At 42.2% G+C, this 110,509-nt stretch overlaps 3 protein-coding genes across 9 annotated transcripts; 1 reads left to right on the forward strand and 2 right to left on the reverse strand.

Annotated features, from left to right (window-relative positions):
- Window positions 1–25,691: 25,691 nt before the first annotated feature.
- Window positions 25,692–40,592, forward strand: eno4 (enolase 4). 7 transcript variants are annotated; one of them, XR_007396770.1, is made up of 13 exons: window positions 25,692–25,963; window positions 26,495–26,623; window positions 30,062–30,228; window positions 32,603–32,739; window positions 33,177–33,346; window positions 33,966–34,097; window positions 34,280–34,348; window positions 34,820–34,984; window positions 35,162–35,287; window positions 37,852–38,047; window positions 39,327–39,388; window positions 39,791–39,977; window positions 40,454–40,479. XR_007396770.1 is itself a non-coding variant. In XM_049007050.1 (13 exons), the coding sequence occupies exons 1-13, from the start codon at window positions 25,778–25,780 to the stop codon at window positions 40,495–40,497; spliced, it is 1,701 nt and encodes a 566-aa protein (XP_048863007.1). In that variant the 5' UTR covers window positions 25,692–25,777; the 3' UTR covers window positions 40,498–40,592. The 7 variants fall into 7 exon arrangements, 6 of the variants coding, with proteins under 6 accessions (XP_048863007.1, XP_048863010.1, XP_048863004.1 ...); XM_049007050.1 differs by having other exon boundaries at window positions 39,860–39,977; window positions 40,454–40,592; XM_049007053.1 differs by lacking the exon at window positions 39,791–39,977 and having other exon boundaries at window positions 40,454–40,572.
- On the reverse strand, window positions 40,442–66,034 carry shtn1 (shootin 1). Its single transcript, XM_049007054.1, is given in 18 exon segments — window positions 40,442–42,387; window positions 48,566–48,689; window positions 48,774–48,824; window positions 49,154–49,269; window positions 50,232–50,317; window positions 50,439–50,479; window positions 50,481–50,569; window positions 50,668–50,818; window positions 51,733–51,879; window positions 52,067–52,161; window positions 52,791–52,872; window positions 53,432–53,529; window positions 53,774–53,936; window positions 56,989–57,083; window positions 59,943–60,003; window positions 64,054–64,106; window positions 65,297–65,408; window positions 65,552–66,034. Coding segments are annotated over 17 exon segments (1,551 nt in total). The 5' UTR covers window positions 65,328–65,408; window positions 65,552–66,034; the 3' UTR covers window positions 40,442–42,319.
- A 59-nt stretch (window positions 66,035–66,093) lies between these two features.
- Window positions 66,094–108,410, reverse strand: atp6v1ba (ATPase, H+ transporting, lysosomal, V1 subunit B, member a). The gene is made up of 14 exons (XM_049007055.1): window positions 108,211–108,410; window positions 79,910–79,965; window positions 79,048–79,146; window positions 78,273–78,366; window positions 77,171–77,248; window positions 73,709–73,848; window positions 72,792–72,893; window positions 72,140–72,237; window positions 70,763–70,886; window positions 69,108–69,258; window positions 68,635–68,717; window positions 68,392–68,496; window positions 68,047–68,176; window positions 66,094–67,177 (listed from the first exon to the last, which is right to left on the reverse strand). The coding sequence occupies exons 1-14, from the start codon at window positions 108,317–108,319 to the stop codon at window positions 67,035–67,037; spliced, it is 1,512 nt and encodes a 503-aa protein (XP_048863012.1). The 5' UTR covers window positions 108,320–108,410; the 3' UTR covers window positions 66,094–67,034.
- Window positions 108,411–110,509: the final 2,099 nt, after the last annotated feature.

The raw sequence follows: 110,509 nt of genomic DNA on the forward strand, positions 1-110,509 counted from the left end.
TCCCATAGAAAGTGAAAAACTCTTTAAAACTCAAACACAGTACTACTGTCACAGCGTATGTGGGACGTGGAGCAGCAGTCAGAAAATCGGGGAACACAGGATTTAATCACAAGGGATAGAGACAAGCAAGTAAAACACTCAATGACTGGACTGGGGAAACCAACTTAAACGCAGACGTAAATACACAAGACTAATAACAGCAACAGGAAACAGCTGGTAAACACAGGGAATCCACACGAGGTTAACGAGGGGACATAGCACACAGAAGGAGCAGATGATTGGGGCAGGACAGGACCCCAAAGGTGCGCCCAAGCGGAGCGAAAGATGAGACCGAGGACATGAAGAAACAAAAGAAACAATGTCAACGGACCAAAGGGAACAGTACTGACACACAGAACAAACACAATAAAACCAACTCAGACAACAACAAACAAACCACGAGGAATGCAGACAAACAGAGACACCAAAGATGGAAACACAGAACCCCGGAACACAAAAGGGGACAACGGAGGGACAATACCAGGAGACAGACTCACAGGAGGCACCTGTGGAGGAAACACAGGGGGCACAAAGGCACCAGAAAGGAACAAAGGCACAGAAGGACTGGAAGCAAACGCAGGGGGCAAAGAAGCCAATGGGTAGCTGGAGGGTCCCCTGGCGGGCGTGAGGCAGAAGCTGCAGGGGCAGCAGACAACCAAGAGGCCGGGGCAGAAGCTGAAGAGGACACTGAGAGTGGCAAGGAAGGCGAAGGGGCTGGAGGAGAAGGCGAAGAGGAAGGCGAAGGGAATATTGGCGGAGGGGAGGAGGGAACCGTAGCTGTGGCAGGCAGAGGTGCAGCCACAGCCAGCCTAGGCACAGGCGACCAACGAGTCACAGGCAAGAAACCCACAGGTGATCGATGAGGTGCCAGAGGCAAAGGTGTCGCTAGCCAACGAGGCGCCATGGACGAAGCTGAATGCGACCGCTGAGCCGAAGCCTGGGGAACAGCAGGCAACTCGATCTGTAGGGCCCGCAGGTGACCGTTGACTCGAAGCCTGGGGGAGTGAAAGCGAGCCAGGGAGTTGGATGGGTGGTGTCCTCTCCTTCTCCGGGAGACTGAAAGATGGGGACTGGGCTGGGATGCACCACAATGAGGTAGCGGTCGAAGTGACCCACTTGAGCTCCCCCTCCAGCTCCACTAAGGAGGGAGGAGCGGTGGTCAGGCCATCAGGGACTTCCTTGGGGACAGGGGCCATGGGAGCAGGGTCAGGAGCCTTATTATCCTCGCTCTCAGGGAGATGGGAACCGGAAGGTCAGGAACTGGGGGGACTGGAACAGGAAGGTCAGAAACTGGGGGGACTGGAACAGGAGGGTGAGGAGCCAGGGGAGCAGCGGCCGGAGGGTCAGGAGGCAGGGGGGCTGCGGCCGGAGGGTCAGGAAGCAGGGAAGGCGGGCTGGGACATCCACCACGAGAACCGCTGGGGCCGACACATCCACTGTGGGAACCGCTGGGGCCGACACATCCACTGTGGCAACCGCTGGGGCCTGGACATCTGCCACGGGAACTGGGACCTCGGGGAACTGGGACCTTGTGGGGCGGCTGTGGCCAGGGTTTGCACCTTCTCAGTATCTCCTCCGCCTTCTCCAGCTGCTGGGGTGGGGACGCTGGAGTGACAGCCGAAAACTCCCTCCTCAACTGTTCCAGGAGCAGGACGGCCCCTGGGGAGGCTCGCACCGTGGGCTCCCACGTTACCCGCCAGGAAAGGCCCTGGAGGTTTAAAAACCATCTGGTCAGGGTCTCAGGTGCATCTGATGCCAAAGCTTCAGGCAGACAAGCCCCAGGAGCAGACAAAGCAGCAGGCAGATGAGCCTCGGGTGCTGGAACCACAGGGAGCGGTGAATCCACCGCCAACATGGGAACCACGTGGCCTGGAGCTGGGGTTGGTGCCTCCTTAGCAGGCACTGCCCCTTTAAGGACCTTGGGGACCCGTGGGATGGCATCCCCAAGTGCCCTGGCACCTTTCTGTGCCAAGCGCGTACCTTGAAAGGCGACTGTGGCATCAGGCTTCCGTTTGGGCGAAGCGGCGGGTGGCTGAATTAAAGCGGCGGTGGTGACGTCAGAAGCGAACACCGCCAGATTGAGGATCGGGAGGGGCTCCTCTCGACATGCAGCAGGGCAGGTAGCGGAGACCGAGACAGCCCCTAGGAAGAGCTCCAGTGTCTCCCGTCTTCGGTTCTTCCGATTTGTCTTTTTCCCTGCTGTCTGGAGCATATCGCAGCCATCGAGTGTCGATCGCCAGTCGGCGTCCTCCTAGGCGAGGATTACAGAACACGTAGTTCTCTGGGATAATCCTCGGGACACAGGCAGGCTCATCGTCCTGCAGGCATGTTGGCGGATTGCCAGGTTTTCCTTTCACAAGTCCGGTCATTCTGTCACGGCGGGATGCGGAGCGGAGACAGAGGAGCAGCAGGCAGGAAATCGGGGAACATGGGGTTTAATCACAAGGGATAGAGACAAGCAAGTAAAACACGCAATGACTTTACAATATCCGGACTGGGGAAACAAACTTAAACACAGACCTAAGTACACCAAACTAATAGCAGCAACAGGAAACAGCCGGTAAACACAGGGAATCCACACGAGGTTAATGAGGAGGCGTGTCACACGGAAGGAGCGGGCGATTGGGGCAGGACAATTATAATACAGGGCCCTAATGGAACATGAAAGGATTATTTTTTCATTTTCAGTTTCTGGTACACCCCTGAAACCCAACATGAAAAAATAATTATGTAATGTCCCTTTAGAGCAGTGGTTCTCAAACTCGGTCCTCGGGACCCACTGCCCTGCTTGTTTTCCTGCTATCCCTGCCTGCCACACAAGTAATGTATTCGTAAGATGATTAATATAACAGATGTAATTAAAGTTACCTAAATCAGGTATACTTATGGTTCATCAGAAAACGAACATTGAAACAACGTGGCTGAAATATTTAATATATTTAACATGGCAAACCTCTAATATGTCACATAAATAAATAAATACATACATACAAGCTTCAGATAACATATTCAGGTGTTTTTGCTTGAAAATGGCAGTGTACTATATTGTGTATGAGTTAGATCACTTTATTCACTCCGGGGGGGATGCAGCGTTGGTGAACAGAGACCTCAGGTCCCAGGTTTAACTTTCATATACAGTAACAACCACCATTGCTGAATTTACCCAGAATGCTTAGCTTTAGAAAAAAATCCCCTCCTAAAAAAGAGTCAAGTAGGACTTGAAAAATAAGTATAATCTCTCCTACTGGAGAAATGGAAGCACAAATACTGTCATGCACACAGGGAAAAGATGACCCACAATGCAGTGTTTTGCAGGGAAAACCCCACGTAGGGAATTTTATTCATGAAGAGAGCACAAGCACAGAAGCACGAATAAGCAACAATGAGCAGACTAGCGAGTGCAGCAGCGAAGCTTGGGGCTGCTATTGGAGTTGGAGATTTGGTCATAAGTAATTGTCTCAAGAAGATGCTTATCCATCATGCAATACCATCAAGGTGGTGTCTGGTGCCAAATTCATTCTGCAGCATGATAACAACTCCAAATATACAGTCAAAATCATAAAAAGTTACAGTATGTTCAAGGAGAAGGACAAGTGGTCCTGGAAGAGATGGAATAGCCCCCATAGAGCCAGTCTAGGATTACATACTGTAAAGAGACAACAACTGAGAACCCTAAATCCACAGAACTGTGGTTAGTTTCCTTAGACCTTTGTAACTACCTACCTGCTGAGTGCCTTAAAAAACTGTGTGCAAGGGTACCTAGGAGTACTGATGCTGTTTTGCAACCGAAGGATGGTCAGACTAAATATTGATTTTATTTACGTTTTTTCTGTTTAATATTTCAAGTATTGCTAACTGATAAATAAAATCTATTTGTAGCATGATTTTTGAAATTATCCACATTTTACAGCATTTTTTTTCACAAGTGCCAAAATCTTTTGCATAGTACTGTGCATCAGCTACACGATCTTCTGATGAGAATGAATGTCAGATTTTATTGATATATGTAGCTGTGAGTGGCCATATCGTGAGTTTAATAAAACCCCATTGTGGCAGTAAACTGACACAACATCCCTGTTGTTTTAATACACTAAGATTATAAATCCATGTGATATAAGAACATAAGAAAGTTATATCAAGAGGAGCCCATCAAGCTCACTTTAAGGGAATTAAACTAATAATTTAAAGTTGGCAGGATCTGGTCAAGTTCAGTTTTGAAGGAGTCTAGGGTTTTAGCTTGCACTGCCCCTTCAGGCAGCCTATTCCATACTCTAATTACACACTGTAAGAAGAAGTTCCTTTGCAGATCCAAACTAAAGCGTTCCCTCCACTAATTTCCAACTGTGGCCATTGGTACTTATTTTTAAGTAACACTTCAGATGAACAGCATGTAGACCTGTTAGAATCATGTATACCTGGATTATGTTACCACTAGGGATGAGCAAGTACAGCATTATCTGTATCTGTTAACCATATGAATTATCTGTATCTGTACTCGGACTGGGCGGGGCCTAACCCGGAAGTGGGCGGGGTTTAACCTGGAAATGGGTCGGGTTGTCTTGAAATGGGTGGGGTTTTAACCGGTATGTTATTTTAAGCATGCAATTGATATGGGTTGATCAGAAATTGTTATATTTATTGCTGATTTGAAAACTATATACATGACAGTATCAGCATTGAGCTTCATATCAGTGGTTTTGATCACGATAACAAACGAACTATATACAGAACAAGTCTTGCAACAATGAATACAACACATGCGGTTGCAATTATGAAGTAAAATGTAATGAACAAGAGTTTTCATCTCAACATAACTTTCTTTTTTATTTTTATTTTTTTTATGAAATACAGCAAGAAAGTGTCAGACACTCAGTGCGTGAAGTAAAAAAAACTGGTTAGAGCCAGCTGACGGTTTAAAAAAGAAAAAAAAATCTCCGACAGGCAGAGACGCGAGTCGCATTCTACCAAGCACCACGTCTGAACAAACCCCACGTTTACCAAAACTCTACTGGTTAATAAGTAAGTACTACAAACCAAAGTAAAAAACAAACCTGAAGCTGAAGACACCCTAAACGTTAACGGAAAAAACACGCGAACCTTAGTGACTGAGGGAGAGACAGAGAGAGAGAGCGTGCTATTCTCTTCTCAGTGTTCTGTGTGTGAGTGAGCAGAGCCACAGCAACGCAATAAATCTGTATGTGTGTAAGGGAGGGGCGCTGTGACTAGTGTATCACAGAACGCAGACACAGTCAGCTACCCAATGAGAATTTTTATTCAATCCGAGCACAGATATTGACTCGTATTAGTCGTATGATACTCGTATTCGTCAAAAGTGCTTTATCCGTACCGAATACTCGTTTCAGCCGAGTATCCGACTCAACTTTAGTTACCACTTAATCTCCTTTGCTTGAAGCTAAACAAATTCAGCTCTGCCAACCTCTGCTTGTAAGACACCCCCCTAAGGCCAGAAATCATTTTTGCAACCCTGCGCTGGACCACTTCTAAAGCAGCAATGTCCTATTTCAGGTAAGGTGACCAAACCTGGACACAATATTCAAGGAGAGGTCTTACAAGGTAATTAAATAGCATTACCTCCCTTGATTTAAATTCAACACATCTGAAAATGTAGCCCAGCATCCTATTTGCCTTTTTAACTGTTTCCCCACAATGGTGAGAATGAGACATGGAAGTATCAACATACACACTGAGGTCTTTCTCATAATCAGCTACATTTATTTCAGTGGAACCCATAAAATATGTATACTTTATATTTCTGCCCCCTGCGTGAATTACTTTACATTTGTCTCCATCAAATTTATCAGCCCAGTCTTTAATTAGATCCAGGCCCTGCTGTAACATCTCTGTTGCTAACCCATAATCTACTACATTTCCTAACTTGGCGTAGTCAGCAAATTGTCAGCACTTTTCTGTATGTCTTAGTGTCAATATCATTTATGTAAATTAGGAATAATAATGGTCCTAAAAATGAACCCTGACTTACCCCACTATGAACACATGCACATTGTGGCATTGTGCCTCTAATAACTACCCGCTGTTTTCTGTCGGTTAACCAATTTTCGATCAGTACCTAATATACCTGCTGCAGGAGTTGTCTGTGTGGGACTACATGGAAGGCCTTCTGGAAAACTAAATAAATCACATCATAGGCCATGTTTCAGTCAATTTCCCTTGGGGCCTCAAAAAGCACAGAGTCAGGCAGGATCTGCCTGTCTAAAACCATGTTGGTTATCCCTCAGAATGTTATTAGTGTCTAGGTATTCAATATTTTTTCCCTGGATTATTGCCTCCATCAATTTTCCAGTTTCACAATTCAAGCTAATTGGTCTATAGTTTGAGGGATCACTTTAATCTTCCTCTTTTAAAATGGACATTATATTAGCAAGCCTGCACTCTGAGGGTACCACACCTGCAGAAAGAGGTTTTTGAAATAGGCAAGGTAAAGGTCTACAGATGATATCCCTCATCTCCTGTAAAACTACAGGTAAGATGCCACAAGAGCCATAACATTTATAAATTCTGAGTTTAGTCAGGCCTTGTAACACATCCTCTAATGAAACAAAAAAACAATGTCCAAATTATTACAGGGAGAAGTTGTGCAAGTAATTTCTGTAAAAGTCATGTGATGCACCCGGTATCCTTTCAAACACAATGGTAACACTCCAATGGTGATAACTATCTTGATGCAGCAGGTTTTGACACTTAATTTGGTGGAATATTTATGGTAAATGGCAGTACAAAGATATTGCAATTAGGGTGGTATCATTAACATTATTATGATTATAAGGTTAACAAGCACTTGAATAGAAGAGTTTTTTTTTAAAAAAAAAAAAAAAAAAGCTATGTGCAAGGTGAAGAGAAAATATACTGTGGAAAAAGGTGCAGGTGCCAAAACATTTCTGTGTTTACCTTGTCTTTTAGACCCAACAAATGTGCACTTAGGTCAAAATATCTGTCTTAGCAATAAAAGCTCTTGGAAGCAAAGGAGCAAGAACTTCACTACACAGAAATCTGACGACTGTCTGCCAAGCACTTCAAATAGATGTAATTTGTTTATCAATATAAACATAATCAGCATTGTCTCCCTCAGTATTGTAGGGAGAAACCAATGGATTGCAACCAGGGCTAATTGTTGTCTTAGCCTACTAATGACTTGTCTCTATCTATGAAGTAAATTATTTAGAAATTAGTTTTATCAAAGCATACAAAAGCGAGGATATTAAAAGCGAGACACCTAAGCCAGAAAGGAAGTCAGAGAAGTGTTTCCTCATCACACAGGTTTTGCTGGTTGAAATTTTAAAAAATTTAAAGGTGCCTTTATATACTGGGGAAAAGGGCTTTGGAATCAGCCTGCCGGTGAGCTACTACAAAGAACTGCTATCCTGATTTGTGTACCTGCTTTTTTAAACTAATCATAATTCCATGTTTCCACAGCAGTGCATTGTGTGGGGCTTGGGAAAGTGGCCCCAAACACCAGTGTAATCATCTTTTTAGATAAAAAAGAAGAAAAAAAGCAGCCATTAATGATGCATACCCTGGAATAAACACACTGATGGTACTTAAGAGCTTTAAAACGTCTATATTTGTTGTGAGGACAAGAGCCCTTCTCTCCTTTCAAACTAGGAATAAAAAGCTGGATGAATCAGACTCATTTTGAAGTAGTTTGATTCATTTTCCCCACTAATGATGTTACCAGCCTAGTTTCTTCAGGCAATCTTGTAACACTACTATTATCAATTTTTATTAGCTAAATAGAAAAAAATATTTTAAAATCCCAAAAAGCACTGGGCAAGTCCAGCCAGGAAACACTAAAAGTGCTGCTAATTACACAGAGGTGGAAACAGGCATGCATGGCTGTGGTCACCTCTGATTTTACAGCCAGCTAGCCCCTTTAATTTAAAGTCTTTTTATGGACATTTCAGAACCATTTTTACTTTCTAATTGAATTGATACATTAACCAATCATGATACTTCCACTATGATTTCAAAACCTGAAACTGACTGCTATATGACCTTCCAAGATTTCAGTTGGCCTCTCTATTTACTTAGGCACTATTTGTATGTTCAGGGATAAGTTGATATGATGCATAGCAGAAGGCTGGAATTTAAAGTCAGATAAAATCAAGAGAAAATCACTGCCTCCAAATATAGCATGAAGCTTCACATTTGATTTTTATTGTTATTAAACCAAAAAACTTTAATATTCGAGAACTTCTAGTGATTCGATAGAAATCAATTATGCCCCTAATACCCGCTGCAGAAAAATTAAATTGGCGGGATCATTGGCATTGTTTAGTTGCACCTGAATCCCATTCTGCTTAAAATGCATGCTCTGTGGTTTATTGTCTTTTAAACACAGTGGAACCACTGCGGTTAAGCCAGAGCCGCTGAGAGAGAGAGAGAGTTGTGATACTGTTTGATCTCAGTTCCATGCAATCACGTGATTCATGTAGCCTTCAATAGTTCCAAACAAACCCCGCACTGTCAATTTCTCCTGTGCGCAGTTAGCAGCAAATACATTATTAAACGGCAAGTATTAAACTCTCTGTGTATTTTAAACTGCCTTTACATGTATTGCGTATAGGTTAATGTCAATTTAGTTTGTGGTAGAGGTAAAGGGCGCGTGCTGATCACAGCGTGTTGCCACACCCACCACACAACGAACCACCTCAGGGATTAGTACAGCTGTGCAGTGGGTGATACCTCAGCACCACATTAGCCAGAATGGACCAGCGTGAATTTTTCCCTGGAGCTGGAGTGCCAATCCTGCCACAAACCCCAAAATTTCCATGTAAGTTGTAGGACCTCCTTACCGGGCTGGATATAGATTAACGTCATACCCAGGACGAATTAAGCAATTGCAGGTTAAGGGCCTTGCTCAAGGGCCCAATAGAGCAGGGTCCCTCCTAGCGTTCACAGCACTCTAACCAGCAACCTTTGGAGTGCTGGCACAAATCCCTAGCCTCAGGGCCACCACCCTACCCACCATGCTACTTAGTGTGTGGAGTAACTTAATGAGTTTATCAGTTTTTTTCCAGGGGGAAAGAGTTCCTTCGTAATAGCATACATTACATAAGATCCTGGAGTAATCGGATTTGATTTTTTTTTTTAGTGTAAATCAACTTCCCTTCACTTTCTTGAGAATTTTTAATATTAAATCTTGTGTATTTTTTTTTAAGATCAAGCCACAAATAACCGTAACTGTGCAACAGTCTATTACATACCTCTTCCCCATATACTTAGAACAGTTTCTAGACAAATGTAACTTTTTCCATCTCAAGCACCGGTCCTCCAGCAAGCCAGAAGTTGCTATTTCCATATGTAGCACGCTGAAACTTAATTCCTTAATTTTTAAGGAGAAAAATAGTTTGAAATATCAACATTATAGAAATGTTAAACTATATAGCCTATAACCATTTTCCAATTGAAATAACATACAAATACAATATTATATAGTATTTTATAAAGGCTGCCAGGCAAAATATGCCTTCCTGTTTATTTTTTATGTAGAAAGCACCCATCTCAAAAAAAAGGTTCAGTGATCAAAATCTATTATCATTCTTTATCCACAAAATAAGCTAAATTGGGCAAACATTGCAAAAACTACCACTATGTAATGTCCCATTCACACCTCGCACTTTAGGGACAAAAAGAGTGGGAGTGGGGATAATAAGAGTAAAAATATAAGTCAATATGGACAAACAGAAGTTTTTCATTTATTTCAGTTATATTCTAAGTAATTCAAACTGAGACATGAAATAGCATGGAAAAAACACTTTGTTCAAACGCTGTTTACAAATGCAACACTGAAATCGCGCATGTAAAAATACACACTTTACTGCAAGCCGGTATCTGTTTTGGCAAATAAATTACCATAAAATAATTTTTATCTATTTTGCCATAAATTTGGTGGTATTCACAAGGAACCATGTAACGATGCAAAATAGCTGCAAACTGATATTTTAATAAGGTGAATTAACATTAACAGTGCAGCCAACTTTAATCATGAACCTGCTGATAACCAAAACAGCTAAATATGTAGTTACCTTGCATCAGTAGTAATTAATTTATTGACAAACTTATTTGTGAAAAGGGAATGTTAGCTTGGATAGCTGACTAAACTACCTTAAGTCATAACTATTAATTATGATAATCATTAACAGTTATCACTGAGCACATATATAAACCAAACAACAGTATTTAATATATTAATTACAGCTAATGCATTAAATGTTATAAAAATCTGTTATCTTATCAACATACAACTTAAAGTGCGTGGTAAGCAACGGAAATGAACGTGATTCTATGCCACGTGATTCTATGCATAAATGTCAACGTCTGGAACTATTCACTGTCCCCACGAGCCGAAAGTTGGATTAAAATTCCTCTGCCATTTTTTACAATGGGCCCCTATGGGAGTGTCGCACGGTGTTTTTTAATTCCGCTCTGGGTCAAGCTATCCGCACTTTGAAAATACACAGTGAAATCATTGGCACTTAAAATGTGTGGTGCACGCATAGACTTAATATTACAGTATCATATCGTGCAAGGAACATATTAAACTCGTTACTCGCACAGATAAATAGTTCAAGATGTATCATATGTACAAGATGTAATAAAATAAAATATAATTCGTTTTTTCCCATAATGCATAAACAAGTTTTATTCCTTCTGCAATACAAGGTCTAAGGCTATTTCCAGACAAAACCTGATCAACTTTTTACGGTACCATTTTCAAGTAAATGCACTTTGAAATCCATGTTTATGTTAAATATGAGTCACGTTTGACGGTGTCATGCCCGGCTCGTACGATCCTCGTGTGTGCCACGCCCTGATTATCCACGTGTGCTTCCCTGATCGTACCCAGTTGTGTCTTGTTATTTTGATTGATCCTGTCTTGCCTGTGTCCGTTGTCTGTCATTGATGTTCCCTACTCTTTCCATTAATAAATCCCCGTCATCCCCGTTTTTCGCCGTGCTTGCCTGCTTCTTGCCCGCTTGCCTGCCGTGCGCTTACCCGGTTTCCCGCACGGATCGTGACAGAATGACAGACCTCAAAAAGAAGACACCTCACCAGACCGAGATGGAACTCCTCGCTCTTAGGGAAGAGGTAAAGTACTGGCTCGGTCAGCCAGAGGTGAGGGGTGATCCCTTGCTGCGAGCGATCGCCCTTCGCATAGAGAAGAGGCTAGAGCGGAGAGCCCTGCCCGAGGACACGCACCTTGCGGCGAAGGTCCGTGAGGACATATGGCGGCTGAGAAGTGGAGTAGCGGAGAGTAACGAGAGGCAAGTAGCGGAGGACTGCGGCTGGTCCGAACTCCCTGATGTGCCCCGGACTCCGCCCCGGACCTTTCCGGAAACTCCCAGGCCCCATCGAGAACCGTGACCCGAGGACAGAGGAGGAGGAGACCAGCGATCGCCCTGGGGGCGTGCACCCTCGTCTCTGTGTGGATTGCATCCCGATCGCCATGGCAGTCACCCCCGCTGCTAAGCTGCTTCACCGGGCAGCTTCTCCCGTCCGGAGAACACGCCGGGCCGCTGCGCAGCTTGAGCAGCCGCCTCCGCTGCTCGCTGCAGCCGCCTGCGCAGCCCGAGCAGCCGCCTGCGCAGCGTGAGCTGCTCCCTCTGCCTGCAGCTCCCGCGCCCACACCCGAGGCGCTCCCTCCGCCTCTTTTGACTGTAACCCCAGTGACTCCTGTTCCTTGCCCCATTCCTGTCCCTCCTGCCCTGGTCCCCGAGGAGGTCCCGGACAGCTCAACCACCGCTCCTCCCTCCTTGGAGGTAGAGGAGCTGGAATGGGACCCCTCGGGGACCCTCTTGGTGACCCCTCTGCCCTCGCCATGGCGAGCTCGACCCCAGCCTGGGGCCCTAATGTCTGTGTCCCGTAAGGGGAGAGGACACAGGCGCAGGGCTGGGGTCCCACCCACCCTGCCCCCTGGCTCGCCCTCCCTCGCCTGTGCTGGGGCTCGGTCGGCACCTGCAGGTCCTGGCCCTCCAGGTCGGCTGTCGCCTGCGGGTCCCCCTCCACGGCCTCGTCGCCCTGCCTCACTCCCCACTCCGGTGCCTGGTCGGTCGCCTGCGGGCTCCCCAACTGCGGTTCCTCCGTCGCCTGCGGTTCCCCCCACTCCTGCGCGTCGGAGGACGTCGCCGCCTGCTGCGGCTCGCCCCCTCTCCTTGTCCTCGCCAGGGTCCCCTCCAGCTCCCTTGTCCCCTTCCTTGGTGCTCCATCCTGCTCCCTCCTCGGCCCCTCCGTCTGTCCCTCGTCCTGCCTCCTCTGCCCCTCCGAGGTCCCCTCCTGCTCCGGCCTCCCGGCCGCCTGCGGCCCCTCCGGCTGCCTCCCGTCACCCGCTGGGGCTCCTTCGGACTCCCCTTAGTTCCCCCTCCTTCTCTCCCTACTTTCCTGTCCCTGTTCCTCCAGTGTTACCTCCGCCTCCAGGCTTTGTCCCTCAGTCTTTTGCTCCTCGTCCCCCGGTGTTCCCTCCAAGCACTCCTGGTCCTGCCCGGCTCGTATGATCCTCGTGTGTGCCACGCCCCCCTGATTATCCACGTGTGCTTCCCCGATCGTACCCAGCTGTGTCTTGTTATTTTGATCCTGTCTTTTTAAGTCTAAGTCTTGTCCGTTGTCTGTCATTGATGTTCGTTGGCGTCAGTTGATGTTCCCTGCTCTTTCCATTAATAAATCCCCGTTCTTCGCCGTGCTTGCTTGCTTCTTGCTCGCTTGCCTGCCGTGCGCTTACCCGTTTTCCCGCACGGATCGTGACAGACGGGATATTTCAGAATTTTCCCATAATGCATAAAAAGTCTTACACCACGTGAAGGGCAAAGCCCTAGGCTATTTCTAGACAAAATTTGGTCAACGTTTACTGTACCATTTCAAGCAAATGTACTTGAAATGCATAAGCAAGTCACACATGTATTATGAAACCACCTACAGTAAGACCTTGCCTTTCAGAGGGTATAATACTTGTTTATGCATTATGAGTAATGGCCTATCAAACTTGATTCATATGACAGAAAAACATGGATTTCAAAGTACATTTTCTTGAAATGGTACAGTAAAAGTTGACCAAATTTTGTGTGGAAATAGTCTAGGGCTTTGCCCTTGAGATGGTATAAGACTTTTCATGCATTATGGGAAAATTCTAAGATGTCCTGTAAAACATGACTCATCCTTTGAAAAACATAGATTTCAAAGTGCATTTCTTTGAAAATGATACAGTAAAATTTTGTTTTTTTTCTAGAGATAGCCTAGTACTTTACCTTTCAGTATGGTGTAAGACTTGTTTATACATTATGGGAAAATGCTGAGAAATGGCCTGCCAAACTCATAAAACAAAGCAAGACATTGATTTCAAAGTACATTTACTTGAAATTGATGCAGTAAAATTTGACCAAATTTTGTCAGTTAATAACCGAGGAGCTTGCCTTTTAGAAGGTATAAGACTTGTTTATGCATTATAGGAAAGTAAGACTTTCATTGTGTTTTAGTACATCTTGTACTTCATACATAAAAGGATAGGCCTACATCTTGAAGCATTTTCATATGCGTGATCTGATACCGTAGATTCTGTGCGACCTATTTTTGTGATGATTTGACCATTTAACGGCAAAGCGCAGATAATTTGATCGCAGTCAGTGAACCGCAACCTCATTTTCCACAAGCAAGAAAAAATCCACGTTTCAAATTGATCTTATAGTCTGCCACACGTTTTGCAATATTTGCTTGTTTATTTTTGTTGTTTTCTTTTATCCCAGATCTTGGGTTTCTGGTCATGTATGCATTGCGTTTGACCACACGTTTGTTTGTAACGGAATCCTTTACAAATATATCAGTTAAAAGAGCATGCACACCAGTCAGCGAGTATACCGTTTATATTTGATTTTCCAATACAATAACATATGCGGGTCTTCCGAAATGCAAATTCGGAAATATATATGAAAGGAAATATACTGAATACAGTAGACAAAATGACGAACTTGACATGGTAATATCAATTTGACTGGCAACCTAAATGCATTTTTGCATCGTTTATGCATGATGATGGTCAATAACGAATATAAATTTAATTCAATTACATTTACGAAGAAATAGCAAACTAAAAGTCTTACAGACTCCACCAACTAACCAGTATATGCGATTAGAAGGACGTATACACTCCTTGATTTTTTTTTTTTGCCGCATTCCTTCCCCCCAGCACGACTTCGGATCGCACCTTTAAATCCATCCACGATCAGTTCAGCTCTTGACCACTAGAGGTCCTCTTGACCAGTGCTTTACAATAGCTGAAGGTGGCAATACTACACGGGGTTTCACCCATCCATCCTCTACAGCTCATCTGGGTTAGAATCCCATTATCTGATGTGAAGCAATATGGTAGAACTATTAGGAAATAGAATAGGAAAGGCTACCCTGTATCAATTGCCAAGCTGTCCATTCACGGTTGTATCTTCATTGTTTTTAGTTTCAAAGATACACAAGACCTTATAAACCAATTAACCAATAAACCAACCAATCAATTATGCTGGAAAGGTGTATTTACATACATAGTAACGGCACTGCATTCTAGTGAGTTTTCCGTCATACCTATTAATTATCAGAGAAAGAGAAATATTCAGCCTATGAAAGGTTTAAGAGGCAGACTGTCTTTTTTTAAGGGAGGAATACAACACAGACAGGTCTTTGCCACACATCTTTTCAGTCTGGTTTCAGTCAGCAGATTCCCAAAGCTAGCCTTCTGAGAAACAAGCCATATGGTCACTAGCAGACGCCTCCTTCTCACCTCCCAGGCAGGTGGTGGTAGCTTCTCTCTGCCTCCTTTGTGACCACTAAATGTGTAGCTGAATGGGATTTCTCAAGATAGCAGGAATATCATACATTATGCTTAACCTGACATGTGCCAAGTGTCCAGAGACTGACACGTCTTTATTTACACTTATGCTACAGGTCATAATCATAATCTATTGACATGTAATGGACATTACTCCAAATTAATAGGATTCAGAAAAGTAAAGCTACACTAAAAATGAAGAGAGCATGCAGGAGGAAGGAACTATATCTGCGAGCAGAAGGATTCATTGTCCTTAGTGCCTTAGTGCTACAGCCTTAAAATACCCATAAGAAATGAAGTGTATTAATAGGACATTTGATATGAGCAGACCATGGTCTCACATGGTTACATTACACACATGGGGTATTTGTAAAACTTGTGGTTCATGAAGTGAAATCTGCTTTATTATTCAGACCATTCAAGAATGGTGACAGTAAAATCTGGAATCTGTATAAACAAATTTCAGAATGTGATAAATGAAGGTTTTTTTGAAGACAATGGTGAATGCTTGTTTGTGTATTGCACCACACTGAGTAATCAAAATTCTATCTGAGTTAATGTCAAGCTTTCAAGAAAACCTTTGAAACATACGTTGTTAGCTTTAGCAAATACACATTTATAATTATGACTTTGGAGTTTTAGTGTGCTCTTCTAAAATACACTAAAAATTCAAATTATAATATCTATTTACAATTGATTATGGTTGATATAAAACATTTTATGTACATATAATGTCTTTAGATTGGTGGTTTGCTGTTTTTTCATATAACCTATTATGTTATCAGGTCCTGGTGGCATGAAATGGTATAAACGGTCTAATAACATTCAAATGGATGTAAATGAGTGATAAACAAAATGAGAGATAAATAGTAAATACAGACTATTAAAATCCTAGCAGTACTGGCAAAAATAAGGTCTGATGCTACTGTTTCCCATAATACATAACAGGACCATAGTGATAGCATTACTGTAGTGAAAATAAGAATTCACATTTATAACTAATAATGTTTTGTTTTCACTTACACATATGACATGCTTATTATGCCAATATTAATTTTCCTTAAAAAGAGAAACATGCCACCAGAACACAAAGCCCTCATTCAACACTTGTTGATTTTTAAGCTTTTATTTTCAGTTTCAACACCATTAAGTTAAGTATAAATAATGTGACATTTGTCTCCTTTAGCTGGTTTAAGTCAATGACAAACGCCAAGGTCATTTTTATAGAATCTAAGTTATTTGGTTTCATTCTGAATTGCTGCAATTCATTATAAAACATGCAATGTGGTACTTCATTTATTATATACAGCACTACTCCGTAGGGAGTCATCCCCTTTCCAGCTTTGTGCTAGAAAAAATATATTCATAAGAATATGTATTTCCTGGATTGATTTGTTAAATAGTACAAACAACATGATAAAAGGATGTATCTGAAATTAATGTAAATTTCATATAATAATAATAATACGTTTTGCACTACTATATATTTTTAAGAAGCTCATAGTGGGCCCGCTAACACCTCAGTCTTGATAAGTCTATGTACAGGAAACCGCTGTGTGGAACGAGTGTGCATTAAAATTAATCTGTTATTCAGTGGACCTATTTAATGTGCACTACGTACAGCGTATACGCCTCTTCTACAGCCGTAGCACATTTATTTGAATGTCGCAAAAATTACCTAAAACACCATAACTGCATCGAGTCCTGCATTACATTCGGCAAAAATAACCTTTAAAACCTTCACCACATATATATTCGGGTACTCCTAGTCAAATACCAATAATAGGTGACAGAATTTACACAGTTGAGGCTGCTTTAATTGGAATAAACCGATCTGCGTTCGCTTCCTTCAGGAATTTGACGTTCGAATGAACGACGGAGTGATACAGCTCTGTGGGGGGAAAAAAGATTGCAATAAACAAGCTCTAGTTTTCCCGGAGGATCTGTCAATTTACTTAAACTTTGAGCTTATATATTTCGCCCTGAAAAAAAACATTACAAATTAACTAAGCCGATATCAGCCTTATGTGAAAGAAATTATAAACTAAAAACACTATATCGAAATATGTGCGTTACATAACTATCTAAATTATAATAAATAAATCATAGGCATCAGACAAGATATATAAAGCATATACAATGCAAAACAAGTGAACCAATAAGCAAGTTTAATATGTTTATAGTGTAATAATGAATAATTTAAGGTGGTAGACAATCTAACAAAAAATATAAAGATGTTAATTTGATCGTTTTGCTGTTAGCTGTGCATTGGTAAATAATAAAATTACAATTATAATTACATATGTTTCTTATTTTAAGCTATGTGTAAAATTATATATAGTGTTATTTGATAATATACTCTCCTGTGTTCACAATGAACTCATATCAACATACAAGAGACACAAAATATAAATAAAATGCATACCAGAATTTGTACTAAAAATAATTTATCTGATTTCTTGCAGTGAGCCACGGAGCCAAAAGGTAAAGAATGCGCAGTATTTTGAAATTCACATAATTATACGTTCGTTTAACGTTGCCTTTATATAAATATAAAGCTAATTATAAATAAAACCAGGACTTTTCAAGTTAATGCTGAAAAATACGTAACGTTGAATATCTTAAAATCTGAATCATTCTAAAGCTGAAATTCTATTTAGTATGCAGTCACATATGAATAATGAATAAATCTTAAAGTGTGTATTAAAATTATAGTACTTAACAAACTGGGTTTCTTCTTGTCGCTATATTGCATGTAAAACACATCAATGATACGCCAAAACACTATAGCGAGTACTGATGTATTGAGGTAGAACTTAAAAACCAAATGGAAAGTTAGATTTGCTGCTGTTAATTGACAAACGTGCATTTTTGGCTACGCGTTGCAGTGTAGTCATACCTGCTGCACATTGTGACAATTATTCTAACTCTATTGCGTAACTCACTCATGTGCACAGTGGAGCCAACAGAGCTGGATATAGTTACAACACACGTACCAAAAAGATAATTAATAGAACAAAAAAAAAATTATGTACGCGCTTTGGCAACTTTTTCGCTCAGTACTAAGCAGGCGTTATAAATTATTTTGCACAATTATAAAAAGAGAAATTCGAGATTTTTTTTAAACTAACTGGAAAAACTTGGCTATATGTCCAGGAGCTCTTGCTTAAATCACTTTATTAAGCCATTGAGAGAGTTCAGGGCAGGTCGAGCATTTATTTAGGTTGTGAAAGGGACGTGCAAAACCGGTCATTTACCAAGATAACTCCGAGATTTATATTGAACTGGAATCCATTCTTTCCTCGTGCACCAACATCTTTATTCAATATGTATGAATATCTGCTGACCTTCTGGAGCTTCTGGAGCGCATTTTAACGCAGGAATGCCGAATAAAATACCGCACGCTCGCAACTAGAACTTAGACGTCCATTTCGGGGAGAATGAAGAGGGCAATGGCAACCCGAGAGGCATGAAGGACCTTCAAATGCAAATTAATAAACAAAAGGTCCTTGAACAGGTAATACCACCCACCGGTTCAAAGAAAGGGGATGCTTACCTAGGGCTACACTCAAATAATGAGCGTATTACTAAGAAATTACTTCAAAAAGATAAAGCTTGTAGGACTGAAATGTGTAAATTGAGACCAATATATTGTGTCCATCATTTTAAATGCTTTCTGTGCTTTGGTGAAACGCATTGTCGCTTATGCACAATCTTGGATATAAAACTGATCTATACGTACAATTGGTCTTAAGGCCAAAGTAATGCTTGTTATTCATATCTTCTGCAGATACCAAACGAGTGTTCTCTGAACTGACGGTATCGCGGCTAGGACCGAAAAGCTGCGTGAAACACGCGCTTATGCGTTTTGTAGGAGCACAACCACGCAGCACAGTTTTCACCAGTGTTGAAACATTCCCTGAAAGCATAAAGCGATGCCTTATTGGAAACGCACTGAAGTGGGTGACATAAAAAGGACCAAGGCTGTGTTCGTATTTTACGGACATCTCAGGGAATATACCGGGAAACCTATTTTGAGGAAGGATATAATGCACAGGTTTCAAAATACTTCCCTTTAGGGTATTCCCATTCGGTATTAGAGTATATTTCCCCCCCATTATATTAGGCAAACTATCACACTAACAACTGAAAGTGTGGTAAAATACAGGCCCATTACAAAATAGACCCTACATGTATTGCGGCATGGGTCAATCTATATTCTTTTAAAAAAAACAACCACACATTGTTATGAACCGTTTATTATCAAAAATAAATAAATAAAAACCTTGGCTATTTATTGCATCTGTCTTAAGCTTTTAAATACCATGGAATTAACTGGCCTCTGCAACGGTAAATATATTAATTTACAAGAGAGTATTAGAATAATATTCGAAATCTGCAATGACCCATTCAAATAACACCTGGCCAAGTTTGAAAACATGGCTGGTTTGGCATTCCGGTCGAAGGCAATTAAACATGACAGCCTCCAGCTCGTCCGGGTCTGCATCTGGCAGCTTGTCGTTTGGAAAAGAAGCGCTAATTAGGTAGAAATGGCACTCCTCCATGTGACCTACCGAGACCCTTGGCAAGCTGTTTAACATCATTAGTTAAACTATTAAGACGTGTGAATGTAAATGAACGACCCGTAGATCTTAAGTAAGGCCTGACAGACACACAGAAACCTATTATCTTGGCGTATTTGTTATGATCTCCTTGACGCAACGCGGTAACCATGGCTAAGATTTACAACAGTAACAACCGTAAAGAATATGCGGACTAGTGCAATACCAGCACACTTGCCATTGCCAGCGTGTTGGGTTTATAATAAAACCCTGTTTTTTCACAGCACCAAATATGCCTGAGGAGTCATCATCTTTCATACAAACTGGTTATTCTTAATGTAGAGACAATAATTGTTTTAAACTCGCGCAATAGTTCCGACAGATATACAGCGTTGTTATGTATTTATACCAGAGAATGAGGAACATGGAAACTTGGAGAAAGAGGCCTTCACGCACCTCCTCCCTCGCCTGAATTCCCTTGCGCCGAAACCGAATAGTTGCAACTTGTCAGAAGAGGAAAAGCATGTACAACTCTAAAACTTAATGGGAGGCGGCTGCTCTGACCTTTGCCAGTCACATGTCTTGCACGGTACGGTTGTTTGGTATTAGGCCTACGTCTATTTCCAGCTGGTCTGAGTATTGAAAAGCTTGGACTCCCCGTCAAGCCTTAGCACGTTTTTTTTTTTTTTTTTGAAAATGGTGTTCCTAGTCCACAATGAATATGAGGGAGGTGAAGCCTATTAACGGCATCTAGGCAAAGAGAACAATTGTTTTTACTATAGAGTAGCCATGTACCGGTCTGCATATCTACTTAATGAGATGAGTCTTTTCTTTTCGAAGCTTTAACTTGATCGCTGCTTTGCTCAATGCACATGCCTTGCAGATCATGTTATAATTACATGTAAAGATGCAGAGCAAAGATTAAGCATCATGAACCGCTCGAAAATGTCACTGCAATTGAAAAGCACTTACAGATTTTATTATTATTATTACTATTATTATTATTATTATTACTATTTCATAAGGAAGCTGCTAAAGGATGTACTCTTTCTAATACGTACGTGCATTTAAAGCATTTCTAATGTTACAAATATCATTTCAAAATGTACATTTGGTTATTTATTCATTCATATTTTTACATATTTGGTTTGATTAGTATATTTGTTTAAAAGATTTCTTGATAACTTCACGAACACATTGTACAATGTTTAACGATTTATATGTATGTAGGCGTATATATAAATTTATCTTGGAAGTGTATATATATATATATATATATATATATATATATATATATATATACACACACACACACACACACACACAGACAGACAGCACAATCAAATATGGCTTTTTCGTAACTAATGAAGACTCGTGAATTAAACTTTAAGATTGTACGCAGAGCGTCCAGATGGTGGCAGTCTTAACATGTAATCAAATGAAACGCTTGAACTTTCAGACCCCGCAGCGTTGGTTGTAGACCGACTTTATTGTATTAATAACTGTTTGTTTCAATACAAACGTGCGCCGTGACAATTTTGGCTTTTTTTCGACTAAAAAAATAATTTCATAAATAGTTGTGATAAAATGTAGGTCAGGAAGGTCATTGCCTATTGCTTTATCCCGTTGAGAAGAAAACGATAATTAAATAGATGCTGTTCACGGCAAATTTAGATCATTGTGCTGTCAAAAGCTTTCGCCCATAATAGTACTATCCGCCGCAGAGAAATCAGTTTCCTGTATTTCTGTGCCAATGCAGAGTCAGTTTTGGAAATATGTTTATTCTTCATATTAAATCACAACATGTTTAGGTAATGTTATAGTGACTTTCAGTGGCCAGATGTTGTTGTCAGATATAATTTGTTACTAGCGTCTAGACAGCAGTCACAACCTGGAAAAAGGCCAATGGATCCTGTGGATTCCGTGACGTGTCGGATGCTAGTGCCCTCTCGGTGACTTCGTGTCCTGGAGCAAGCCGCCCTTTGAGTGAACTCTGCTTAAAAGCTTGAGCTGATGCACAAATCCCATGGCCCTTTTTCATCGAGCGATACAATCTTAGTCTAACTTGGTTTAAACTACAGTACTGATTTTCGAAAAGGAGCAGTAACCAGACTCATTTTAACGTAAGCCATGGTTTTTGCAAGTTTCAACCAGTAGCCTAGTCGTTGCCGATCAATAGCTTTGTTCTGGATTCAAGTGGTCCCTTCGATGATTATAAATAAATGCCAATAGACTATTACACACATAAATAAAGTATTATACAAGGTAAGTGTAGATATGAAAATGACCTGAAAAACTATACTTAAAGCTATTGTCCGGTTATTATCGATACAAAATATTTTTCTGGAATTACATATTAAATACATATTTATTTTAAATGTTTTAAATAGCCTATACCTTATATCAATGTAAAATATTCACACGAGGCAAGGAGCATTATCTTCCCGATTTCCCCAACAGATCCCGCGCTTTCCGTCATCCATAACATAATACGTGTAACTACAAATAAAACTGTACATGATTTACCTATGGGGATGGAATGCCAGTCCTCTCTGCGCTTTAATCCAATCTGGTTCATGGGATCTGTGCCATATTATTGAAAAGAAAAACATTGCTCTGCGTTTCACTATACAACACCTTACACAGAGTAACTACAATTAGGCAACACACATTGAAACGGCCTCCATTAAAATGAAAGAAAAAAAAACAGAACACTTAACTTTTAAAGGCAAACAGTAGTATGCAATTTTCATGAAGAACCCTAATATAGAAAATGAAAGCAGATTACCTTGAGTTTAATTTCACCTCTGCCCCCCTGTTCGACCCTGCACAGAGACATTGAACTATGGCCGCCTGCCAAAACGATTGTAGTACTATTAAAAGCGGATGTTTCATATAAAATGTTCGTGTGTGTCGGTGAAGGGTCCGGTACAAAATATGTTACAGTGTTTACTAACAAAGAGTTCAAGCATTAAGATTCCAATTTTCATAAAAATGCGGTTATCTGAAGTCTTTTGACACTCTTGCTTACCCTCCCGAAACCAGCAAATCGAAATATTTTGCTTTTTCAAAAAATGCAACAGGTCAATGGCGTTTGTAATATAAATACAGAGGCGTATTATAGTTAGGCCTATATGCCAATAAAGATTGTCCATTATTATTGAACTTGATCTCTAATAGGCGATAAATAACTACATCCAAAAGCAATCAAGATTCGAATCCCCAGACAGTATTTGTAAAACTGGAAGGAAATTAACAGCAAGCCTTCGCCCATTGAATCTCAGGCTTATAAAAAGAGATTTTATGTAGCCTAGAGGTTAGACTACGGCATGCAAGGATTAACGATTATCCATTTCTGCGTAATCCGGACAATATCAGAACTGATAGGACTGATAAACGATCGAGCCTTCCTATAGTGAAGTTACCTGACGTGAGAAAAGAAACTCATTCAATTCTTTTTTTGTTTTCCCCCCAGTTCACCCTAGGTACACTTTATGTAACCTATATAAAACACACAATTTGTTTTGAGCAACCAATTACCCTTTACTTTTCAGCAATCGTACATCAAAGCTCCCAAAATGGATAAATAATATTTCTCTGTGTTTAGTTGCATCATCTTCTGCTAAATGAATCATAATTAAGTACAGAGAAATACAGATTTTTCTCTTGTTATTTTTCGGTGACGAGCATATGAACGATGGTTACTAGAAATTAGTCGGTACCACCAAAAAGAAAATCAGTGACTCAAAGACCGTAACATTATGTTTTTGTACTACTAAACTGAATTCATAATTCATTCATAAATTCTGGCTACGCAGAATATAAGCCATGCAGATAGCACAAGAATTCGGTAAAAGTAAAAGTTACTCTATATACACAATGAGAGAGTCAATATAAAAAATACATCAAAATCCGAAATTAAATCCATTACAAAACAATTTATAGGATAAATGTATGAATTTCCCGTATGCACGAGGGAGACATTATCCTTTAAATAACAATAAACTGAAAATTCATACGCACGGTTAATAAAACTGTATAGCTACGAGCAAAATGTACGTGTAGTCTGTATGTCTATATCTAAATGTCGCCGCTCAGATTAAGGGTGAAGATTATTTCAAAACAAGGTCAATATCATGTCGCAACAGTATATTGAGAGTAAATCAGTTTACCTCTTAGTGGAATTAAATTTAGACATTTAGACCTCATTTTACAGCATCGCTAAATACGTTCCAACCAAATAAAATGATTCTTATATTAAAATGAAACTTCGGATTGTTCTCAGTACTTTTAACGGGAATCATGTCTATGTATTCAGCATAATGAGGATTTCATAGTAGCTTCTGAACTCAAACTCATATCCAGTTCCCTTTCGCGCAACCTTTTGTTTCTTTTCCTAGTAAGCGTTCTGTCGCATTTTCATTATGTTTCGTGAAGTATTATAAATCAATAATAATGATTTTGCGAGGTGTGTTTTTGAGTAAATATTGACTATATATCGCGTTGCAACGCTTAGATGATCTCCTCAAAATAATTACCGTCAATTTTAAAATGATTACCCGGAAATGAAGAGAATATTCTCTGGCAATATTTTGCAACATATTGCGAAATATTGTGTATGTGTGTGTGTTTTATATAATACACAATAATTAGGCCTATAGCAAAAACAAATGCGGCCTGTAGACGTGTTGTTTAGGGAATGTTACGTCCTGAGATCGTGTAACATTTACTTGTTGCACTCCTGCGATAAGCTCTGTACAGATATGCAACTATATGTCTTAAATTCACTCCTGCCTAGTATCGATAGCCTATATTATTACTCTTAAACGTTATTTCGCGATAATCTTTTCTTGTGTATTCACAATCCTGTTCAGATTTGTAAAGGTTAACATAACTAATGTAATGTACAATAATGAAGTCATTCAAAAAATGTTCATTTAATTTAAGATTGTAATTTCTGTCTGAGGACAAGAACAATAATTTTGCTTTATATGACATAGTAAAATCTGAACGTTTTGCATGTTATTATATTCCATCTTGGTGGTTACACTAGCACCATTACCAGATAACATGCTTCACTCCGTATTAGCCTACATTAGGTAGGTACATATGTTGTCTAAGCAATGGAAGGTGACTAATCATGCAAGTACCACAAATACTTGGTCTAAAGTTTCTCACACCTTTTTATTGCTGTTGTGTCATGAATCCCATTGTCCTTTCCCACAATCAGATAAATTAGTATCAGCTTGTGTTAAAACCCACTTCCTACAAACCCAGGTTGGCAGCCCTGCCTCCTATCCAGTCCCAGACACCACAAATCCTTTCATGACTGTAGTTGCTGACAATTTCATAGGTTTCACCAAAAAATTTGTGTGGCCCAGCCAAGTTCCTTTGTGGCCAATTCCTTCAGTGCTTAGTGTTTTGACTGCACAAATAACAGCCCTTAATAGGACTGATGCTAAATCCTATCCACTGCCCTCTAGGAGATGAGAATAAGGCGGAGGCTTGTGAAAATTGCCCACATTTGCTGTTTCCCAGGCTTTCGAATATTAAGCGGGAAGATGAATGGATAACGTCAGCTCTGTTACAAAATTTATAGATTAATGTTTAATTCCACTAAAACATGAACCAGAACTGAAACAACATGGGTTCAAAAGCAGGTGAGTCCAGAAAACTGTGTAATCAAATCAATACTTAAAATTTCAATAAAATGCATCTAAATATTAAATGAGGGAGATGTATAATATAAAATGAGGGATGCTTTTTCTTCCCCAGTATGAGTAAGTTTTTCTGGACTTTTCTTAACTGTTATTGGTAATGTTTCCCAATATACTACCCATTATTCCTACAGCAAGAATGAAACAGAACAGCCACAAAGCGGTACATCTAAATATCATACCTCCCACTAAAATGACGTCAATTCCTGCTGAATAATTAAATGGATATTGTGCGTTTGTGTTTACATGAAATTACACCCGCTGGTTTAAAAATATATCAAAATAAAAAAACTATGTTGGTTAAGGTCTAATGAGTAAGAAAACTTCACATTGGCAATCGATTACAAATACGGAAATTATGCACTGTTGTGGATGAAAGCGCCACGCACTAAGCAGAATTAGGAGAAGAACCATCTACGACTGGAATAAAATGCATTCTAGCACTTTCAGATATGTACAGCCAACCATTGTAGGATTTATCATCTCGCGATATTACATAATGTGACTTGGTTACTAAGCAACCTCGACAGTCAATTTTGACCGAAACTGGGTAGCTTTACGCTTTGCGTACCTGTGAAGAAGTTCTAATGAAGTAGAAGAAATCGCTTTGCTCCATGACAAACATGTCTTATGGGCGATTCTTTGGTAAGACTACTCGAATTTCTAAAGAAGATCAAGAATTTTACGACCTGAAACACAGAGCGGCTGAGTATTATACGGTCAATGGAGTTCCGCAGAAGTTTGAAGCGGCACTGAACTGCATGTTTTTCGAACAACCGGATGATGTTTACGGTTATTTGGTATGAAATACATTTTCATATTTATTTGTTTGTCGGGAAACTAGAAGCTATTTAAAAAGTTGATAATCTTTGTTTCATTAGAAGATATGTATTTACTGTATTTTCTACCTAACGATTAATTTCTTACCGGCTAATATTTAAAATATGTAGGCTCTATTTGGGGAAATCCTTCTGTTTGTATTCTTATTTACAGACAAGGTATAATTAGAAAAGCAAGAAGCAGGAAGCACCTCTAGATGAGTCCAGTACTGTATTTCTGACATGCCGTTTGATTTTCTGTAACAGGGAGCCTTATTTTATGTTATTTTCGATAATAAAACATTTAGTTTCATTCATTCATTTATAGCAATATTTACTTTAATATTAAACTCTGCATAACTCCAAAGAAATATTAAAGCTGAAACATTCACCTCAGTTCTTTGATGCACAATAGTAATTGCTCATTTAAGCACTCATTTGCTCAAAGCTTTAAGTACACATCTTGTAAATGTGATTAGATTACTATTATATGAATTTCTCCATTTTCTCCAGGCAAACTATTTTTCAAGACTCTCAACACGGCCAGTGATAAGCAAACTAAAAGGAAGCAAAGTGTATGATGGAAAGGGTCAGCTAACAGTTCAAACAGAAGTCTTGTGCACTGTCAGAAATGAAGAAAAGGTAATAGCCACTCTTATGTTTGCAGTTTTATGTGCCGTGGATATTGAATAGGGGATCTCAATAAACTTTTACAAATGCTGGAAAATGGGGAAAATCCTGCACAAAACTGTGCAGGATTTCAGTTGTTTAGCTTAAGTATAAAAGCAAATGAGTCCATACACAAAAGGTCAAGCATTTATTTTCCAAATTGAAAGCCTTAATTATTATAATTGCAGTTTGTAAACATGAACTAAAAACAAGGACAGAAAACAAGAAGTGATAAAACAACTAAATTTCATTGTGTAGGACATGACACTACACTGAGCTGATGAGTCAAACAAGATTATATAATATGAGGGCACAGCTATAGCAAATGGGGAAAGAAAATGCCCACAGTGCAAACTCGGCTTTTGTGAAATATCCTGCTGCAAGGCCATGGCAGCAAGAAGGGATGAGAAAATGCGACAACACCTCGATAGAGGGGAAAATGCACACTGCCATTGGCCCACAAGCATGTCACAGTGAAGCCAAGATCAGCTCATATTGTTAATGCTATGCCAAATTCTGAGTGTCATCATTTCAGAGCCATGCCATTAGATGAACAGTGAGCCCAACTGGCACATCTGATGGTAATCTACGGTGACAGAGAACATATAGGCAAGCAAGAAATGTAACACGACTGGATATTAAGGGTCTTGCTCAAGGAGCCGCAGACGTGCTGAGGCTGAGTTCGAACCTGCGACCTGCTGATTACAAGGACACAGGCTTAGCCCACTGAGCTACACGCTGCCCCGTACCTACACTACACCGAAACTACACCGTAGTTTCACCACAAGTAAAGTAAAAAATAGGAAAATTTCATGGCTAGTTTAGCACTGTGTGTCAAATGTTTATGCCATGGTTAGTTAGTCCACTTATATCTGTCTGTTTCCTGTTCCAACAGAACACACCCAAGTGGAAATAAAAAATAGATGCCAAGAGCACACTTCCTTGAGATCAGTGCATAGTCCTGTACACTGATGAGCCAAAATATTATGACCAGCTTGTTATGAAGTGAATAGTGTTGACTATCTAGTAAAAATGATGCATGTCACGGTCTGGACCTGGGTTCTCCAGTTTTGGTCCTCGAGGGTCAGAATTCAACACAGCCTGCAGATTTTCAAACGCACCTACTAAACCTGTCACATATGGGTTAAATGCAGAGAACACATTTGGTTGTTGTACACTGTGTGCCGTGGTGTGTCAACAATGACAACTAATCACATTGTCTTCACTTCACTTGAATTAGCCGATTAAGATGTGTTTGACCAGGAAAATATGCAACCTGTGTTGGATTCTAGCCCTCCTGGACCAGAATTGGGGAATCCTGGTCTGGGTGATATAGACAGTAAGCTAACATTCTGTTCTTTGTAGTTGTCATGTTGAATACAGAATAAATGGGCAAGGATAAAAATATGAGTGACTGGGTGCTTTTCCAGTGCACTAAGTACTGTACTTTTGGTACTTGAAAAAGGTTTTGGTTTTCCACTGGTGTGAACTCTGGTACTACTGCAGAATGACATAACAACATGAGGTGGGATATTTTACACTGAATTTGAATAATGGCTTTTGTGTATTATAGGGTTGAACGATATTAATACCAACATCACATGTTATGCACAGTTCACACAATTCTCACATCACACATGACAGAATAGTTAACTGGGTTGAGATGATGTTTTTTCATACCTTTATACTGTCTGGACATTATAGTGTGCGGTTAAGAGTCACTAAGATTTGAGATACTTTGAGATACAAAACAAATCAAAACTGCAAGCTCTGCAGTTTTAATAATTGTTCCCTTTCATGATAATCTACTATATGTTTTTTAAAACTCTGTATGTGCTTTTCGAAACAATCAGTCATTTTCATCCTTGTTATTTAAATCACTACTAGACTGGCTTGTGAGAAATTAACTTTTTGCTTCATATATATACCAATATTTATTACAACAAAATCCATCCATCCATCCATTTTCCAAACCATTTATCCTACTGGGTCGTTGGGGGTCCAGAGCCTATCCCGGAAGCAATGGGCACGAGGCAGGGAACAACCCAGGATGGGGGGCCAGCCCATCGCAGGGCACACTCACACACCATTCACTCACACACACACACCTATGGGCAATTTAGCAAGTCCAATTAGCCTCAGCATGTTTTTGGACTGTGGGGGGAAACCGGAGCACCTGGAGGAAACCCCACGACGACATGGGGAGAACATGCAAACTCCACACACATGTGACTCGAACCTGGGTCCCAGAGGTGTCAGGTAACAGTGCTAACCACTGCACCACCATGCCGCCCCCTACAACCAAATCGCATTGCAATATTTGATTTTTTTCCAGTATCATGTAGCTGTAGTATATTATAGGAAATACTTTATTTATTGTCATGCCCTCCAGATTTTCTTCTGGTTCTTGTGATCAGATTGTAAATAAAGCTGGGGTCTTTAAATTTTTCCAAGCAGACATTAGTTTGTAACACTTTTCAATATGGCGATTGTATTGGTAGGCTATTTGCATAACCGATTTCCAAATCCCACCCTGAAGTACTGAAATACCAAAAAGTGTCCTGCTGCTTTGTTATTTTGGATACTGGAAGTTTTGGTACTGCTAACTGACCAGAAGTCAGTGGAAAAGGGAAAGTACCAAAAGTGCCGTACCAAAAGTACAGTACCTGATGCAGTGGAAAAGTACCCTTAGACCAAGGCTGAACCTTCATGACTAGATGACTTAGTCAGAGGATTTCCAAAATGGCCCAAAGACTTGTGTAGCGCTCACAGTCGGCTGTGGTGAGTACCTACACAGAGTGGTCCAATAAAAGAAAAACCACTATCTGTCAGCAGGGTGTTGTATGGCCAGGACTTGTTGATGTAGCATGTTAATGAAGGCTGTTCCGTGTGACGCGAACCAGCAGATGAGCTACTGTGGCATAAATGGCAGATAATTTTGATGATGGTCATGAGAGTAACGTGTCACGACACAAAGGGCATTCAGCCCTGTTGTGTATGGGTTACATAGCCGCAGGCTTGTCAGAGTGCCCACGCTGACCCCTGTTCACGATGAAATGCACATACAATACAAGTGTCAAAACTAGACTTAGACTTAACTGATCCAATTCATTTCATTCCTGTTGCATCATGTAGGCTGGGTATGTGTTGAGCATCTGTGGGATGTGTTTGACCGACAAGTCAGATCAATGGCTGCGTAGCCACATACACAGCTGGGCTCCATGAAACATGCTGACATGTTGACTGTCAGCTTATCGTTTAATATATCCCAGACCTTGACATGCACTTTTTTATGAGATGTTGGTGTTTTTCTTTCTCATCTGTATATACACTGTACAAAATAAAGATGCAGTCTTCATTGTTCTTTATGTCTCCAAAGTTGTAATATTTCACTTTATATTTCGACATCAGAGAGTTTGCTCTGCAGTTACCTCCAGCGAGTGCAACCTCACAATTAATGAAAGTGATAAGAGGGAGGATTGTGTGACGGCTGCACTCCACTGGATCGATGAAGCATTAAGCACAATGCTAAGGGGCTTTGATCCGGCTGACCAGACAGCAGTGGATAAACTACTCAGGTAATACATGCATTTAATATATTTGGTACTTTGGCTACTGGAGCTGTCGGTACTGGTCCTTGACCAGAAGTCAGTGAAAAAGGGAAAGTATCAAAGGTGCCGTACCAAACGTATGGTGCCTGCTGCAATGGAAAGGTGCCCTCAAGGCTGAACCATTATGACCAGGTGACTTAGTCAGAGGATCTCCAAAATGGTAAGGCTTGTGTATCTGCCAACAGGGTGCTGCATGGCTGGGGTGTGTGTGTGTGTCTGTCCAAATTGTAAGATTTAAGGTCTCTGGGCGCCCTGATCAGAGAGATGCGAGCCTCTTAGCGGGTTTCTGGCTTATGCTGCTCAGTCCCATTACAGGTAGTTACACAGCTATATTTACGTAAACAGTGCTGGATTTTTTGCCAGTCAATATGAGATCTGATTTATTACTTCCCTCTACAAGATACATAGTTATGAAATCACTGTGCCTACAAAGAGCAGTGGTCTCATCAACAGGTTTGCACGATTCTCAAAGTATCATGATTCGACTCATTTTCAATTCCTGGGCACAGGATTAAATTTAAAATCAATTCTCGATTCAATATATGCATAGATTTGATCCCAGATTGCTGTTTTGAGTTACTTCTCCCATTTAACTGTTGTAGACACTTTAATAAGTGAATGAAAAAAAAACACGTAATCAAACGTAGTTTACTACTACTCAATACCGACCTTGAGTAAGAGGTATTATTTTCCTACAATCCACTCATAGGAAAGGCAGCTCTGAAATAAATGGTAAAATGTATAATACATATATAAATACAAAAACAAAAACTTTTGCAAATATAAACTGCAAAGTGCAAAACTTCACGTAGCTTAAATTCAACCTTTAAATAAAAATACATAAAATCAAACAAGAGCTGCAAGATTTGGCTGTAATCAGATCAAACATTGCTGCTACGTTTGTATAGTGTCATATCAATGTCAAAACTGGAGAGTGATAAAACAATAAGTGAAAAATATAAATCTACAAGTTTTAACATTTCTCGTGCGCAAATATTCCACTCAGGAGCGCAAATGTGAAACTTCCGAGTAATGATTCATCAATGACCAAATCGTTATTTTCAGTGAATTGGTTGAACCGGTTTTCATATGTACAAAAATTTAACTTTTTGTTGATATTTGAAACATTAACATACAAAAACAGCCTATTAAATGCAGTTATATTTGCTCTTCATAGACTCAGTCATGTTGCCTTCAGTGCCCTTCCACATAATCCCATGTGTTTGTGCTCTTGCTGCCTTCAAGTCCTACTAGTAAGATCTTACTAGGGCATTTGTTTGCATTAATTGAACATAAAATGTGACGTCATACATTTGGCTTTAACCTAAGCAGTTAATAGTTTTTGGAAACATTGCAACTGCAGTCCAAGCAAAGTTTGTAGCGTTTCCCAAATACTTCACTTTCGCTTTTCAAAGCCTGCATATAATATGGATCTTATCGTGCCCTTTCTTCCCCTCGAGGTTATAAAATACAAAATGCGCTGAAACATTTGCCTTCAATGAAGATGGGGCAGGTTGAGTTATTTTTTTCCTTTCCGCTTCCCATTGCTTATGGACAGTAACTCCATTGCACACATTGCACTGTCTTCATGCTCATGCCAAGTAGGGCTATCTGGGCAGAAACCAACATGGCACCATCTATAGGATTGGCGAGCTAAACTCAATAGGAAAAAATGTAAACCAATGCCGTTATAAGACTGAAAAATATTAAGTGGTTTTTGGAATCTATAAATCGATTTTTAATCGGTTGATATAGAATTGCGATTCTAATGTGAATGTAATGTTGCCTACCCCTTCATATCAATATCCTACAAGGTCCTTGTATGTCCAGTGCCACCAAAACAGCAATTCTACATTTGCTATAGATGCAGCGTTTCTATCTTCCTTCAATCTACCAGAGAACGGGGGCTAAAGGAATCCCCAAGTAAAACTGTGGTCACCCCACCATGACATGTGCTCTTTTTTATGCCAGCTAGGTCTCCTACATGCACTTATCACAAACATTCATGCTGATGATTCCTAACATTCTTCCTTTCCAATCAGCCAGAACATTGTGGACATATTTTAGATCTCGTTCTAGTAAAGTTGTAATACAGAACTAGAAGACAAATAATTTGCAGTTCTCATAAATATGAACAAACATTTTTGATGTCTGAGAAATGGCTCAGCAGCTAACACTGTAGCCTCACACCTCCAGGGGTACAGGCTGCTATTCCTGCATGCTGCCTGTTCTCCCTGTGTTTAAACAGGTTTGAATAGGCAAATTTGTTGACTGATTTGGTATATGTTGTTTCTGACAGCTCTGGTGCTTTTTTCATAAAACGAAATATATGTTTTTACAGTGACTTTTTTAAGGAACACTTCCTTGAATATCAGGAGAGGCAGAGCAGAGAAACTGAGGAAAAGCAAGCTGCGGATCCGGTGTATGAACCAGCCCCTCCCCCAGTGACTCCAGGACACAGAAAGGCAGGACATAAAGGTAGATGCTGTGGTGTCCACATTACAACATTCCTTAGTGGTAATTTTATACCATACATGAATTAATTGTTGTTGACTGAAACTAGTAAGCTGGCACTGAAATGCATGTTCAGGTAGCCATACCAAAAAAGGTAGGTCATTTTGAGTTGGCTTTAGACCTGACGTCCAACATCTCTTGCAAAGCTCCAGGCAAGAATAACAATTACCAGATAAACTGGACCTGACAATTATTTTTAAAGCCTATTACTTTAAAAAACTTTAATCGTTGTTACTGAGACCAAAATGTAGAAACAATTTTGAAAGAACTGAAAAAACAGGCTGCTGTCATATCAGTGATCTCCTCTGGGAATATATTGGAAATATATTGTCTTCTGTATATAAGAAATTCTGTACCATTCGAGGGAAATATCATATGAAATAGGGTATGCCTGATAACAGGGAAAAAGAGTAACACTACAGAGAAGCCCCTCCCACCTGCAGAGCCCCAAGTACCCATCATCCCCGGCAGCATGGCTATTGGTTGTGTGTCCCTGGCAATAGCCAAGGCTGCAGCCCAGTTAAACAGTGTGCCACTCTATCAGCACATCAGATCACTGCATCCCCAACAGGTTTGTGCATCCTCATTTTATCAGTCTGAATGTGAATTCAAAGGCACATAATATCTCAGTGATTGCCATGAGCTATGAAGAATCTTTATCTAGGTCATTTGCAGACAATAACTGTACAAGAAAGAGTTTGTTGTACAAGTCTAATGTGAAAGTGAATGTTAAGGTATTTCATATCACAGTATAGTACTTGGGAATTGGATTACTTGATGCAACATTGCAATTCCATCCATCCATCCATCCATCCATCCATCCATCCATCCATCCATCCATCCATCCATCCATCCATCCATCCATCCATCCAGTACAAGATCATGGAGTATATTGCTATATGTAATATTGAAATATAACTAGGTTCTCTGAAGATTTAGCCATTCAGCAGTTTTCATTGTGGTCACACTTTTGTAACAATAGGCTGATGTAGTAGTCATTTAAAGAGTTATGGGGCCTTATCATACAAAAAGAGTACAATGTTATGGACACAAGGGTATTTTTAGTATCACAGCTAATAGTAAATACACATTTCTCTGCCATGCCTTACCTAAACTGAAATGATAGGTGAAACTATAGCAGTAAATGCACTGTTTTGATGCAACAGCTCAGTGTCTGTCTTCGTTTTCAGCAGGGTCTGGGAAATGTCGAGATGCCATTGCCCATGATAACCCTGCTCCACTGTGGCAAAGCATCTCCAGGGAAGCTGAACCTGATGGAGGAACTCATTGTTATCCCAACAGCAAAACGAAGTGTCAGACAAGTACAGTCACTTACCTTCAATTCACCTATATTTTGCATTCAGCTTTCAAACCTTAGAAATATTTCCCACAAATTCTGAGAACAATTATTCCATATTATTCATAAGAGCTGAAGAATGTATCCATATTCGACAGTGAAATAAATCATAAATTTCTCTAATGTGATACATGACCTGCTTAACAGATTGTTGCAATGGTCCTTGAGCTTCAAAAAGAGATTACAAAGATGCTGAATACAGCCTCAAAGACAGGGGTAAGAGGAATTGTGGAGACATTTACTTACATGTACATTTTTTGTGTATATGTCATATAAATAGTCTAGCAGAAGTACCTTTGGAGTCATTTTCTTTATTATAAACTGGATTTAAAATGTATAGACATTTTATCTTTATCTGTACCTTTCATTTTCTGCACACTGAAACATACTGTAGAAGTGAGAAATTTAAAATGCTTTTTAAAATAGTGTTCTGGTTTATTTAGTACAAATTCAGTTGAAAAATTCACACAATCCCTTCCTTGACTGTAATTTTACAACAGTGTTGGGTTAATCTCTGAGTATTGTTTTGGTCATTGTTCCAGTTCTTGTCCCAATGCAAAATAATCAATTACTGAATCTGCTGACAAAATATAATAGGCTAGTAGTCAACACTGTCCAGGAAAAAAGGGAACCTCCAAAATGAATGTATTCAAAGTGACAGCAGCTGCTCTTTCCTCTCATTTTCAGCCTGTGTTGAATACAGTGTCAGACATGGGAGCAATGGTGGTAGGATACGACCAGCCTGAACAGCCTTTAGACCTACTGACAGAAGCAGCCAACAACCTTGGCCTGACACCGGGAGACGACATACATTTCGCAATCAACTGCGCTGCTCATGAGTTAATGGACTATGTAAGTACAGATGGCATGAGCGTTTGCATGAATGTAGCAGTGTAAAAGAAGCAATATCTAATATATTTAATTCACTTTTCACTATGACACCAGGTTTACCTTTAGTTTTCATACATCATATTGATTTATTTGGCTTAATGTGGTATTATGTCGTTTTTTTCCCTAAAATAAATGCAGCAAAAAGGTAAATATGACGTTGTCAGCGGCAGTGCCAAGACTCCTGACGAGCTAGTGGACATGTACAAGCATCTGATGCACAGATACCCCGCACTTATTGCCCTGATAGATCCCTTGCGAAAGAAGGTAAAACAATGGTGACTGTAATTTACCTGCACGACGTGTGATGGATTATTCCCATTAGCCTTCTGTGAATGCCAAATTACACCGTATCAGAAACGCTGTTTTCAAGAGTTCTCATAGAAATGTAGCTGTTAATATCTTAGAAATCAACTTTATTTCTTACAGTAGGTTTGTCGAGTCAAGCAGATGATTTCAAATAAGCGATTAACCATTTAAAATTGAGTCTGATGATCGGTGGTGCAAAAGTCTGAAATGCTGTAATATGACATAAAAGCTGAGAGCTGATAAACCCTCATTACCGTATAAACACTAAAGGGAAACTGGAGATGCACATTATGTTGTTTTGATTATCTTGGAGGGGTGGCATGGTGGTGCAGTGGTTAGCACTGTTGCCTCACACCTCTGGGACCCGGGTTCAAGTCTCCGCCTGGGTCACATGCGTGTGGAGTCTGCATGTTCTCCCCATGTCATTGTGGGGTTTCCTCTGGGTTTGGACTGTGGTTCCCCCCCACAGTCCAAAGACATGCTGAGGCTAATTGGACTTGCTAAATTGCCCGTAGGAGCGCATGTGTGAGTGAATGGTTTGTGAATGTGCCCTGTGATGGGTGAATGTGACCCATCGTGGGTTGTTCCCTGCCTCATACTCATTGCTTCCAGGATAGGCGCCGGACCCCCCCCCCGCGTAGTAGAGGAATTTAAGTGTCTCGGGTTTTGCTCTTCAATGAGGGATAAAGGATGCAGGAGATTGACAGACGGATCGGTGCAGTGTTGGCAGTAATGTGGACGCTATACCATTCTTCTGTGGTGAAGAGAGAGCAGAGCCGGAGGGCAAAGCTTTCGATTTGCCGTCGATCTACATTCCTACCCTCACCTGTGGTCACGAGCTCTGGGTAGTGACTGAAAGAATGACATCATGCATACAAGCGGCAAAAATGAGTTTCCTCCACAAGGTGTCTGGGCTCAGCCTTAGAGACAGGGTGAGGAGCTAGGACATTCGGGAGGGGCTCAAAGTAGACATCAAAGGAGCCAGTTGAGGAGGTTAAGGCACCTGAACAGTTCCTTGGGGAGGTGTTTCAGGCATGTTCAATCAGGAGGGGGTCCCAGGACAGACCCAGGGCAAGCTGGAGTAATTGTATATCTTGTCTGGCCTGGTAACATCTTGGTATTCCCCTGGTGGAGCTGGTGTAGGTGGCTGATGAGAGGGTGGTCTGGGCATTCCTGCTTAGACTGCTGCCCCTGTGACCTGACCCCAGATAAGTGGCAGAAAATGGATGGATGGACGAAGCATGAAACAAAGCAAAATCCTAGATATTTCAATCATTTTCAGGTCCTAAAAAGGAGGATCTTTGGTCACCCTAGGATAACAAGAAAGTCTAATAAAGTCTAATGCTTCAAACATATAATTTGAACCCCTTCTTTTTAGTTTCGGAGATATGGCAAGATGCCTGAATAATGCGACTAATGCCATTCACCATAAGTCTGGGTATGTCTTGAGGCAACTGAGTTAACAAAGCCATAGTCAATCAGTTGTTAAGTAAAGTGTACGACTGCCAGAAGTGAAACGGCTGGCTGACTTGGAATGCAGAAGCGAGTGTGCATACAGTGGATTTTATTGGGTAATGCTAGTGCCCTACCCACCAATAAGCCTCTCCCCAGGTAAAAAAAATGCATTTTAATACAGTACACCTAACCTAACAAACATCATAGCCTAGCCAATTCCTAGCTTAACAACATGATTAGAACACTTATATTAGCCTACTGTTGGGAAACATCATATAACACAAAGCCTATTTAATAATAAAATGTTGAATATCTCATGTAATTTATTGAATAATATCCTGAAAGAGAAAAACATTTACCCATCGTAAAGGTGAAATATCGTAACACGTGGAGCATCTGTATTTAATTTGGCTCCATTTGCTTCCTGTAAGTAGACCTTTATATGCCTTTATATTATTAAAATGCCGTCACTTTATACCGTGGCATTATTTGTGGATGTTATGACATTAAAAATTACATTCCACCCAAGCCCAATGCTGGCTGAAGGTTGCAACAGTAAAATTTCTTATATGGTAGTTTTACTGCCTTTGAATAGCGGAACAACAGATTTCTAGGACATTGTAAACCATTCACAGGTGTCAGGGAGCTGTCTTCCCGAAACCTCTGGGAGAGGTGGGATGTCTGTAATGACCTTCTGGGTTGAGTAAGCAGGTCTGTGTAGTGGAACCTGGCTGGTATTTCTTCAGTGTCAGTGTTTTTTTTCCCATTATTAACTGTTGACACAGTGTTAACATTATGGTTTCTTAATGTTTCTACATTTTTAAATTAACTTAAAATAAATGTGTGCTTCCTGCACACCCTGCTAGTCTGTTGTCATGTTTTGTGTGTGATCTCGCGGATAAAAGGTCGAGCTATGCTGGAGACATGGACTGCGGAGCACAGACAGAGATTCTCAAGTACAAAAACAGATATTTTAAATAATTGCTTAAGAAAATGTGTTGATTGTTGTTTTTTAAGTTACCTAGTGGATCTTGTAATCTCTAATTTTCATTCACAATCTTCCCTAGGATCACGAACAATGGCAGTCACTGTGCAGAGCACTAAGACCCACATGCCACCTGCTCTGTGACACTACATTCAGTCCCACAACTGCCCTTTTAACAGAGGGCACACTGTCCACACCAGGGGCCAGAGGTTATATCCTGAAGCAGACTAATCAAACCACCGTCACTGACCTAATTCAGGTCACTCAGCAGCTAAAAGGTATGGGACTACTCGATGATTAAGGGGACCTAGTTCCAGTGTTTCTGGTTAATCTAATTATTGGGTGGTCGTCATTTTTAGTATGTACAGCACAATATGTTAGTGGTGTGGTACATACACTACTGGTCAAAGGTTTTTTGCACACACTGAGATTTACATTTGCATGTTACTCAATACTAAAATTTACTAAAAATATACTCTATTCTTTGCTAACAAATAAATGTACAGTATGTTCATTCGAGTACCTTTATTAGCAAGAAAATGTCCTATCTTTGATTCATCAAATTAAATTCCTCTAGTAGTTATAACAGCAAGGAAAATCTGAGGCATTCATTCTGCAAGGGACATTAAATACTGCTGTTTCATGGGACAAAACAGTTAGCTAGTGCAGCCTAGAATTTGACCATGCTATCACCACACAACCAGTTAATAGGATTTCAGACGCTCACTGTTTGTTCACTCAACTTTCCAATGTTTAAGAATAAAAATCGGCAGTTTATGAAATAAATGTAAAAGCGGTAAAAACCTGTGGTGTGCAAAAACGTTTGACTGGTAGTGTATGTGAGACAGGCGTGAAACTGACTTTTGTCCTTTGACCATTATGCCGGCTGCATCTCGATGACCTGCCTGCTGCAGATTGCATGCTTCTAGGGATTCACAAGGGTTATACTATGTAACAGATGTCCCCATGCATAGATGTAGTGGACTTTACTGTACAGCACAGCACACAAAGGAATGCATTCACTGGCTTCAGTCTGCTGTACCAATATTCTTACGTTCTTTGCCCTTTGAAAAAACGAAGAAAATGATCAAACTCACTGCGTATTTTTAGGGGTCAACGGATCAAAGTAAAAGGAAATTAAACAGTATAGCAGGAACATTTAGGACAGGTCATTTAGCATCACATCAGTCTAATCAGCACACATCACCTGATCCCTGAAGAAGTTTATGCAATTTAGGATAATAAAAAATACCCACATCCTGTATTGTTTTATACTACTGCTAAAAGTACTTCGATATTTAAATATTTTTTATATTTGACCTCTCAAAAACTGCTACACAAAACGTGCAATTTTGCTTATAGATGACGAATTAGATAACCACGTTATAAAATGTGTATGTGACAGAAGTTGTAGATGTGCTGCACATTGTTTTGGGTGTGGCGAATGCTTCTCAGTATGTGTAAATGATCTGGCATTGTTGTATGCACTCCACACTCATAATGACCGGGCGGTTGGACAGGTGACTGACTGAGGAATTCCTGGTTTCTATGTATTAGGTGTAGTAACCATACTTGGAACGACAAGTGGAGAACCATGCTGTGACACTTTGTCAGACCTGGTAAGAGCCCATAAAATGCCTTAGTAGGATATGAGTATATTTGGAATATCTATGGAGGGAACATATTACAGACCGTGCAGAACGACCAGCCTAGTCGACTGGACCAATCATTGAAAATCTTATAGACGGCTTGATGAAACCAAACCCTATCTTTACATTCATACAGGATACTTAAGAACCAGAAGTAAACTGATTGAAGGGTGTCTTAAAATTAGTTTAAACCAATAGTCTGTTTATTGTACATTTTTTCAGGATGTGATTCTCTAATCTGTGTCTAACAGAATAAAAAACATACTTTTACTCTGCTGCAGTATGTAAAGCTAAAGGGTTTGTAATACCACTGGAGTATAGCCTGTAAACATTTATAAAAACAGAAATGATGCTCCTTTTTTAATTTTACAGATGCATGATGGATAAACGCAGGTCCTTTGTGGCAGTAAAAGCCCCTGTATTGTGTGTCTGTCCCTTAAGGCTGTAGGACTGGGTGTTAATTTTGTCAAACTGGGAGGTCTGAGTCGTGGAGAGAGGCTGACTAAATACAACCGTCTGATTTCTATAGAGGAGGAATTGTCCCAGCAGGGAATACTGGGTATGGCTTTTTCTGTGTCTGTCCTTTCAGTTTGCAGAAAAGCGAGTGGACAAAGCGCAGGGTGCAGAGATAGGAATTGGCCAGTTGCTGAGAATGCATCTCTTTTAGTCTATGAAAAGAACTCTGTGTCAGGAATCATAAGGAAAGGATCTGTCTGGATGCGCCTTGGCTCTCTTAATTGGCCACCTAATTACACATAAAAGGGCGAGGACACTGCACAGGCCCTGAAAAGGAAGTTCATCTTTATATAAAATAAAGGATGAACCTCTGCACTACAGCAAAGGCAGACGCGAGGCCTGTACTGCCCTGGGAGGGGAGCATTTGCTAATTTGGGGTGTGTTCCACTATGATGGTCACTTGAGAGACTCTCAGCTTTCAAACATTACAGTCATAACACCCAACTGTATGACAGCACTTCACAAGGGTGCCGCTCCTAAGTCTTTTCAATGTAATGTTTTTTTTCTTTTTTCCAACAGGTTCAAGAGAGGTAACTGGTTTTCCCAATTCACTTGGAACATGAGAGCAGGACAATCTACCAAACACTCACAACAAATTTCTCATTGTTCATGTATGGTTTCACCATTTTATATATGCTTCATACAAGTACAAATAAAGTTACTGTTAGAAACAACCTAGTACTGTATTTTCAAAAAGTGGAACTTAATGGAAACAATACAATAGAGTAAAAACCAAATCAATAGCGGTACATTAAAAATGTATACTGTACAAAACAGCACATTCTAAAAACAAAAATGAGTCAATCACGCATAGCGTTATCTGTTTTACGTGGAGTAATATAAGACATTTGCTACATTTCAATATTTCCATCATATTGGCGAATCCAGTGTCTGCGGTGAGACCCGTGAGCAAATGGCATCGCGGCTGCTGCGGGATCTGCCTCATCGCTCTCGGCTTGGCCAGCCATTGTGTTTTTTCCCCCACCTTCCGTTACGTCTGTTTACTTGCTGTCCTTTTCCACGTGAACCATGTGCTGCAGCAGGTGTGAAGTGGTTCCTGCTGCTGGAAAAATGCGGTTTGATATGTAAAGGAAGGTTCCCATTTGGTTGTAATTCACAGCATAAACAGAATAACTCGGTTATTGGAATAATTATCCAATTAATACATATATTAGCGAACATTTACGTAAACGTTGCATATATAGCCGACGTGGTATTATAATACTTTTATTTGCTGTGAAAGTTTACGTTTATGACATAATTAATAATTCAATTTTCAGATAATTAATAAATGCTACTGTGCAATTACTGTCATGAAAACGACCATTACAGACCGGGTTAACAGCAGCTTTCTTGACTCTGTACGAAGGATAATGTGAAAACTAGGGAGGATAAAGGGTGTTATTTCTCAAAGGATTCTGCGATTTCCAGATGAATCTGTTTGCTCTGTACCCAAGGACGACAACTTTCTGCACTTTTAAACAACATGGTAAAAATAACGTTTCGGTGTCCTTGGCTTCAGTTTGCTAACTTAACAACTAAATTACAGAAAAGACAAAAACAGCTTTGAAAAATGAAGCAAAACAACTCTTTATACATATAAACATCGATGTATACAATTAACATACTTAAATATTAATGATTACTTAAAAAATAATTTATGAAACATGTGATAATCCTAGTGATTTTAAGTAAAATATGTTAACTTCAGGTTTATCTGATTTTTTGTTTAATATATTTTATTATATTGGTCACATAAGTGTCACATAACAGTTAAACAAGTATTTACATTCACCAAAAAACAGAGGGGTACATCCTGCAATGGGTGTGGTATGATGGTGAACCCTGCATGAAGATGAATCTATTCGTCACAAGAAGTCAACATTTTACATAAAGCAAAAAGCTGCAATTGTGTCACAGCTTATCAGCTACATAAATCTAAATTAATACCGAAAAAAAAATTCTCTTCTCGGTCAGACTGGTTACTATAATGTTTAATTTGTAATGTGATGCTTCACAGTGTGAGAGACTGGGGAAGTAAAAAAATAGGCCTTGATAATTAGACTATAGGAAATTAAAGCAGTTTTTCGTAGTTCTGTGAGTGTGGAGGACGCAGCACTGGCGGTCTGCACACTGTGCACTTTCGGGAGTGCAGTGTCTGCGGGGATGTTGCCATTTTACTGACCCAGCATTCAGCTCTCGCCAAAACAAGATTCCCCCTAATAACAGAAAGGATCATTTGTGGCATTGCATGTTACCACTGTGACACAAAGGTGTTATGTAAAACTAGAATATAACATTTATTTGAATTTGATAAAAAAAAAAAAAAACACACACAGAATTGATGAATGAAAGGGGAAAAACTACTTGGTGCGTCGTTATGAGTCATTGCCTTTTATAGAGCTTGTGTAAGCTCCCACACTGGAATTCTGGGGCCATGCATGTGATGCAGGCTAAAAAAGAAAGGAAAGAAAATTATTTTCACTGGTGTTTTGGTTGACTCTTATCTAATACCAATCTAACAGTGTCAAAATGACTTTATTTTGTAAAAAAAATATATATAAAAAAGCCCCTCGGTTCATGCCCAGCCAAAGCGGGAAGGCAGGTCACACATGAAAAAGGGGGAAGAGAGTGGCAGCATGGAAGCTGATCAGTGGTCTCATTGTGAGAAGCGTCTGGTTGCCGGCACAATCCCGCCGCCCTGTTGCTACTCACGCCGAATAATTTAAAGGAAGCAATTATTTAGCGCCTTTTAAAGTAACAAAACCACAACGGTCCAGAGTTACAGAATCCCAGCAGCCAGGCAGCATGTAGGAAAAGCCAGCATGCTGCCATCTGGAGGCACTCTCAGGAGGGACTGAAAGAGCGAGTGCTACCCCTTAGCTTTCTGACAGGAAAGGTGGGCCTTATTCGCACCTCCAAGGAAATTCTGAGTGTTTGACAGGCCCACCGAGTGAACGTTTCACAGATTTAAGCATTGGGGGGGGTGGCGGCTGTGCTGGCTTGAGTTACAGCCAGGGGACACCCAGCATTAAGCAGGCTAGATTAAGCAGCCACCCCAAAGTGCACCTTTGGCCTTTAGGCCCACCTGACTAAATACCATATAAACAAACAGTTTACCTAATCTGTTCATATGTATCATATATCTTTAACATGAAGCTTTTGTGTTTTTGTAATGCTACAATTGCATCACTGAGGATTTAACTAGTCAAACTACCACCTGATGGTTTAATATAAAAGGCTGACAGAATATGCTAAATTCTCCAAAACATATATCAACAAAAGCTATTAAAAATAATTACTAAATGCTATTTGAAATAAAGCAGTGAGCCAGTGCAAAACAGGACGGACTCATGCTCTGTGGTCACCCACGCGTGTTCCCCGCTTGTCCGTGAATCCTGGCTGAGGTAATGGTCCAGTCTGCGCTGAAAGCTCCAGGCTAACGCTCGTCAGCACCATTGCGGGCCGTCAGGTAGTCTGCCTGTGGGGAGCTCACTGATTGGGCTGCTGCCTGTCCCGTGATTGCATTACATACTGAGTGGCTCAGCAGGAGCCGCTCCAGTCTTATTGATTACAATAATTATTATTTCACCGTTGTGGCAACATAATTATGTCAGAATAAAGACGTGTTTGTGTATAAAACACAGACACATTTGGGGGTGGACAAAATAATGGAAACACCTAACAGTATATTAATGTCAAGGCAGTAATAAGGAGCAGGGTCATCGTTCAGCTTCAGAACAGCTTCAGTCCTACTTGGAGTGCTTTCAAATGGTCCTGACCTGCTTATGGTAGTATACCAGATCATTCTTCATAAAGACCTGTCTCCAGTTCCCTGAGGGATGAAGGAGGTGCAGATCTGCATTTTGGTTCAATGATGCTTAGATGTGCTGATTGAGGAGGCTGTTTGTTATGAAACTACTCCTGAATTTGTTTGGCAGTCTGCCAGGGAGCATTATGTGAATATGGAGCCACCACGAGGGGACAGGGTTTAAGCCATTGGGTGAAGCTGGTGCCGTAAAATGGCCTCATATTCTATTGCTATTACATGACCATGAAGTGTAATCATCAGACCTGTTGACTCCCATGAGATGGCTGTCCATAACGACAGAAGGATCGATGAAGGCATTTTTTTTGTTCTTCAAACAGAAACCCTTCTGGATTTAGGAAACAAGATGAAAGATGATTCTTACCACTATTCGGGAGTCCAGATCACGTGTGAGTGCACTGGTCTAGAATAAAGATCATTTATTTCTGAATGGCACACCTGCCACAAATGCCAGTTTTGTAAAGATCAGGATGTGCACTTTTTGTTGAAACTATGTTACGCAGCTGTCCTCACAGTTCTGTGAACATTTTTTAGGCTATGTTTTCATGCTGTTTAGCTACTATCTAATTATCTATCTACTTCTATTCCTAATAAAATAATCATTTTAGTAGCCCCAAATATCCTGAGATAGCACAACAGAAAAACCATGCACTAAGATGTATGTGATAACACTGACAAATCTAAATAAAGTGAATCTTAATGCAATTAACAACAATGACTCTACAGTAGTAAAAGGGTCTCATGGATAGTAAAGGCACTCAGCCCAGTTCTGTGCTGTGTGTCTTTGATTTTAGCTGGTTTAATCTGGTTTAAGATGACTGCCACACACTAGCACTGAGACGTTGTGGAAGTGTTGTCCTGTTTGCCGTTTAGCACGTTTAGCTTTCTAGCCCCCACAGGGAACTGTCAATTGCGTTGCAGACGCACTGTCTGAGGGGAGGATAAGTTTGGAATGCAGAAACCCCCAATCAGCAGGCTGGGGACCCTCCGCAGGCATGTTCTCGTCCCACTTCATTCCCACGCCTGACAGAAACGACTCCCCGCTAGGCAATTACTCTGTTCGGAAAATAAATGAAATTACCCACAAAAACCACTAAATTAAGTGTTTTCTGCTTAAAAAATGTTTCCTAATTGCTGATCTTCATACATGGCTCTACTAATGGTAATGGTGCTGCTCTTAAGCACAGGAGCGCTGGGCAGAGCATGTGGCAAAAAGGGCAAGAAAGATTGGTGCAGAGGAAGGGTGGCTGAGAGCCCATCGCCCTTGCCTGGACCAGCAGAATTACAACACTGGGTTAGTCAGCAGCCCCCACAGCCACAGAGGCGAGGATAGAGGAGAGGATGTCATTTAATCAGTGTCACTAGGGGTGTTAAAATATGTGACGAGCACAGAAAGCACTTTGCTGGACTCGTATATAACAAAATGTTTCTTCCATATGAAATGGTTGTTTAAAATTTCCAACATGTTCAGTTAGCACCGTCTCAAAAATATCCTCACAAAAACCATAAAAATTTAAAAGTGTTATGGTTTAGTTTGGAGGAAAATTTAGGCTTGATCTAATTAATTAGATGTGAGATGCTGTTTTAAATGTTACTAACCAGAGATCAAACTCAGTAAAAAAAACGTTCAGGTGCCACCCCTCATTATTAATAACGCAAAGCCATGCTCTATAAATTTGCAGGCTGGAAGTAGATCACATTATCGACTCCTTCTCTGTGACAATGGGTCCACCTGGAGGTCAGAGAGATGTGAGGTACAGCTGCCCTCTGCAAATATCTCCACGACTGACCCGTAACTTCTAAACAAATCACATGTATCCTCACAGTGGAGGAATATAAGACAGGGAAGTCACAGGGTTTGTGCTGAGTCTGACATCCATGCAAATCCCTCTCCTCTTTTACCATCCTTCATCTCCAAGACCATTGTTCAGGTCAAATTGGTTGTGAAATAAATCTATTTAGGAACAAAAGTCTGAACTTCAGTGGCTTTTCCTGATTCGTCCTCCTATTTCAGGGAAAGGTCTAATGAACATGCAGCTATTCAGAAACTACTTTGGCAAACACCGACAATGTTCCAAAAATGCTCTGTTGCCACCCCAAAACGTCCCCTTTAATCAGCACATCTGATTTCCAGCAGATGTCCACTCCAGAGCACCACTTACAAAACACCTCCATACGGCCGGTCAGGTGGGACGTGGCAAGAATTGAATTTCCTCTGCAATTTTCAGGGATTTAACCCCTTTGCCCTTAATGGTGCTCAGAGTGGAAATTGTGCCTTAACAACAAACTAAACTCAAAGCTTCAATTAGTGCCCGTCACAATTCCATCCCGAGCCCGGTCCCCATCCAGGCTTTCTGCTCACCCTCACCTGAAAACAATGAAGTTACCCTCCAATTTACAGGGCGGAAACTCTAAACCGAACAGCCAGCTCCCCAGGAGAGACACTGTGGCATTGTGTGGATGCAGACTGATCCTGAATCTAGTTCCTATGTAAGCTACTCCTGGATGGAGGGCTTAACCCCTGGGCTGGCAAGACAAGAGTGTAAAACCCAGTCATATAGCAGCACCACACCCAGCACTCATAGCAGGTCCCTAGCTCCATAGGCACCAGATGGGGATATTCCAGCAAGCCACCAGATCCTATCATCTGGCTGTTTTTTTGACCAGCCCTGAAAGACACATGGGTATCTGAAAGTCCAGTACACAAGCTGCCCCGGCCCCTTCACTTGGCACTGCCCCATTCCAAACCTATCTACATAGCCAGACGTGTGCAAAGAATAGGTTGGCAGTGCAAACAACAACAACAACAACAAAAGAGATCTGCAGCAGCTAAACGGCATAAGAGCCGCATTTTAGCTGGCATACCCTACTGCCACTTCAGCTGGTGCTGCTGTTGACCTGCTGCTGGATGTGGAGCGGGATAAGAGTACATCTCCACTGAGGTAAAAGCCTTTTAACATTCTTAAGAAAAGGCAGCAGGCTGTGCTTAGGGGTGTCACGTCACATCACACCACCTCCATACATCTCTGGTAGCAGGCTGGTGGCTTTTGAAGAGTCTATAGCGTTTAGTGGCTGGTGTACGTAACACCTAGGGGGGACTTCCGTAAGAAGGCATGTAAACACATAAACAACAAGCAGTAGGGAGGGGCAAACCCCACCAGAAAATGGCACAGCTTAGAGGGATGGATGGGATCCATTGTTGGTCCTCGGAACAGGGTACCAAGGCGGGTGCACAAGGAGGGTGAGTAGCGGCTCCAAAGTAGCTCAGTGCTGTAGGGGGCGGTACCTGCTTCAGCAGCTGGTAGAGGTCAAACACACATCAGCAGTCTTGCATGATCTATATTCATTGCAAGCAGCAGAACGGTCACACACAAGCATGATTTGGTCTCCCAAGAAGAAAAAGGGAACTACTTGTCTGTTGGGCACAACACCACAGCTGTCAGCTAAATGTTCTAAGGGTTGAACAACTGTCCCTCAACAAAAATATTATCAACCAGTCAAAGTCTTCTGGAACCTTCCACATCATTACGGATGAGGCCCTAGCTCACACAGGCTACCACCCCATCCAGTGTAACTAGCATCGCTGTCTGGCGATGCTGAGGTCCCAGGTTCGATTCCTCAATTTGCTATGTGTTGATTATATACATTCACAGAGTTTTTACTCAGAACTATCTAACACCAAACTTCCCACAATCCCCTGGCAAGGGGCTGAGGTAAACAGTGCAGGGAGAAACTGTTAAAAAACAACACATTTAGTGAAGCGAACCAAAACACAGAACAGCTTGTACAATCTGGTTCTAACTCAGAAAGTGTCATAAGTATAAATTAAAATAGTTTGCATGTTTATATATAGTCTGCATGATGCAATGGCCACACACCCACACAAACATTTTTACTGGAGCAGCTTCCTGATGAGAAGGTGAGTAAAAATGACCCTGTACACCTAGTCAAGCCCTGTCTTTGTGTTAGACCAACAAGCCAACAGAGGCAGCAAGACCTCAGATCACAGACAGACACATGATGTTAATTTGAACTAGTATGTTACTGCAAAGTTACATCATACAATCCGATGCACAGCTTTTCACTTCCACCATTGAGATTGCATGTGGTTGGCAGTGGTACAGCCAATCACAAAGCAGCTCTGCTGGCAATATTGCTGATGTTTACTTATACTTGTTTCATTATAAATATATTTTTCACATTTTATTTTAGGGTTTAATATGCAACAATTTACAGTAATGCAGCTTAGTGAGGCTTGTCCTCCATGTGAGGCTGCATCTCATGCAATCATCCAGAAACGTAGACAGACCCAACATTCCCACAGTTGATCAGTGTACATTAAAACTGTATGAGAAAAGGATGTCACCGATGAATGGCATTCCTTTGCTATTAGCTATTAAACTCTCTAAAATCAACTGTTCCAAGCAGTAGCCATAGGAGTTGCCTGGGCAATCCACTTCGCTCCTGCTGAGAGTTCAGTTACAGACTCACATCACTGGCCATGTCACTATGTTCCTTAAAGCAGAGAGAGGGCTGGAGTAAGGCAGGAGATGCAGCTCTGTTACAGTCTGGGTGACATGACTCACTGTCCAAACAGCTTCTGAAAGTCACTCAGCTGATAAGAAGCATTTGCTGAGTACGTACTGAAGCTGACTGCTGGTCTGATGCCTATAAAAACTGCACAATAAAAACAGCTTCCTTCCAGGCCCCCGGACAGGACACTCACTGGGGCTCCAAGCCTCTGCCTCTGCAGGAGGCTAGAGATGCCCCATGGCTTTATGAAGAAGTGGGGAGAGACTCACGGTTTTCCGGGGTGGAATCGACTGCCCGCCGGCGTCTCTGCAGCGCTGTCTCCAGTTCTGACTGTGTGGCCCCCACACGAACTCCAGCTGCACTCGGGACCAGGGATGCTCGCCGAAAGGAGTCCTACATGCACACCACAGGTTTTTATGTCTGTCCCATGTGGGTGACTGGTGTTTGAAAATTCCCTTAAACACATGCGGGATTTACCAGGATTCCTTTGAGTTCCCGAACTGCAGAGAGTGACGGCATATTATGTTCCTGAAAAAACAAATAAAATATACAGAACCCAGCTGCATTGTGATACATATGGCAGAATGAATAGCATCACAAACACACACTTTAAGGGAATTACAATATGTGTTGTAATACTGTAAACCTGCCTAGTGTTGTGTGATAGCTGGGTTCTTTTGGATGTGAGTCGTTACAAACTTTCATACTGAATCTGTGCGCACGACCTAAAGCCTCAGACACGCCCCACGCTCAGCACCCCTGTGGCCTGTGGTGACCCTCGCAAAAAAGAGGGATTATCCTCCGTCATTCCGCAGGGACGCCAGCCCACGTGCCCAGGATGGCCAGGTTGGGGGCACCTTAGGCTGTTTGCTGCTCCTGGAGCCCTGCTGCACCGGACGGAGCTGGATCCCCTTCTTGATACGCTGCATCATTTCCTCAACAGCCTGCTGCCGGATGTCTGGCTCCTTCTTCTCTGTTCGTGGATCAGATGCTATTATTGTCGAAGCGCGCGGAATCCGACCACCAGGATACACATCCTCAGCATGGTGCTTTGAAAACACATTTTCCCTCCATTGTACTGGACTGAGCTTTTCCCGAAGAATATAGGGCTACACATGGTGCTGCAGAGAGGAAAACGCTATTTAAGCACAGTGTCAATATCCAGTCAAGGACGCTGAGTTTTGGTATAACAAGCATTTACCTGCCATCGCCTTATAGAAATTAACTAATTAGGTCTCAGTTCCCAGATAACTGCTCTGGCTCTAGTGCGAAGGGCCAGATTTTCCTTTGAAATAAGTCTTAAAAAGCATACTTCATACTTCAAGTTGTGTTTGCATCTCAGCACTTGGCTCTCTTGCCCTCTTTCATCCAGTAGTGGTATTTTGTAATGTATGTGGCCAAAATAAAAAAAAAAATAAAAAAATAAATTTAAAAGGCTCCTAGCTATTAATATAAAGATATTCCAGCAACAGGTTTTTTCAAGGTCTACCTTTCATAATGGCGACAGGAAGAAGCCAGCCTGAGTTGAGCAGTGCTCAGAAAGGCTACCCCGTCTACAGGTTTGCTCCGTGTCCCGACCCACCTCGTGTGCTGCCTCGTGTGGGCTGCGCATTGTAGGCTTTAAGAAGGCTTAGACACAGTAACAGTGAATTGCTTTTTGCCACTGAATGAATTTAAAATGTCAATTGCTTGTCAATGTCAGCAAATTGCTATGCTTCCTATGGAAGTGACTTGAGATAACAGGAATCACAGTGAATGCTGCATGCACTGTACTCACATTAGATGTTGACAATTTAAAAAGAAACAACATATTATGGGGAATTGTTAATATAGATTAATTGTTTGTAACCAGAAGATGGATGGATGGAGGGACAGATGGATGGTCGTATGGATGGATGGTGCGGCTGGTTTGTTAGTTTCAGGCTGCGTTATTACCTGTTTCCATCTTTGCAGAGTCTTGAACAACAAGAGGAAATTCATCACTTGTCTGTTTCTTCTTACGCAGAAGAGATAGCAAAGAGCTTAAAAAAAACAAAACAAGATTGTTACCTATAGGAAAGATGCAAGCTGCAGAACTAACTGGCAACCAGCGACCCCAAAAGGAAGTAATGCAGATAACAGCAAAGAATGGGGAAGGCGTACCTGAGGGGGTTGGATGGGGTTGCATTTGGTGGAGGGGGGGGGTGGCGGCGGCGGTGGTGGAGGGGGAGGGGGTGGGGCCACAGTGGGAACAGGGTTAATTGCTGCCTGCAGCTTCTTTTGAAGCTCCTCCACTGCAAATTCAGCAAAACGAAGGTTAACTCTGAATGTCTACATCCGACACATTATGGGTGGAACTGCAGCACTTGGCTGCGCATCACCTCTCCATCACCTCGAAAGCGGAGGTCCTTGGCCTGCTCCTCTGCTTGCCGACTCCGCTGCTCCCACTCCGTCTTCTCCTCCTCCAGCAGCTGAAGTTGACGGCAAAGCGCCGAAGCCTCCTTCTGCTCCACACTGGAAGGTGCGTTCTGGACAACCTTCATCTGACACACACAGCCAATGAGCTCATCCATTCATCTTCATAAATGCATTAGCTGGGTAGGTAGTATGATGGCTCTGTTTCTCCCCACCTCATGAGATGGGCTTCAGGCCCCTCAGCCATAACGTTGGATTGGATAAAGGCATGGAAGTCGGATGGATGGTTGGATGGATGGGTGGATGGAAAATGACTAAATGTACTTTACCTTTATACAAGTAGCACAATATAATAGGATACGAGTTTGGTAAAAAAAAATCCCATATACTTACATTCAAAAAACAAGAAAAAAACAAGCTATTTTAATGAGTTAGCGTGCTCATTCAAGGGCCATGCGGGAGGAACACAAAGAGCCCACATGGTGATGATTGCCATGAAGTGGCTCTGGCTTGGTGCCAGGCTTTATCTTCTCAAATAATGTGTTAATTGTTCTTTAAACAGAAGCCAGGCCTCACCTCCTTCCCCATGCAGCAAAGATCAGTGATCCTACTTTCTTGCAATCATTAAAATCGACATGTAAAACAAACCCAAAGTATGTGAAAGTCACCGCGGCGACACAGCGGTCATTAGGCTTATTAACATCACACAGGGCCATCCAAAACATCATCGGCACGATTAGCATGAAGAGCACTCCGTGAAATGTAACTTAAATGAGCGACCAGTGGACTCCCACGGTTTTTGAGTTATTTATGCCACATAATGACGCCGGGAGGATCACATGACTATGAGTCAATAATTTAGTGGTGTATTTACAGACCATAATAATCCAAGTACAGTTTAAGATCAAAACCAAACAGCAACAGAACCAAAAGCCAATTGAAAATGAAGGAAGATACGATCATTTTCCTTTGACCTTGGTCCATACTTGATGTAGTCCGGCCAGTGTCTTCCAATATGGGCATACCAGGCAGGTTGCATTACCTGCTGTTGGTGCTCCATCCTCTCCTGCTCCAGGGCCTGAGTCAGCCTGGCCACCTCTAGCAGAGCTTCCTGCAGGGCCTCACTGGGAGCGGCGCTCTTCAATAGGATCTGACTTTGTCTGTTCAGCTTCTTCTGCTCCACCAGCATCTGCGACATACAATGATGAAGGGGACACCTTTATGGGGGTGTCTGCTACCAACATCACAGCCGCCATGCCTTTTAATAAAGCCAGCGCTGCTTCAATGGTGGCTATTAAAGGACAGAAGAAATTAATGAGCATTGGAACAAGGCCGAGGCAGATACGTGATCAAAGAGCTGGTCAGACACCACACACCTCCCGTGCAAAGCTCTCAGCCTCCTCCCTGAGGTCCTTCTCCAGCAGCAGGCTTCCCTGGAGAGCCTCGTACTCCTCTACTGCCAGCATGGACACTGTGGAGCACAAGGTGAGTTGCACCACATTCAGTAAATATTGGCCAAGTGGGGAGGGCAAGTATGCACAGGGAGGCCTCCTCTTAATGGTGAGGACAGAGGGCACCACCCGCACCAGTGAAGGTGATGCTATGTATGGTAACAGGGCAGGTAAACATGGGGTAAGATGCAGCGGGATCCCCCCCCCCCCATCAGGCCCCCCCACGCCTGCTCAGATTTAATACCTCCTCGCTGTCCACCAGCAGCCATTACAGCAGATACTCAGACCAGAGCGCAGAGCCTCAGCATAGGACCGTTCATTCAGCACTCCATCACTGCCACTGCAGCGTCCCTTCACATGCTCAGTTTTGTTTTTAAGTCCGTCACCTAGCTTCCCTAAAAAGGTCAGTAAAGCATCTGCATCCACTAGCGCGGAGGGGGGTGCTGCAGACGAGGCACAGCAAAGCTTCCAGCATACAATGGGGACGTGTCTGAGGTCAGCGATAGTTTCCAGTTCCGTCCTGCTCCATACCCCTCACAACTCATGCCGTCAGAAACATTCACGATTGCGAGGCAGAGACGGCTTCTGCGAGCCGCGCCGGCGAGCTGCGGTACGGCGTCCGTCTCCGGGATGGTGTTCACGGTTTTACCTCTGTTGTACTTGTTCAAGAGCTCCTTTTGTTGAAGTGTCTTGCCAATCAAAATGGCATTATGGCGTTTCTCCTTCAGCAGCTGAGGGGAGAGTGGAGGGTTTATTTTGTTTTTAAGCGCTTCATTACAAGGTGCCCGATGTGCCCCTTGTGCCCTTGACATATAGATAATGCCTCCTTCATTCTGTCCTAAAGCAGACCAATAAAGCATCTGGACAGATGCTCTAAGAACAAGTGGCCACAGTCTCACGGTCATAGTGCAATTCTCACGGTGTTGGACAATGACATTTGTAACATGGCGTGTAACACTCCAATGAAAAAACAAATGGCACATGGTTGAAGCTGTATTCAAATCCCAGTAGGCACACGACTGTTGGACCATCACAAAGAGCACCCAGTCTGAAATGCTTCTATAAATCATGTAATGAAAGACACAATAACAAGAAAACAGAATTAGAAATTAGAATGGGGTAAATCTGCGTGGTTCTCAAAATGGCAGCACTCTGTTTATGTATCAGCGGGATCCCCCCCCCCCCTATCAGGCCCCCCCACGCCTGCTCAGATTTAATACCTCCTCGCTGACCACCAGCAGCCATAGCCAGGTAGCCAGAGGCTACCCTCTGGACTTGTGGGTCACGCACCTCCTCCCTGGCCTCCTGTAGCGTGTCCCGCATCACCTCCAGTTGCACAGCAGTTTGTGTCTTCAATTCCAGGATACTCTGCAGTCTGTCCTGCAGCTCTGTGGACAGAGCAGGGGATGTGAACATGAGAACCAGGGATGTAAACACTAGAGCGAGGTCGATAACGGGGGATGTGTACATGAGAGCAGGGGAAACTGGCAACAATGGCAGCCAATAATGGATCCTGATTTTAAAATGGTCAGCTTGCATTAAAATACCTGCAGTACTGTATGATACACGAAATGGTTCCAGCGGTCCTAATGGCCTGCAGTGTGGTGCATTTTGGGTAAAGGCCACAGTCACCTTTGATGATCTTCTTGCAGTGACCAGAGGAGCATGGCCCTTCGTCTGCCTCCTTGTCATCATCCTCCTCATCCTCCAGGCTGATCTCAGTAATGACCTCTGGCCCGAGGTGGGCTAGGAGCTGCATGCTCTTCCTCTTTAAGGAGCGGTTCTGCCGATGCAGCTGAGGGACAGAGCAGGAACAGGAGGATTTGCTATGTGACCGGAGCCTTCCTCTCCTTTCAGTATGCCTTCGTGACAGGCTAGGGCCGAAATGCAGGCGGGGGCAGTAGAATATGGACATATTGATCAGGAGTCACGGTGGCATTTCTGATTTTTCACACAGCCCTGACCACAGCACAATACTAAAGGAGACAGATTAGCATGCGACATCCTGCGACAGAATGCAACCCAATCAGTCTGGGAGCGCTGATGAAACCACATCAGACATGTTTGAAAGCAAAAGCCTCCATTGAAGCCATGAAGCGTCCTCGAATCTCCCCATTAATCGGAACCTAATCGAAAATCCAGGGGTGTACACTGCATTTGGCCAAGGCTGTGTGTGCAGAGGGGGCTGCGTGTAAAATCAGGCTGTGGGGGGGTGGGGGGGGAATGGGGTGTCTGGAGGAAGAGAAAGACAGAGAAAGGAAAAGTGATGAATTTCCCAGCACTGGAAAAATGCAGGACAGCGCCGCGTGATGGGAGCCTGACTCACCTTGAGCGTCGGTCACACAACAAGGCAATCACAACAAGCTCGCCAGCGGCCGCCAAATTAAACTGCACCTTAATCCAATGTGCTCCAATCATGACGGTGCACCGCACTGGGGCCACTTCCTCAAAGAGGTGGCAGTGGGAGCCGTAATTAGATGTGAAAAAAAATTAAGTCTTCTTCTGGGGTACAAGGGAGAGAAAGGTCTGTGCAAATGTGCCTTTTCACATAATTACAGTACTTTAAGGAAACCTGTCTATTTTTAATACCATTTACAAAAGGCAATTTACATGTGTATATACCTGTATATTTCCCTCATTTTTTTTTTTAAACGCAAGATATGCAATTTGATCTGTTTGAAAGGCAAAATTGACTGCATCAAATCAATGAAATATGGCTTTCTTATTACCAATTTAAGATGGCCGTATATATTAATTAAGGACACCATTAAGTAGAGTCTAAGACAGGGTGTGAATTAAACATATTCTCTGATGTCACTTTCGCCATATAGGAATAAAATGTGTCTGGGGGGGAAAAAGCTTATAAAAGGAGCATTTATTAATGAAATCCAGGCTGATAAATTGCAGCTGCCCATTTTCTGATGAGACCTTCCAGAATGCATTTCATACGCAATCAACAATAAATAATACAAAGATAAAAACACTCTTTGATAATAATCTACTATTGATGAGACAAAATATACAAAATTACACACTCAGAAAAATCAGCAGCGAGCAGAAGACCAACTCTGCGAAGCAGAGGTCATTATGTCAAGGCCTTCATGCTCTTTTATCAAACATCAACACAAAATGTCATGTTTTGGATTACACTTTGATTTGACTTGTGCCAGCGAGGCCCCCTATTACCACTTTTTAATTCAAACGCAGTAGAGTTTAAAAAATTGATTACGATTTTCACTGGCCTTGATGCCAGCAGGGAAATTACCACTACTGAATTGGCAGTAGTAAATTAATAAGAGCTGAAGGTCATCTGTCCATCCTCCATCTGCTGCCGTGGCGCCTCGGGCTGATTTACATGTAAATGAGTCATAACCCTATACTATAATTTAGAAAACACTCCCTCTTCAGATGCGACAGAAGATGTTTGCTGAGATGTACATTTCCCTGTGTACCACCTGTTCCTCCGCCAAACAGGGTTTTAATTTTAAAAGTAAACAGGACGTCTCAGACACCCGAAATTCGGCAGCCCAGGGGAGACGCCTCCCGACGTGCCATGGTAACATCAGATCACCGCTAGTCATAAATGAAACACCAACACTATTCACGTTTATTCAGCGGACACTTTCAGCCAAAACGAGACACAAGCAAGCAACAGCATCATATCTGTGTATGACGCACCATGTTTGGAAAGAACACAAGGTAATATTTAGCTGTAAACATAATCATAATGAGTTCTGCCTATAGCGGGGTTCACTGCCCACCCCCCCCCCTCCCCACACACACACACACACACACACACACACACACACACCACACACACACACACACACACACCACACACACACACACACACACACACACACACACACACACACACACACACACACACACACCACACACACACACACACACACACACACACGTGACACTATAGGGTCTCACATTTTCCCAGCACCCCTGGTGCAGTGTTTGAGGAATAAGACCCTTGCTCAAGGGCCCACCAGTAATATGATTACTCTGACAGTCATGGGTTCTAAAACCAGTCATGTTCTAGTTGCCAGCGCTGCCACACTGTACCTATTTGTCATTTCAATAGCAAGCAAACAATATGGCTGCCACTGGAAACAGACAGGATGTGCTGCCAAGCGCCATGGCGACGGAGATCACTGTCAGTGATATGCATCAAGCATACACAGGCTGCTCCTTCCTGCTACTGTGCATCCAGCATGTGAGAGACGGCATGGGAACAACACAGCCAGTTGGTGCACTCAGGAAAGTATTACCTCACATTGTGTGTTTGTTTATCTGTGTCAATCTGAGGGAAGGTTACAAGCAGAGGCATCTTAAAGCAACACACAGTACAGAAAATTGTAAACAAATCATATTTATCTTTCTTCCCCAGATATTCTTTTGATTATTAATTCATAGGCACCAAGCTGAACTGGGCATTTCCCACTTGACACTGGGACCTCTTGTTGCTCTCTGGAGTTAGCTGACCTTCAGGCTTTGACCACTTCAAATTAATCTCACAAAGTGGTTTGGCTGAAAGGGGCACCGGGTCAAATGGCACACACACTTTCTAACATTCTGCAGATGTATTTGTACTTGCCCAGGTTCAATGGCAGTCAGGAAAATGGGCCTGGCTTGTCTTCTTGACCTTGGTGTTCACATGTGTCTGATGTATAATTTACAAGCACAGCTGCTGAATACCTATGCTTTATTTAGAATTAAATGCTCCCTCTAAACCATTAAAATGAGCTAGCGACACAGAAAGACAACTTTCCACAGGGACAGATCCTTCATTCCTTCCTCTGTGCAACCGCTTATCTTCCCAGAGTGGAGCTTACCTTGGAGGCCAGCACCTCGGCACTCTGCCGGCAGGACTTCTCAATCTCCAGGTTCTCCTGGATGGCACTGACCTCCTCAATCACCATGTGGGACACTGGAGGAAAAGCGAGCAGCGGCATGAGGGCACCAGCACCCCACAGCCCACCCCAAACTGTAAGGGTTAGGGAAGTTATGAAGCATAGTTATAGTACATAGGTAGCCTTTAGGAGAATGATAGCCAAAATGGTGGGGGTCTATGAATGCAAGTTCAAGATTAGCGTAAGGGAGACACTGTGAAGCAGGTATAAAGGGACTAGTCCCTGATTGGGTCAGCTGTGAGACATGTGTAATAGGGCCTTTCCCTGATTGGGTCAGCTGTGAGACATGTGTAATAGGGCCAGTCCCTGATTGGGTCAGCTGTGAGACATGTGTAATAGGGCCAGTCCCTGATTGGGTCAGCTGTGAGACATGTGTAATAGGGCCAGTCCCTGATTGGGTCAGCTGTGAGACATGTGTAATAGGGCCAGTCCCTGATTGGGTCAGCTGTGAGACATGTGTAATAGGGCCAGTCCCTGATTGGGTCAGCTGTGAGACATGTGTAATAGGGCCAGTCCCTGATTGGGTCAGCTGTGAGACATGTGTAAAAGGGCCAGTTCCTGATTGGGTCAGCTTGTTGACCCCAAACACCAGGTGAGGGAACTTCCCATTCAAACAAGCAGAATAAAATAAGTAAAACAAGAATGGCCTGTGACTGTTTAGAGTTCATTTTAAAAAACAATGCAAAAACAATGTATTTAATAGTTACAGACTGACTTCGGCATAAACCGCAGCCAGGCAGATTTGCCTCGTTGCCACTTAGCTAATTAGCCGCTCGCAGCGGATGTGGAAAAACAGGAATTAGTGGGGCCTGTCAGAGGCATCCCCTCGGACCGTGTGTAATTAAAAACCGTCGAACGGTCAATACTGAAAAGCTCCCTCGTCAGACGTTAAAGAGCACTTAGCTGCTGAAGTCAGCCCTGGCCAGCCTGAGCCGACGCGGCAGTGGCGTGACATGCTAATCACGCTAAACGGCGGGTGCGGTAAATAAACAGGGCCGGCCGTGAATTGTGTGCGGGCACAGGAAATCACGGCCTGCGCATCAGAGCTGGCAGCCTTAATTGTAAGTTTTGGCCTCCCCATATCTCCATCTAGAGATGAGTTTTTTCTACTTTATTTTATTTATTTAATTTTTTTCCCCCCTCACTGGGAAGACAGTGATTACCCCTGCGCCGTCGTGTCACATAATGCTATCGGCGCCTCCGACAGTGCGATGAATTAAATCGTATCTGCAGCGGCACCGAAGCCTTGATAAGGGGGCCTTTGCCTTTGTGGTGTTATCATTATAACACAATGGTCATGTTGTCATCAACCTTGCCATCGTCAATTGAAAAGACATGATTGTGTGTTGAGGCTTTTTTTCCCTCCCCCCGTCGTTCGCTGTGAATAGAAGCAATTTTCCAAGAGCTATGAAATCACGTAATAGGTCCTAATATGCAGCTGGCTGGCACGGAGCGGCGGCTCGCACTAAAGGAGGGGGGCAGCACAATGCGTGTTTATGGGTGAAGAACAAATGAAAGCTGAGCAAAGGCCAAGTTTATTCAGACACAAATCCTGCGTTCCACTTCATCAAATAATTGCCTTTTTAAAAGTGTATTTTGACTAAATCTGGGCATTGTTGAGCTTCAGAAATCCAGAAGTTTAAATATTCAGACGATAAGATAATGCAAGCCAGCCTGTGGGACAGCGAGTTGAGAGGTAAGCTTTCCAGGTCAGCACAGCCAGTTTTCGGGGAGGGTAGGTAAAGAGAGCCACGGAGAGCGGGCACAGTGCGAATGGGCATCTGTGCCCATTGTCAGACCCTTTGCAGAGGCAATGAAACAGCTTTGCAGGGTGAGCAGCAGCCTTGGCAGATAATCGTGCCGCACAGGAGTTTGAAGACGGTGTCATCATGGCAACACAATTACAACCGTAACTGCCGCTTTCACTCCTCAGGGGCGTGTACGTATCACAGGAACTGACATGCGCTCAGGTGCCTTCAGCCAGCCAATCGAAGGCCTCCACTGTGAAACAGAACCACTGACAGATTGTGTAGCCGACGCTGAAGTGCAGTGACACTAATGCGGAGGGCACCTGGCTGCATGAAGAACATCAGTTAGCATACAGTGTGATTAGAGGTCTCTGTCAAATCACAAGGAGGTAAAATGACTATGGCAGGAATCGATATATGTACCCAGCCGCAGTCGCCTCCATGCAGGTACAAACCAAGCAGCTTACCCACCCCTAAACGGACCAATTAACTGGGCAGAAATGAGTCGGGGAAAACAAAGAGACAAGCGGCCCAACAGGAAGTCACAGGAAACAAAGGCAAATGCGGCAACAAAGCCATTGAGAGGCGAGCGACAGTGAGTTAACGTTTGCAGCTTTTCGACACGCTGTCATTTGGTTTGCATGCCAGCTTCATTTAACACGCCTCGGAGCGCCACTTTCTTTCAGCCCCAGTGCAATCGCACTCAATAGATGTATGCGCATGTTATGTCAAAACATGGCCTCCAGCCCAGAGAGCATGACATGCAGCACATGAAGTGGGGACAGCCAAGTCGCTTTGACCCACAGGTGGAAAGGACTTCAGTTTGTATTTCCAGCAGGGCAGGTTTTGAGCTTTTTGAAGCTAAACATTTAATGACAGATTCAATTATGAGATTTTTAATACTCAAAAATATCACCCCATAGTAAAATAAACAGGCCATAACAGTTATCAATGTGCTGTTGTGACACTGACAGTGACCCTTGGCTGGACAAGGGGACGGCAGAGCAGGCAGACAAGGGATGTGAAACTTGTCTGAAGATTTCCCAAGCTGTCAGCTTAATTGGTTTGGACTTAATTTGTTTGACATTAAGTGGGGTGGAAATTATCACTTAAAACTCACATACTCACCACTCTGAAATTCTTTTAATTTCCTTATGGCCTCGTCACGCTCATCCTCCATTCTCTTACACTGAAATATAAAGAAGAAAGAACGATAATGATGAAAAATGGCTTTTTTATTCACGTGTTTCACACCAGCCTTTACTGGTAAAGGCAATATTGATCTCACCTCTGTTAGACTGAACTTCCATCCATCCATCCATCCATCCATCCATCCAATTACCATCCGCTTATCCGGGATTCCAGTTGCTGGGGGTAGCAACTTCAGGAGAGATACCCAGACCACCCTCTCTCCAGCTACCTCTACCAGCTCTTTGGGGGTGATGCCGAGGCGTTCCCAGGCCAACCAAGAGATATAATCCCTCCAGCGTGTCCTGGGTCTGCCCCTGGGCCTCCTCCCTGTTCGATATGCATGGAAAACCTCTCCGGGTAGCCGCCCAGGAAGCATCCACGCTAGATGTCCAAACCACCTCAACTGGCTCCTTTCGACGTGGAGAGGCAGCGGTTCTACTCAGACTGTCACAGATATCCGAACTTCTCATCCTATCTCTAAGGGAGTGCCCAAACACCCTGTGGAGAAACCTCATTTCGGCCACCTGTATCCACGATCTCATTCTTTGGGTTATGACCATAGGTGAGAGTAGGGACGAAGACGAACCAATAGATCAATAGCTCTGCTTTCCGGCTCAGTTCACTCGTGAACTAGTGCTAAACCTCATCCCCGTCGCTTCACACTCGGCTGCAAACCACCCTAGAGCACGCTGGAGGTCCCCAGCAGATGACCTCCAGCAGGACCAAGTCATCCGCAAAAAGCAGCGTCGCAATTGTGAGGCCACCAAACTGGACACCCTCAACACCCTGGCTGCACCTAGAAATCCTGTCCATAAATATTAGAAACAGGATCGTGACAAAGGGTAGCCCTGGTAGAGCCCAACACGCACTGGGAACACGTCCGACTCATTACCGGCAAAGCGGACTAATCTCCTGCTCCGTTCATACAGGGACCGAATCGCCCACAGTAGTGGGCCCTGAACCCCATACTCCCGAAGCACCCCCCACAGAGCACCTCGGGGAACCTTTTCCAAGTTCACAAAACACATGTAGACTGGATAGGCAAACTCTCAAGCTCCCTCCAGGACCGTCGCAAGGGTATAAAGCTGGTCCAGTGTTCCACGACCAGGACAAAAACTGCATTTTTCCTCTTGATTCTGAAATCCTACTATCGATCTCGCCCTCCTCTCCAGTATCCTGGAATAGACTTTCCCAGGAAGGCAGAGAAGTGTGATCCCCCTATAGTTGGAACACACCCTCCAGTCCCCTTTCTTAACCCTCTGGAGTCGACGGCGTATCTTTCTCTGGTATTTCAGTTCATAACTCGCTGAAATCTTATTGTAGAAACATGAAAAAACCGCTGACTAAATCCGTAATCTGTCTTCTTTTCAAAACGTAATTGTCGGAAGTATTAAAAGGGGGGGGGGATGTGGCCAGGTGTGAATGGCTCATGAATACACATGAAAGTTGCTACATATTCAATGAAAGGAGCCCAGAAATAGTGACATTCTCCTTGCGGGCGGTGAGCCTACCTGGGGAACGGTCCCGTGTACCTCTTTCGGGCTGGGCTCTTGGCCCCATGGGCCAAGGCCCAGCCACCAGGTGCTCACCAACGGGCCCCTCCCCTAGACCTGGCTCCAGAGTGGGGCCCCGGTGACCCTAGTCCGGGCGAGGGAAACAAGACCTTGCTATTATTCTTTCTCATCAGGGGATTTTTCGGATTGGTCTTTGTTTGGCCCCTCACCTTGAACCTTTCTGCCTTAGGAGACCCTACCAGGGGCTATTGCCCCCGCAACACAGCCCCCAGGGTCACTGAGGCACACCAACCCCTCCATCGTGATAAGGTGGCAATCCAAGGAGGGGTGGACTGAACTTGAAAGGCTTAAACAAAGAAGAGAAAGGCGACCTCATTTGAAAGGACCTCACAAATCACACCTCTGCCAGGTCCCCTGCCTTCACACCACCACTTCACCTTACAAATCACATAGAAAAGGCTGTATAATGCACACACACTCGTTACCAATCACAGTACCTACCATGGCCTATAAGGGGCAGCTTGGTTGGAACAATTCCAGCTGAGCTTAATGTTACGTTCCATTTACCTCTGAAGTCGGAACTGGAAATAACGTCACACCCAATTTACAACAAGTCGGAAAGCAATTTAGCAATACCAGTTCTAGCCAGGTTCTTAACAATACCAGTTGATAACGCATTACTTGATATTTGGCACCTAGAAACACCACAGTAACATGTCTACAGATAGCAGTTGGACAGTACTGCGTGTCTGACCAATTTAATAAGAAACAAATAATACATAAGTTGCTATGGAATTGTTCCCACCTTTGCAGTTATAACAGCTGTCACTATTCCAGGAAGGCTTTCCACAAGTTTATTGAGTGTGTCTGTGGGAATTTTTGCCTATTCGTCCAGAAAAGCATTTGTGAGGTCAGGGACTGATGTTAGATGAGAAGACCTGGTTCACAATCTCGGCTTCAAACTGTTCAAGCACAGAATTGTCCAAAATGTCTTGGTATGCTGAAGCATTAAAAGTTCCCTTCACTGGAACTAAGGGGTCTAGGCCAACACCTGAAAAACAACCCCATACCATTATCCCTCCTCCACCAAACTTTACAGCTGGCACAATGCAGTCAGGCAGATAACGTTCTCCTGGCATCTGCCAAACCCAGAATCATCCATCAGACTACCAGAGAGAGAGATATGTATTATTAAAGAGTACATCTGGTTCTTTCACCATACTGTTTGATGAAACACCAATATAAAGTAAAGAATAAACCATATAATTAAAAAAAGTTTATTATCAGAATTGCATGTACTGTAACTGAACGGACATTTGGTTGCTGAAGATGCATTTTAAATATAAGTCAGGTGGAACATTACAATGCACTGCCCATAAGGTCATGGTATTCTTTGTGGCATGTTATGCAATGTTGCATAACATTGCTATGTGTGATGGATGTCTGTTTGACCTAAATGAGGATTTTCTACTAATACCATGTCAGAAATTAGTACAGAGGTAGAACGTTATTATTTCTATTACTGACAGTAATGCTAACAGCAAAGCTCAGGCTTGCTTGGTGGGGTTCTGGCTGGTTAAATGTAAAGTGCTTTGTGACAATGACTGTTGTTAAAAGCGCTATATAAATAAAATTGAATTGAATTGAATTGAATTGAATAGTAGCTGCATTACGCTCTTTTTTCCATCTTCAGCACTAGTCTGTCTAGCAATAAATAAGGGCGTGTAAGTAAGGCTGGTCTGTCTTGACTTAAAGAAATTACTGCACAGGTATACCATTGTCTATACATTTAATTACCTTCTGGCATTTTATTATATATATATATATATATATATATATATATATATATATATAGAACTGAGCAGTTAATACTCTCAAACACAAAAACGTGAGAGAGAAAATTCCAGAAGATCACAGAGAAGAGAAAACAAAACTCCTGACATTGTTACAGCAGAGGACAAATAAATTATAGGGGTCCAGCAATCCCCCCACTTCATGCTAACATACATGCTAATGCACACTGAATAAATAAATATCAGAGGGCCAAGAATTCAGAAGTTAAAAATGATACATCAGTTCAGGATCAACCAGATTCACTCTGCACAGACGGCTACTGAAGGTATGTCATATTGCAGGTCTGAAGCAGTCCTTAGAATCACAGCCGTTGATAAGCCATCATGCGTTACATTCAGGCCTGTAATTTGTATCGACTCTACTGAAGAGACACACTGCACCTTTGACACAGATCGAAAGTCTATACTGCATTCCCATGCTGACAAGTTTCTGTTAATCTTACTATTAAAATATAACAATCAATTAGAGAGACTCACGGGGTCAAAAAAGCAGAAAAGTTAATTTATAATCCAGACAATCAGCCCTTTGACCCTGGCCCTGTTACACTTGACAGAGAGCATTTACTAAGATGCAGAATATCCCACAAAAAATCTAAAGATTCAAGTTTACAAAAAAAAAATCACCTCAAGAAAACTACATTATGTAATTCATCAGAGTGTAGTAAGTACAGCAGTACTGACCTCCATCTTGTGCCTCTCACGGTCTTCTTTGAGCTCCTCATACTTATGGACAGCTGTTGAAACACACAGAACTTGTCATTTTTACATTCATTTGTTCCTAAAAGGTAAAACTTATTTTTTACTTTGCGGTTGGTTGGCAGTGAGTTTCCACCATTTATTTCTTTATTTTTAAACCCCGGAGTCCAACTTTTGGAAACTCACTGTAAGTCAAAGGATTTGCAGCTAAAAGTATGGCTCATCAACTGAGTAAGGAGGCTCATGACAGTGTTTCATTGTGAGGCTAAAATAGCCTGACAATCAGACAAACTGCAAGTCAGCAACAGTGGTGTGTGTCTATGTGGAAGCCCATCCACAGTTCATTCTTGTGGGCTTGGTTATTACCGTCATAATTCTAATTAGGGGGTTCCTCATGTTAATGCACAGGCTATTATATTTTTGCCATTTAAGAAAAAAAAAGCCTACAGATGATTACGTGAAAGCTGGTGACAGGTAACTAACGATCAGTGTTCACTGTCACATCACAAATATCCCTTTAAAATGGTATAAGCAAGAAAGACACCTAACGAGACAAGCAGCACGGAACGTAAAAATCGTTTTCATGCATTATCAAACAAAACAAAAAAATTGATATCGAGTGTTGAAAAGCAAAATCTTAAACGTTAATTGGATCTGAAATTAGAAGTTCCCTAACGAAATGTGCAGTTACACTAGACTAAATACGAGACAGAAATTGATGCTTAGTCCCCAATGTTACCGGGGGCTGTCAGATTGCAGCCCGATGCTAAACTTCACTGCTCGACTTCCGGACGTTTCGCAGGCCGGCGAATCAAGGCCATGGACTTAACTTGAGAACTGAGATATGAGATTCGGCTGCAGAAAATGAAGTAAAAACCAGGCCAAACTTCTACGTTATAGGCAGTCAGTGTGTAGCACGCTCACCTCTCAGGGAGTATTTTAATTCCAAGATCTAAGCACAGTTTCGTACTGCCTTTACATGGGTAAGACCCTATAACAACATACATATAGTGGTTGGGAGGGGTTATCATTACTCAGTTCCACGACACTGTATTAAGTGAAAACTAGTGGGTCTAGGACGTCTGGGATGTAATCGGGGTTGTTTAAAGTGAACACGCGATCACGAAACTAAAGATACCTTATCCCGCAGACTGCAGAGTTAAACATTGCGAAGTCGCCCTTACCTGAAACTCCACAGAGCTCCAAAAGTGACCGATTATGTGCTTACCTCGACTGGACAGCTCTGTAATGACCTCCATTTCCAGGCTGTGCACGTATTGAGCAGCAATGTTATGAACAGGAAGTTCACCTGGGCGCCTGCCCACCTGAACGCTCTCAACCTGTACCGGCAATGCCAGGAGATACGCATTTATTGCCTTGTGGACGTTTATGCAATGCTTTAACCGAGGCAGCCAATTTACGTGAAATGGCTGGCGTGAGATTTGACAAGTCTATACACGTTTACACGTAAGAGTTGTGTTACCTTCTAAGTAGTCTGTAGGGTTTGAAAACAGCCCCGACGGTTTTGATGTAGATAATTTTGGGTGTACAGTTGAATGTGGACTAGCCGTAATATTTCTTGCTTGAGTATGTAAGCATTAGTCTCCTGCCAGATGCGTGAGAGTTGGCAGGCCTGCTTAACGTAGTTTCGTGTCCTTACTGCACACTTGGGAAACACTAAAAACCTATGTCGCCTTTTCTTTTGGATCTTCTGGCTCTCATTTTTTATTCAGTTTCTGTAACTGTAATCCCAAGGGATTGGCCTCTGTGTCCCAGGCAAGATGCCCGACTCATTATTCTCATGAAACTAAACAACGATCCTCTGTTTCCGTCTGGAACCACACAAGATTTATATAAAGCCTATCAGGCTAAACCGGACCGTATAACGCACACTTATAATTGAGAAGATAGTTGAATTAAATTATATTGCACTTATTCAGTGCAGTTTCACGACCTTCAGGAACAATGAATAGGTTGCATGTATTTTGCAAATCTAAAATAATGTTAAGTAAATAAAGGGCAGAATACATTAATATAATTTATTTGATTTGTGGACAAAAAAAATCTACAGATGGGCGGGAATGTTTAGTAATTTGATCACAACACATGCAACGTAATAGATTGTAAACAACTTACTGTAATTACACTCAACACAGAAAGGAAAACTAAAGCTTTTCAAAAATGATTCATTTAAATACAATTTCAGCGCAAGAGAGAGAACAGTAATCCTGCCAAAACAGAAATACCACAAATTTTGTCCAGCTGCGATATGGCTTCCAAATTACTTGTCTGGTGTGTCAGTTTGCTTTAAGTTGCACAAAGTAATTCGCTTGACAAATTATTAATATTTTAAGAAATCACGCCAAGAAGTGGCATGTTAAGCTTCCATGAAAATTTGATAGTTCAATATTCAATGGGATTGAAATAAATGCAATTGCTGATTTTTTGTAAAATATTAAGATCATATTCATGAAATATATATCAAATATGCAATTCTGTCCAAATGAATTTAAGGAACATAAAATGTTTGAAGCGTCATAATCACAGTTTGTATATGTGTACACTCTTATTTTTATTTATCAATTGCAAAGGTCCTTAGATGTGGCAAAAGAAAAACATAAGCGCGTTATGTAGGTAAGCAGTTGGAAGAGCTCATTAAATCAAAAGGACAGTAAACCACCACAGCAAACATGAGAGAAAATACGTACATTCCCTTTGAATCAATGTTTTTGTGTCAGGGGCGAGACATCTGCATTGCACTCAAACCTCTAAATACCCTCAGGGGCAAAACAAAAGAAAGACAAATATCAGGACTGTCCTTTGGGTCTGAAGTGAGGTTACAGTCCAAAAAAAGAAAAACACAAAAAGGTTTCTACCCACACAAGACAGCTAAGCACATGTTACTTAGGAAAAGGGCCAAGGTTATTGCTGTGTTCCCTGGAGTAGGGTGCAGGCAGCGCTTCATCTCAGTGGCGCGCCGTGGCCTCTCTCGGGTAAAATTCAGTCAGAGTGCTCTGTGGGATCCTCTTCAGCATCTCCTTGGGGAAGATTCGCAGAAGCTGCCAACCAATGTCTAGGGTCTCAAACACTGTCCTGTTGTCGTAGGCACCTGAAAAGCAGGCAAGTTTGTGTTGCAGCAATGACCAGGGTCTGCAGTCAATGACCAGGGTCTGCAGTCAGTGACTACAGGCCAGTGTAGCACTGATGCTCCTCTGTTCACATTCAGCCATGATTCACATGATACACAAACAGGTTTTCCTGATACCCAAACAATTAACACACTAATATCCATCTCATTTTGGCTGGTAATGTCATAAATGTGCAGTTTCCTCTGCAGCATTAACTGAAGCTCCTTTTGATGGTCACATGACTCTATATGTCATCCTAATATAGTGTCACACTGTTAAACATTCTGATGCAAACACATCACCCTCAGGACATGTCTGATTGTAAATAAATCAAACATCATCTGCAAAAGCCCCTCTTCTTAATTTCCATTTCCATTGACAAGTGGAAAGACACCAGGGTCTTTGGTGTGAAGCATTAATTAGCACCAAGGGGGGGGGATCTATTGAAAGCAACATAATATTTTCTCATTTACTTGATTGAGGACATTACCCGTGATAAGATTATGTTAACTCAATAATCCCATTAGGCTTTGAGCCGCATGAATGCAAGGTTGCATCTATCATGTGCACAACATTCAGATACTGTCAGCGCAACAGCCAGGCTGGTAATTCCATTGTTTCAAGGACAACTCCTGATTTAGTGGCTGCGAGCACCTGTATCTCTGACGTATCAAACTCAAAATGACATCACTTTGTGTAACTCCTCTGTTAAGCAGGCTGATCCTCCTCGAGCACTGACCGCAAAAGCCTCCCACCCTTCTGAAGGCCTTGGAACATGTGAAAGGCCCAAGCAATGATGAAGCCTCCAAAGGCATGTTAAAGACACCAGCAGCTGGTAAACGTGTCTCACCCTGAGCAATGAAGTTTTTCTCAAACTTCTGCAGGAACTCCAGGTACAGCAGGTCGTCAGAGGTCAAGGCCTCCTCTCCCACCACAGCCTTCATGGCCTGGACATCCTTTCCGATGGCGTAACAGGCGTACTGCGGACACACACAGCATATGGTGGGGGGGGGGGAGATAATGCAAGGTTTAGCCATGTATTAGAGGTGCTATAGTTTTACACTCTCTGTGGACTAAAGTATAAACAATATATTAGTTGAGAGAGTCTGAAAGTGAACAGCAGGTGTTTGTACACTATTGGAGCCTTCCAAGAAGGTGGCTGTACCGCTGTGTGATCAAGTGGTATAACATTTACCAGCTGGTTGGAAACATCGGCGTGGTCCTTGCGTGTCATTCCCTCTCCAATGGCAGACTTCATCAATCGAGAGAGAGATGGCAGCACGTTTATGGGTGGGTATATCTGCACAAGAAAAGCCATCAGATTGGCATTCTGGTTTTGGTTGAACCAAGTCATGACACTCATACCGCATGAGCGTTTTGGGTCAGGCCACTGCACCATCCTGAGACCCATGATCATTGCTCATGAGGTAGTCTGTACCTGTCTGTTGTGGAGCTGCCTGTCAACATAGACCTGGCCCTCAGTGATGTACCCTGTCAGGTCAGGGATGGGATGTGTGATATCTGTGGAACAATGTCACAAACACGGTCAGCTTCACCACAACAGGCGTGCTTGGGGGAAAAGCGATTGTGATGAGATGACAGGGCAAGGGGCAGTGAACAGCCATGGGGCAGTGAACAGCCATGGGGCACTGGCAATAATGCATAGAAGACCCAGGACAACATGATGAGGTGAAGATCTCTGCCCTGACCTCTCCTGAACTCTTACCATTTTGTGAAATATCTATTACTGGTGAAATTCCTCTCAGTCCAATTTAACACACTTGAAACTTAATGGACGTAGAAGTTTTACATACTGGCCCGTACAAAATTATATGACTTTCTTAGCATAAGAAGGATGCCCCCTCATTTGTGAGGGAGGTCCTGGATGCTCCGGTCCCAGGCTAACCTTACCGTCATTGGGCATGGTGAGGATGGGGATCTGTGTGATGGATCCATTCCTGCCCTCCACACGGCCAGCTCGCTCATAGATGGTGGCCAGATCTGTGTACATGTACCCTGGGAAACCTCGCCGGCCCGGCACCTCCTCCCTGGCTGCGGATACCTGTGTGAAGGCCAAGTGGTTATTCAAACCAGCCAGCTCCAAATGTGGACAGAAGCAAGAGTCTAATACTGATGAAATGTCACAGATCAGGGGTCACTTCACAAGCCCCTGAGAGAACTGACAGTCGGAGATGGTCATAATAAAGTCAGGAAAAGTGGGTAATTTTCCTGTGAAAGGAGCACATCTGTAACAGTCTTGAGACAGTCTTTAATAGTTTTTAACCTTCCTGATGCAAAATTTGTACCAAATGGAAGAACCCAGCAATGAGCATGCAAGACATTATAGCCGCATCCATGTTCAGGCACTGGATGACCCGGTACGGTACAATGACGCCACTCCTCTCCTCGTCATCTCTTCTCCCTTCCTGCCACCATGGGAACCGCCTCACTCATCTTGCCCCCTACCCATTCAAAGCATCATTTACTCCTGTGTCCACCAGGGACAAAGCTGATGCGGCAGGAAACGGTGCTGCTTCACAAACCACCAGTGACTGTCAAGAGGAAGTTCTTACACATCTGACGTTGTCCAAAAAGACGGAAGATACACATCTAAACAGCTGGGTGGGCAGGAGGGCCACCGCATTCAGCCCTCCCTGAAGCCCGGCATTACGACAATGCCCCTCCCTGGATGAGAAATCTTTGTGCACGCTAGATTACATTCAAAAGGCAACCTTCGAGCATGTGAAAAGAAGTTAAACGTTAATGTCCCGACCGCTCATTGTACGTGGTTAAATGCCAAAAAAGGGCTTTATAAATATGGCATGTGTGTACCAAGGTTAACGACACACAATGAGTGCAACAGCCATGCTTTCAGACACACATAACTAGCTGAAGCGTGTGCAGAAGGCACATTGAGACATCAAAACATGTTTGGGCCACAAAAGGATGACTGCCGGCATGGAGGTGGGGGCGACAAGGTCTGACTCGACGCCAACAAAATCAAAAAGGCGGCTTCATAAAAGGCTCTTCTTCTGAGCTGAACTTTGCAAAATGATGAACTTGAGGCTTCCCTAAAGGTGTGAAAGGCGCATATTATCCTCCCTTTCGGGGGGGACAAGAGCCATGTGAACGAGTCCACCTTTCAGCCTACACGATTTTTGGGAGGGCAGCGATTTTGCAGGTCTCCTTTATCTCTCTGTCTCTCACACTCACTCACTCTCTCTCTTCCCCTCCCTCCCTCCTTCCCATCACCCTCTTTAACCTTCTTCCTTCAGAGACATTCTCTTCTATCCTCTTCCTGCCCTTCCTTACCACCTTGTTCGTTTATGATTATTAAAAGACAGAAAATCAAGTCATCACTGGCTGCCTTTGTGACAAGGAGCGCCTAACAGCCCTACAGATCGGGAAGGTTAAGAGGCATTTTGAGATAACAGCTTCTCATTTCATTCTGTATCCGTTTAACATAACATTGAAATATAATAATATAATTCTATTTTAGCTGCATCACAGCTGTTGAACGCATAGTATGTTCACTTTCCACACACCCAGGTGCCATCAGCACCCACCTCTCTCAGGGCCTCTGCGTACGAGCTCATGTCCGTCAAGATGACCAGCACGTGCTTCTCACACTGGTAGGCCAGGTACTCGGCCGTGGTCAGTGCCAGGCGAGGGGTGATGATGCGTTCGATGCTGTTGAAGAACAGGAAATGATCAGTTCAAGGGGGTGAAACACAGCCAGTGCGGCCTGGGCAGGAGGTATGTCACAATCCTGGTGAGGAATCCAACTTTTAGCGTTCAGAAGAATGACAAACCAAAGTGCTATAAGATCATGTCTAGAGATGCACCAATCTGATATTTGGATCAGTATCAGCACCGACCCAGACCTATTTGACAGATCCAGTGTCGTCCATATGTGACAGATCCACGTCCAATACTTACTTAGTTTTTGGCAGGAGCTATTTCAATAATCAACCTCACAACAGCTCTTCCCCCATTTTAGATGTGGTTTTTGCAGAATTCTAGCTGAATGCTAATGCTGCCACTCAGTTTTTGTTTTTGCTACAGACTTCCGCCTGCTGTGACATCATGTGCATACCCTTTGCAGTATGAGGAGCGTAAGAACACCAGATAAAAAGGTGATGATCTGAGAGTATTTTACGCTTTTAACAGCAGCCAGGAGCACAGAAATTTGCAATCTTTGTACAAACAAAGTTTTGAGAGGTTTGAGTAGCATTTACTTCGTATGTCCTCTTCGTTCGTATGTCTGAAAGTTCGTAAATAGAGGAGCATCTGCATTTTTACTTTATATTTTGTATCAATCATTTTTCTATGAATATTTTTGGGTTGTGGAACGAATCATCTGAGTTTCCATTATCTCTAATGGGAAAATTTGCTTTGATATGTGTGTGCTTTGGATTACAAGCATGCTTCCTGAACAAATTATGTTCGCAATCTGAAGTTTTACTGTATAAATATATACATATTTATATTCGAAAAGTAAAAATAGCTCTTGTACCAGAATCTGTATCAGTATTGTCAGTTTCGGAATCGAATCGGAACTGAAAAATGTGGATCGGTCTATCCCTAGTCGCATCCATAAAGAGCTTCCAGAAAGACATACGAAATACAGACATGTACAATAGAGCTATAGAACTTGCATGCAACAGTACAATTGAACCTTTCCACGTTCAAGAAGAACCTGGGAAGCACTCGACCACACACGTCCATCTGAGTGTAACCGAAACACTGAATTATTACACCGATTAAACACTGAAACCCAATCAGCACGGACGGGCCAGGTTCTCAAGCTCTTTGTGCTTCAAGCTGCTACACGTGGCCAACATTTGCAGGCGTATCAATGCGGCTTATGAAAAAACTTACAGCCACAGTGTCACACAGTTCATGTCCCACCCCAGCACAAAAGGCAGTGCTCAGGTACTCACGTGGGGTCATTAGCTAGGTTTAGGAAGAGGCAGACGTTGTCCATGGAGCCATTCTCCTCAAAGTCAGACTTGAAGAAGCGGGCAGTCTCCATGTTCACCTGAGGGCAGGGGCCATGTTTTACAACCACATTCGGGGGAACATGGGAGCCCAGTGTGTGGGGAATTCATGGGGTCAGCCAACAGAAGCACATGTCACATATCTGCCATGACATCACAGTGCAACTGAAATACCACTGAAAGGGCAGAAAGTCAACTTCTTAAATGTCATCTGGACAGAAGGAAATCTGGTAGTTGGCCATGACAAACCACGCTTCTGCTTTCCATAAAATTTCTGTACACAGGTGGTGGTGGTTGGGGAGGGGGGGTGCTAGAGTGCTTATAATCCAGGTACAAAGCCCTGACCAAACTCTGAAGCGGCTCTCGGCCTCAGCTGTACAGGAGGGCAGCTTTCCACCTGCGATGAATATGGAAATAGGGCAGCTGCAGGTGGCTACAGGGATTAAAGTCTTATTCAGGCCAAGGACCCAGGATGAGATGGGAATTATGTTTAAAAAGGCCAATTAACACACATGAGCACACTAACACATGCACATTTGCACGCACGCACACATATGCATGTACACGTACACAGAGACGCGGACAGAGCACCTACCCCCATGGCTGCGAATACGATGGCAAAGTTGTCTGCACTATAGTCCTTCACATCCTTGGACTTCTGCACAAGCCCAGCTTGTCGACAGATCTGGGCAGCGATCTACAAAAAGAAACAAACTTCCATGCCTAAGCCTGAAAAAAAAGTTCAAACAGACTGTGGCCCAGTGTAAGGAGGACTGGCTTATTAGAACCTAGCGGGATCCTCACATAACACATTAAGCTTTCAACAGGTCACAGTGGGGAGCAGCAAAGCGTATCAGTTTAGGACAGTCATGAACAGACTGGGATGAACAAACTAAAAGGTTTGTTTAGTCTTGGTCCTGCAGAGGTGGATAAGTCTTTGTTTCAGGACAACCACTGCACTGAGACATGTGACAAACCATGTCATACTGCGTCACAAACAGGTGGGTCTGGAAAATCTAAGGAAACAGGAGACGACCGGCTGGGAGAGAGTCACCTGATGTGGGCATGAATCACTGGCCCTTATTCATTCATGCAAAGACACGCGCCACACGCAGGCAAAAAAGGAAGACGACTCATTCCTGCCCAGTATAGGAGGCTATGCATCTCCCACAAGCCTTAGGCAGTCAAAGTCAATGAAAACATTTAAAACTGTTTGTCGAGGTAGTAAGTATATATTTATATTTAACACTTTTATAAAATAAACAGCATCCAAGAGTCCCTTTAATAAACTCAATAACAGGTAAGTCATGTTGGGTTATTTTGTACTGATATGATGCCCCAGCGCTATGATAACTGCATAATACGGACTGTATTTGAAGAGCTGAATCTGCCTCCTTGACCAACTTCACCCAGCTCTTCCATGGCCCCCACCAGTCAGAAAAGCTGTAAAGTTTTTGAATCTTTGAACGGGAACACTGCCCCCTCACCCCACCCGGCGACCAGACTCTTCACCTCATTGTGTGGTAGGCCAGCGGCTGAGAAGATGGGGATCTTCTGTCCTCGAGCGATGCTGTTCATGCCATCAATGGCTGAGATGCCCGTTTGAATCATCTCCTCTGGGTAGATTCGACACTGCGGGTTGATGGGTTGACCTGGGGGAACAGGGGAGGAGGGAAGGTTCAGGGTGGTATCATATGGTGTCCCACTCAAGGCGAGAGCTAAATGCTGCTGGCGTTATTCCCAACAAAACTGTGCGAAACCCCACGTAGATCCGATTCCCTCCCTGCATCTCACCAGGAGAGGCACCCTACATGGACTGTGAGACTGCAGAGAATGAAGGACGTGCGGATTGGACAGAGACATTCCAGCCCGCCCCGGCATCCTCCTCCTCCGAGCTCCGTACTTTTCTTCTTTCCATACTCCACTGCAATTGTGTTTTCAAGTACACCTTGGCTGAGTCTGTGCATCTTTACAGACTCAGACTGTATCTTTAAAAAATGTAATCCATTAAGTCCAAAAGAGGGGCAAGTCCATTACTGGAGCTGTGAAGCCAAGTCCGAGTCCAAAAAACAAAAGTTAAATTCTTAGATCATGAATCTGTATTCAAAAACTATAAAATGAAGTCTAGATGAATATCTATTTTTTCACATTTAAATAAATTTTAAATGATCATCAACTAAGAAAAAATTATTTCAATTGAAAAAAAATGCTTTGCCAAACACAAAGGTAATACAAATCACCTCCACTGCCTTATTTAGTAAGTATTAATTATACTGTAACATGACTTGGTTCTGGAACCAAAAATATACATAAAATACAAAATGTCTTTCAAAGGATTTTATATTTAACAAAACTTTAAAATGTTCTTAAAAGGACAATGTAAATAAAGTGCATATACAATGTTCAGAAGTACTATGTAACACACTATGTACAATATCTTTGACAATTAGGACTCTCTCAAAAGAAAGATATCATTGTTGTAGTGTGGGAACAGTGCTGTGAGCATTTTATGGCTTAAATGTTCACGGGGGGTGGGCGGGTTACTACTGCATCTGAAAAATTGCCAGTTTGCTTCTCACTCCCAGGAGATCAATCACACCATTAGGCCCTTGAGTCAGACCTTTAAACATAACTACTCAAAAGGTGCTGAACGCTGACTGACCCTATGATCTAATCCCAAACTCTCATCTGTACCTCTCTAGGGGCCAAGGTGGGCCATGTGAAAATGATGGGAAGCAATAAAGTATTATAACAATTATTATAAGATACTGGTTAGTGAGCCAGACAGCGATCGTTAGATTACTATGGAGGATGAATTTTGACTAGACACTTGACTCTTGACAAACAGTGCGTACCTGTCAATATGTTTCCTTTCCAAATGGGAAATCGATAGAAATGGGAAGCCATGCCAGCCACCTCAACTACAGATGTTTTGCAAGACAGGTACTCCTTCCTTAATGAACGAGTTCCATTCCTATGGCTATGTCATTAAGCAAACTGGTCGATAAGTGAGGAGCTGCCCCTTACTGATATTTCAAGCATACTGCAGGCTGCTGGTAGTGGGATTGTTATAACAGTGCAAATGTGGAAATATTTTATGCACATTTGCACTGATATGACAATAAATTATTGTGCATTTTAACCTTCATATGCTACTTGTACTTCATTTGTGGTATAATGGTTTAAATGCAAGGTACTTTCTTGTCATAGCAGCACAAATGCACATAATATATATGCACATTTACGCTATTACAACAATCTATTAAATAAGATAAATATTGCTTTTAAAGGTGAATGTGCACTTGCATGCCAGTTATGTGCATCCCTGTTTATAAATGTTTACACAGTATTGCATCGTACAGTGAAATAAACAGAACAGAGGAAATCAGCTCTAATATACATTACTTAGGTTTGCGTACTGTAAATATGGGTAATCATTCTAATTTGCATAATTGCTTGACGGCGAGTTACCGCAATGATGTTTCCACGGCCAAAGTTCTCGTACAATGTACAATACCGGCTGACTGGAGAGCTGCTCGTAAGTCTGGGTGGTCCTTAAACATGTAGGTCGTTAAGTGAGGAGTATCTGGATTTACATTGTGCAGTACGGTTAATTTTACTGCATGTCTTTTATAGAAACTCCGACTGGGTTTTGTTTGCAGATGACTGTTAACTTGGCAGACAAAATGAGTTAAGACCTGCAAAACTTGGAAGCTTATATAAGAAATGGGGGGAAGGGCTACAGACATATGTTATGAACTAGATATTTGTAACTCCCCCACTATTACAGTCTTCAAATCTCACCTCAAAACCTTCTTGTTCTTCCAACCTTCCCACTTCTCTAAACACTGCTCTTTTCATTTTGATCCCTCCCTGCTCATCCTGTTTCAGCCATCTGCCACTCTATTCCTATTCCTTTCACTGTATAGCTCTGTAGCTATTTGTGTCTGTATATTATTCCCACGCTGTGTACTGTGTTATTGAATATTGCTAGCATCTTTGGGTTTTGAAAAGCACTTTATAAACTTAATATATCATTACTATTACAGTAGAACCTTGGAACTCAAATGCCACTTAGCTCGATCAACTCAAACGGGTCTGTTGAATATTTTCTGACTTGTACCTCAACCTAAATCCTGGAACTTGACCATTCCTGCTAAACCTTGTATGGGTCAAGATGTGTTCAACTCTACGAATTTAGGCCTTGAACGGGTCGGTTCAGAAAAATCTAACTGCAACTTAATCAAAAGCTTGGAACAGAACAAAACAGACCAGCTAAAACTTGTACAGATGGAGACACATCTCTGATGGGTCGACACAAAGGTAAACGGACTTACTGGGATGCTTGTGCCCATTAATTGCTCACAGTACCTCTCCACAGAGTTTGTCTGTCTCGCTCAGTGACTCATACCCCTCGATCCAGGTATGAGTAGCAAAGTCACCGGCTCCAGCTTATAAAGCCCATTTCCACATTGCTGGTGCAAAGTATTGTTGTCATATGTGCCTTGCTGAGCATCCGATTCACCTGGTCTTCTGTTCTACCCCGACGGAACATGTCCCACCGGAACCGGCCCCGACTGAACCTGCACTCCTCGTACCCATGCCACCTGTTCTGTTCCTGTCCTGCTCGCCTGCTTGTCCTACCCTGCGCTCCTGCCCCCACTCTTCTGTGTATGTAGGACTAATCTGTCTTCGACTCCTTCTGCACCATGACCCTCCACCCACTGAATTGGGTTTCAGGTTGCCTGGAACCCTCAATAAATCTCCAGTCTCCCGCACCAGGGTCTCCTGTCATCCTTACCTCCGAACATATTTGTACAAGTATAAAACAAAGGCACTGCTCATCTCACCCCACACAAACTATTTAACATGGCCAATAACGCCACTCCCCTCTTATATACTTACTTGCCTTCTAACAAAGATTTTGCAAAACCCTGTGGTTTAAATGGCGACTTGGTATTCCGTGCATCTTACCCATGATGTCCAGGTAGTCCTCGGCTAGCACAGTGGGCCCTCTGTCAATTGGCTTGCCAGACCCGTTGAAGACACGGCCTGAAAGGAAGATGATGGCACATAAATGCTAGGCTAACGCTAATGCAAGGTACATGTGGCAATCAGCAGCCTGGTGAGAACAGTCATGCCCACAGATGTTGCATTCCAATTCGCCTTCTGTTCTGTGGACAGGCCACAAACGTCACTATATCAGAGGGCATGTGGCCGTGTCTACCTGCTCAGCTGACCCCGCTAACCTTTGACCCCCAGTACATTCCAGAAAAGCAGGAATATGAACTTATAAATATAGCTGATATAATAGCGGAGGACCACACTCCAGTTTATATTAACACTACATGTATATGTTTGCCCCAATAACAAATGCGAATAAGTATGTCTAATGCCAAAATACACATCTTGTCTTTCTTTACTAATGAGATATGCTGTAAATGAATGACCATTCCTTTTCTGTAAGTTGTTACCTAAGCTAATTAGTAAAAAAAAAAAAACACTGGTTAAAATTCAAAACAGTTACTAACGTTCTAACATCCAGTCTAAAGCAAAATGCTTTTTCTGAACCTGGGGTTAATCATCCCCATGAGCTTAATGATTATTGGTTTACTTAGCAGCTCAGACACTCCACAGTCACCCCAAAATTCAGGTTTTACATAAGGTGAGTAAAATAAAATGGTGAGAAAAGGTGGAGGAAGAGCCTGAACACTTTCTCCTCTGACAGGCTCATTGCAACAATAGATTCCAGCAAATCCCGTGTTTCTGTGATTGATTTCTCACAGAAGCATGGACTCTGCATGGGGTTCATGACGCGTGTACCCCTACATCTCTATCCACCTTCATACATTTTAATTAAAGCTGTTACCTTACCCACTGTTAAGGAACCCTAGAAAGGTCACATCAGCGTAGAGATTTTATGGCGACCACAGAGAACAATTAGTGTCGGTCGGCCATGGCACCAATTCCCTACAAAGGGAACCATGGCACCATGCTACCAAGCCCCAGCACAGGAGCATCAGCCAGACCTTCTTAACCAGCCCCCGATTTCACCCGCCCTCCACACACATCTTACCCAGCATGTCCTCCGACACTGGGGTGCGTAGGATGTCCCCGGTAAACTCGCAGGCTGTCTTCTTGGCGTCGATGCCAGATGTGCCCTCGAATACCTGGGGGAATGGCAGAGTTACAGGACCGGGTCAGAATCACAGGGGCCACACCAGCGTGACAGAGCGTAACAGAACCAGCAACACATCACCACCAGTGGGGTAGCTCAGTTTCCGTTACTCTAAGGAGATTGACCATATTTCTGTTAAACCTCACACATTTGATGTCCGCGTCTGAAGTGTGTGTGTTCAAAGAATGATTTCTAGTGCGTGTAAGGATTCAGCAGTGTTCCCCATTTGTAAACCTAGGGCGCGTCCTCACAGGTAGAGCAAGTTAATGTACTTGTTCCAGAAACTAGTACACTAGTAAACTGACTGGAGGGATGCTGCTGCTGATGCAGGTAAGGTGCTTATGAGAGGCATGGATAGAAGTGGCATCAGCTTCATTATAGCTTCATTAAAAGGGTGTGCCACGAGAAGGGCTAACGTAACTACATAAAGATAAACGGCATTTAGGGAAGGGAAATGCCGACTCCTGCCAGTCACTGCGATGCTCTGCTGTGGAAGGGATGCAGGCTGGTGTTTTATTGTCAGGGCACTAAGGTCAGGCCTCCTGTGAGTTACAGCATGGGGAAGCCCTGATGCGAAGGCTGTCTGGCTCAGTGATCCTTGGCAATGGGATAAAACACCTTCCGTGTGGCGCTATCCTTGGCCCCCACGACCGGGCGTGCATCTTCTGCTCACCTGGACCACAGCTTTGCTGCCCATCACCTCCAACACCTGGCCACTGCGGCGGGTCCCATCTGGCAGGGTGAGGTGTACGATCTCTGCAAACCTGGGGAACTGGATCATCAACAGAACATAAATAAGCGATGGCATTGATGAAACTGCACGAAATGCACAGCCCATCAGTAGCGGATGTCTTCCTGACCCAACAGCAGCTGAAAGACAACCGTCCTCCCTTGTTCAGAGCCCATGGCACACAGAGAAACCTGTGGCAGCCGAACCAGCAGCTGCCACTGGGTCAGACACACACCCTTCAAGGTGTCTGGGTGCACAGCACTATACCGTGATGTTGAAGACCCTGTGTGCAGCCTGTGAAGGGTGACCGTTACGATTCAGCCGTCACAGCTTCTGCTTGTACTCCATACTCACAGGTACAAAGTGTTCAAATGTCATTCAGGTATGACTCTCCCACGCAAAAACAACTCAGGAAGCGAAAACCACCGCTTCAACGTTCATAGGGCCTCTGGGACAACCCCAGACAGGCCTGTTGAGGAAGGAAGGAGCTTCCTCCCTGTTGCGTTGAACTCCGTGGTCTCCAAGGGGCTTATTTAAAACTCACGGCCTGCATTAAAACCACTTCTTTAAGCAGATATTTCAAATCTTTGATTGTAGCTTATACAACCAGAGGCATAAATGTCTGTTCATTTATCTGCTTTCTAACAGTTAGTCTCTGACAGGTCACATGGTGACCAGAGACCTTCCAGATGCCACTGTGAATCTAATGACACAAAAGTGGCCCCCAGAAAAAGGGCAACGCATTTCAAACCCACACATAATTACTGCAGGCACCCACATCCACAAACGCCCTTTCCATACTTACCTTGACATTATCCAGGATAACCAGGGGTCCATTTACGCCTGACACCGTGGAGTATGCTGGGAGAAAGGGGGGGGGGGGGGGGGGGGGGGGGGAGAGAGAGAGAGAGAGAGAGAGAGTGTCACTCCTCAGGGACATATAGACTTCACCAGAGGCCACCCTAGGAAATCCTGGGTCACAAAGACTCCGTTGAGCAGAGGCAACAGGCTGGCTACAGGTCTCAAGAAATCCAAATGTCAGGGTTTGGTTCACAGAGACTAACACAACTCAACAGCACACCTTAACCTGGGGGGACTCAGATGTGAACCACTGTAAGCAGACATCTATCTGTTGAGAAGGAGAGCCCCAGCCTCAGACCCCCCCTGCATCCCTCAGCAGCAGTGCCCTCCTCCGGACTGCTAAGTAGGTGGCTTCTGTCTCGTCAGCAGGCCCCAACACTGCTACCAGCAGAGCAGTGACTGTTTGGCTGCCATTGAGAGGTGGCGTAGGGGGACAGGCAGCTGCATTGTCGTGCGCCAGACAGAACGTACTTCCGTGATCAATGATTGCCAGCTGTGATGTACTTTATTTCAGTCACTTAAAAATGGGGGGGGGGACACGAGAAGCAAGCACATCTGGTAGCCCATTTAAAGGAGGTGCAGAGAGGGGAGGAGGGGCCCAGCAGCCTGAAAGGCGTGAGGAGCATGGGTGTGGTCCTCAACTTTTGGGGTCTTTGGGAAAACATGAGCGCTGTTGACATGGGAGCCAATTTGAGGGTGTCTATCAGCAGCCGCTGGTCCGCCCCCCTCCCCACCCATGCACACATCTGTGCCACAGACGAGCCAGAAGGAGGCCATTGTTTGGTCCAGGCCTCCATCACTCCCTGCTTTTTCTTTTTTTTTTGTGCAAACCGTCAATCTCTTGGCCAATATCAAAGGCGCGAGGAAAATTAGAAGAGAGCGGCTTTAACGCGCAGCTCTAAAGCTTAGCGGGGTGCATCCACTATGCCACTAATTAGGGAGCAGCCAACAAATAAGCTGTCAGCGCACAATCGCCATTTCCCACACACACCTGCATTCGGGCCCCATTATTGAGGCAGAAACTGGCGGCCACTGGCCCAGCACTGGGCTTCTCCTTGCAGGGGGGTGGGGGACGGACCATTAGGCATGAATCAACAGACCAAAGTGGATCTCAGGCGCATCCGCAGCTAAGAGGCAAACATTAACACAGACGTGCATACAGTATATGCACATGTGTATTTACTAACACTGATTGCATTTACATGCCTGTCCCTGTCCCACAGGAGGCGCTCTTTAATACATGATGCCACTGCCCTCAAGTTAATAACTCTGTTGGCAGTCGACGTGGCACTTGCCAGACACAGAACCCTACAGGCACACCACCCTCTAAGGTATCCACTCCAGCTGAAGTCCAGGATCAGGAAGCCTTCCCACACATCCGCCAGGATCAGGAGCGTATCCCAGGAGCAACCATGCAGGTATGGGGAGGGGGGCGATCAGGTGACAAATAGCTGGCAGACAGATGCTATGCTTTAAACCCAGTCCCCCAATAATGCCGGGAGGAGGTCTTAAGGAAGTAATGTGTCCCATTTTCCCCTTTCCCCCCCATTTAGAGGTGCGTCTTCTCTTGGCTTTGTTTATAAATGGGCTTAATAGCCACACTTAGCCTGCAAACAGCCCACGTTTCTAAAGAGACATGCACAGCGATTGGCTGCGAGTGGCGGTAACAAGGCAGTAAATAGCAGCCATATAATTGCAGAGCAACCTTTAAAAACCAGCAAAATGCACACGGCGCTTTAATGGAAAATATTTGGAAATTGAAATCTTTATGGAGCTCTGCGTCAAGACACTGAAACAGCGAATGAGTCCACGGGGGCTTTCATCTGCAGAGGACTGTAGGCCAGAAATGTCCAGCTTCACCCTGAACACCACGGGGCGACTTGCCAGGACTGACTACATCCATCAGGGGACTAAACAAATTAGACGTTAAACACTGATTCAGGCAAAAATATTCAACAGCCTCAATATCTCCATTCAGATGGCAAGGAAAATGAGAATCAGCCGATAAGTCCCTCGGCACATTCCCGGCTGCAAATCACACGAAAAGAGAGTGGAAGAAAGAATAGCACCCCCCCGGACATCTTGAAAAGTACACTGGGGGGGGGGGGGGGGGGGGACAGAGAGAGAGGGGTTTCTCAAAATAAAATTAAGGGGAAAAAATGCTATACTTTCACATGGCATGAAGTAGCAACATTTTCTACTTGGGTTGAAAAAGCTTGCCCACCTCTTAGCTGAAGTAGGCAGCTCCCCGGGCTGGCCTGCCTCACAGAGCGGGTCACCGTCCGCCCCACTGGGCCCCCGCGGTCCTTTGTCCACAGAGATGTTAATTGGTCCTAATCCGACACTAGAAGCTGTTTTGGTAGCCTGACCTCGCACCCTGAAGGAGACCTTGGTGTGAAACACTGGAGAGGCTATTCAGACTGCAGTGAAAAGAGGCACTGAGCATTCCAACACATTTTAATTTCCCAACTGGAGGGGCAGGGGGCCAGGGGGGGCGCTGTCATTCTAACACTGAATGAAGTGCCACAAAGCGGCGACGAGGCACCAGGCACATTTACTCAGGGCCTCCGTGGGCTGCACAGGGCCCTCTCTCACCCGAGCTCAGGCCGGGAGTACTAATTGGCCAGCATCACTCTGGGGCCTGGCTGACCCTCACTCAACCTTGAGCGTTTTCCTGACCATCCTGAAAGCCATGCCGACTCGCTGTGTATCTTACTGTCTGCTCTTTAAGGGAACACTCCGCCCCCAATTTAGCAGCTTATACTTTAATCCTCCCGGAGCTGCAGGGCAGTACGAACAGCCCGGCAGGGTTCAGCCATGTGCTAGCCCGGAATCCGCGGGCCTCCCTGGTCATGTAACTCTCAGAAGGGGAGTGTCCTGGCCACGTCTGCAAGTGGCAAACCCAACAGAGACCGAGACAGGAATCTGTCACAGGGCCCAGCAGGATGACGTGCCATTACCCAAACCCTACCTCCAAACAGGGTGCACGAGGCCACAGTGAAACATCCTGACAAACTGCAGCGTAAAGCGCAACGAAATACAACAGGCCGATCAAAATGGCCTCCTATTTTGATAAAACACTAGAGGAGTACAAGCCTCGATTTTGTGTCCACGGTTTGACGCAATTTCGCTACAGTAGAGAAAACAGAATCTGTTTGGAATTATCTATTATTAGAACCACAAACTGCAAACAAGCATTCAGGTGATGTCTCAGATGAGGTGGAGGTGTTTCCAGCAACATATCCAAGTTCAGTATAGCAGAGTTGACAGTCAGCCTTGGTCTTATGAACTGTTTTCTCCGGTGTTGGTGTAATTTCTTGAGACACAAATGTTCCCAAGCCACCGATCATGACAGAATGTAACTAGCATTAGCTGTAGCCAACTGACAGCTACAATTAGCATAATGTTTTCCGTGTTGAACATCTACTTTTGAAGGATCTGCCTGTGTTAAATCCTTTGTTTCATTTTGTGTACTGAACCCAAAATGATGCAACTGAGTGAACCCAGTGAATACATGTACTGTTAGAGCCCAATAAAACACCACAAGAGAGAAATTACATTATTTATTCACTTGTTTTGTAGTTAGTTATAGCAAAGTTTCTATACATAAGCAAAGCTATTGACAAACTGATTTTCTTTTTTGCTCGTTTTTCATGTGAGATTGCAGACATGCATGAATCTGCATATGTGTATTTAGGCATCAGAGCAAGAAGCCCCAGAACGACCATGTGAGGGATATGGGGGGGACAGTCTGTATAGAGTGTCCAGTGATGCATTTTGCAAAACAGTCTCAGCAGCATGGCCACCGCTAACAAGGTACTAATTACTCTGAGGTATCGTACGTCAATGGAGGAAAATGTCAATTAGCCCTATGCTGGGTGCCACAACTGAGGATTTAACATATCTGGCAGGGAGCGCTTTACCACATCACCTGACAGAGCTCCAGGTGCCCACAGCTCCAGATTGGACCTCACAGGGTGGGAGTGAACACTCCACCAGCACTAACAGGGCCCTCCGTATCATCGGTTTGGCCCAGACAGTTAAGGTCAGTAAGAGCCCGTCCCAGCTGCCAGTGCCCTGAGATGCCCTTCACAACTTCACCTGAACTGGGCTTTTATCTTACCCCTAGCCACACTTCCACATGCAGACCCTATAATATCCATGGTTTGCACTATGGGTTCATTTACATGCAGAGACACAGTATATCACAAGAGGGTAAGGAACACTGCTGGCAGAACACGCAGAGACATAAAACACAAAGTCGCCAGATACACGTCCGAGGGGCACGAATGCTGATCGACAGTGAGGCCTTACTCCGAAAGACAAGCCATGCTCTGCCAGGGTCCATGCGGAGTAAGACCAGGCATGTCCCAAATGTATGCAGGGCAGGCCGGCCAAACCCATGCATGGCTCATTAGGGCACAGTGCAGCCACATCTGATCATAAGCAATATGGCACTTACTCCATGTAACTGGATGCAATTGTTGCAAGGCTTAGTTCATTTTTAATAAGGAAAATACTCACAGAAGGAATAAAAACAGAAGAAAAATACAAAGATACTAACAAGAAAGCTCCACAACGAAGAGGGAGACCTTGCCAAAACGAAGCAAGTAACCTTCAGTAAACCTGCATGGGATTTAGAACTAAGGTAGAATAAAAAGCCCCGAGACAGAGAAAACCAATTATGACGAGAGGCTCCTTCCCCAGGACAAGGCAGCAGCAGATTTAGTTTGTAAATATAGCACTGAATTAGAGGCTGACAATGGTCATTGTTTACATAGCAGGGCTCCATCTGCACCGTGCGGCAGAGACATATATAGTATAACGCTATTAGTGCTGATAGCGAATGCTTCCTCACCATGTGTAGGGGCACAGGTAACTATTCCACCGCAATCAAATCCATGACCCATCCGGACTGATGGGGGAGAAGGGCATAGCAGGCCAGTGGTGGTCAATGGGGGTGGGGTGGACAAAGAGGTGCAGCCTCACGCCCAGCAGCATGGAAAATAAGGGCAAAGACTTATTTCTTCCTCTGCTGATCCTGCAGGTGTACCCACTGCCTCCACCCCACCCACAGCACTTTTAATAGTCACTACGCCCCGAAGGGACACTGTCCGCCATGACCGAGATTCTCATAACGCCACAAGCGGACAGTCTCTGCACATTCTTAAGCGCCTCCCAGAAGCAGCCTGGCCCACTGATGCCCCCACGTGTCATGAGCCATATGGTCGACTGTGCTAACACAGGGCCACCGTAAGCGGCATCTGCTGAGCTGCAAGTCATCCACCCGTCCAACTCCTGCTCATACTTAAAGCGGGCTGTTCAGTATCAGCCCGGCTGATTAAGTGGCCTTTCCTAGGGGAAGTGTGTAGACATGACACAGGCAAGTCTGTCATCCATGAAGGGTAATCAGCAAGGGTAACAGAGCGGAGCGGGGACTCGACTGGCTGCCCCGATAAACATCCCAAAACAATAAAACACAACAGGCCCGTCCCTGAGTGGACAGACTTCACGGCTTGCTGCCCAGGACTCTCACAAGGCGGCCCAATTGTGGAAGGCCAACAAGTCCATGCTTAAGATTATACCCAGGCTTTGGTCTCTCACAGCTTAAGCTTTTATTTGGCAATAACAACAGCAACGTAAGACGATGAGAGAGCGTCCTCACAGGGTGGTAGGGAGACCGTCTGTCAGACCCAAATGGTGCCAACATTCCCGACCACCCAGCCCAAACTGCAATCAGGTCCACTTTTGGACTCACATTCTAAAGGCCACATGTTCAAGTCCCAAGACAGAGTCCTGCTCCAAGACCTAAAGACGTTTAAGTCGTATAATACTATGTAAATGGAGAAAATGATCATCGAAATAGAATAAAATTGTCACTAAGATGCCAAAAACTAACCTGCCAATTGGAGGTTCTCTGTATTTCCCTAAACCCTGGAAACATCCAAATTAACAGAAAAGAATTCCTTCCAAATCAAAGAAAAGCTACACTTAAGGAAAATTACACCAAGTTGAAAGAAGCTGTGTTCTATATTCTCCAGCTCTAGAACCCCATGTTTGAAACATGCTCCACACTGCAGGTGCCACAAACACTAAACCATCAGGGTTAGAACATACGGATCACTGGGAAAGCAACAAGTCTCTGTTTCCATTTAAAACCATCTGCATTTCAGAAAAAGCAAAATGTGCGTCTGCAGACAAGCAGGAGCACATGGGGGGTGGGGGGGCGGAGGGGGGGGGGCATTAGCATGAAACGGTTAACGAACTCCGTAAATGAGAAACTCATCAAATGCTTCCCACTGACATCCATGGGCTGTTTATTGCAGCAGCATCACCAGGATTCATTGTTTCCTCACAAAATGCGTTGCTTTGCTGAATATCCCCCCATCAAGTCCTAACATCTGGCCATGGGTAAAACAATGCAGCGCCATCAAGTGGGTTAATTGTCATTGTTGCATATGACATGAAAGAGACGAGGCTGGGGAGCAGAGCGAAAGGCTTGCATTGTGTTTACATCGCCGCGCTTCACTCGCTCCCCTCGGCACCCCACCTCACAGAAAAACTCTGTGCCGTTACCCAGCGCTTTGGGGGAGCAAGAACGACACGCTCCTGACGTGGGGCCCAATCATGTTTCCACGGCGGCCAGCCGAGGCCCTCTCCTTACTCCACAGCAGTAGCTTGACCCTGCCTTGGGCGTTACGGAGGTAACAGCCCAATGCGAGACTGACATGCCCTCTTTGGTCCTGTGAACCATACTAAGAAACCTAGAAAGAATGCTGTCAGAATAACAGCAATGCATCCCGGACAGCCCTGTGACTCTCTAACCCCTACTCTTCCCACTATCCCAACCGCTACAATTTCTACAATTACTAGATAGAAACATGAATGCTAATAAATGTGTTTTTACCTGCATGTTAACTGATACAAAAATGGTACAGATGGAGGCATGATATACTGAATTGTGCACACAATTTAGTTTAATGTGCCCACAAATTATTAAATCAAGCAAACAAAATCCCTAAAAGGCAAGCATTATATCAGTTAGCATTATTTTCAGGCTGTCAATTAGCTATTTTGAGATTTCAAATTAAATTTAATTTAACGACTTGGTTATTTGTGTTCTTGGCCATAGAAAATGTGTCCAGAAAACCAGAAGCTGGAGTGAAATGTGGAAATACAGGTATATATTTTACAGTAGTAAATTTAATCACTGAAATTTACCTTGCTTAGAGTACCTCAGTGGTGCCTTGCTGGTTGGGGATTCGAAGATTGCAGGTTCAAATCCCCGACCAGCAAGGCACCACTGAGGTACCCTGAGCAAGGTACCGCCCCTAAGCACTGCTCTCCAGGTGCTGAATTAGCTGCCCCCTGCAATGTCACATTGTCACATACGGGTTAAATGCAGAGAACACATTTCGTTGTTGTGCACTGTGTGCTGTGGTGTGTCAACAATGACAATCACTAAATTCTAATTCAAATCTATTTAATAATTTTGTAATGGGACACATGCATTATTATCCTGTACTTTTTAAATATAAAAGCAAGAAAATTGCTCAATAAGGGCCTATTGCACAATATACAGGATGGGTGAATAGTAATCATGACATTTCCCAAAACGCTTATTTTGCACAACTGTACAGACATCTCCCTTTTGCACAATAACAAAAGATGAACATTCATATTTACATTATATACACAGGATTAGTAACAATCAACAAGAACAGTATTTACAAATCAAACAAATGCACTCACATTTTGAATGGTTAAACATGGTTAATCGCTCTCTTTAAGTGACACGATTCAATTCCCCCAAAACAGATTTCCCCATGATGCATTTTGCCAACCAGCTTCCAGACTGCTACCGATAACTATTTGCCAGATGGGGAGGCTGATGACAAAAAAAAATGTAAACTTTATTTTAGAATATTCAGACAATCATCTCACACCTCACAGTTTCAGAATCTATCAGGTGTAGGTTTTCATTTTCTTCCATATGTTTTTCGTCAAGTTGTAACAAGAGGCACAAAGATCAAATACAGTAAATGAGAGCTGCTGCTTTTTCCATTGATTAATCTATGAAATATTTTACTGATTGGCCAATTAATATAAATGATTTATTATCCTCCAGAAAAATCAAATCAAACTTTTCAGTTAAAGTAATTTTATTTTGGCAACAACATACTGAATGTCACGGTAAGGATTCAGATAACAGTCACTGGTATTCGGCACTACACAGATGTTTACTAACACCCACAATTTTACAAGTAGATTAGTAGTACACGTAAAAAATTAATGAGGCATACTGTGAAAGTTAGTAGCCTGTATAAATTCAAAGTATCCTTATGTATATTAAATTCAGTTAGCAGGGCACAACACAAGATGCTGATTTGGAGTATCAATAAGCAATAAGCATTGAAGTTGTGGTGGGAAGAGAGACAGCTCATAAGATCTTAAAGGAGGAGATGTTATGGATAAACAAGGTAAAAAGATGTTGGTGGTGCGGTGGTATTTTTTACAGTTTAAAGTCCGACCTATTTTTAGTTTCCATTTTCGTTTCAGTGAGTTCACGGTAATAACACTGGTCCCAATAAGCCTAACGCACACAAACGCACAGACACCGTTAATCAACGCAGAATACACCCAGATTCTAAATAAGAACTTTTTCAGGGATCAGAACCTTTTTCCAGAACCTGGAACTTTTATTATGTTCACACTACAGGAACTCAGTCCAATTATACAGTACAAGCCAGAAGTTTAGGGCCCACCCCTCTGATTTTTTAAAAAAAACAAATGGTACACGGCTTTTTCAAACTTTTATTACAAGAAAATAGTAGGACCATAAAACAAATGTAAATGACTGCTTCTGAAGTGTAATGTAACTAATTACTGTGCATTGTCAATGCAATTTAATGAATGCGAGTGTCTAAGTACGAGTTTCATCAAAATGACCACCCCTTTTATCATAGTAGCACAGATTCACAGCATCCTTTCAAGCAATTTTTGGAAATTACTTGTGTCCAAACCTGGCCAGCACCTTTTCAAGCATGCAAACAGTCCGGTCTCATTTGCTAGATGCTCATTTCAAACTTGTTGGTCCAACTCGTACCACAGATGGACTTTCGTCCATCCACAAGACCTGCTTCCAGTCCTGACTACTCCAGTGTTTGTGTTGTTTATCCTATAATAGTCTCTTTTTCTTGTTAATACATGAAGTAAAGGTTTTCTGGTAGCAACTTCACCATGCAGTCCAGCTGCTCTCAGTCTTTGCTTGACCGTACTAAGAGACACAGGTTTCCCTCTGTTCACACTAATCGCAGCCTTCACACCATTACAGGCAACATCCAATTTCTTTTGCACGTCACAACTAAGCATAGATCTTCAGCCTTTGATGTCACTTTCCTTGCCCCAGACTGTGTCTGGCCACTGTAGCTTCCTGTCAGTCCCTTTCTCTGTAAATAGTAGGTTACTCCATGCTTAGAAACGTTTGACCTTCTGGCTATCTGGAAATGAGAGAATGGTTCTTTACTCAAAATTTCAATTTTAGCCCTCTGTTCAATTGTTAGCTGTGCCTTGCTATCCATTACAAACATAAAAATAACATTTATCAGAAATTCTGACATCAGTTGTATTAAGGTACAACAGAAGACAAATGAAGAGCAGACAGAGCATTAAACCACCCACAAACTAATCTGGGACAAGACAGACAAGTGGCTATCTTTAGTTAAGAAACAGTCAAGAAAGGCCAAGAGCCAATCAAGTTCAGATATTAGCAAAAAACTGAATGTCAATGCACTAAAGACAGAACTGATATGTCATCTTCAAAACCAATAGTTTTAGCCTTTGCGGCTAAATAATGTGTTACTACAAGTTCTACAATACTGAAAAAGTTACATTTAAGTATTTCTAATATTTTCTTGTAATAAAAGTTTGACAAAGCAGTGCATCGTTTATTTTATTTTATTTTAAAATCCAAGGGTCAGCCCAAACTTCTGGCCTGTAGTCTAGTTCCAGAACCCTAGTTTAGTACCTGCTCGAGTCTATGGCCTAATTCACACTTGTAAGGATGCAACCTAGGCTGTTCTTTGAAAGTCAAACAGAAAGCGATGTCAAATGGGACAGGATAATTTTCTATTTACATCACCAACTTTCTGCCCTTACCCTTGAGTCATAAGGCACCCCTACTATGACCTAGTAGGAACACACCCACTTCACCTCAATAGTAAAGCAATAGTGTTGCTTTTTAAAATACCACATACCTTGGTATGACTGGACAGTATGAAAAATTTGATATGCAGGTACCTCCAACCCTCATCATCCAGGTACTCACCCTAACTACCACAGCAACTACTATTCCTCTAATCTTTTGTTGTTGACCACTGACCTGTGAAAGTCTATGTTGCCAACTATTGGAAATACCTAATCAATAATCTTGCACATGTGCAGTTAATGTGAACGGATGGGCATAGTTTCTGCTGTAGAGCTGTGCCATATCATACCGTCCATGATAATACAGGTATAATTTTTTATGAGACAAAAAAAAAATTATATATAGTGATGCGATACAATATATATATATAGTGATGCGATGCAATCACGCATGTTCCCCAGAACAATCAGTCTGAAAACCCATGCACATAGACACCACACGTGTGCTGGTGTCTGCGCAAAACTCACTCGCTCCCTTCAAATGCTCCCATCTGTGCAACACTTTCTTGCTCCCTGGACCCTCTCTACTTGCTAGTCAGTGCACAACATTCACTGGCTTGCTTACAGTAATCAAGTAGTCTGCTATGTCGCTCATTTTGGGTCTTTTTAAACATGACAACATATGGAACAAATTTTAAACTGCAGTAATTCTTTCTTTAAAAAAATTTCAGTGCCCCGCTTTGCGGTAACCCATCTGCTTCTGGATAGCTACCTGAGGCTAATGCAGTGTGCACAGAAAACAAGAACGGAAAAAGAAAGTCATTTTCTCTCAATGACAAATATAGACTCATCAAAGCTTATGACAAACAGCCAAAAATGAGCCACCGAGATGCAGCAGGGAAACTACAATAAGCATTTTCAGACTATGAAACATTGTGATAATGCGTTGCATAAATAAAACTGAATTGAATATTATGTAGCCTATAATATTGTACAGCATAATGGCGCAGGCCTATTTGAATTATATACAGTGTAGTAATTCAATTTGTACAATACCGTAATTTGAAAAGCGTTTGAAACAGCTGTACTGTATTTTCCATTCGTCAATAACAATAAGCAAATAGCGACGCTGTCAATATTATTACCTTATATTCATGTAATAAACAGACAAATGTTAATTGACGTATATGCCGATTTTGCAAATATAAGTTTTACTTTTTAATTTGCTACTATGCATACATGTAACCAGAATATGAGTGTTTGAGTATGATTGCACGAAATCTATTTGAAAATTGTTTTCTAATTTCTTAATGTGCTATCAGAACACTGCGTTAGAGTATATTTAACAGAAAATTCCACACAACGCAGATAAATAGGCTACATATACACTGGAGATCAAAATTAGAGAACCTACAATTTCCTAGATGTCAAGGTCACTATGCAGTCCTATTGGGAAGTTAACCAAACAGGAGTAAAAGAGCAATATTTAAACTATATGCAATGAGTTACATAAATTCGGAAGCACAGTATAAGAAACTTAAATAAGATATTTGAAAAAGAACACCAATCAAAATTAGGGAAGACTTTCAGATACTTCCCAGTTATTGGTGTTAATCTGGTAGCTGGTGCTAATTTCCTTAATCATCTTACAAACCCTATTTAACTGGCAGCCTAACTTTCCAGTTATCAATGACTTTGCAAGATGTTGAGTCATTCTAAAGTAATTGAAACCCTCCAGCAGCAGGTTGTCCAGATGAAGGGTCATCCCCTTGGCCTATCAGCCATAGCAAGAGAAGTTGGCCGATTCGAATCTGTGATTTCTAGAATATTGCACCCTTACAATGTCACAATCTCATTCAAATCCCCCAAGAAGGCTGGTCGTCCATGAAAGACAAATGTAAGAGAGGAGAGGATAATGCGGAGAATGTGAATGGGGAATCGTTTCAACACTGCAGCTGGAATTGCTCGCCAATTTAGCGCTAAACGGGGTAAAGATCTGTCTCGTCATACAGTGTCTTGATGTTTAAGAGCATTTGGACTGATAGCCTACTCTGCAGTGACCAAACCTCTCATAAGCAGGAAGAATCAGAAGGCTAGACTAGCCTTTGTTGAGGAGCATGTTATGTGGACAGAGAAGAACTGGTCCAAAGTATACTATAGTGATGAAAGCAAGTTTAATTTAGTTGGGTCTGATGTGAAACATTATGTTTGTCCTCAAGCTGGGGAAAGACTGAACCCCAACTGTATTAAGAAGTCAGTGAAAGGTGGAGGAGGAAGTTTCATGGTTTGGGGAATGTTCCCTGTAGCAAGAGTTGGGCCTCTTATACAGCTACATGGCAGAGTGAATGCAAATGTTTATCAGAACCTTCTTTGACAACATGTGGTGCCTTCCCTGCGTTCACCCAATCAGCCAGCAATTTTCATGCAGGACAGCTCCCCGTCACACAGCAAAATGGGTAAAGCAGTTCCTTGAAACTGAAAACACTGAAATTATGAAATGGCCAGCCAAGAGTCCCGATCTAAACCCAATAGAAAACCTCTGAAAAATCCTTGGCAATAACGTTATGGCTAAGAAACACAGTGCAATCACTGAACTGTGGAGGGGACTGCAAGAAGAGTAGACCAAAATCACGCAAGAGCTGTGTGAGAGACTAGTGGTGTCCAATGGCCGCAGATGTGCTGAAGTCATTCAAAGCAATGGCCTGTACACTTCCTCTTGGTTTTTCCACTGTTGTAACCTTCAGAAAATTTAGTTGTGATCTTTCTTCATGCTACAGTTACTGCTGTTTTCTCATTTTGATCACAGTTTTGTTCAGTTTTCTTGGTTATTTTGCATAACACTAATTCCTTCAAATGCTGAGCAATGAAAATGACATTATTTCTGAAATCATCAAGTTTTCATAAATTGTTCCCTAATTTTGATCTCCATCATTTATGTAGAACCTCTGAACTCCAACGTCTCTTAACTCTACTAACTCAGACATCGAATGGGTCCGTTGAATTTTTTTCGGCTTGTAGCTCAAAAAAAATCTTGTAATTCGACCCTTCCTGCAAAAACTTGTATGGGCCAAGACATGTTCGACTTTACCAATTCGGACCATGAATCTAAAAGAAAATTCTAACCGCAACTCGAGAGAAACCTCGAAAACAAGACAGAACAAAACAGACTTGATAAACCTTGTATGGATCCAGGCGCATCTCTGATGGGGTGAAACAAAGGCAAACGGACCTACTGGGACACTGATGCCTATGAATCGCTCTCAGTCTCGCAATACCTCTCGACCAAGTTTGATGAGTGAAAGCTGTGTTCGCTGTGTATTTTTTGTGCTTTACAGTAACCATGCCCACTATTGCAGTATGTAGATAAGTTTAGATAAGCAATTATTTGAGGGTATGGAACGAATTAAATTGATTTACATTATTTCTTATGGGGAAATTTGACTTAGAACTTGAACAGCCTTCTGGAAGTAATTAAGTCCATGTTCCAAGGTACCAATTTACTATACAAGAACAAATATTCAGATTACAACTGAAGATTGGAAGAAAATAAAATGTTTCATTTTTATAAATAGGCTGTTTTATAATTGGGTTGTTGATTCCACACTGTGTTAACGGTATAGTGCAAATCCATATCATAAGGCACAATCATACCAGTAACCTATGATACTGGTGTACTGCCCACCCTTATTCTCTACACGCTAGTATCTACAACAATCGCTCACTCGCTCATACAACACTGGCTTGCCCCCCCAATGGCACCTCCCACCCCCCCAGAAGGTCAAGTTAATTTTATTTAAATTTTATTTTCTATATAGTGTCAGATCACAACAGAAGTCATTTAAAGTTACCTTTCCTATAGAACAGGTCTATACATTGTTCTTAAACTAAATAGCCTTATGTTATTGTTGTTACACAACAGCTTGTCATTTTTGTCTCTACACGGTCACGCGTTTACAGTTCTCCTCTGCTCTCTGTATCACGCATGGCGGAGTTCTGCCCCAATGCACACTCCCACCAACGGACAAAGAGCACGCATCGGAAAATATCGCGTCAACCACCTAAAAAGCACACAAAAATATTTGAGTTTTTTTTTTTTTTTTTTTTTAAACGCTCCAAGCTATTAGCTATCACTTTTAAAGCCCAACAGATAATATATTTGCAGGTCAAGACAAACATCCGCAATAGGCTGCAAGGAGACTATCTTACAGCCTTAATGCGGATCTCAATAAATGGGCCAGACGTTTCCGACTTCCCATATCAAGAGGGTCTAGAGATGTTCTTCCAGAAGCCCAGAAAGATACACTGCAGTGACAAAAGCTGCACACTTTGTGAATAATTGTCATAAAAAATGTTCTGATGTTTAGTTCAGTTGTTATATTGACTGTTGTCATTAAAAGAAACACATGAACACATGAATCCTGTACTTTTACATTACTTTTGCATTCCTGAAAAACCTTGCGTTCACTGCAATAGCATCCTAAAATACACAAAAACCTTATGCCAAACAAATTAAATCATAATAAAAACGGTGACACCAGTGGGTAGTAATTATATGCGATTAAAATAAATAATAAGAATTCAAAATTCTGGGGTCACTTAGAAATTTCTTTGCTTTTGGAAAAAAAAGCACATTTTTTGTCCATTAAAGTAACATTAAATTGATCAGAAATACTATGTAGACATTTTTAATGTTGAAAATGACTACCATAGCTGGAAACTGCTGGTTTTTTTATGGAATATGTACATAGGTATACAAAGACCCATAATCAGCAACAGTTAGTCCAGTGCTTGCCAATGCATCATTTCAAAAGGTTAACTGATCATTAGAAAACACATTTGCAATTATATTAGCAGAGATGAAAGTTGATGAAAGATGAAAGTAATAAAATGGACCTTCTTTGGACTATTTGAATATCTGGAGCATCAGCAACTGTGGGTTGGATTACAAGTTCTAAAAGGTCAGAAAAAAAGAATTTTCTCCTCAAACTCCTCAGCCTATTCTTGTTCTGAGAAATGAAGGCTATTCCATGTGAGAAACTGCCAGGAAACTGAAGATCTTGTACAACGCTGTGTAGTTCCATCACAGACTGTAAACTGGCTCTAACCACAATAGAAAGCGGAGAGGATAAATATATTAGAGTGTGTAGTTTGTGAAACAGATGCCTCATAGGTCTTCACCTGGCAGCTTCATTAAATAGTACTCAAAAAAAGACTTGTCTTAACATCAACAGTGAAGAGGAAACACCAGGATGCTGGACTTCTAGGCAAAATTGCAAAGAAAAAGCTGTCTTAGAACGGCTAATAAAAAGGAGAGACTGGGATGGGCAAATAAATCCTCAAACAGAGGATGATTGGAAAAAAAGTGCTATGGATGGACGAATCTAAATTTGAGGTGTGCTGATCACAAAGAAGAAATTTTGTGAGACGCATATCAAATGAAAAGATGCTAGAGGAGTGCTTGATGACATCTGTCAAGCATGGTACAGGCAACGTGATGGTCTGGGGCTGCTTTGGTGACGGTAAAGTGGGAGATTTGTACAGGATAAAAGGGATCTTGAAGAAGAAAGTCTCCATTCCTTTTTGTAACACCATGCCATCTCCTGTACAAGATGCCTAATTGGAGCCAATTTTGTCTTACAACAAGACAATGATCCAAACACAGCTCCAAACTATGCAAGAACTATTTATGGAAGAAGCAGTCAGCTGGTATTCTGTATACAATGGAGTGGCCAGCACAGTCACTGGACTTCAACTCTAATGAACGATTATAGGAGCAGCTTGACTGAATGGTACGTAAGAAGTGCCCATCAAGCAAATACAACTTGCGCAAGATGCTTCAGGAAGCATGGAGTGAGACCTCATTAGATTATCTCAGCAAACTGACATCTAGAAAGCCCAAGGTCTACAAGACTGTAATTGCTTTAAATGGATGATTCTTTGACAAAAGTAAAGTTTGAAGGAGACACTTATTATTGTAATTTCAAAAATGTTTTTTTTCTAACTTGTCTAACTAGTCAGTGACTATTTCCTATTTATTTAGATGTGATTCTTATTAAAACTCATTTATGTATATTTTCATGGAAAACAATGAAATTTCTAAGTGATCCCAAAATTTTCAATGGTAGGATATATCATAAACATCACCTATAGATTTTATAAGTCTCATGTGAATTGCCTAGTAACCGCTTCAACCGAACATGCTGACCTCGCTAACTTGTTGATTGTCACGAGTCAGGAGAAGTGAAGGTCAAAAGAACACATCACGAACTATCTGCTGTATTTTGTAACCACACTAGATGCTCTTGGTGTACTTCGGGGCATACTTTGAGCCCTTTTTTGGAATAGACAACACCATCTAGTGGGGTCAGAAAATACAGCAAATGGTTCACGAAATATCATTTTGGCCAGCATTAGTTGTGAGTAGTGAGACAGTCACCATGCGGCCAGGCATACAGTCAGCACAAATACAATGAACTACAGTATTTGGAGGTGCACTAAAGGCAACATGGCTACAGGTAGTCTACAAAAACCAAATGCAAGTGAATTTAAAAAACGATGCCGTGTTATCATGATGTGTGAAATTTTAGAATTTTTAGATTTTGACCTGTGCAATGCATGGATATACAAAAAGTTTGATTTGAGAATTGAAAATGAGCTCAATCAATTCACTGAAAAGAACCAAAAATCACTATCACACTTGGATAGTTGTTTTTGTGTTTGAGTAGTATATCAAGACAATGCAGTGTTGCAATTCGCATAGGGCTTTTCTGTCTGACTGAAACTTCCACAAACACAAATGCGATTACATGTTGTACACTTGGGTACCAATAAATAAATCACATTGCAGCAGACTTGCGGTGTGATATCCTGGACAGCAGGACTGACTGCATAAATATGTCACAGGTCCTATGAATAAAATATAAAACTTCTATTTTTCAAACACTTATTCAATGTAGATTCTAAGGTAGCAGGCAGATGACTATTGCTTTAATGAGTGCATTTAGTAGCTATAAGGACTTTTAAAACATGTAATTTTAAAACATGAACAGATGACATTTACGGTGGTTTTACCTATATTGGTGGTCCATCATCCAGGATAGCACAGGTGGTATGTCAATGAAACTTTGCACAGTGTACACCTGTTACTTTTCTGATAATTTGAATTACTCCCATAATTACTCAGCAATATTGAACAAAAACACTTGTTATAAAGAACTGAAGTGTTTCAGAAATCAAAAAGGTACCTTCAATAAAATACAAATTTTAAAAAGATGTGTCAATTTAAAATTTTGACAGGGACGGTGAAGGCGTTTTCACACCGAAGTTCTAGAACCAAGTCCCAGGTTACAAGTTCCTGGGCTTTCTTGACCTCGGGCTTTTGAAGCTTGTGGTCGCTTTCATATGTTGCTTTCACACCGCACAAGAGAACTAGAACCATTATGCTAAATAAACACGGGAGACACAAAAAGCTGGTAGGTTAAACTTCACACAATTCAAATCTACACCGCCACCCCAAATCAATGGAAAATGAACAAACTGTTTTGCTAAGCTATTTGTATGCTATTTGCTAGTTATTGGAGAGGAGCGATTACAATAAAAACAGGACACAGCCTTTATTTATAATCACTATGACACTTCATTTGACCCTTGACATGCTCATACTTCATTACTAAATCTGGTTGCGCAGAATAAATAAATGTTGTAACCTATTCCGCTAATGAGCCCTGGCAAGTTTCATTGCTGGCACTGGCAATTAGAGATGCACTGATTGTAATTGTCTTGGCTGATTCCTATTTCCGACTTTTTTGCAAGTGTGACCTGTCAATATTGATTTTTGCAGATTCCAGTTCTTTCTTTCTAAGAACGATAATTGACAGCATATACAAATAATAATCTTACAAATTTATCTTCAAAGCAAAATTTTATTTTCATAATAAGAAAAAAAATTGTTAAACTATCCAATTTTGGAGGCCAGACACGTGACCTCATAGAAGATGGTTGCTTAGGGTCTCGCTCAGCTCCCAATTATTTCTCCATCATTTAACCTTCAAATTGTTATTACAACACTTCCGAATATATTTTAACCATGTCGAAGCCTCAGTGGGATAAGGATTTTCCGATTTTTTTCCTCAACTCATTCTGATACTGACAAGAAAAAAAAATTACCCACTCATCAGTAAGACGACGACACTCACTCTAGTATGGGCGGTGTTGTACGTAATTTTAGCTCGTCCAGATGGTATCAAAAAATCCATAAATGCCCTGGATGATATAAGAACATCAAACTCTATTGAAAGATCTCTCTCTAGCTTATTGAACAAAGTGACAGCAGTAGAGAAACATTCAGATGAGGCCGAGGGCAGGATATCGTTAACCGAAGGTGAGACGAACCACCACAGCATTTAACTGTCTACTTTACAGAAAACAGCGAACCAGCTTCTCAAAACGGTGGATGATTTGGAGAATTGGGGTCGACGTAAAAATTATTTTTAAAAAGTTAGGTTCAATCACTGATCTACTGATGATGATGATGATGATGATGATGATGATACCTTCCTGGCTGAGCCTTTCCCCCGCTCGCCCCCAAGCCGGCGCTGGGGTTTTTTAGAATATCCGCAATGAGCAGCAGTTCTGAAGGCGGTAGCGAAGAAACAGGATATTTCTCAAAAAGGTTCACGACTACGTTTCTTCCCAGACTTCTCCACCGAGTTGCTCTGAGAGGAGACGAGAATCTGAGCACGACGCCAAAGCCGTTTCCCACCTCAGCATGTACAGAGGATTTGCCTACCTGGCCCGACTCCATTGTCTGCATGAGGGAAAAATTCAGCTGTTCGACAGTCCTGAGGAAACTGCTGCTTTTTTGGATTCTATTACATGACTCTTGGGATGCTGGACCTAACCATTACCGGAGAACATACATTTTTTACATTTGATCTTTAAGGAAGAGGAGGCAGAATAACTTATAGGTAGGCCTGTATCAGTTTTTTTTCATCTTATAAACACCTCATTCTTCATCATTCAGGCCTACTAAGTGACTATTTCATTTTTTTTGTATGGAGGGCTCAGCACTGGTAATTTTTTTCCATATGGGCCTTAATGTTGATGCTTCAGTTTACTCTAGCTACCATGCCCCAACAACACTCTCCTGTTTCTCCTGCTACTATGTGGGAAACTACTTTACGTGGTCGTCTAATTTCACTATCTTCTCATTTGATAAAAAAAATGACAGAAAAGTCTTGGGAAAAGAAGTACTGAAATTGGAGAGACAACATAAGGAACATAAGGAATGACCAACTCCAACCTACTGATTAGTGCTAGAACAAAACTTAAAATGGAATATACTTGAGTCACACAAAAACTTCTAAGCAAAAATACTATATGCATGGGAATAAACCTGGACACACAGTTTTCTAGCTCATAGAAAACTAAAATATTCTCTAATTTAGAGACAATATTCTTGCCTGCTGTGACACACGAAGACCATTCTATGCTGTACGCACCTATTACGTCTGAGGTGGCCTTGATGGCTTCCCCCTGGAACTCTATAAGAAATTCTGGCCCTCAGTTTCCCCGATCTTTATGCCTGCAGTCAATATGTCCCTAGGAAGTACACCAGACTCCTGGAAATCCTCATATATAAGTTTAAGTTCCCTTTAGAATGCTCTTCATATCGGCCTATTAATCTTCTCAATGTTGATTATAAAATAGTTACTAAAGTGTTGGGCCCGGAGATTAGAAACCCTTCTTCCCAAAATTATTAAGTAAGATCAAACAAGTTGTGTCAAAAATAGATTTGGCTCTGAATTTGCATAGACTCTTTAATTACTCTTTTTACTATACGATGTTATTACTAAGAAGGACCCAATATTGATAGTCTTGCTTGACGCGGAAAAAGCGTTTGATTGTGTAGAGTGGCTTTTCCTGTTTGCCATACTGAGTAAATTTAATCTGGGTTCAAATATTATTAATATTATAAAATCTCTGTATGGAGATTCTATGGCAGTTGTGAGTACAAATGACTTACAATCTCAAAGATTTACAGTATGCAGGGGCTGCTGGCAGAGTTGCCCTTTATCACCTTTGCTGTTCACCTTATTTATTGAACCCCTTGCCAAATCAGTTCGATGTAACCAGAACATTCATGGCTTTACCCTCACACCAATGTCTTTCATAGCATTTCTTTATATGCTGCTGATGTACTTTTATTTCTGCAATATCCTGAAAACACTGTGTCTGTTGTTCTGGAGTCTATTAATGCATTCAGCACCCTTTCAGGTTACAAGATTAATTATGATGAATCTCTGGCCCTGCCTCTGAATGTTCCAACGGACATTATAACACAGCTTCCATTCCATATATCTCATGCTGGTTTCAAATACTTGGGTGTTTTTGTTACTCCAGATTTTGATAACTTGTGTGATATAAATTATTCCCCTTTGAATAAGAGACTCACAGGGAACATGAAGAAAGGGTCAACCTTGCCTACTTCTCTTTGTGGTAGAATCAATGTTGTCAAAATGAACATTCTTCCTCATTTATTTATTTCAAAAACTTGCCTGTTATCTTGCTCCCTCTTTTAAAACCTTGGACTCTCAAATCTCTCATTACATTTTGAATAATAAGAAGCCAAGGATTAAGTATTCTGTTTTCACCAGAACAAAGAAATTTGGTGGTGTCTCTTTGCCAAATCTGCAGTTTTATTATTGGTCAGCTCAAATAAAAAATACAACAAGTTGGTTCATGGACAGGCAAACTTCTTTAAAGTTCCATTTGGAGGTCTCATCAATAACACCAAGGTTACTTAAATCTTTTCCCTTCATTGACAATTTTAGTCAGATTAGGTCAGTTTCTAGCAACCCAGTTATTTAACCATTACTGGTTTAGAGAGATTTTAAAAAATCTGTCTCATTATGGTCTCCGACTGCTCTCAACCCAGATCCTCCCTGTCATTTTAGAGGTCATTGGCTGACAGGCTGGATGCCTAACGGTCTCAGTTTCTCAGTTTTGTTCGTCCAAAAAAAAATCTAATCTTTTGAAGAAATCTCTTCAGCATACGGTCTTTCAAACAGAAACTTTAAATTTTTACAGATCAGACATTCTCGAGATTCTTTATTAAGGGAGAATAAAATTTATTTTGAGCTACGCGAAATAGAAGACCAGCTATTAAATTGTACCACACTTAAGGGAAAAATTTCAGAATTATATGCCTTAAGGTTCCTTCTTGGGATGCCTTGGAATTAGTCTGGGAACGTGACATTCAACAAAGATGTATGGTCGTCTACCTGTACTGACAATTTCCCTAAACGTATTTCTCTTGACATACACAAGCAAATTTTTTTAATTTCCCACAGGGCCTCTCACACTCCAATTCTACAGCAGAAAATGTCTCCTATTGTCTGTAATCTCTGTCTCAAATGCAAGATACACAAGGGTATTTTTTTCCAAGTATTCTGGTCCTGTGTTAATTTGGAGAAATTTTGGAAAGATCTGCACATTGTTAATCAATCTATGATTGGGAAAACAATTTCCTGTGTCTCCAAAGTTTTATTTACTGAATGGTCTGGATGAGTCTATTTTCAATGCTGACACAAAAAAAATGTTTGCTTTATATTTTGTTTTTTCTTGCAAAAAAAATATTCTACTGTTATGGTCTTCTCCGAATGTGCCTAGTAAGGATATGTGGCTAAATCAGCTATCAGTTCCTTTTCCATTAGAGAAGTTATCCTACGATCTAAATCACAGGTCGGACAGTTTCGCTACAGTGTGGTCCCCTGTTTTTTTATATTTGCAGAGACCAACTTTTTTTTTTTTCCTCTCTTCAAGGCGACTCCTGGGGTGGGTTTGGCTCTTCTCTTCTCATATTTGATTATGCTTGCAAAACAAAACAAAAAAAAACTATGCAATTTTCCCCAAAGTACACCAAAATACAGGATCTTCCCTCACTTAATAGTATGAAAATAAAGTGTTCTGTGACTGGAAAGAGGTATAAACAACAATTAACTGAAAGAGATGCTGTACACCTAACTTTGACATTTTACTTTACCAAACAAGACCAGGTGCAACAAATAAATAACACAAATGTCAGTTACTTATATCATTTTCCAGTAGGGGAGACTAGGGATAATTGTAACATGGGTTAGTTGCAACAAAGTCTATTTCTCAAAATCGGAATGAGGTACAACTCACATAACTTGCTCTGCACATGCTCATTTTAGTCTTTATTTCACAGGTGAAGGAGCACCCTATAACAAACACACTCAAACGCAAGTCATTTTTTGACAATTTATTTTTGTGATAGCACTGTAAGATTTGAATTTACACTTAAATCATTTTTATTATGTGCTATGTAAATATCTTTTATACGAGTGCATGCTGATATTATTGCTTTTAGCAGCAATGTTAACTTGTTCACGGCCACCACAATCATAGTATTTCTCCAGCTGCCAACCAGGCCACTTTTCAAGCCCTGGAAACTTCTGAATTGTGTGTATGGAACATTTCAAACTCAAAGGAATACTGGGTGAAATGCATAGACCAGGGGTGGGGAACCTGATCAATCGGCCAATAAAAGCGGGTCCTCAGGACTGGAGTTGAGAACCGCTATTCGGTTATTGGTTGATTGAGAGATTGTCCCAAAAACCTGCGCCCACACTGGCTCTCCATGAATCAGGTCCCCCACCCCTGACCATGAGCAAGGTGGGCCCATCAAGCCTGTACACCAGAAGGAGTTCAATACACAACACACACACACACACAATTATTCAGTTATTAAAACTGGTGCACAGCTGCACGTTTTGTTTGGTTTTATTATGATCTTTGATTTTAGTTGTGATTAACATACATTGTACACACACACATACCACAAATTTTGTTGAACCAAAAAAATAATAATCTTAGAATAACTTTAAATTTATCATGTTACATTTAACCTAGGGCTGTCACTGACTATAGGATAAATAGGGCAAATTTTATTTACTCCACGTAGTTGAGGCTAAACCATTCATTGTCTGTTTGTGAGATAAAACCTGCGCCAATTAATAGAAGACACATGCAGGTAGTTTTTTTGAACGCGATTCCATAAATGAGCTCCGAGGTACAGACAAAAATGTAAAAAAAAAAACCATCTCCGATCTCCCCTATGTTTAAATTCACCAGATAACACAACAACATTGATCGTTTTCTCTTGAATCTTAAAACGCAAATGTCCATAGGTTAAAAACCTCCAAATAAAATTGAAATGTACAACACTTTGCCAAATAATAATAGATGTAGGGAATATTAATATCAACATCACATGTTATGCACATACAATTATTACATCTCTAGTAAGCTAGATTAAGCTCAGGCTTTTTCATACCCTCATACTATACAGATATTATAGCACAGGTTGTTAAAGTTTCACTAACATTTTTACTCTGTAAAAGCTAGCTTTCCAATTTTAATTATTCCTTTTGGAGATTAAACTAATTATTAAAAATATACTAGATAATGTTTATCTCTATTGTTTCACATTTTAATAGTGGTTCTCCCATGGTTTACTTTGGCTTTACCTGTACTACAGATTGCAAGCTTCCTATCGTCTTCACTCACAGTGAAGTGTGGTTGTGAGTGCGCACGTGACTGTGAGGCTATATAAAAGTCTCAGATTTCAAGCACTTTCAGACTGTTACACATACAACATGTCCGCAAAGTTTGAAAAGGATCCGCAAGATTAATATTAGATTTACTGTGTTCACAACACCAAGCATCATCTACAACTGTTCTGTCTGATGAATACAAATAAAACCTCCATAACACTTTTGACACCTGCATCAGCAAAAGATCTACTGGCGAGGTCACTGTCAGTCAAGGAACATCACTGGTCACATGCCAGCTTCTGGTATTCACCCCCCCCCCACCCCAACTTGAATACCTGTACAGGCTATGATATATTTTGACTGAATGAAGGGGGAGAGGGGAAAAAATGATGTTACACATTCTCACAGAGCATCTGCACACTCACTAATCAATCTTTATCAAATGCCTATTAAATGCGCGATCGCAGAGGCGACTCCAGAGCGCTGAGCCCTCTGTCCACTAAATGAACAAAATGGCACAATCACTCATGAGCACATTTAAAAGGGCCTTGAAAGCGGCCCGGGCAGTTACAGTGTGAACTCACAATACCAGCTGGATCTTCCCTTCCTCCGGAGGATCCAACTCCTCCATTTAGTAATTTTTCCAGGGTGCTGAGAGGCTTTTAGTCTCTACTTTTCCAGCACTTTCAAGAAAAAAACACCATCTCTTTTGCACTCCGTTTGAAACACAGATTAATGAGATGGACAGTAACAGCCATCTACTATAAGCTAGGGGGAAAAAAAACAGACATGTCCCTCTTTACAGAATGCCGTCGGGGGTATAGGTACAGACAAGGGATGGGGATGGGGGGTGAGAGAGAGACCCTAAAACCCAGAGAGCCAACATCCATGGCGGAAGGGGGGACGGCACCACATACTGCACCCATGGAAACGACTAATTCCCTGATGCCACTTTGTCACAGACATCCGAGCAGATGTACCAACAGAAAGATCGATCTTCTCTGTCAAACCAGTGGTTTGTAAGGGGAGTTAGAAACTGGTGTCAGCATGTCAGACAGCATGTCAGGTGTGTACAGTGGGCCAGGCACCTACTGCTGATCACCCACCAGCCAAGAAAAACAAATGGAAGGCCAACTTGCCCAAATCAGTAATTTGCAAAGAATCGCAGGAATATTTCAAAAATTAAAAACTACAAAAAGCTCAAAAACACACTTAGCTGTTCCCTTTGTTAGCTGCACTGTTAGACATTTCTGTAAATTTTACAGTTTCTTACTGAGTGATACAGTGATTCAGTAAATCCTCTTTCCAGTAAATAACTAATATCCAATGCAATATGGGAATTTTCGATGACATCAAACACCATATACAGCGTCTTTTTAAAAAGTATTTTTGTATTTTTCAAAAATAATGTATATAACTGTAGTTACGTTAACAGCTCGTTTGGTGCCCATGTGTCATTTTGTTACTTTTTGGCACAGAGCTGTTTTTGTCTTCTTTCATTTTTTACATTTAGTTTTAGGTTAGGAACCCTTTTTGACCTTTGGTTTAGATTAGGAACCAACACAGTAGCGGCACGGGTTTTACCGGGGATGGAGCTAAGCAGTTGCACACAAGAACTTTTCCAGACAAAACGGTGGAAGCAATCCGAGGTGGATTCGGACACGCCAGTAATTGAGATATAGGTCTATGAAGATTGTTATTGCTGAGAGGTCAGCGACTGAACAAGAGACAGACAAACAACATAAAAAATACTGAATACTTCTGCCAGCCACAACAGTACAGTGGATTGTTTCAGGATATCCATATTAGTGGAATGCAGCATGTTCTTAAAAACGTAGAGGGTTACACATTAGTAAGGATGAAACACAGAAAATAGTTGTGGAACTTGAACAAGAGGCTCTTAACTATTTACAACAAAAGTATTTTGAGATCAGACAGAACCAGGAAAACATATTTCAAGGAAATTTTTGATTACATTGCACCCGCTGAGATGTACCTAGGGACGGACACCAGTGGAAAGGAACGCTTTTGCCAGGATGTGCCTGTGAAAGGAGCACTTGCTGCCTGGTTTAGGCAGTCCACTGTAAAAGACCAGTATGCACAGTCTAAATTGCATGAGGGCAGTGATATGGTTTTAAATGATGTTAATGACGGCAGAAATATAAGAAAAAAAGAAAAATATCATTTGAAATTACACTGTTTTAAATTAACTGTAAAGTTCTCTAATCATTTGAATTTTAAATAAAGTTTTTTGATGTTTTGTAATAGTTGTGTCTTTGGATTGAATGCCATTAATAATTCTGTAGAATAAAAATATAATTAATAATATGTATAAATTATTAAATCCAATAATATACAGAAATAAATTTTTAAAACTGTAGTACTATAATGATTACTGTAGTGTACTATTAAAATCATTCTTACAGTGACAGTACTCTAACATTTACTTACTGTAAAAGTAAATTACAGTTATAGTACTGTTAATCAAAATTACAGTAACTTACTGATAACAGTGTTGCCAGCAAGTTATTGTAAAATCTCTTTTCAAGGTCTAACAGTGTGTAAGAGTGTGTGCCAGCATAAAACATTAAAACATTACTTAAAATACGAACACAGAAGGTGGAAACTTTTTTTTTTTAATGATAACACAGGCATGTCAGATTGTCACAAGGCCTAGTCATTTTAAGCAAATCCATTCGCAGCACGGTGGCCATCTTTGCAGCTGTGTATATCCACTTCCTCTTTGACTAGCTCTCCCACCAGACAACCGGGATTGGCTAAGTAGAGAAACCCAGAAGCTGACCAAATCAGGACATGTCACAAAATTACATTAAAATACAACTTAACAGCTTGTGTAGCTGTCAGCTTCACAAGAGGATCTGGTTTGAACAGCCATCTCAGCATCCTTCTCAAGCACACGAATAAACATCTATCTTCAAATCTTACAACACTGCTGATGACTCTGCCATGTGAAAGACCTCAAATTCTGAACATTCTCTAAGCTCCCAATGGACAGCAGCAAAAGCAAAAGAAAGCAATACGGAGCTGACAGAAAGGTGTACGTGCTGTCTGATCCTGCCAAGCAAGCTGGTTTCTGCAGTGCCTCCGCAAACTGTTTTTCACTAACACAGCACCAGGGCTGCATTTGATGGGCAAGTCTTTTGCCTGAATCCCCTATTCCAGATACCCAATGATGGACAGGGCAGGAAAAGGACAGCCAAAATTTGAAGCACGGGTGCTCCTGGGCCAAAGCCAGAGCCGTTTAACACGCTGGTGAGGAAATGCTTCCCCGATCACCCGATACCACAGTGTCATTAAAAGCTGTAGCAAACTTTTTCCACAAACACACATCTTTGGCTGCATATAATGGGAAAATCATTAAAACATGTAGTAAAACAGAAGCTAATAACAGCTCCTGTCCAGGCTGTCAGCACCACCTGGCTACATCTATAACCTTCTTTGTTGTTTTGGCTGTTTCTCAAAAACACAATAAGCATGACACAGAAAACCTACCTGGTACGTTTCTAAATATTTAGTCATCTCAAGTTCAGCATCAACCATAATTACCAGGGAAATTACTTCATTATACATTTGAAGAAGGTCAGAGGTTAACAGGAATAAGACTGGGAAGCACACGTTTACCACACCCTAGTCAACTCCATATAACTGCTTATTAACATGTGCTCTTGAGTGCAGGTGCTCTGCCCAGACCTACTGTTGGTCAGATGAACATTTCCGATATAAACGCCTACAATCCTGGGTGAAAGACGAAAAAGAGCAAAGAACCCTTCCCTAATCTCTATCCGCGCGAACGTCAGGTTTTGTATTTATGAAACTATTTAGCAGGGCAGCCATCAGATGTAACGATATTAAAGCGAGGGAGTTTGGGCGCATCGGTAAGCTTAAATACCCAACATGCGGGTCTCCCGTGGTCCTCACGTGACATCACATGACCCGCAAGTCACTCGGTGGATTGACGGTAGTAAAGAGCGATTATTCTGCGAATCTAAGGGATACAGAGTGTCCGGAGACGTCCACCGCACATAAACGAAGCATACGCTACATGTGACACTATGAAACACACAAAAGCACCAATGTCACCTTCAATGACTTCACCTGACTGCCGCCGTAATGAGGTACGCCCATCATTGCCGGAGATACATCAAACATTCATCTACTCATCTGACTGGATTAACACCCGGTAGTATCATACAGTAATTTAATTCAACTCAATTGAATTTTATAGCGCATTTCACAACAGTCGCTCCAAGGCTTTAAACAAGCGTGTGTGGCAATCAATTATTAAATTTACCGTCATGGGGACTCGAAGCGGCTAGTGATTAACAAGCAATGTCCCTTTCTGAGGATTAAGGCTGTGCTCTCCATTTGCATTGGTTACATAAGCGGCTGGTAAATACGGATTTTAAAAAAACGTCTCTCACTCAAGGGAAAATAAAAGAGTAACCTGAACCTTCGGCCAAAGCACGAAACACAACACACAGAAAGTGAGCCAGTAACCTACTGAGCCTCGGCTGGGAGATGTAATTTCGAATCACGGCCTGAGTGTGCTGCCTGGCCGCGGCTTCAGGTCCGTTCAGGTCCGCCATCCGAGTCTCCACCATCGTCGCCATCGATTAACGAAAAAAAAATACGTCAAACCACCCGCAGAACTAGCGAAGTGGACAGCGGAGTTTTAGTCATATGACATTTCCAAGCGGAAGAGGAAGTGAACTGCAGAGCGTCAGTCGCAACGTCACGTCCTGTCACTGCAGCTTCGAGCGGAAAATAACTTTGGATTTTCGTTTGCAGTGCAATAACAATAATAACCAAAATATACTATTATTATGCTCTAAAATCATTTAACACGTATATTTATCTTTCGTAATCTAGCTTTGTGTTAGTAATGCATCTGTGTAAATCGTGTTCATCAATGATTGCTATTTGTCAGGTTCTATGATAAAGCCGTGTAACACGTGTTGAAACTATAATAAATATTTTATTTTCTATAATGATATAGGGTGATTTCTATTCACTCATAATTCATGAAAATACATTTTATCAATAACAATAAATAGTTAAATAATTCGCTAAATATAATCTCCGAATTTCCAGTTCATAGAAATAATTACTGCAAACAACATATTATGAAATACAGGAAATCTCGCTATGCATGTTTTAAGAACAACATTGATGTTTTATGCATGATCATTTAAGACAGTTGCTCGATTTTATTCTTTGTACATCCACAAAATATCCCAGTTAAGACAAATCTTATGCTGAGCTGATGCTCAGACCTAGCATTGTGTTTTGCTTTAAACAGGCCATGATGTACTCAGTGCATTGTGCAAAGATCCCTCCTGGCCGTGACTGTGTACATAATACACCAAACATCAAGGTTTAAAGTGTTCACTACAAGCCAGCCCAATCTAATCCTGTAAAGAAATCTAGTGGTTTCCCATTGGCTACAGTGACTCATTACTCACGGGTTCTCATGTGAGCTGTGGTGTGTCAGCATCAGTCTCTCAGTTGCAGGTGTCTGTTTAAAAAAATCACTCCTCTGAAGAGGGGAAAAAGACAAAACCTCTTTTGGAAAATGACTTTCCAGTGTAAATCTCCTTTGGCATCTGAAATTCAAAGGCCTGCTGAGTTTAACAATTTAAAACTTACTTTCAGTTGCTGTTGAGATAAAAGGGGAAATCTGGATTAAAACTGAAACCTTGTGCCTGGATCATTTTCATAAGCAAATGTCATAAACTGCTAAGATAAGGAAATCATTTTTTTGTATTTTAAAGCATGAAAAAATCTTTCTACCTTTGGATGCAGCTCCTTGTCAACTGTGTAATTTCTGTTCCGACAGGCAGACAATGGCCACTGCCCACGACATTGCTTGACCTTGAGAGAAACCAGTGCTCAATAATGGTTTGGGATGTTGAATCCACATAAAGACTGCATGTGGCACTCGTGTCCAAGAGAGTGCATTACCACCTCTGTTGAGTGACTTGTAAAATGGTCTGATTATACGTATTTTTCAAAAAAATAAAAGCCACTCATTGCTGTTTTCCCCATTTTGTAACTCTGATCCCCACGTCACTCGCCACAGCACGCCCAGCACAATGGGTGGCGAGTGAGGGACTGGGGGTGGTTTTGCACCCCTACACATTGGCTCTCCAGCTTAAATGCGACAGCAAGGAGGGCACTCCAAGCTGGAGTGGGCAGTGCTGCTGTGCCTTGGACTGTCAGTGTGGCCAGCTCCTGCTGTCCCTGGAGGGCCCATTCAGGCATTTCAGGCCGTGTGGAAAAAATAGCAAATTAATGCCACTGAAGAGCTCCCACCAACAGAAGTGAGACACTCGTTGTAAAAATATCAGTCTTTTTTTAAAGTGTCTTTTACATTGAGTTAAAAAGAGATCAAGTAATTTCGCCCACTGATAACACATGTGCTATTCATATGTTTCAGCTGGAGCCACTGCAGTTGTAGACAGCTATTTCCTCCCAAAAAGGACATGCTTTTATGTTATTTTACCTATAGTGAGGTTAAGGGTTCCTGAGGCACAGAGCTCTCATGACTACCCATCACCAATAAAAACAGAGCATACTTGGTTCTGCACATTTTCACCTTTTGTCACCTGCCTCATTGTGTATAGATCTATTTGAAATTTGTAATTGTAATTCACTGTTGAGCAGGAAGGCCTGAGTTGAGGGATTTGGCATCCAATCAAAAAAAGAGGTTGCCACACAGTCACAGTAAATGCTACATCCCTGATTGGAGCATCAATAAGCCAATTGTAGCTGATAAAACTTTGGTTATAGTTTTTATATCG

Source organism: Brienomyrus brachyistius, chromosome 3 (assembly GCF_023856365.1).
Source record: "Brienomyrus brachyistius isolate T26 chromosome 3, BBRACH_0.4, whole genome shotgun sequence".
In the NCBI taxonomy this organism is placed as follows: domain Eukaryota; kingdom Metazoa; phylum Chordata; class Actinopteri; order Osteoglossiformes; family Mormyridae; genus Brienomyrus; species Brienomyrus brachyistius.

Bases quoted from the DNA above. Each gene is read 5' to 3' on its own strand.
- eno4 (XM_049007047.1), top strand. From the start codon at position 25,778: ATGACAAACATGTCTTATGGGCGATTCTTTGGTAAGACTACTCGAATT. The intron at 34,098-34,279 runs GTACAGTCACTT...CCTGCTTAACAG, and splicing joins CAAAACGAAGTGTCAGACAA to ATTGTTGCAATGGTCCTTGA. The intron at 34,985-35,161 runs GTAAGTACAGAT...AAATAAATGCAG, and splicing joins CTCATGAGTTAATGGACTAT to CAAAAAGGTAAATATGACGT.
- atp6v1ba (XM_049007055.1), bottom strand. From the start codon at position 108,319: ATGGCGACGATGGTGGAGACTCGGATGGCGGACCTGAACGGACCTGAA. The intron at 72,894-73,708 runs GTGAAGAGTCTG...TTCTTTTTGTAG, and splicing joins CTGGCCTACCACACAATGAG to ATCGCTGCCCAGATCTGTCG. The intron at 68,718-69,107 runs GTAAGGTTAGCC...ATTGTTCCACAG, and splicing joins CCTCACCATGCCCAATGACG to ATATCACACATCCCATCCCT.